Here is a 144,179-nt window from a genome sequence, read left to right as displayed (position 1 = left end):
ATAACAGAAGATGGAGGTCACTGGGGACTATCCTGGAGGCTGGCTACTACAATGTGCTCTTCAACATACCGGAAGTACTTGATAAGGTATTTCACATCTTTGGAATGGTATTGATGAAATGTTAGGTTTTTGAGTTGGACCTGGAAGGCTGGACAGTATATTAATAGTTAGAAAAGATAGAAAGTAGGAGCTAATCATTTCTCTTTGCCTCTTCACTCCTAATTGTCATCATCGTTGTTGACTGACATGGTCATTGTCATCATCCTTATGACCATGATCTACACTACCTTCATAAGTATTTACAATTTATGATTTTAAAGATACGGACAGAAGTCTACACGTGTATAAAGCTATATATATATACTGTATAATGCAAAGCAGCAGTTATTTTGATGGAGTGAGAAGGGTGAATCCTGAGCTATAGCAAAGACCTGCTTGTTTGCTCCCTGGAAAGCCTGTCTCTCTTGAAGCCTAGAAGAGGAGGGACTTGGTACCTTAGCTGAGGGCTGTGAGGGAAAAATCTTAGTAAACTAAAGTGGGCTGGCTCCAAATGCCCTTGCTGTATGTTGTTTTGGCACCCTGAGTCTGTAATTTCTCATATAACAGGATGTTAAATTTGACTTTTTGGTGTTTTGGGAAAGTCCCTAAGGTTGAGACCATCTGTGTAGTACATGCTAAGGGATTGTGAAATCAGTTTTTATTAAAAAAGATTCTTAGTACATCACCCACATGAGTTAAGACACTTGGAGGACAAACAATGAGGTGGTAGTGGGGATGAATCTGGAGAGACTGGATAATGAGTAGTCAGAGTGGGGAAAAGGAGGGTGAATGGTTCTCTCTCCTTCCTCCACACCAAATGAGGAGAATCACTTCAGAGAATCACTTGGAAAAATCCCTGGCATTGAAGGGACTTAGTGCACAACTATGCTGGGAGGTCTGACTTTCTCCTCTGACTTTCTACCTTGATGAGAAAGAGGTATAAGGACCGTACTGGTATAAACAGTTCTCCCAATGGCAGTGGGAGCCTGGGTATAGTCCTGAGAAGGAGGAGCCAGACTTGAGTCATGCTGAGAGGGTCTCTAGCCAAGAGATCCCTTGTGACTCCAATAGAGAGTCCAGGTGACTGGAAGTGAGGGATTGAGAGGTCAGCTGGGGAAGGCATGGCCCATATCAGGGAGTTAGAGGAGGCCAGGAGGAAAAACAAGTGTTTACACATATGCATTAATGAGGACATTTGACCAAGACAGATGACCCTGGCTCCTTAAGATCTTCTCATCTTCCTTACCTCTCTCACCCCTCCTTCCTGCCAAAAAAAGCAGTGGGTGGAAGAGAAGGGCATGCATGTGTCCATGCTCAGTTGCTCAGTCGTGTCTAACTCTTTGTGACCCCATGAACCGTAGCCCACTGGGCTCCTCTGTCCATGGGATTTCCCAGGCGAGAATACTGGAGTAGATTGCCATTTCCTCCCCCAGGGGATCTTTCCCACCCAGGTATCGAACCCAAGTCTCTTGCATCTCCTGCATTGGCAGGTGGATTCTTTTACCACTGTGCTACCTGGGAAGCCCAAGAACCCAGCAAAGGAGCTCAGACATTCCCTTTCCCTGCTGAATCTTCCCAGCCTGAGTTGGTCCCAAGATGAGGCTCGGGGAGAACTCTTTAACTGGATGAAAGATTGGAAATTTGCCATTAGACTAAATGGGACTTTATAAATTACCTGAAATGTGAAGTTATTCTTTAATACCTAAGAGTGGCCAGAATAAATACAGGATCAATTGACGGCACCTAAGATTTCCAAGGAATCGGAAGATGGAGTAGGTTTGGGGAGGCAGTGATGAGAAAACTGAATTGCTTTTGACTGATTTCAGTTCATTCAGGAAGCTGGTTATATTTCGAAAGATGGTTCTTTTCGGCTGCATTTTCAGCTCTAGGGGGGTAAGAGTGCATGTTAATCTTATTCACTAGGGAATTCCTAGCAGCAAGGATTGTGTGTAGCTCACTGCAAGTATTCAGCAAAATTTTGTGTAGTTGTTCTGAGTTGAGTTGAAGGGTTTGGACTAGAGATGGGTGAATGTGATGCATATCTGTTGATTCAGTGGGAGAGAAAGATCCCTCATTTAGGATGCTGTGAGGAATATATGATGTGATTGCAGGAGCGCCATATTGCAAGCCCTGGGTTCTAGGCTTGGCTCTGCTGCCAACAGGCTGATTACCTTGGGCATGATACTAGAACTCTCTGGGCTTCAGTTTTCTGGTCTGGAAAGTGAAGAGGTTAGTTGGATTGGCAAGTGGATTCCAAACAAGGCTGTATATGAGAATCAATTGGGGGTCCTCTGTAAACACAGATTCCTGGACCCACTCCTGTCCCTTTTCCAATTGAGGTTGGTGGTATCTAGAACAGGGTCCCTAGATAATTCTGATGTACCAGGCAGCTTAGGAACCCACTGGCCAAGATGACTGCTAAAGTCTGTTCATGAGTCTAAATTGCTTTCTTTATCTGAAAAATGGGAATATTCTTAGTATTTGCCCCATAAGGTTGGTGTGAGGATTAAATGAAATAACACATGGGAGGAGTTGAAAGCAGCTTCTGGCACATGTGACCTACTCAGTAAATAATATCTCATGAACTATAAAAATAGAGTTTTGCCAGCAGAGTAGAACTGTCAACTTTAAAATTGGTTTTAAACCTATAAGTACAATGCCAAATCTTTTCTTGTTTTCCTTTTATTTTCTTACACATTTCCAGCCTGGGCCATGCCCTTTCTCTCTCATATGTTTGTCATTATTTTCTCTTTAAAATGTTTTCTTATCCCATCCACCCACAACCCACGCTTGTAGTTGTGTTTCTTCTCACACTGAAATTATGGACATTGCTCACTCATTTTCCAGTTCTCAGGGCAAGCTTCCACCAGTACCTCCACTCTGGTGTCCCTGAAATGTGATGTCTTAGAAAGTCCCTGGCATGCAAGGCAAGTTTTCTGTAAGTTGCAGAGTGAGTCGAACAAGAATGGAGGACAGTGGGTAACTCCATGTTCAAATTCATGGTCAAATCCTGATGGATGGAGGGGCTGCTGTTGTCCTGGTGAATGTTGATCTTGGTCAGGCTCGCCTTCCTGGCTGGTTTTTATTGCATCCTGATTTGGCTCAAGCCAAACATTTTGTGCTGGGCCAGCAGTTGTGAAATCCACAGCATATCCAGTGGTATTGTGTGTCTATTTTTAGACGTCATGTCCTCAGGGCCACAGAGAATGGGGGTTCTGTGGTATTTTGCTGCTTCTCTTGGGCCTTGCTGTCAGGGAGCTGACCTAATTTTTCACTTACCATCAGTAATTGACTGCAGAACCATCTTTGTGTTTCTCCAGAACCATCTCAGACTTTCTTCCTGCACCCTCCCATGATGGAGCTGCCTGGTTTCCTGGATGGAAATTAATTCTGGCCTAAGGCACTGCTCCCATACAGTTTTCTATAGCTGCAGAGGATAATCCCAAACTCAGTATACCCTAAGTCCTTGCAAGTCCCTGATTTTGATGAGCTGTTAAGGAAGGGGATGATTAGAATCGGAGAGAGTGGGGTTGGGTAGACCTATTCCAAGGTTTGTCAAACCCAGTGCAAGGCAAGTGGTGGAGAAGGTGGTTCTCACCCACCCTCTCTGTTATCACCCTTTGACAGATGACAGCCAATCAAGCTGTTAGTTGCTGGGGAATTTGTCTGCATTTGCTAGTAGCTTATAGACTGCTGTGGCTCAGGCATTTAGTGGGATCTCAGACACTATCTGTTGAGGGAATTTGGAATACATTACATGAGGAGTGGGTCTCATCTATCATTTATTTCCAATTTCACACAGGATTTAGGAGACAGTAGGGACTTTATCCTATCTGTGAATGAATACCAGCATCTATGGCTTTGGAGTGGGCCAGATGTGTTTTTGAAAGCTAGCTCCATAGCTTTGTGGCCAAAATTGATCTGTTTTCTTTCTGAGCCTCACTTCCTCATCTGCATAATGGAGATAATAGTATTCATCACACAAAGCTTATATTGAGGGTTGGATGAGCTAGGGTATCAGTTGATGAAAAAATTCAGTCAAGAGAGACCCTCAGAACTGATGGTGACTCTGGGGGGAATTAAAGTAGAGACATCAGAGCTGGAGGTGAGATGGTAGGAAGAGCCAAAGATATGGTGAAGGCCAGTGAAGAGTATAGAATGTAGCCATTTCCCTCAGCTGGTAATCATTACTGTTTGCCTAGTCCACCCTCTCTTTTTGGATCAGAGACTTAGATGTCCAGGCAAGGAGACTGGAAGGTTCCTGACAGGCTTCCATATACAACCCAGGGTCCCCAGGGCCCCCTCCCTCCCCGATTCCCCTGAGGCAGTCTCTGCTGGAAGCATTTCTGTAACAGGATGCAAGTCACTGGGTCCAGTGGAATTCAGGACAATGGGAGGCTGAACACAAACCCAAATGCTCTGCCCAGATCTGGAAGATCACTCCTGGTGGCATCAAGGTAAATGGATTTTTCAGACTGTGACTTCTCTAAAATTCTCAATGTCTATAGTCAGTTTATATAGTTTGTGTTTGAAATATGTTATATGGAATATTTGGCTGTTTGAAAGTCTAAGAGAGTAGTACCACGGGATGACCCATCTTCTCTTATATTCTGTGTATCCTCAGGGCTGCTACAAAAAGGGGGTAGGAAGGACAGAACAACGTGTCACTTCAGAAATATTTTTTAAAATTCCTAATTACCTGGGAAAGCACATGTAATAAAGTTACACATATGTCAAATCTATCAGTGTCTGACACCTTCTAGATATTCAAGAGCCATTACTTTATCTTCTCCTCTAGGATTAAAAGATGGTAAAAAGAAAAATCAAGTCATAATAAGAGGAAGAAGCCCCAAACCGCCAGTTCTAAATCTAAATCTGTTTTTTCAAATGTTGCAGAATTATACTTTCTTAGACATTTGATCACCTCAAACCTGTTCTCTGTTCTCACTAAATGCCTGGAAGAAACCATCTCAGATCATGATTCTGGAGAATTTCCTTTTGTCCTGACCATTATCCAGCAACCAGTGCAGGGAAGCACACTGTGTGGGTGAGAGGACTGCGGACATCTCTCCTCACTCACCGAGGTGGAACTTCAGGGGAGTGGCTGGGGTGCAGGGAAGAGCTCTGGACTGGGAGCCAGGAGACCTGGGTTCTCACCCTTACACTGCCACTGATGACCCACATGACTGTGAGCAGGCTACTTTAATCCAGGACTCAGTTTCTCCCTCTGTCAAATGAACTGCTTGAATCAAATTGTCTCCAAAGTCTTGACAGTGAGTCCTGTTACTGTTCTAATCAGTCACTGCCTTTCTTATAAGTGAATTAGACATAGGTGCCCATTGCCACATAGATTTCGGTGTTTCCAGTGATGTCAGCTTGGCCATAAACCTGCTTTGGTAGATGGAATGTGGGCAGACATGACAGGGTCGCTCACTGAACAGAAGTTTTAAGAGCCATGGTATGGTTCGGTTGCTGCTCTCTTACTCTCGGCCATGAGACTGAGAGGAGCTGCTCCCCAGCCTGGATCCTAGAACTCAGAAGACATCTGGAGTGGAGCCACAGAGCCGCAATCCACCTGCAACCAACAAGCAATGTGAGTGAGAAGTGAATCTTGGTTGCTGTAGGCCCTCAGAAGCTTGCGGCTGTCTGTGATGGCAGCCTTATTTAGGGAAGGTGGGCTTGTATGGTCTCTGCTGCTACTGCTGCTAAGTCACTTCAGTCGTGTCCGACTCTGTGCGACCCCACAGATGGCAGCCCACCAGGCTTCCCCGTCCCTGGGATTCTCCAGGCAAGAACACTGGAGTGGGTTGCCATTTCCTTCTCCAATGCATGAAAGTGAAACGTGAAAGGGAAGTCGCTCAGTCGTGTCCGACTCTTCGCGACCCCATGGACTATACAGCCCACCCGGCTCCTCCGTCCATGGGATTTTCCAGACAGGAGTACTGGAGTAGGGTGCCATTGCCTTCTCCATGTATGGTCTCTAGCTTTGACATTCTGGGTCTTCCTGCCTCCAAAGCAGGAGCCTCTTGGGCATTCCCCTCCACACAGAAGGCATGCCCATTCTAAAACCAGATCATCTGATTGTGTCCATTAGGGCTCTTCTGGTTGCAAGTTTCAGAAAACTCAACTCAACAAGCAGAAGATAAAAAAAAAAAGAGAGAGTTTAATAGTTTATTTAACTGACAACTCCAGGATAAATTTGGCCCAACTTTACCCAGAGGTGTAGTATTATCATTAGGATGCCGTTTCTCTCCACCTCTTGGCTCTACTTTTCTGCTTTCTCATTTTTGCATTATCCTCAGGGAAGATAGCTGTTTTAACCACCTTCTCTAGGCTAATCCAGTCTAGCTTAAAAGTGACACTCTTTTACCAATAGTGCTTGCGCAAATCCTAAGAGTCACTCTGATTGGACCAACTTGGGCGAATATTCCTGAAACAATTCCTGGAAAGTCAGAAAGATAGAGTTACTGTGACAGGCTTACTTCTAAATCGATCACTGTATGACTTGGGGGATTTTGTGCTCTGATTGACCGGGTTTGGGTCACATGCTATTGACCCAAGAGCTTGAAAGGTGGTTCTCCTAAAGGCAACTGAGCTACTATTGCCAGGAGAAAGGGAATATCTGTTGGAAGAAAAATCAGTAAATGAGCATTATCCTCTCTTTGTCACTTGCATGACAGTGAGGAAAAAACTTAAACCATCCCCCTTCCCCATAATTTTCAGAACCAAATCCCAACTCTTTATTTTTTATTTTTAATTTTTTTACTGGTGGATAATTGCTTTACAATATTGTGTTGGTTTCTGCCATACATCAACATGGATCAGCCACAGACATACACATGTATATATACGTACATATATAGAGAGAGGGGAAAAATCCCAACTCTTTGATCTGGGCCTCATTCACTTTGCTGACCTCACCTTCCTCCACACTTCCAGTAAATCCCCCTCTTGGCCAGGTTAACTTTCTCAGAAATCAGCAGAGGACTATGGACATCTCTCCTCACTCACCAAGGTGGAAATTCAGCAGAGTGGCTGGGGTGCAGGGAAGAGCACTTTGAAGCAAAAGGAAGATATGTCAAAATAGAGTTAGGAAAATTGTTTAAAAAACATTTTTTTTGGTTAATTAACACTTTCAACACATGCATGAAAAGTTCAATGGGGATATAATCTCACTAGATGACTAGGAAGAGAAGCGTGAATTTTGGGCCCTCTGTGAAGAAGAGTTTCAAGGTGAATAGGCTTACAGCTACACACAGCCTCTGAACCCTGTCAGCTCTCCCCAGCCTAAGAGGCCCTGAGCAGCCTCACCAAACAGCTCTCTCTCTCTCTTTAGTCGCTAAATTGTGTCTGACTCTTGTGATCCCATGGACTGTAGCCTGCCAGGCTCCTTTGTCCATGGAATTCTCCAGGCAATGATACTGGAATGGGTTGCTGTTTCCTTCTCCAGGGGATCTTCCCAACCCAGGAGTTGAACCTGGGACTATTGCACTGCAGGCAGATTCTTTACCAACTGAGCTACACCAAACAGCTATGGTGCCTGAAAAGCAACTGATTTCCCAAATGTTCTTCCCTAGCCTCAAATGCCTTTTCCCTGCCCCTTTCCTTTGCCTGCTTTAATTCACACCCTTTGAATGTAAACAACTTGCCTTTTAAAGACCACACCTGAATCTTACAGTCCAGGGGCCATTAATCTTTTAACGCCTTGGAGCTCATTGGAAAAAAAAAATGAATTTGTGACATAGTAACCTATGTGCTTCTTCTTAATGCATTAGATAACAAGATCCAGAAGCAAGTCTAGTATTTACCATGGTTTTGGTGTCATGATGCACATACATGCTCTTTCAAAGTTTTTGTCACAAATGAAATGTGATATGAGAGTATCTGTGATTATAATTTGTGCCAAAGTCGTGAGTACCACTATGCCACTGTGGTTTGTTGCCTACACTCCTAGGAGAAGGGGCTTTCCCATTTCAGTTACAGGTTGGTAAAAATTAAGATAACACTTTTCTTTTTTTTTATGCCCAAGTTCAGGGAGCTCTAAATTCAGTCTATAGACTGTAAGTTAATAATTCTGCCCTAGTCCAATTTAGATGGCCCTGACCTAAGATCTGGAAGCATTTTGTCTATGTCTCTGTATCATATATCTTATCTTCTGCTTTCAAAGCTGAACGCTCAGCCAGCCTATAACCTGCCCTTCCCTTCATCTACTTATAGGAGCGGTGAGGGCAATGGGGGAAGATGGAAAGGAGGTTGGACCTCTGCTGGCAGCCCTCAGCCTCAGCTTCAGTCTCCAGCTCCCAGTGCCAGCTCAAACTGGAATACTTCACCCAATAAAATCCCCTCCTTTCTTAGAGAGAAAATCTAGTGTTTCTAAATTGCTGTTTGCTGAGCTGACCCTGATGCTGGGAAAGATTGAAGGCAGGAAAAGAAGGGGACGACAGAGGATGAGATGGTTGGATGGAATCACCGACTTAATGGACATGAGTTTGAGTAAACTCTGGGAGTTGGTGATGGACAGGGAGGCCTGGCGTGCTGCAGTCCATGGGGTCACAAAGAGTCAGACATGACTGAGCAAGTGAAATGAACTGAACTGAGCTTGACCCTTGGAAGTCCAGTACTGGAAGAAGTGCTAGAAGCCTCTTTCTAAAGAGTTTCTACACTTTCCTGGTATTTGTAAAGTCTTCCCTAAGGAGACCAATGACCACCTTTCCTCCCTGATCAGGGGAGTAGATGGGGAAGGGGGCAGTTAATAAGATGCTCAAGCCAGTCAGTGTGTGTGCTTAGTGGCTCAGTTGTGTCTGACTCTTTGCAATCCCATTAACTGTTGCCCTCCAGGCTCCTCTGTCCATGGAATTTTCCAGGCAAGAATACTGGAGTGGGTTGCCATTTCCTCCTCCAGGAAGCCAGTCAGAGTTTTCTTTATTCTCTTTGTTACAAATGTTTTACCATCTAGAGCAAGTGCTTAATTGGGTCTCTTGCTTAGTCTGAAGGAATGGTAATCACTGACTAGTTGACTGTAAGTTACCTGAGCATGGAAACCAGGTTCTGTGTCCCAGTTTCTAGTATGCATTAGACATTCAATATTTTTGGAAGAAAAACTTCTATGAAAAAGCAATAGTCAATGAAGGTTAAGGTGTCAAGAATGAAAACCTAAAATACCTGATTCTTGCTCAGTCCTAAGGCTTTCATTCAAACATTTTTCTTCATCAAACCAGTCTTTCTTTATTATCCTCTCTTGCTCTCCCACCTAATCCCATGTCCAATTAAGTGGTTTCGCTTTATAACCTTGTACCAGGAAATGACATGAAACATAGACCTCCCAAATGAACACTCGCTTCCTATATTTTTGGGGTGAAAGGACTGCCAGATTCTGGGGAGAGGCTGAGAATACTTCATTTAACAACTGATTAGTGACGAGAATACTGATTTTCATATATTTTCTTTCTTACCACTGAAAGGTGAACAAATAAAAGTAAAAGGGCTGTGAAGCTTGTGCATGCTTTTATCATTGGGCTCCTTTGCTCAGGTCTGAGGGCCTCCAGTGCAGTCGTGTAGCCATTTGGATCAGATTTAATTTGGTGACTCTTTTCATGTGCCACTTGTATTCTAGGCAATCTATTGGTTTTTCCTGAAACCACCTGGCTCACCAGGTGATGTGGCTTTTGTTATAGACTTTGGTTTATGGAGGTTTGGGGAGTTGTAGATCGTGAGGTAGACCAGAAGTCCTAGAAGGTGGTTGGTTTGTCACACAAAATATCAAAAAATGGGAAATAAGAGGTCTACTTTTAAAAATTAGGGTATTTAACTACTTTACTGAATTTCCATCTTTTTTTTTTTTTTTAATTGGAAGGCCTGGTAATACTGAATTCACTGTCTCATGTTCTAACACTTGGCTGGTATTGAGTCATAGCTGCTGTTACTGGTGCCTACAGTTACCCCCTGCCTTCTATGTTTAAAATTCTTCAGGCTTCCTATTACTTTCAGGTTATAGACCAACATTCTTTCCATGGCCCACCAGGCCTGCATAGACTGACTTCTGCCTGCCTCCCTGTCCTCATCTTATGCCAGAAATAATAAAAGCAGTCTTACATATAGGGCTAAATATGTTCTGGACTCTGGACAGTCTCAAGAAAATCCTGGGAAGGAGATACTTTTATTGTCTTCATATTATGGGTGAGGAAGTGAGGCACAGAGAAGTCAAGTAACTTATCCAAAAGCACACAGCTAGGAAGAATCATAGTCGGGATGCAAACCAGCCAGTCAGCCCCTTAGAGACTCCACTCCTAACCACTCCATTCTTTCTCTTTGCATTCCAGTCACATAGGTCGCTCCCACCACAGGCTTTTTCCATGGGTGTTGTTACCCTACCTACCAGGCTTTCCTGTCCTTCCCCAGCTTTCCTCACCCCTGGATTTTTCCTCATCCTTCAGCTTTAGTTCAAATGCGTCTTCCTATGGGAAGCCACTTGGTGTCTGAACCTCCAGAACTCATTGTTTTGGTTTCTTTCCTCTTGAGCAGTGCTTTCCAGTAGACGTTTCTATGATGATGGGCATGCTCTGTATTTGTGCTGAGCAGTAGAGTAGACACTAATCCCATTGGTTGCTGGGCACTTGGCTGGTGTGACTGAAGAACTGAATTATTGACTATGTTTAATTTTAATTGAAAGTTGAATAAAAATCACCACTTGGGGCAAGTGGCTATCATCTTGGACAGCACAGCTTTGGAGTTTTTGCCTCATGTAGGAATTATACTCTCACCCCTTCTGGTCTGATCTGTGCGTGTCAGTCACAGACCGTAAGCTTGATGAGGGCGGACATGACTTCTTTTGCTTCACATTGTATCCCTGACCCTGTAGTCAGAGTCTGGCCCATTCCAGACAATGCCTGAATAACACACTTTATAGCTTTTGTCTCTGTTAGAGAAGAAGGTGCTAGAGAGGGGCAGTCTGAACCTCACTCCAGGCAAAAGGTGTCTTTGCATCAGTGTGGACACTGGAAATAAAGCTGTATATGAACCCAGGATCCAAATATGAGCTCTTTGAAAATGTAAAGTCTCATTTTTCCATTAGGAAAATGGAGATAGTAATAATTGCTGTCTCAGAGGATTGTGAGGCATAAATGAATAACTGCTGATAATAATAGTTAAGATTTCTGATGAGTTTATTTCATGTCGTCTGAGAGTTTTCTATGTATCATTTCACTCGGTCCTTTCAGGGAGCTGGGGCATGGAAGAGCTGGGTGACATGGGGGCTTGTGGGTGGCACAGTGGTGCAGCCTTGTGTGAGCTCACCTGTTCCCTCCCCAGCACCATCTCCTAATCATCATGTAAAAAGCGCCAGCTCTTGTTGAAAATCCTAGCATGTTTAACTGTTGTCCGTTTCCACATTCCCATCTTTGTCCCCTCCTCCCCTCCCCCGGACCCCACCAGCTTCTCCCTGGTCCAGCTGCAACAGTGAAACCCCCCTGCTGGTTTCTGGGGCCAGCTCTGGGTAGCCACTGCCTTTGTGGGGTCCAGGTGGCTGAGCCCACCTCACAATAGCTGCAGAGGCCCTGGAGCTTGGGGACAGGCAGGGTGCCAGGTGTTAGTAAATGGGCTGGCGGCCCAGCCAGTCTCTCTGCTGACCCTGCTGCTGCCCCCGACTTTGTGCAGCTCCATTGGCCACTGTGAGCATTGTCCAGCTATGAGAGGTCAGCCTCTCTATCCTCAGGCGGGGTGCTTTCCATTTAGCCTTGTTGGAGACTCCTTTTTGAAGGATTCAGACTGGGAGGCTGAGAAGGGGGTGGAAGGTAGAGTTGGAGGGAGAGGGGAGGAAGGAGGAGAGAAGGGGAGAAGGGAATGAGCTTTGTGGGTAAGAGGTCAGCTTGGTCCTGAAACCAGGGCATTTTGGACTTTGAAGAGACCCTGATGTTGGGAAAGTTTGAAGACTAAAGGAGAAGAGGGTGGCAGAAGATGAGATGGTTGGATAGCATTGAGTCAATGGACATGAATTTGAGCAAACTCTAGGAAATAATGAAGGACAGGGAAGCTGGCACGCTGCAGTCCCTGGGATCTCAAAGTCAGACATGACTTGGTGACTGAACAATGACAACCTCTTAGGCAATGCTTTGCAACAAGGCTAATGCAAATGAAACTAACACTTATCAAGAACTTGCAATGGGCTGGGCATTGTTCTGATCACCCTTCAAAGCCTTTATTCTCTGATTTAATCCCATTTGACAGAGGAAAGAACTGAGGAACAGAGAGGTTAAGTAACTTGCTCAAGGTCATACAGTAAGTGATAGAGCCAGGATTCCTAGCTGGACTGCAGAACCTAAGTCTTTATGAAATCATAAACCCAGATTATCTCATGTGCAGGTTGGGAGACCCAAAGATTAGTCATTGGGTCCACCCTATTCCTTGTACACCTGGGACTTCAGAAATCTAGAGAGGAGGCATCTTGAGGATTTGCTCAAGGTCATACCTGTGACTGGAGATGGAGCTGGGTAAGAACTCAGTCCCTGACTCTACTTTAGACACATATTAGAAAAAGATCAGGATTTAACTATGCTAAAACAATCAGAATACCACCTCCCTGGTGACTTCAAATAGAGATTTCAACGACGTATTTCTGGAAGCAGGTATAATGAGATGCTCTGTGAAAGATGGGACTGGAGGTGGGTGAAGCCTGGGTGGTGTCTGTGGAGAGTCACTGTGCATACTTGCTTACCAAAGGCAAACTCTCTCCATCGCTTGGTTGTGGAGTTTTGTCTGATTCATTGGACCCTTGGACCAGGACTAGCTGCAGCTCAGGTTGGGAAGAAAGGGGTAGAAATCAGATAGAATTGGGAGGGTGTATGGTACAGGGGGGAAAGCCACGGACTTCAGAGTTGGGCAGACTTGGGTACAGATGCTTCCTACATGGTAGCCTGTGTAATGTCGGGAAAATCCTTAGAAACTATTGCTTCCAATGGACAACAATAGTTCTCAGGTCTGTGTGAGCCCAGACGAGTCACTGAAATGCCTAACACATAACAGTCACCTTGATCAGGGATAGCTATTTATACTCTTAAGATAGTTAACCAACAGTTCCTAAAGTGTACTGTTCCTAACAGTTCCTAAAGTGCAGGGTTTTTTTTTTTTTTTTGGAATTAAGAGGTATTACTTGACAAAAGTTTCTGTAGCCAAATAAGTTAGACAATACAAGATATGCAGATTTCTTTCTATAGAACTTCTCAATGCCTTTAGTTGAATTCTTCTCCAACTCTGTCTCTAGTCCTATTTCTTAGGATTCTCAATTCTGATTTTTGGAAAAAAAAAGAGACATGGCTTTCCTATTCATTTATTTTTTAATAGCTTTTAGGAAGAATTTATTTATTTTTGTTCACCTTTGTGGAATATTTTTCTTTAGTTTTAATTGGAGGATAATTTCCTTACAATATTGTTTTGGCTTCTGCCATACGTCATTGTGAGTTAGCCATAAGTACCCATATGTCCCCTTCCGCCTGAACCCCTTCCAACTCCTACTTCATCCCACCCCTCTAGGTTATCACAGAGCTCCAGGTACCCATACAGCAGCTATCTGTTTTACACAAAGTGGTGTATATATATTAATGCTACACTCTCAATTCGTCCCACTCTGTCCTTCCCCTGCTGTGTCCAAAGTCTGTTCTCTATGCCTGCATCTCTATTCCTGCCCCGCAAATAGGTTCATCAGTATCATTTTTCTAAATTCCATATATATGTGCTAATACATGAAATTTCTAATTCTCCTTCTGACATACTTCACTCTGTGTAACAGGCTCTAAGTTCATCCACCTCATAGAACTAAGTTAAATGCATTCCATTTATTTATTTTTGATAACTATTTCCCCTTTGGGCCTTCTACATCTTAAAGTACCTTGAATCTTTTGTGGTACTCTGAGTGTTAATTAGTAAGGTCTACTGAGCTAAGGAGGGCTTCCCTGGTGGCTCAGAGGTTAAAGTGTCTGCCTGCAATGTGGGAGACCCGGGTTGGATCCCTGGGTTGGGAAGATCCCCTGAAGAAGGCAATGGCAACCCACTCCAGTACTCTTGCCTAGAGAATCCCATGGAGGGAGGAGCCTGGTGGGTTACAGTCCACGGGGTCACAAAGAGTCGGACACGACTGAGCGGCTTCACTTCACTGAGCTAAAGGGCTGGTTGATATGTGTGTCATGCTAGGTGCCTTGGGGGACAAAACCAGCCTTTATGAGTGAGGGCTGACTATGTGTTGGTTACTTGATATACATAATCTTATGTATGTTTCACAAAAGTCCTGTGTCATTTCATTATCCCCATTTTGTAGGCTTGGAAACAAACTCAGCTCCAATACTCAAGGCAATCTGTATAGTTTATACAGCTATACTTCAGGCTGATTCCAGAGTCTGCATGCCTGGAGTGGTGGTATAAGCACAGACTTTAAGGATGTCAGGAAATTAAAAGTAACCAAATAGAGAAATGAGAAGCTTCTTGGGCAAGGAAAGGTAGAGAAGCCCCAGAGCGGGAGTGAGTTTGCTGGGCCACACGCTTTTCTCTGCTGTGTGCTGGGGCTGGGGAGATAATTGAATAAATAAAGAGCAGGGTCAAGTTTCCTGAAGGTTGACAAGCCAATAAGATGACAGTCCTCATCTAGTTTAGGGGATGGAAAATGGGGTAATTGAAAGAAATTGGCTATTTTTGTCGCCTTGGGCTGAGCCTTGGACCTTTCATGTGTTCAGTTTGGATTGACGGTGATTTTCCTGCCCTATTCTAGTCTCTTTTTTCCCTCTAATTTCTGAAAGATGGTCTTGGAGCCAGTTTCTGAGAGACGATGTTTTCATTTTACATGGGGTTGCTTCAATAACTTAATATTACTTATTGTCATTTGCAATAATCCCTTGAATATTGGAAATAAGATCTTTAGGGGGCATAAAAGCTTGCTTTCTTTTCCATTTGGGACTAATGATTCTTCTTCTTAGAAGAATGAAATGGAACTTGGGAGAATTAAGCCTAGAGAGGAAAAATGGAAAGTGGGCTAGAAGCCAAAGCATTTGGGGTACAGTTCTAGCAGAAATGGGCTCATATGGTGAAGAATCTGCCTGCAGTCCCTGGGTTGTGAAGAGTCCCTGGAGGAGGGCATGACAATCCACTCTAGTATTCTTGCCTGGAGAATTGCCATGAACAGAGAAGCCTGTCAGGCTACAGTCCATGAAGTCAGTCAGAGTTAGGACTAGAGGCACCACTTAGCTGTGTGACCCTGAGAAAGTCCTTTTACTTCTCTGGGTGTCCATTTTCTCATTTGTCAAAGAGAGGGTTGAACCAGGTCATCTACTCTAATATTTCACAACTTACTGTGTGGGCATGGGATGGATAAATACACAGTACAAGCTCAGGACTGCTGGTAAGATCAGACTTGGGGTGCTGGGTCTGGTGAGGTGGGGTGCTGGGGGTTTGGGTCTTTGGGGAGGCAAGGTTTCCTTCATGACATCAACCTCAGAGCATTAGAGGTGCTCCCCCAACTCTGGATGCTATGCCACATCTTGCAAAGACCATGTGGCATAGTGCTAACAAGGTTTGAATCTCAGCCTGGCCACTTTACTAGCTGAGTGATCTGGCCAAATCCAAATGGCATCACCATAATTTTTAAAAATATCCCAGAGTTTGGGATATCCAGATCGGCCTGGAAATAACTGGTGCCAATCAACTCTTGTCGTGCTTTTCCACCTATAAAATGGTTTTCAATCAGTTATTTTCTGAACACATGAAACTGAAATGATACAACTTACAGACTCATAGGGGCTTCCCTGATGGCTCAGTGGTAAAGAACCTGCCTGCAATGCATGAGACGTGGGTTCGATCCATGGCTTGGGAAAATCCCCTGGTGAAGGGCATGGCAACCCACTCCAGTATTCTTGCCTGGAGAATCCCACGGACAGAGGAACCTGCTGGGCTACAGTCCATCGATTGCAAAGAGTCAGACATGAATGAACGACTTAGCACATAGGCTTTTTATTGATAGTAGGTCAGTGCAGCCTTTGCCTACTCTTCCCAGCTCTCATCTCATTCCAGTTACCTCTGGGCCTGGGATCATCTCAACTAGTCTCTTGTCTCTCTTCCTTTACCTAGGAACACCTCCCTGTGAGCCCATAGGGAAGGAAGTGGGCCTTGAGGTATAATCTACAGAGAACTGAATTCTCCATACCCCCTAAACCAAATCCTCGGCTGACCTCCCTTGGTGCCCAATACCTTCATCACGATGGGGACTTCTCTGGCCCAGAAGCAAGAGACCCAGACTTACTTCTAGCAGGTGCAGTTTGTCTCCACCCTAGAAGATTCCAGAAGGGAACCTCTCTGAATCCAGGCTCCTCTGCCTGTGGGAGCCAATACGTCCTTCCTCCCTACCCCCCACAAAGTTGAGAGAAACCCAAGAGGGTGTGCAAAGCACTCTACACCACCAGTCCATATGGGGTTAGTTGAACCTGATGGTATTTGGCTGTGGAATCCCTTCACCTGCTCAGGCACTTGTCCCCCACTCAGGTCCAGCTGACTCTCACCCTGTAGAACTCTTCCCCAGCATGGTCAGATCTCCTGTTTGGGTTTTTTTTTTTTTTTTTAAAGATAAATTCAAACATCTGGATTTAAAAGCACAAAATAATCTCCCAAGTTTAAAATGTTAGCAAACTCTTGTTTTTCTTTCAAGACCCATTCCAGTGATCACTTCTTCTGGGGAGTCATTCATTCCCCCTGTCTCCTCTGAGTACCCCCCATGCCTTCTGCTTCTCTCCATCATCATCGGGTCTTATCACTTTGTGTAATCTCTCACGGGATGCGTACTTGTCCAGATTTGACCCTGAGTTATTTAAGGATGACCACCTGGCTTGACTCACTTTCCTCAGGCCCCGCACAGAGAGACACTCAGCAGACTTTTAGAACGAATCAATGAATCAATGATCGATGAAGAGCTAAAGCAGGCAGGTGTTATGTTATGATTCAGAGCTTGCCAACTCAAGGACCAGGCAAGGGAAAAAAAATCCTTGAAGCTGGCTGCCCTTAAGACCACAGGCGCTTGGCTGTTTGTAACATGAACCATCTACTTTCTGTCCTATTACATGGGTTAAGCAAGTGTTAATTGCTCAGTCACTCCTGGATCTTTGTGACCCCGTGGGCTGTAGCCCACCAGGCTCCTCTGTCCATGGGATTCTCTGGGTAAGAACACTGGAGTGGGTAGCCGTTCCCTTCTCCAGGAGATCTTCCCAACTCAGGGATCAAACCTGTGTCTCTTGCATTGCAGGCAGATTCTTTATTGTCTGAGCAACTAGGGAAGCCCTGGGCAAACTGCCCCACAAAACACCTGGGCCTGCTACTCATATCCTGGCACATCCCTATGTGCAGAGGGATTATATATCATGCTCTGTATAAAACAGCTACACTCAGGTGCAAAGAGAAAAAGAAACAGGATACAAACGATATCAATTGTGAGGGTAGCCAGGATACTAGTGAAGTTCTTGCCATTAAAAAATGTATTATGGTTTCAATGAAAAATTTGTTTAGTTGGAAATAATTTTGATAGTGAAACATGAAGAAAGGTACAAAGAATATTATTACTAGATATCCATGTAGCTACCACTTTGAATTGCTGTTGATATTTTATCTTCTTTCCCTCAAATATTTTTATATGAATGAAATTTTAGAATAAAAGTGGAAATTCTCTTTCCCCTTCTTTCTTGGTCCACATCCTCAGCCTCCTTCCTCTCCCCACCTTACCTCCTCACACACCACAGGCATTGACATCTCTTGTTTGATGGGTCTTTTTGGACTTAGCAATGTTGTTTAGAACAATAAATACAAATAAGAGAACAAAATGATTTCCCCTTTCTTTGTGTGCATGTGCGCTAAGTTGCTTCAGTCGTGTCTGGTTCTTTGTGACCATATGGGTTGTAGACTGCCAGGCTCTCTGTCCATGGGATTCTCCAGGCAAGAACAGTGGAGTGGGTTGCCTGCTCCAGTTTCTCTTTCTTTACCCAATCCCTATTGTTTTAGATACCAGGATGAGAGGCATGGGCTTCCCAGGTGGCGCTAGTGGTAAAGAACCAATGCCAATGCAGAAGACTAAGACATGTGGATTCAGTCCACTTCTGGGTCTGGAGGACCCAGACCCAGGCTGGAGGAGGGCGTGGCAACCCACTCCAGTGTATTCTTGCCTGGAGAATCCCATGGACAGGTCCACAGGGTCGCAAAGAGTCAGACACGGCTGAAGTGACTTAGCACGCATGCCCACATGAGAGGCTAACTTCAGTTTTGGAAACTAGAATATTTTAGTAGGCATCACTAGGAAGAGTGTGGTCCTAGGAGATGCTGTTTAGGGCAGTGTGATATGTTCAATGGGATTAAATGTGCCCAGTGCAGCCAGAGAAAGGACATGATGTTCAGTTTACCACATCATGGGTACTTTAAATATGTAACCACATTCAACCTTTCCAGAAGCCTATGAGGAGAGTATTTCATCCCCATTTTATAGAGGAAACTGAGGCTTATGGAAATGACAAGATAGCCCAGGGCACCCCACGAACAATCACAGTGGGATTTGAACCTAGGTCTGTCTGACTTCAGCATGCCTGCCTGTAGATGCCAACTGAGTGACACGGGCTGTGAACAGATTCAGGTTTAATGGCTAAGGTTCTTGTTCTCATTAAATAGAACTTCCACTGGGTGCTCTGTTTTCTTTCACTCACTCAGAATTTTTCTGAAACTTTCTCTCCTTAGGGCAACATTTTCCATCGCAAAAAGGTGATTTGTTTTGGAAAAACTGGGGTAAAAACAGCTCTATATTTCTTGCTTTCCAGAGAATGGAAAAACACATGCTATTTGGTTGTGTTGTTAATAGCTACTTTGAGAAACAACATGCAGACATTCACATAAATTATTTCTTCTTTGTTAATCATGCCAAATGCCATCCACAGCATTTCCAAAGAACAGCTGGGAACGTGAGTTAAGAAATTGAGTAATTTCTTAACATATTTACTTTCCTTATGAAATCTATATCCTCTACTTTAGGAAGACAAATGTGTTTGGGATTTCTCAACCTGGAGTTATTGCACATTTTCCGAGGACCAACAGACTTCCAGGTGCTCTTGGGGGACATTCAAGTCTAAGTGGCATCTTCAATTTAACAATCTCATAAAACAGGGAAAGATATAGAAAAACAGATGAATGAATAAATGGCTAGTATTTTGCAATTAGAAAAGCGTGTCACATGTAGTATTTCATCCATAATCCTGGAGGGTAGGGGAGGAGATGTTGTTATTCCCATTTTACAGAAGAATCAGATGGGATAAAAAAAAAAATTAAAAAAAAAAAAAAGAATCAGATGGGATGCTCAGAGGTTGAATGGCTGGATTAGGTCATGTGGTTGGTGAGGGATAGGACTACCCCTTCACCCAAGGTCTCTGGACTCCAGGAACTATGTTCATTCCCCAGAGAGACAGAGTGATGGGGTTTGAATTTTGACTCTGATGCTTATCAGATGTGTGCTCTAAACTTCATGTCTTCAACTGTAGGAGGAAGAACTAGGATGCCTATAACCAAAAGCACGGGAGAAGAATCAGTGAGCTAAGGAAAGACTTGAAAAAGGATGTCTTAGATCAGGCTCACCAAGTAGTCTAAGCAAAAGGTGGGATCAATGGGAGCATCCTAACCCTAACTTTATTTGTAGTCTCATTGTTGTTGTTGGTTAGTTGCTCAGACTCTTTTGTGGCCCCGGGGACTCAGCCCGACAGGCTCCTCTGTCCATGGGATTTTCTGGGCATGATTACTGGAGTGGGTTGCCATTTCCTCCTCCAGGGGATCTTCCTGACCCAGGGACTGAACCCACATTTCTGCATCCCTTGCATTGCAGGCAGATTCTTTACCACTGAGCCCCTGTGGAGGACTAGTCTCACTGTTTAGTAATTAATTTTTACCGGGCACATGGCTGCCCAGAATAAAGACTTCATTTCCCAGCATTCCTTGCAACAGATATGACCATGTGATCAGGTTATGACTAATGGGATGTGACAGGAAGTGAGGGAGGTGGTCTCCCTGCCTTCTGTTTTTGTCCTTTCTACTGGCTGGAATGCAGACATGGTGGTAAACCATTTTGGACCATGTAGATGAAGGCAACATCTCCATATTAGTTTTCTGGAGCTGCTGTAACAAAGTACGACAAACTAAGCAGCTTAAAAAACAGAAATTTATTGTTTTCTGGCCTTGTTCTGGAGGCTAGAAGTACAAAATCAAGGTGTCAGCAGAAGTTAGTTTCTCCTGAGGGGTGTGAGAGAGGGTCGGTTTTGTGCTTGTGGCTCAGCTTCTGATGGTTTGCTGGCAATCTTTGGATTTTCCTTGGCTTGGAGATGCATCACCCCAGTCTTTGCCTTTGTGGCATTTTCCCTGTGTGCATTTATGTGTCAAAATCTCTCCTTTTTATAAGGACACCAGTCATATTGAATTAGGGGCCACCCTACTCTGGGATGAGCTCATCCAAGCTTAATGAACTACATCTGCAATGACCCTAGTTTTCCAAATAAAGTCATATTCTGAGGCACTGGGGGTGAGGACTTCCATGTATAAATCTTAGAGGGGACACAATTCAACCCATAATCACTTCATAGTGGATGCTGTGCTGTGATTACCTTTTAGGACTGAAGGATTTGTACCGACAGCTGCTGGCCCCCAGCTCTCAACCCTTGCTGAGATGTGCCCTCGGCTGAACCCTGTTTTCTGTTCCAAGGTCACATGTCTTCCCTGGGGCAGACAGGATCCAGTGACCAATCTTTGTGTGTGGTATAAAGTCTTGGTCTCAGGACCTCAAATAGGACAACCCTGAAAAGCCATTGCAGTTGCAGGGCACCCCAAGGGGTTGGCTGAGGCTATGACTGCCTCAGAGCCCACGCCTCCCTCTGCTCAATCCAGTCTGTATACTTTTCCATAGATGTCCACCCTGTATGCTGGTCTCCAACCCCGAGTCTGTTTCCTGGGGAGCTCAAACAGCAACAAACCCTAAAGGATCCAAGGCAGAGAAGATCCTGTGTCTGACCTCCAGGGAGTTGCCCTAATCAGCCTCTATTGTTTACTGTAATATAAATATAAAAATATAGAATGAAAGAATATACACAGAAAAATTAAATATAGAAAAAAAGAAATTACCCCTACATTTAAGCCTGTACTATTTGCTGCATCTTACACTGCAGTGAACAGCTAACTCATTGGAAAAGACGCTGATGCTGGGAAAGATTGAAGGCAGAAGGAGAAGAGGGTGACGGAGGATGAGAAGGGTGGATGGCATCACCGATTCAATGGAAATGAACTTGGGCAAACTCCAGGAGATGGTGAGGGATGGGGGAGCCTGGTGTGCTGCAGTTCATTGGGGTCATGAAGAGTTGGACATGACTTGGTGACTGAACAACAGCAACACACTGCATTGGGGGCTTCCCAGGTGGATCAGTGGTAAAGAACCCAACTGCCCATGCAAGAGACGCAGGAGACGTGGGTTCACTCCCTGGGTCGGGAAGACCCCCCTGGAGAAGGGAAAGGCTACCCATTCCAGTATTCTGGCCTGGAGAATCCCATAAACAGAGGAACCTCGCGGGCTATAGTCCATGGGGTCACAAAGAGTAGGACACGACTGAGTGAGCACGCACGCATGATCTACAGCAGAACCTGTGTCCTAGCACTTGTTGAGGTGTAGGGGGTGGTTTGAGCAGAACAGGTGATTGTATCTAATGAGCTCTGACGATCTCTCTAGCCTAGAATTTCTAGGAATCCCAGATTCTGTGAACACAGTATAGTGGACAGTGGTCTCCAGATTTGTGCATCATGCTGGAAATTAAAAAAACTGCTTGTTTGGAGGTGACATCCGAGACCTCTAATGTCTCTGTGGTGGGGTCTGGATGGCTGTGATACTGCTAGCTGGGCAGCCATCTGAAGATGGCATTTGGGATGCACTGGTGTGGGGGAACTCACTGAGCTTTACTTAGGGGATTTGGTTCAAACTCTGAGTATCTCTCTTGCCAGCTCTGTTATTTTTCCGGGCTTCAGTTTCTCCGTCTCTGACACAGGACTGAGTTATTTGTAAGTCCTTTGCTCTGCCTACTTTAGAAAGTTGCACAAGGCCAAATTAAGCCCAGATGAAGGGCTTTGAAAGGTCAGTAGCGCTGTCTAAGTACACAAGGTGCGATGATTGTGATTGGTATTGACATTAAAAGGCTGTTTTTGGTCACAGGTTGTGCAAACCAATGCTTGACAGATGCTGTTCCCCTAGTGCTCCCAGGAGTCTTGTTACTGGAAGATTTTCCACGGAATGCAGTTCTCCTTCAAGTTTTGTTTTGAAACCAGAGAGCCAGTGAGGAGCCTTGGTTGATCCTGGATGTGGGCTGAGCAGCTCAACTAGCCGAGCTTGGGGCAGGTCCTTTATATGGGTCTGGACCTTTGTGGAACCTGGGAAGAGATGCTCTTTTGGTCCCTAATCCAGCTTGCCGTGGTTGATTAAATGTGAAAAGTGCAGTTTCCAGACATCTCTGGACTGAGTTGAGCCAGACTCTCTGCCTTTGTCTTCATTTTTTTGTTTTTTAAATTGAAGTCTAGTTGATTTACAATATTGTGTTAGTTTCAGGTGTACATGTGGTGATTCAGTTATATATGTATGTGTGTGTGTGTGTGTGTGTGTGTGTGTGTTTGTGGTGGTGGTTTAGTTGCTAAATTGTGTCCGACTCTTTGCCATCCCATGGACTGTAGCCTGCCAGGCTCTTCTGTCCACGGGATCTCCCAGGGAAGAATACTGGAGTGGGTTGCCATTTCCTTCTACAGGGGATCTTCCCCACCCAGGGATCAAACCCAGGTCTCCTGCGATGCAGGGGGATTCTTCACTGACTGAGCCACCAGGGAAGCCCATATATATATATATATATATATATATATATATATATATATAGGCTTCTTGTTTTTTTTAGATATTTTATTTCTCAGTTCTTTTTAAAAGTCTGTATATTTATTTATGGCTGTACTGGGTCTTTGTTGCTGCAAGCAAGCTTTATCAAGTTGAGGTGAGCGGGGGCGACTCTTCATTGTGGTGCACGGGCTTCTATTTGCGAAGCAACGGCTCTGGGCATGGCTCAGTAGCTGTGGCTCTTGGCCTCCAGATGTAGGGAGGCAGGAGGGGGAGGGAGGGAAAGGAGAGGAAGATCTTAGCACACTGAGGCTGCCGAGGACCTTAAGGCCATGTAGTCTACCCTCTCCCAGTCATGACTACAAGGTTCAGAGAGGTTTATTTTGTCAAGGTCACATAGCAAGTTTGGAGATAGCTGGGCACAGAACACAGGATTTTCAACTTCTTGGCCTGGGGCTGTTTGCCACCCACAGAGATTGTTGACTGCTGCTTCCTGGAAGCCTCCACAGCGCTGAGGAGTGGGGTGGAGCCTAGACTCATTTGCTTGGACCTGCTTTCCTGTCTCAATAGCTGGTTCCTCCCTTTGGTGTTGCTAGATCCTGGTTAGATTAGCTTCTCAGAAGCAGCCATGGGCAGTGACCCGACTGGTGGCCCTACTTTGAAATGCAGTAGAAAGTTGATTATGGTCTCGAACAAGGGCCCTGTGACACCTTCATTTTCTCAAGAGACCCACCCCTGCCTGAAACTGCTCCCTTAAAGGCCCTCCTTGGGGGCTGCCTTGCTAAGATTCCTCTATTTAAAATGTAAATAACCCTGGGAGCAGCAGCACTTTTCCATCTGACCTGCTTTTGTTGCCAGAGCCAGAGCTGCTCTGATCTCCAGCAGGTCCTGAAAGAGAATCGAACTGGGCGCTGTGAGGGGGTGGAGGTGGGGAGAAGATGGAAGTGACAACGAGGTGTAGGAAACTCCCTTCTCTTACTGAACAGCTCTGGTGAGGGCTGGTGGGCTCTGGGGGCCCAGCCCCTGCCTGGGTGAGGGGCATTGGCCCTTCTTGCCCAGGGGTCTTGACCTGACTCCTAGACTGCCTGGGAAGCCTGGGGTGTCCTCACAAATGAGCCCACCTTTGACTCCCCTCACAGACAGAGAGCAAGGGATTTTGGGGGTGGGCTCCACACCTCACGTGGGGACTACAGGGGGACAAAGGCCCAGCTAGAGGGCTAGCTGATACTTCTGGCCACTTTGGGGGAAAAGAAGGGCTCTTAATGGGTTGGGCTCAGAGCTCTGTGATGGTCATGAGAGGGCTTGAGGGGGGAGTCTTTGCAAAGGCAGCCGAGGTACCTCTCTTCCTAAGGTGATTTCAGGGAAAATCAGAAGAAGCCAGGTGCTCAAATATATCCATGCGCCCCCTCATCCCGCCCCCTGCCCTCACTGGCTCTGCCTACTCACCAATGGATCAGCATTTCTTTCAAAAAGAAAGACCATTAAGAAACTTGTCATGAATATCATAGAAAATCAAAAACATCTATAATCCTGTTGCCTATAGACAATAGACTATAGCCCACCAGGCTCTTTTGTCCATGGGGTTTCCCAGGCAAGAATACTGAAGTAAGTTGCCATTTCCTTCTCCAAGGGATCTTTCCATTCCAGGGATTGGACCTGCATCTCCTGCATTGACAGGTGGATTCTTTGCCATTGAGCCACCAAGAAAACCCAACCATCAGGTATATATGTCTCTAAATTCTTCTAGGAGAAAATTGTAGGTGGTATGAAGTATCAGCTAAGTTCAGGCTTTGAAACTGCATGACTTGGGTTGGAGTGCTGGCTGGACCATTTATGAGCAGTCAGAGTTTGAACTGGTTATCTCAGTGTTCTGAGGCTCAGTCTCTGCATCTCTCAATGGGACCAGGTTGGGAGGATGAGTGAATATGTGTAAAGTGCTTAGAGCACTACCTGGCACAGAGTAGTTACCAGTTAGTTTGTAGCTATGCCAATAACCCATTGTATTACGAACTAGTGAATAGCTGGGCAACACTTCCTCATGCAAGGAAATAAAAAAGAACCAGTCATCAGATCATCAGGGTGGGGTGGGGCTGGGGTTGGCTTGCCCTTTTTCCAGTAGTCTCAGCCCATGTGAGATTCAGCTTTCACAGTCAGGGCCTCTAGAGGGTCTTTCTGGGTACTTCTATTCCAGTTCAAGCCTTTGAAAATGAAAATCCTCTGGGGGAAGGAGCTATTTTCACTGAGGTGCTAAGAGTTTATGAGATCTGGGCAGGAAGAGAGGAGACATTCAGTGGCTCAGAGAGGAAAGGAGGGAAAGAGGAAGGGGAAGAAGAAAAAGAGGCAAAAAGTGCTGCAAAAGGCAGGAAGGAACACAGGAGATGGCAAGACCAGCCCTTCTGGACCAGACTGCACTGGGTCCCCCCAGCCCCTGACCTGGCTGCTGTCCCACAGGTCTCCCCTGCCTGAGATGAGGCAGGGCCTTGAAAGCCCTCTCTGCCCCTTCTTAGGTAGCAAATAATGAAAGAAGCCTCAGTTTCCTCACTTGCAAAATAGGAACAATAACCATTTGCTTGTCCTGAGGTTAAGTGCAATGTTATAATGCATCTGTGGAGCTTGCTAGAATGCCTGGCACAAAACAGGAAGGCAGCATATGCTCGTGAAAAAGAAAGCCAAAGGATCTCAATAGACACGTCTCCAAAGAAGACGTGTGTGCACTTGTTTGCTAAGTCGCTTCAGTTGTGTCTGACTCTGCGGTGCTACAGACTGTAGCCCACCAGGCTCCTCCGTCCGTGGGATTTTCCGGGCAAGAATACTGGAGTGGGTTGCCATGCCCTTCTCCAGAGGATCTTCAAACCCAGGGATTGAACCTGCACCTCTTGTGTCTCCTGCATTGGCAGGTGGGTTCTTTACCACTAGAGCCACCTGGGAAGCCCAAAGAAGACATATAGATGGGCAATCAGGGTAATCAGCACATGAGAAGGTGCTCAGCATCATTAATCATTAGGTAAATGCAAATAAAAATCACAATGAAACAGCATCTCATATCCATTAGAATGGCCATTATTACTATTTGTGACTGCACTGTGTGGCTTGTGGGATCCTAGTTCCCTGACAGGGATTGAGCCTGTGCTCCCTGGAGTGAGAGTGCAGAGTCCTAAACACTGGACCACCAGGGAATTCCCTAGGATGCATATTATTTTTTTAAAAAAAGACTCAGAAAATAATGAACATTGGTGAGGATACGGAGAAAATAGAATCCTCGTGCCCTGATGCTGGGAATGTAAGATGGTGCAGCCATTGTGGAAAACAGTATGGTGGAACCTCAAGAAGTTAACTACAGAATAGCCATTTGACTCAACAATTCCATCTCTGGGTACACACCCAGAAGAAATGAAAGCAGGGACGTGAAGAGATACTTGGATATGCATGCTCACAGTAGCCTTGTTCAAAGAAGCCGAAAGGTAGAAGCAGCCAAGTGTCCATGGATGGATGAAGGGATAAACAAAATGTGGTGTAGACATAGGATAGAACATTGTTCAGTCTCAAAAAAAACAAAAAAAATTCTGATGAAAGTTATAATACAGATGCACCTGTAAGCATTATGCTAAGTAAAATAGCCAGTCACAAAAGGACAAATATTGTTTGATTCCACTTTTATGAGGTGCCTTGAGTAGTCAAAAGCACAGAGACAAAGAGTAGAATGGTGATGGCTGGAGGGAGTGTGGAAGGGGAATCAGTATTTAATGGGTGCAGAGTTTCAGGCTGGGAAGATGAAGAAGATGCAGAGACAGATGGTGGCAACGGCTGGACAACAGTGTGAATGTACTTAATACCACTGAACTGTATGCTTAGAAGTGATGAAAATGGTAAATTTGATGCTATGCATATTTTTCCACAAAATGGAGCAAAACAAAACCAAACCAAGGAAGTTATACTAGCAATGTTATTATTAATAATAATTACCGTTATATTTATGAAAGTGGATCCTGTTTATTTTCTTAACTCTGTCTTTCCTAGCCCAGCACAGTTCCAGGCTCTACAATAAAGAAAGCTTCAAGCAAAACAAACCTTGGAATTTTAACTAAAGGAACAAAACCCATTGGTAGTTATAAGATCATCTTCTACTTTTGGTCTTCCTTCCCCATTTCCTTCTTTGGGAAGTCAGGTCCTGGGTCTTTACCCCATTTTATTTCCAGAACCTAGCTCAGTGCCTACTTACTAGAATTTTTTTCAGTGAAAAAATGATAAAGACTATTCCTAGGAAACTTGCCTCCGCTCTCCCACTTATACTCCTAGAAATGCAACTTGATGCTCCTGACGTGGGTTGTATAAACTCAGCAGAGCAATTAAGAAGCTAATAAAGGGACTTCCCTGGTGGGCCAGTGCTTCCAATGCAGGGGGTGCAGGTTCGATCTCCAGTTGGGGAACTAAGGTACCATATGCCGTGCAGTGGGGAGGCACCTCCACTCCACAAAAAGCTAATAGAGGGATCAGAGCTGTCTCAGTTTATTGTGATAGAACCAGAGAGGAGAAAAGTGAAAGCTTTGGGGACAGAGGAGCCAAGACTTGGTGAGAGAACAACAAGATTTCATCCCTTTCCAGAAATGCTGAGTCCTTAATCACTAACCAGAAAAACAGACATGTTTTGAATCCTTTCCAGGATTCAAGTTCACTTCCAAAGGAACTGGCTTCATTCCCTCAAGAGGAATAAGAGGCTTTCCTGGCACTTTGTTTTATTCATTGAACATTCCTTTGAAATGTTCTAATTTGGGGGATACACAGTAGCCATTCCTTGGTAGAGCAAGATTTATCTCAGGGTTTGAGAACCAGTAGATGAAAACCCTTGGAACTGGAATGAAAGCTCTGTTTGGTTGTCTGGCTTATTTTCACAGAGTATTTGGAACCACTGTGGTCCTTTCTCATCTCACAGGCCATGTGATTGGAGTGAGAAGAAAAAAGGAAGAGGCAGAACTAGGGTCTCTGACCCAGTTGACAAGGGAAGAAGATGAGTGCTTATTGCCTCTTTGTCCTTAAGAGAGTCTGGACATGGTTACTGCAACTTTCACTACCATTCTGTGCACACCAGAGTTATCAGTTACATTAGTTAGCTTGTGCTGTGTAACAAAAGACTCTAAACCTTAGTAGCTTAAAACAACAGCCATTTATTTAGCTCATGAGACTAGGTGTGACTCCCTGCTTCTCTTATCTGGGCCAAATGTGACTTACAACACTAGGTTCACGCATCTGTGGTCAGCTGCAGGATGGCTTGGCAGCTGGCTGGTCTTGGGTGGCCTCGGCTGTGCTGGTTCATCTCTGCTTCATGTGACCTCCCATCCTCCAACAGGGTGACCCAGTCCGGGCTTGTTCCAGTGGCAGTTGTCCAAGACCTCAAGAGAGAGAGTAGAAGTGGACAAGGTCCCTTGAGGTTCAGGCTTGGAACTGACCGAATGTCACTTCCACTGCATTTTATTGGTCAGAGTGAGTCACAAAGTCAGCCCAGATTCAAGGAATGGGCAAATTGATTCAAGGAGGGGAATGATGGCAGGCTGGTTTTGGAAACAATCTATCATTCTAACTTTACAAGTTTGCTATCATCTGGGACATCATGTGAATGGGAGAAATAATGAAACAGCACTTAACACAGCGCTTGCCATTAGTCATGCTCATGAAATGTTGGATAAATAAATAGAAGCAATTTATTAGGCAGAGAAGATAAAAGTAAGAAAAGATGCTGTCCTTGTCCTCAAGAATCTCAGAGCCAAAAGGGAAGACAGATGCCTAAACAGATCATTCTGATACAGCGTGGTCAGGGTGGCCTTTAGCAGTGTGGATGGAGTATTGCAGACACCAATAAGAGATGGGCTCTCCTCATCCAGCCTGGGAGTGGGGATGGGGGTGTAGAGAAGTCAGAGGCAGTAAAGTATAGTGGTTAAGGCCATGGTTTCCAGCCATCTTGCCCAAAGTGAAACCCAGCTCTGAATTGGGGTGTGATCTTGGGCAAGTCACTTGACCTCTCTGTACCTCTGTTCCCTCATCTTTAACATGCAGATGTCATAATGTTTGCATGAGTATTAAACGGGTATTTGAAAAGTACTTATAACAGTGACTATATAATAAGCATTATGTAAGTGTTAGCTATTGTTATCAATTTTTTTTTTATAATGAGTAGGTGTTAGCCATAGGAGAGCTTGGGAGAGGTCAGAGCATTCTAGATGTTAGGGGTTTGGTATAACTCTATTGCATTCTCCTCCCCTCTAGATGTGAACCAGCTGAGAAAAGAACACAGGAATCAGGCAGAGGAATCAGTTGTATACTGCTGAAGGTGGACTAGCAATCTCAGCTTGGCTTTGAGGATGATGTGGTCTTCCTTCTCCTTACTACAAAGCTGGCATACAGTTAGTGTTCAGCAGGTTATTATATGTGATTCCAAACCTTAAAGTTAACTACTGGATTCTTTTGGCTCTAACTGAATCTTGAATCTAATGGAGATCAAATTTCTGAGAAATTTTCTTACTTGCCCCCCAACTTCCTTTCTCCTTCCCTGCCTCCTTTCTCAGAACCTAAATATGCCTGGCTATTACTTTCAGCCTTCTTTGTAGATAAACATAACTATGTGACCAAGTTCTGGTGGAACTGGAAAAGTATTTTCCAGTAGGCTGGAAAGTATTTTCATCTTTCATAAAAGGAGAGAAAAACACATGAAGGGCTCACCCCACCCCAGCCTTTCTTACTTTGAAAGCAATAGTATGAGAATGTGATGTCTGGAACTATAGCAGCCATCTGTGACCATGAGGCAACAACCCAAAGTTACAGAAAAGCCAATAAACTAAGAACGGTTCAGAAGAATAGAAAGAGCCTGTGTCCTTGATGTCTTTCTGAACTGCTGAGCCATCTCTGGAAGAATGTACCTCCAGGCTTTTTGTCATGTAAGATAATAATATGTCTTCACTGTTTGTCACTTTTACTTCGTTGTTTTGTTCCTTGCTGTTAAAAGCATTTTTATATAAATCTTCTCACGACAGGAGAAAGGTACATTCTCACTAAGGCTGTTCAAAAGAATGTGCTACACCCTAAAAAGCTCTTCCCAAAAAGTGTCCAGCAAGGGTTCTTCCCCCACCCCATGGTGAGTACTCTGAAATGGACACCATTCACTTTGGATTTATGTGTCTTAATGTATTTTTAAATCCAGTCTCATTTCTTTATAGTTACACACGTGGGCTTTAGCTTAGCTTAGTTCAATATTTACTTAGGACCAATTGTACCAAGCACAGTAATAGCACTGGTGATATACAAAGAAAAAGAGACCCAGACTCTGCCCAGTCTAGAGGGGAGAACAAACGGATAAACAGTTTCAAAAAAAGGAAATTTCAATGATGATATGAAAGTTCAAAGGAGGGGAACCAACCACATGGTTGGGGAAGATGATGGAGGTAGTGAATCAAATCAGAAAAGAGAGTATTTATTGAACACTTACTATGGGGTGTATGAAAAATTTAAAAAGTGAAAGTGTTAGTTCCTCATTCATGTTAGACTCCTTGCAACCCCATGGACTGGAGCCTGCCAGGCTCCTCTGTCCATGGAATTCTCCAGGCAAGAATACTGGAGTGGGTAGCCATTCCCTTCCCCAGGGGATCTTCCTGACCTGGGAATTGAACCTGGATCTCCTGCATTGCAGGCAGATTCTTTACCATCTGATTCACTAGGGAGTATACAGGGTATATGAATGTATGACTTGTATCTCGAATTCCTAGTTCTGGAAACCTACATCAGCTCATGAGAACTCCCTTCCTTCCTCACTTTTGTGGCATCATCGTAGTAAGACAGATTAATTTACACCTCCATAAATGACAGAGAGATGAGGGTGTAGTATAGCCAGCCTGGGCACTAAGAACATACCTAGGATCACTGTATTAGGGGTTGCTTATTGCATATAGCCAATCAGAGCAACAGTGTGAACAGCAACACTCCAGTGAAACCAATCACAGAAAAGGAGCCGGGAACTATGCGCTTTCAGGGCTGGATGGCATCTGTTGACACTGTAGGGCCCACACTGTATACCTCTACATGTCCCTTTCTCACTGGCCTAAGTAACACTTGAAAGTCTTTAGCCAGAGGCTCTCTTGATGAAAGTGAAAGAGGAGAGTGAAAAAGTTGGCTTAAAGCTCAACATTCAGAAAACGAAGATCATGGCATCTGGTCCCATCACTTCATGGCAAATAGATGGGGAAACAGTGGAAACAGTGTCAGACTAATTTTTTGGGCTCCAAAATCACTGCAGATGGTGATTGCAGCAATGAAATTAAAAGACACTTACTCCTTGGAAGGAAAGTTATGACCAACCTAGATAATATATTGAAAAGCAGAAATATTACTTTGCCAACAAAGGTCCGTCTAGTCAAGGCTATGGTTTTTCCAGTGGTCATGTATGCATGTGAGAGTTGGACTGTGAAGAAAGCTGAGCACTGAAGAATTGATGCTTTTGAACTGTGGTATTGGAGAAGACTCTTGAGAGTCCCTTGGACTGCAAGGAGATCCAACCGGTCCATCCTAAAGGAGATCAGTCCTGGGTGTTCTTTGGAAGGACTGATGCTGAAGCTGAAACTCCAATACTTTGGCCCTTCATGTGAAGAGTTGACTCATTGGAAAAGACCCTGATGCTTGGAGGGATTGGAGGCAGAAGGAGAAGGGGACGACAGAGGATGAGATGGCTGGATGGCATCACCGACTCAATGGACATGAGTTTGAGTAAACTCTGGGCGTTGGTGATGGACAGGGAGGCCTGGCATGCTGCGATTCATGGGGTCGCAAAGAGTCAGACACGACTGAGCGACTGAACTGAACTGAACTGGATCATGCTCTGATGAGAACTTTGGGACTGGATATAACCACAGTGATGGCTGAGACGATTGCTGAGGCAAGAGAGAGAATACTCATTCCTACAGGTGAGTGATTCCTACAGGTACCTTCCTGAACATTAGGGTACTGATAAAGCCTTTTATCTCAAAGGAGTAGATGTGTTTGCATTAACGCAAAGGTTTAGTCTAGACAGTTTAGGTAATTTTCTATTGGGAGACTTTTTAGTGTTAAATAATCCTCTTTGTGTGTATAATCTGAAAGATGTCCTCAGATGGGCTTTTACATATGGCAGAGTCAGTGCAATGAACAAAGCCCAGCTCGCTGTAGCCTGAAACCCCTGTAGCTCTGACAGGGTGCTTGTAAACAGGGACTATGTCAGGTACTCCTAGAATAACATGGATGCAGTTTGCAGGATCAACTATCTTTGCAACTCTGTTGTCTATATGTTTCACTCAAGAGGCCAGGATCATAATCGAGGTTGTACTCTTTACAAATCCAGGAAAATACCCTTAAAGGACAAGCTCACCTCTGGCCAACACTGTCACATGGCACTTATTTGCAAAAGTGATGGCAAGTTCTCTTTCACTCGCACTGACACTTCTTAAGCTCATCTGGCTATGCTTGAAATTCAGTAATCAGAGTTTCATCCTTTTGGCTAAAGTCGAACAGGCAATCTGTGCTTTGTTAAGTACATTTCTTGGAGAGTGAATTGTTACATTTATGAGTCGCAAAAGTGATGTTCTCATATTCCTGCCTCTCACTGGATGCTCCTGAGCAGCCCAGTATGATGTTTGATGACTATACTTGTTTAATTGATGAGGAAACAGAGGCCCAACAGAAGCCAAAATCTAAACCCTTAGCTTGAATTTCATATTTCTATGGGGGATGGGGATTCTTGGGTCTTAACATTGCTCATGTGAAGATCGGACACCATAATACAATAGCTGAGACTTCCCTGGCAGTCCAGTTGTTAAGACAGTGCTTCCATTGCAGGGGGCCTGGGTTCAATCCCTGATCAGGGGATGAAGATCACATGCCATGCCAAAAGTAAATTAAAGAAAATAAAGGAAGTGTTATCATTAGTTAAAAAAAACTATGCAATAGCACAGCTCTCGTGGATGTCATCAGGAGGACCAAATGAAGCATGCTGCTCTTTTGCTTGTTAGTTCTTTTCTTAAAAATATTTTTATTTATTCATTTTTGGCTGGGCTGGGTCTTTGTTATCGCGCAGGCTTTTCTCTAGTTGCAGTATGTGGACTTATCACGGTGGCTTCTCTCATCGCAGCACACGGGCTCTAGGGTGCTCAGGCTTCAGTAGTTGTGGCACGTGGGCTAAAAATAGTTGCAGTTCCCAGTTCTAGAGCACAGGCTCAATAGTTGGGATGCATGGGCTTAGTTGCCCCTCAGCATGTGTGATCTTCGAGGATCAGGGATCAAACCAATGCCTCCTGCAGTGGCAGGCAGGTTCTTTATCACTGAGCCGCCAGGGAAGCCCCTGCTTGTTGGTGCTTCATTCACATTTAGCAGGTGGTTCTCAGTAGTTCTGATCTGAGGGGCAGAGGGTTACCAAGATGCATGAGGAGAAACAGCTGCTGCAACAGTCAAAAATAACATCTCCCTTTAATCGAGCCCTCATTATGCACCAGATGGAAAACACAGTTCAATATGGTTGTGCTGCTGACAAGAAAGCCCGTTGGTAACACGTGAAAGCCAGGGGTGAGAGCCAGAGTGCGAGTCTACTAGGTGGAAATACTCCAAGGACGTACGAACTTCCCTAAAAGCCCTTCCAGCTTAATGAAGGTGTGGAGGGTCTGGTCAGCGCCCTTTTCAGAGAACATCGAGGTAGCTTGATGTTTGAAAGAGCAGGAGGTCAAGTTGGAGCCAGGCTGGGTTCTTCGTCCTATCCTGTTTGTGGCTCACTATACTCTAATCTGGAGACCGAGAGCTACATACAGTCCATTTCTTTAGCAAAAGCACATCAAGACCCTGTAATGAACAACATAGAAAGTGTTTCACAAGTGACTTTCACAAACATGCCCCCTCTTTTTTCATTTTGACAATGTCTCTGTGATGGAATATTATTTCCCATTTTATGGGTCACATGTGGCAGACCTGGTCCTCTAACTCCATCTTCTACTCTCCATCACATCACTTCTCCCTGGATTCCTCAAGTTCTTTGAGTCCCTGTCCTAGGAGCTGGTCAATGTATTTTTGTCTGCCAGGCAATGTGTATTTTAGGCTTTGATGATTATCTGGTCTCTGTTGAAACGACTCAGTTCTGTTCTTATAGCTCAAAAGCAGCCACAGATGTACATAAATAAATGGGCATGGCTGTGCTCCAAGAAATCTTTATGTATAGCATTGAAATTTGAATTTCATGTAATTTGCAGATATCATAAAGTGTTGTTCTTATTTGATTTTTCCAACCACGTAATCATGTGAAAATCAGTCTCAGCTTGTGTGGGGCACAAAAAAAGGTGGTGAAGGCCCCTGCTCTATCTTACTTGTAAAACTGGGGAGTGTGCATACCTCTCTCTTAGATTTTTATGGATTAAATTTGATCAGACAGGGGATACACGTTCACAAAGGACATCATTGCTCTTTTGTCCCACTGTCAGAGCATGGGCTTCCCTGGGCTTCCTTTCCTTGGTGGCTCAGACCACCTGCAATGCAGGAGACCTGGGTTCGATCCCTGGGTTGGGAAGATCCCCGGAGGGGGGGATGGCAACCCACTCCAGTATTTTTGCCTAGAGAATCCCCATAGATAGAGGAGCCTGGTGGGGTACAGTCCATGGGGTCGCAAAGAATCGGACACGACTGAGTGACTGAGCACAAAGAGTGAAGAGCTGGCCACTTGCAGCCCTGGCAGTCTGTAAATTCCTGCCAAATTCTTGAGAAAAAGCTTTGACTTCCTGCCTTTTCCTGGGCCTGAGGACATCCACGCCTCCTGGATTGCCCCTGAAACTCTCCACTGTGCTTCCATTTTAGCCAAGTTTTTTTTTTTTTTTTCCTTTTCCCTCTCGGTCCTGGTCATTAGTTAATCTGTGCCTTGGTTTGCCCTGAAGTGAACTAAATTTCTTCTGCCTGTTTCATAGAGATTTTTGTGGGCAGAGACTCAGCCACTTGGTGGTGCTATGGTAAAATGTTTCTACTCATAATGCCACCTGGAAGTTCCTTCCAGAGAACTTCAGGTTTCAGGGTAGGGACATCAGAATTGGCATTTCTTGGGGGGAGGCAGGGAAAGAGGTGTGGTTCATACCTGGGCATGTGTTTTCTGCTTTTGTCCACATTCTGTTAATTTGGGTATTCAGGGCTCTGGATTCTGAGGTTTCAGGAATCCCAAGTCAGATATATGCTTTGGAGGGACCAGGGGAAGACATCTGGGGAGACTCCCAATTCATCTGGTTCTTGGTTGGTTCCCAGATCCCTGCCCCACCCCCACTTCTGTCTTGTTTAGGGAGGGAATCAGTCTCTCTCCTCCCCAAACAAAACATCAATTCTCTTTGGAGCCATTCAAATGGACCTTATCTTTCAGCGAGCTGACTTTTTGTGACTTTTATAGAACTGCTATTTGTGAGATGTGATGTTGCTTGGATACTAGCTGCGGTGGGGCCAAATATACCTGAGTTTGAGCCCCTGGTTCCCCATTTATGAGCTGTGAGAACTTAGATAAGGCACTCAGTCTCTTAACACATCCAGTGAAATGTGGGAAAAATCAAAATCTCTAATCCCAAGTAAAAGATCATTATGAGAATGAAAAGAAGCCAGTCGTGTCAAGGCGTTTGGTAGACTGTCAAGCAAGCCCATGGGAGATATTAGAAACTTCCTGAGGGCAGAGGACTCTGTTAGATGACTCTTGATCCCCAGTCCTGCCACAAGGACTGCCTCTTATAGACGCTCAAGGAACATTTGTTGTGTGAATGAATGAAAAAACACAGAGATGCAGAGATTGAGAAGAGAGGGGGAGACTGGCAAGATGCCTGGTAAATTAAGGGTTTCAAAAGATGAGGCTGCAGAGGGAGCTGAAGCGGCAGATCCTCAAGAGGAAGTTGGGGCACGTGCTGCAGGTGCTGGGAAGGCAGCTAACACGTCCCTCAGCAGCTGGCTGCCTGGGCAGCTTGGCTCCAGTTGGGCCCAGTTGCCAGGCCACAGGCCATCTAAGGCCCAGGGGACCGCACTAGAGCAGGTGGGCCAGGAACTTCTGCTGTCACAGGCCGGCTGGTGCCACGCCCGGAATGCCCTTCTCCAGCCTGCGTTCAGTGCCTAAGTCCCTGGTGACCATAAACATAATGGACACAGGGCCTGGCACTGAGCTGCCCTGGGTCTTGGCAGGGCAGGGCTGAGGGACCCGTATCCCAGGGTTAGAAATACAAATAAAAACAAGACAGGTAAATACAGGCAATTATGTAGGCTATCTAGATCCCAAGGCTGTTTTTCCCTGACCTAGGTTTTCTTTTGTTTGTTTGTTTGGGACAAAATTACTTGGGAAATTGTAATTGCTTTACAAGGTTGTTATAGCTGATGAAATAAACTGAATAAAATTATTAATTTAACAGTCAGATAGAAGCTCCCTTTTTGTCAATGCTTATCACGAATAGGTACCATGCTGAACATTTCATAGACATGATCTTATTTAGTCCTATAACATAAGTATTAACCCCATGGGATCACATTGTACAATAAATATAAAGTATATTTATTTAAATATATTTATTTATATATATATTTAATAAATATAAAGTATATTTATCACTATAAAGTGTTACTATGATATCCATTTTACAGATGAGGGAACTGAGGTTTAATCTTTACTTACTTACTGGGTTCATAGAGCTAGCAGATGAAAGAGCTGGAACTCAAATTTTTTATCCATCCATTCATTCATTTCACAAAGAATTATTGAGCATTTATTATATACCAGGTCCTGGGGATTCATGAGCAAGTAATATAGATAAAAATCTCTGCTTTGTCCAGACAAACACAACAAATAAATGAATTGTATAATATTATATGCTTCCCAGGTGGCACTAGTGGTTTTTTTTTTTAATTTAATTTTATTTTATTTTTAAACTTTACATAATTGTATTAGTTTTGCCAAATATCAAAATGAATCCACTACAGGTATACATGTGTTCCCCATCCTGAACCCTCCTCCCTCCTCCCTCCCCATACCATCCCTCTGGGTCGTCCCAGTGCACTAGCCCCAGGCATCCAGTATTGTGCATTGAACCTGGACTGGCATCTCGTTTCATACATGATATTTTACATGTTTCAATGCCTTTCTCCCAAATCTTCCCACCCTCTCCCTCTCCCACAGAGTCCATAAGACTGTTCCATACATCAGTGTCTCTTTTGCTGTCTCGTACACAGAGTTATTGTTATCATCTTTCTAAATTCCATATATATGCGTTAGTATACTGTAATGGTGTTTTTCCTTCTGGCTTACTTCACTCTGTATAATAGGCTCCAGTTTCATTCACCTCATTAGAACTGATTCAAATGAATTCTTTTTAATGGCTGAGTAATACTCCATTGTGTATATGTACCACAGCTTTCTTATCCATTCATCTGCTGATGGACATCTAGGTTGCTTCCATGTCCTGGCTATTATAAACAGTGCTGCAGTGAACATTGGGGTACACGTGTCTCTTTCCCTTCTGGTTTCCTCAGTGTGTATGCCCAGCAGTGGGATTGCTGGGTCATAAGGCAGTTCTATTTCCAGTTTTTTAAGGAATCTCCACGCTGTTCTCCATAGTGGCTGTACTAGTTTGCATTCCCACCAACAGTGTAAGAGGGTTCCCTTTTCTCCACATCCTCTCCAGCATTTATTATTTGTAGACTTTTGGATCGCAGCCATTCTGACTGGTGTGAAATGGTACCTCATAGTGGTTTTGATTTGCATTTCTCTGATAATGAGTGATGTTGAGCATCTTTTCATGTGTTTGTTAGCCATCTGCATGTCTTCTTTGGAGAAATGTCTATTTAGTTTCTTGGCCCATTTTTTGATTGGGTCATTTATTTTTCTGGAGTTGAGCTGTAGGAGTTGCTTGTATATTTTTGAGATTAGTTGTTTGTCAGTTGCTTCATTTGCTATTATTTTCTCCCATTCTGAAGGCTGTCTTTTCACCTTGCTGATAGTTTCCTTTGATGTGCAGAAGCTTTTAAGGTTAATTAGGTCCCATTTGTTTATTTTTGCTTTTATTTCCGATATTCTGGGAGGTGGGTCATAGAGGATCCTGCTGTCAGGTGGCACTAGTGTTAAAGGACTCACCTGCCAGCGCAGGAGAGGTAAGAGATGTGGGTTCGATCCCTGGGTGGGGAAGATCCCCTGGAGAGGGCACAGCAATCCACTCCAGTATTCTTGCCTGGAGAATCCCCATGGACAGAGGAGCCTGGTGGCTTCAGTTTATAGGGTTGCAAAGAGTCAGACATGACTGAAGGGACTTAGCAGGCATGCATAATATTATACACTGGTAAATGCAATAGTGAAGAATAAAGGGGGTAAGGAGCACCACTGATGGAGTGGGGGAGGAGAGGGTGGGCTGTAGTTTTAAGCAAGATGATCAGGAAAGACCCCATCGGTAAGGTGACATCTGAGCAGAGTTGAGCTGGGTTGTTGAGTTGTGTGGAAGTGGGTCAGAGAGTAGAAGTTTAATGCCTTTTAACTTTGCCCATTGGGCAACTTGAAAAATTGGAGTTCAAGGAAGATTTCTATGGATTCACCTTTTTCTTAAGTTCATTCTTTCTTTCTGGGGCTATGTATTTTCAGAGTAAGAAATAAGAAGATAAACCAGAAAGAAAGTAAAGATAGTCAAATTCATCCATCCATCCGTCATCTTTCCAATGTTTGTATGGCACTCATTATAAGTTCAGAGAAGGCAATGGCACCCCACTCCAGTACTCTTGCCTGGAAAATCCCATGGGCAGAGGAGCCTGGTAGGCTGCAGTCCATGGGGTCGCTAAGAGTTGGACACAACTGAGCGACTTCACTTTCACTTTTCACTTTCATGCATTGGAGAAGGAAATGGCAACCCACTCCAGTGTTCTTGCCTGGAGAATCCCAGAGACGGGGGAGCCTGGTGGGCTGCTGTCTATGGGGTCGCACAGAGTCGGACACGACTGAAGCGACTTAGCAGCAGCAGCAGCAGCATTATAAGTCAGATCTATACTTCTATTAGAATGAAGTTAAGATCTAGCTCTGTACTGTTGGATACAATAGACATTAGCTACATGTAGCTATTGAGTGCTTGAAATGTGGCTATGTGACTGGGAAACTAAATTTTTAATTTCATGCAATTAATTAAAATTCAAAGCAGAAAACCTTGGGACAATGGAAAATATTTTTCTGTTAAATACAGCTTAATTGTTTTGCTAGGATTTCATTTCAGTTTAACCATTGGAAACAAAGCTCTGAATTGATATTTACAGTAAGAGTAAATTATGCAAGGGATTTTTGATATCTTAGCACAAAAAGAAGCATGTCAAATATCTCATCAATGAGTTTTTTAATATTACAGTCAAGATTACATCTTGACTGCACATTAAAATCACATTTTGAACAGAATAGGTTAAATAAAATATAGGATTAAGATTAATTTCTCAGTTTTTAAACTAATTTTTAATGTGGCTGTTAGAAAAGTTTAAATGCTATACAGGGACTTCCCTGGTGGTCCAGTGTCTAAGACTCTGTGGTCCCAGTGGAGGGGGCCTGGGTTTGATCCCTGGTCAGGGAACTAGATCCCACATGCTGCAACTAAGACCTGGAGCAGCCAAATAAGTAAAGAAAAAGAAATACTAAAAAAAGAAAAAAAAGAAAAAAAAGAAAAAATGATGAATTAGAAAAAATAAACGCTATATGTGGCTCACATTATATTTCTATTGGATGGTGCTGTTCTAGACCTGAATGCCCTGGAGCTTTCAGGAAACCGAGCAGAGCTGGGCACACAATTGAGTAACTACACTGCCATGATGTAAGTGCTGTAATAGACCCAGGGACTGAGTGCTCTGGGGACAGAGCCTTCTGTTCTGTCTAGCGCAGGATCAGAGGCAGATTGACATCTTTGGCTCAGTGTCCAAGGTGAGTTGGAGTTTGTCACCTGGAGGGCAGGAAAGGGGATGTTCTAGGCACTGGGTACGGCATGTATAAAGGTGGAGAGATATAAAACAGAGTGAGGTACCCCAGAAATAATGGATGCTAAGTGGGAGGAGGTGGTGTGGATACAAATCAGGAGACGGCTTTTAGGGTCAGACCATCAGGGCAAGGGAAGCAGGCATTACTCAGCCAAAGAAAAATGCATGGCTGGGTACCTGTGAGCCAGCAACCATAACATGCTTTCTTCTAGAGTAGCTCATTGGCTGAGTCCACACGAATGTGTTGAGGACCTACTATGTGCTAGGCATTGTTCTACATGCTGAATATACAGAGGGAACAAGACCAAGTCCCTGCTCTCAAGGACATGCAGATAGTAATATCCAGGACAAGGAGAAAAGAGAAGAAACCAAGGTCAGAGAAGCTGAGTGACTTCGGTAAAATCACACAGCTGTTGATAGGCAGGGCCAGGATTCTGACGCGGGTCTTTCTGATGCTAACGCTGATACTCTTATTACCCTGTCCAGCTGCCCTGTATGTGAGGTTAAGGAGTTTGAACTTTGTCCTGAAGGCCACAGGAGATAGCAGAGGAGGGAGATTCAGGGTCAGATAGACTGTGCTTTAGGAATGACATATGGTGACCACGTGGAGGAAGGATGGCAGAGAGGAGATCAACTGTGGTGTTGGAGAAGACTCTTGAGAGTCCCTTGGACAGCAAGAAGATCAAACCAGTCAATCCTACAGGAAATCAACCCTGAATATTCATTGGAAGGACTGATGCTGAAGCTCCAATCCTTTGGCCACCTGATGTGAAGAGCAGACTTGTGGGAAAAGACCCCGATGCTGGGAAAAACTGAAGGCAAGAGGAGAAGGGGACAACAGAGGATGAGATGGTTGGATGATATCATTGACTCAATGGACATGAGTTTGAGGAAACTCAGGGAGATAATGATGGACAGAGAAGCCTGGCATGCTGAAGTGCATGGGGTTGCAAACAGTGGAAGGTGACTTAGTGACTGAACAGCAACAACAAAACTGAATGAAGGCAGGGAGTTAGTTTTTGTTCACTTCTGTATCTGCAGTACCTAGAATCACGATGAGCCTGTGGTAAGCATGTAGCTAATGTGACTGAGTGCATTTACCCATACAGGGAGTGTATAAGGAATACACTTATAAAATGTAATAAAGGAAAACTCTTTATTTTTATTTATTAATTATTTTTGCAGGGCTGCCTCTAATATCTTTTTCCAAAAAAGATATATTTATTTATTTATGGCAGCACTGGGTCTTCATTGCTGCACGTGGGCTTTCTCTAGTTGCAGCAAACAGGGGCTTTTGATGGTGGTGGCTCCTCTTGTTTCGGAACGTGGGCTGTAAGGCGCAAGGTCGTCAGTAGCTGCCGCAGGTGGCTCAGTAATTGTGGTGCATTGGCTCAGTTGCTCTTCATTGTGTGGGGTCATCCTGGCCAGGGATCAAACCCACATCCCCTGTGTTGACAGGTGCATTCTTAATCACTAGACCACCAGGGAAACCCTATCTCTAATATCTTGACTTTTATTTTTAACTTTTTATTTTATAATGGAGTATTGCAGAGTAACAATGTTGTGATAGTTTCATGTGGACAGCAAAGAGGCTCAGCCATACATATATATGTATCCATCACCCCCTGGTGGCTCAGCTGGTAAAGAATCAGCGGAAGACCTGGGTTCGATCCCTGGGCTGGGAAGATCCCCTGGAGAAGGGAAAGGCTATCCGCTGCAGTATTCTGGCCTGGAAAATTCCATGGAATCTATAGTCCATGATGTGACAAAGAGTTGGACACGACTGAGCAACTTTCACTTCACTTCACCCTCCCCGCCAAAATCCCAGACCATCCATATAACATCGTAAAGAATTCTTTGTAGATCTACTATACAGTAGATTCTTATTTGTTATCCTTTTAAATCTAGCAGTGTGTACATGTCAATCCCTAACTCCCTAACTATCCCCTCCTCCCCATCAAGAACTCATTATATCTCCTGAACCTGCCCAGAAATCTCCATTCAACTTCCTTGAAACCCAAAGGCTCTTCTATTGTAGCCAATTAGAGTTATTCCCACATGACCCCAGTGCATCTCTGCATATGACACGTGTACGCTCTCGACTTTCTGGCAGCCATTCTTTCCAGGGTGGTACAGTATTGTTTGCTCCTGCTGGAGTCCTGCCAGCGCTTTCTCTGTTGATGGGGAATTTATCACATTTCAGTTTCTTTTCTCAGTAACAGAACCTTCCAACGAATCCCTGCTGTTGTGTTCCCACAGGAAGCTGCTATCTTATTTTTCAGTATAAAGTTTAGGACAGAGAAAACAAAGCAAATGGAGCTGCTGCCAATCGTCCACTTGCTCCATTCACTTCACACGTGCATGAAGCAGGGAGGAAAAGAAGGAACATGCTGGGGATGTAAAACTGAAATCTCCAAAAGGGGTCGGAAATTGTCAGCCCTTAGGAGCATCTTGCCTGATGACAGGATTCCACAGAGAGGTGAAGGTACCTGGCCAAAGTACCGGGGTATAGGCATGACAGGGGTCAGGAGCCCTGTTTCTTGTCCCATGGGTTGTCCCATTCTCCAGGGATTACCCAAAGGGATGCTGATCCCAACAGGACTCTTCTGGCCCCTCAATCAGCAAGTAGATAAGAAGAATGGAAAGTAGGATCTCAACCCGGGTTATTTCAGTTGAATACTTGTAATATCCACTGATTCTCTTGATAATTCCTTTTCCTGGTGTCACGTCAGCCCCCTGAAATGGTTGTCCACTATATCCTTGTATACACAAAATGTCATTCCAGTGGGAAGGTGGCCAAAGATAGTAACAGCCAACATTATTGGGTGCTGTCTCGTGTTATCTCATGTTGTTCTTAGTGCTTTTTATTTTTTGCATTAATGCAGTCAATCCTCAACAAACACCCCTTGTGCTAGGTATTGCATCCCCATTTTAAAGATGGGGAAACTGAGAAACAAAGAAGTTGCCCAAGACCACACAGTTTGAAAATGGTAGAGCCAGGACTTGATCTCAGCCAGTTCTGACTCTGAAGCCTATGCTCTTATCCACCATTCTTACTGTTTTTCTAGCCACTTAGCAGGGGAAGAAACATAGCATTCTGTTTTGATGTACAAGGAAATTTTAGTTTTTAAGCATATCTTGCACTTCTAAATAGCTTGGGATCTCCCAAGAAGTTTGGTGGCTGGAGGTCAGTTGAAAGCTGTAAATTGTATTTATTACCCACAGACTGGGTGAGTAAGATGTTCAGCTTCCTTAAGATGAGACCAGGCCTGTCCTGTCACAGTGCATTCTCAGCCCCAGATGTCTGGTATGTAGTGGGAAAAACAAGAATATTGTTGAATGACTAAATTTCTTATTAAATCATTTTATGACTACTGAATACTATTCTTGTTTGGATCTTGGATACATGTAATACAGGGAAAATTAGAGGAAAAACTTCCAGTTCCAAATAATAAGCTTTCTCTTTAAATAAGCAAGTGGCCAGAGAACATAAAAGTGGCATTTTGGGTTCCAAATATTGAGATTGTTATAATCTCCCATTGTGCTTTTTATATGTAAATACAGTGGTGTAGTGGTAAGCAATCCACTGGCAGTGAAGGAGATGAAGGAGAAGAGGGTTCCATCCCAGGGTTGGAAGATCCCCTGGAGGAAGAAAATGACAATCCACTCCAGTATTCTTGCTGGGAAAATCCCATGGACAGAGGAACCTTGTGAGCTATGGTCCATAGGGTCACAAAGAGTTGGACACAACTGAGTGACTGAACACACGTACGGTATAAACTGTATATATTTGTTAGGATAGTACTAGCTGCTGTAACAAAGAAACTCTGTAATCTCAGGGGCTTAACACAGTAGCAGCTTACTTCTCACTCATGTACCAGTCCAATGTCCTGGCCAGAGGTTGGCTTTATTCCTAAGGTGATGCAGGAACACAGGCTTCTTTTATTTGGTGACCTCACCATCTTCTGGGGCTTTGGAGCCCTCTACTTACAGCTAGGCCAAGAGGGGAATACACATCCATTTTTCAACACTCTGCTCTAGAAGTAATGCACATCACTTCTGTTCATATTCCATTAGAGATAACCAGTCATATGGCCACACTGGGATGCAAGAGAAGTGGGGACATACATTCCCAGCAGAGCAGCTGTCTGTGAACTCACCTGCTTGAGAAGCATGAATATTTGGTGGGCAACTAGAAATCTGGGCTTCCCAGGCGACTCAGTGGCAAAAAATCCACCTGCCAATGCAGGAGATACAGGTTCAATCCCTGGTCCGGGAAGATCCCCTGGAGAAGGGAATGCTGGCAACCCACTGCAGTATTCTTGCCTGGGAAATCCCAAGGACAGAGGAGCCTGGCGAGGTCACAAAGAGTCGGACATAACTTTGCAACTGAACAACAACTAGAAATCTGCCACTGTGAAGAACAAACACTTTCCTGGGTTGCTTTTTATCATAAGGTGTCTACCAAACAACATACTTAAGTTAGAAATATTACAACCTTTGGTAACTTTTCAAAACCTCGTCTAGAAAAACGTAAGACTTTAGTTAACCAAAGCATACACATTCATGGATATGAGCTGGGATGTTAGGCAGCTTGGAACAGGGATCACAGGAAAGCTTGATCATAGACAACTTAACCTTTTTGAGACTCAGTGTGAACAGCTAGGTGGGGATCATTAATACTCATCTTGCAGTTTCATCATGATTAGAGGTAATACATATAAGTGAAAGTGAAAGTTGCTCAGTCGTATCCAACTCTTTGCAACTCCATGGACTATACAGCCCATGGAATTCTCCAGGCCAGAATACTGGAGTGGGTAGCTTTTCCCTTCTCCAGGGAATCTGCCCAACCCAGGGATCAAACCCAGGTCTCCCACATTGCGGGCCGATTCTTTACCAGCTGAGCCACAAGGGAAGCCCCCAATATATATAAAGGTCCTGGCAGACGGTAGATAGCAGATAAACCATAACTGGCATTACGAGGTCTTCTAAACAGCTATTTCTTAAGAGAGCAAATATTACTTTCTATTTTTTAAATTGCCTTGACAATGGAAAGTGTAATAAAAAACAAATAGTGGGCCTTATGAAAATATAAGTTGTAGGACAGTGTGGATGTTACGCTTCCAACTGCTAATGTGACAACATTGGTCCCATATCCATAATGAAGCCAGAAATCAGAGTCTAAGCAGGCAGTATGATTAACCTGCTTATAATTGCCTGAATTCTAGTAAGAGTCATAAGAAGGTGAAAAATGAGTATAATCTTCATAGCCATGATTTACTGATTTTCTCAATCCTCACACCAACCCCGAGACCTACTGTTACCACTGCCAATACCACCTATGTTATTACCATCACCATTTTGCAGATGAGAGAACAGAAGGATTGAGAGGGAAAACAATTGTCCAAAATGCTCAATTATGAGTGGTGGAACAGGGATTTGAACCCAGGCACTCTGACTCTAAAACTCAAGCTCTTAACCAAGGAGCCTGGGAGCTTGTTGGAGGAAATGCTTTATCTATGTGAAAACACTCGAGCACAATGCACGATAACATTGTGCTAAAGTGCGGTTCAAATTATAAATGCTATAGGAATTCAGTCTGGAGAGGAACTCCCTGTTCTTGGGCATGACTTTGTGCCAGGCATTGTACTGTTTCCATCCTTCCCAATTAAGGAGAGGTAGAACTGCATATGTGGAAGAACACACGCTTGGGAACTGGACAGGTAGGGTTTAATTCCTGGTGTGGCTATTTACAACTTGTGTAATCTCAGGCCAATTACTTAACCTTTCTGATATGGTTTCCTCAACTGAAAACAGGGTTTACTGTCATAAAGTAGGATCAGCACACTGTAGGTGCTATTTATTCAATACTGATTAAGTCCTAGGCACTGGGGAGGATCACCATCAGCCAGAATAAGTTAGGTTATGCTGCTGTAACAAACAACTGCTAAATCTCCCTGGTTTAACACATGTTTAATATTTGCTCACACTACTTTTACAATGCAGGTTACTTGGGCCAGTTCTGCCATCGTTACAGAGGCCCAGGCTGGATGATGGAGGCTCTATATCTGTTCTTCATGGTTGTTGTGATTGCCAACATTGCATTTTCAGGATTGTCAAGACATGGGCATGTACCCGTTGGTCCTTCAAAGTTTCCACCTAAAAGCAATGCACATCACTGCTCTCATTCCATTGGTCTAAGTAATGTGGCCACATTTAATTTCAAGAGATGGGGTAGTGGATTCCTACCATGTTCAGGGGCTTCCCTGGTGGCTCAGATGGTAAAGAATCTGCCTGCAATGTTGGAGACCTCGGTTCGATCCCTGGATTGGGAAGATCCCCTGGAGGAGGGCATGGCAAGCCACTCTTGCTTGGAGAATCCCATGCCCAGAGGGTCACAAAGAGCTGGATACGACTGAGTGACTAAGCACAGCACACCACATCCCTGGGAAGGGAAAGACCCAGGGTTAACAGTTTTAATTACCACTACAGACATGATCCGTTTACCTGTAAAACAGATCCAGTAATCTATACTTCAAGAAGAAACTGAAGCTCTGAGAGGTTAAGTCATTTGACAAATGTCACACAGCCTAGCCACTAGGAAGCCAGGCTCAACCTGCATGTTATTTATACTGACTTTCTAATCTACATATGCAAAGTCTACAGATTTTGTATAAAAGCAGAATAGTTGCAGGAGGCAGGCAGGGAGACCCTGCAAGGGTGGAGGACACATTATGGTGACTAGTGTTACAGGCTATTACTCTGGCAGCGCAGAGGGGGCTTGCAGGGAGGACGTGCTGTTGCGGGATCCAGGGTAAGGTGATAAGGTACAGACAGGCCTGAAGACAGCAGGAATGCAGAGGGATGAACCTGAGAGCTGCGGAGGAAGGGCGAGTCCGGCTCACTGGTGAAAAAATGAACCACCACGCCATCTGCAGAACGCACCAGACATTCCTCACCCCTCACTCTTCCCATCCCAGTCTGGTATACCACACTATTGAAACAACTCCCGAAGCCTTCTTTTTCTCTTGCCTTCTTCCTTATTTTCCCTTGCTACTTCTTAGAAGGTGGCAGTCTTGCCACAGTCGTAGCCGTTCCTGCCTGACCCTCGCTTGTGGGGGTGGGGTGCTGGGTACCATCTCCAGGATCTGGCCATTTCAGTTAAAGGAGAAATACAAACGCCCAAGGGGCCAAGAGGCCTGCCTATCGCCTCTGGCTTAGCCAGTCTCAGGCCCTGCTCCATCCGAGGTCCCTGGTTTGCCCACCTCCAAACACAGCCTTGGCGGGCAGGGTAGGCGCCCAGCTGCATCCAGGCACCTCTAGCGACCCAACTCTCCTCCTCTCCCAGGCGGGAGTCCTGGATAGTGTCGGAAGGCTGCAGTGCGGTGACCGGCCGCAGATTCAGCCTCGGAGCCTCCCTTCCTCCCCGCCTTAGCCTTTCTCCGGCGAGGGCGCGGGGCCGAGGTCAACGCGCCCCTCTTGGGGTTTTCAGGGGCGCGCAGCTGCCCCGACCCCGGCCCGGGAGAGCAGCCCTTCGCCAGCCGGGATAGGGGTCTGCGAGGCGCGGGTGGCAGCCTGGGCTGAGCGCGAGGGGGTGCGCACCGCGGCGGGGGAGGGGGAGCCGTGACTCACCGCCTGTAACCCAACACCCGCGCGCCTCCCCTCCCCCACCTCTCCCCGTCTCCGGCCTGGCGGCCGCGGCGACACCCAAAAGAAAATGAAGGGGCGCCCGAGCCCGCAGCGCCCCTGGCCGGATCGCCAGCGGGCCCCGGGGGCCCCCGGCTCCGAGCGCTCTCGTCTACCCGGCCCCGGGGCTCGGCGAGCCGCCGCCGTCGCCGCAGCCAGGGCGCGAGCAGGAAGGGAGGCCGAGCGGCCGGAGCCGGAGTCCGAGGAGGGGGCGGCGGCGGAGAGCCCGCGGTAGCGGCGGCGGCTGCGGAGGGCGAGCCGGGGGAGGGGGCGCCCGGGCTGGGAACCCCCCCGTCTCTTTCCCAGCCGAGCGAGGACAAAGCCCCCTGGCCGCCGGCACGGCCTAGCCGGCGCTGCACAAAGGGCGAGTCGCGACACGCTTCCATCCCCCTCCCAGTTCGGGGTGGCCCCGGGCCCGGGAGGCGGGCGGGAGGTGGGGGGAAGCCCCGGCCGCGCCGCCCCTAGCCCCCCTCCCCGGGGGCCGGCCCGCGCGCCGCCCCCGCCCCCGCGCCCGCCCAGTCTGCGCGTCCTCCCGGGGAGGGGTCTGGGGGCGCGGCGCCCCACATAACACTCCCCCTCCTGCGCTCGGAGCCACCCCTCTCCCCTCCCTTCTGCGAACACCACCGCCTCCCCTGCCACCGCCGCCACCTCGCCCGACGCGCCGCAGCTCGCCGCGGCCGGTGGGCGGTGCGCGGATCGTGCGCGCCGGGGGCGCCAGATGTGCAGTCCCCGCCGCCGCCAGTGACCCAGCCGCAGCCCCGGCGGGAGCCGGCCGCCTTCCCGATGCTGCGGGGGCGACCTTGAGCGCGCCCCGCTTTCTCTCGGCGGGGACCCCGACACCGCGAGCGCTGTGCTCGGTCCTGCCCTCTCCGGCCCGGCTTGCCCTGCATTCGGACATGGAGGGGGCCGCTGCGCCCGCGGCCGGCCCGGACTTGGGGCCGGGGGCGCCAGGCTCTCCGCCGGAGGCGGGGGCGAGTGCAGCCCCCTCGGCGGCGACCCCGGAACCCAGGAAGCCGCACGGTGTGAAGCGGCATCACCACAAACACAACTTGAAGCACCGCTACGAGCTGCAGGAGACCCTGGGCAAAGGCACCTACGGCAAAGTCAAGCGGGCCACCGAGAGGTTTTCGGGCCGAGTGGTGAGTTGGGGGGGACACCCGGCGGGCTCGGTCTAGACGCGGCTGGGGACGCAGCGCTCACGCGACGGGGTTTGGGGGCGCAGAGGGGGGGTCTCTGGTCCGAGAGGGGGCTTCCCCGGAACCCCCAGACAGATTCCTCACTCTCACCCCGCCCCCGCCGCTCCAGCCCCCCGTGGCTCAGGCGTGTCTTTCTCCCGAAACACTTGTTACATCCTGTCTGCGCATATTTTGGGGGTTTTGATCCCAGCAGCAAAGTAGTGTTTATGATTTGCAAACACTTTGCACCATCGGGACCGTTGGGGTCTCCCTCGCGGGCACGCATTCATGCCCTGGAATGCCTTATTGCTGTAACTCCACACACAGCCACATCCGCAGCTCGGAGCTGGTTCGCCTGGTCCCGTATCCTATAGATGAATGAGACCCCCCCCCCCCCATCCCCCGCTCCCCTTCATCCTCCCAGTCCCCGTCGCCGCGGTGCTGAGGTCGCTGCAAGGGAGGACGGACTCCTGCCTGTTTTTAAGAGAGAAGGTTAGGGAATAGAAGTGAAGGTTCAACACTCATGCCTGAGGGTTGTGACAGTTTGCTGCTGGCTTCTGGAAGGACTGAAATGCCTAGGGCATGGATAGCCACACTGAGTTGCAGATTCAATGGCCTTTCAGGCCCCGGCTGCAAGACTGCTGTATTGTGTAAGGGGTCTGACCCAGCCTCCCCACTCTTTGTGACAGCTGTAACCCTGCCAGGGTCCTAAGGCCATTTACTCAGCCCCAAGTAACATCTTGAGTGCTTTGGAGTCTTTGCATTGTCCCAACTTTGGCTTGTTGTCATTTTCCTTTCTGCAGAACAGGCCCTTGCAATCCACGCTGCTTGTGGCTAGAGGGTTGGGTTTAAAGTGACTGACTATTGCAGAAAGATTTTGTGTGGTGTGTGGCAGAAAATTAACATGGTTCTTTCATTTTCAGCGTTATCAGATGGATTTTAATCAATTGAGGGCCAAAGTCAGAAAGTAATTATGAAACTCCTTGTGCACACTTTTGGGGGGTGTTTGGGAGCCCAGGGTTGCTTATAAACTTAACAAATGATCACAGGGGAAAAGCAAAATGGGCTGCTGAATAAAGTAAGTGGTGGGTTGATGTCAGTATTTTTCTTTTGCATCTGTGCAGTGACAGTTCTGTGGACAAAACCTGACACCAATCAGAAAGTTCAGCCAGCCCAATTCTCAAATATTGGTTTATCTGGATAATTCCTTCATTCTAGGCTTCACTCTTTGGGTTGATACAGCTTTATCCCAGATCCTAAAAATTAAAGTCCATTATAGATTAACTGGAAATTTGAGAGATTGTACATAGTATTTTAAAGCTGTCTCCTATCAACAAAATCTATAGCAAGTAGTCGAGAGGGCAGGTGCCATTTTTGTAGATTGAAAATTTTCAAGAGGAGATGCAGGAATGTCCTTTGAGGAGCACACTCGAAGGTCTGTGGAAGAGGAGGCTGAGAAACGTGCGCTTCATTCATGCTTTTTGTCTGAGGTGATATTCCCCAGGCTGGATGTTGAATAAGCAAAACCTAAGCCTAGCTCCTTGCTCATGTTGTCTTAATAGCTGTTGAAGAATCATGCTGGGAAGTTCGAAAGCGGAGTAATGAAAACCAGACGCGGTTGGAGCTGCAGGTTGAGGATGTGAGCTTGTGAGGGGTTGAGTGGTAAGGGTGTGTCTGGGATCTGTGAGGGGGCACAGACTCCGGAAGGCTGAGTAGCTTGCCGCCAACTGCAAGAGTGAAAGCTTGTCTTATGGCAGACATCTTTCTGAGCTTCACTGGGGCCTCAGGTATTCCCTCTGATAGCTGTCTGATCCACGGACTAGGATAGAACGAAAGGGACTGATTGCATCAGTAGGCGCGAGCCTGCCTTTCTCTTGTGGTGGGTGTCTCTTTCCCTTTATTTGCAGAAACTCTGAACATTCCTTCGGAATTTAATCGAATGGCCACTAGGGGGCGCCCTGAGAACGGAAGAGGCTCATTTCACAACAGCAAGCTGTTGAGTCCTCCTCTGTTGTCCAGCTCTCCGTTCAGTTTCCCATTGTGCTACTCATTACAGCTCAATCTCTTGTTTTACTCAAAGATTATGTAAAGATTCTCAATCTGGTAGCAGATCCACATCCAGAAACTGGCAATCCCCAGACTGCTTTCTACCTGATAAGCTTAGGATGTTAGCAAAATCATCTAAGTAGATGCATTAAGCAGATGAGAAAACAGATTGAGTGAAGGGAAGGCTTCCTTGACTTCAACTCCGTCCCCTCAGCCCCCCTCGTGGAGCACACTGCTCACAGATGGTGTCAGACCTTAAGTGAGAAACAGAAATTGTCAGGTGGAAAATTCCCTATGCCTGACTGGACAGAAAATAAAACATACGTTAGAAAAAATTGGTCAGCAAGTTGTTCTTGCCTGTACAGTGCTTGGTGACTCAGAATCTGTCAAGAGCAGCAAGAAATTTTCATCTGAAGTGTGACTTTGGAGTTTTCTTGTGGTTCCAAGGATACACTGAATATCCACTTGCTTTTGAGGTGCGATTCCAAATTCAGAGCACATTGTCTCAATTCTGCCTTTTAGGTCTTTGGGTAGAATTGCAAAGTGATGCTTTATTTTCGTTTGTACTCAAGCCTTTCCGAGCACTTTCCAAGAGGCGCCGCGCCTTTCAGCTGCTTTGCCAACGCAAGTGGCCCAAGTACAGTGCTGGGTGTTAGGCTGCCTGAGATGCTATGAAATCAGCACCCTTGAGACAGAGAATTGTTTAAGAATCTTGTGGCTTTTAATTGCACGTCTGGAATGGCCTTCTGAGTCAAACAGCACACCACGGAGCATCAGCATTCTGTGAAAGGCAGTTCGGAAGAGAGAGTTTGCAGAATCAGGAACTTGGAGTCAGCTGGTCCAGTCCTCTATGTGGTCCAGGCATTCTCCAGGCATCCTTTTCATCCCAAATGTAGTCTTGCTGCTACTGTCTGGGCATGTCTATGAGAAAGGACTCAAAGTGGCTTCTTCCAGAGTTTATAAGCTGCACAAGTGAGGCACTCTGGCAGAAGGACTAAGAGCCCTGGCTTATATTCAAATCCTGACTGATTGCTGACTAGCTTTGTGACTTTGGGCAAGCTATGTTAACCTTCAGAAGCCTCCATTTCCTCATCTGTAAAATGGGCTAATATAGTACCACCTCATGAACTAGTTGTAAGAATTGAATAAAATAACCTATATGAAAGTGAAAGTTGCTCGGTTGTGTCTGACTCTTTGTGACCCCATGGACTATACAGTCCATGAAATTCTCCAGGCCAGAATACTGGAGTGGGTAGCTGTTCCCTTCTCCAGTGGATCTTCCCATCCCAGGGATTGAACCCAGGTCTCCCACATTGCAGGTGGATTCTTTGCCAGCTGAGCCACCAGGGAAGCCCTTAGAAAGCCTTAAAAGGGGAAATTAGCAAATTCAGTTTCTTTTTTTAGCAGATTTTTTTCCCCTTCATTTCACTTGGACTTTCATTTAGGTTTTAAGACCATCAGAGAGGCATGATGCATTGGACAATTAACTCACTCAGAGAGAGGTAGGAGAAATAAGCAACTTTTCAGGTTAATTAGGGAAGTGCACCCATAGGAAGCCAAGACCATCAGCCAGATTCTGATAGGATCTGAACACATTTCTAAGGCCTTGAATTTGGGCTTTGTTTATTGCACAACTTTCGTTTTGATACAGTTTCGGGCAGGGCTGCAGAGCGGGCCCTGTGTTATAACATGGCATTTTCTTTGAGCCAAGCTCCCTGGACCCTCAGGCTGCACTGAGAATTGCCAAAAAATCCAAGAGCAAAAATAAACAACGTTTTGGGGAGAGGTGTTATGCGATCAGCTCACCGTCAACTAAGTTCAGCTCTCTCTCTGCTCCAAGTTATCTCTTGTGAGTAGTTTGAGGTGTGGTGTGAGCAGGAAACAGGTCTCCGGGAGGGTCTGGCATGGGAATGGCAGAGCTGGTGGGTCAGTTGTGCCCCCACATTACTATGATGCCTTGGGATGGGTGATGGAGCATCCTTACCCGGCAAAGCAACTGATTTGACTAAAAGTGGGCATTTTAAGCACTGGCCCAAAGTTATTCATAGCTTGATGCTGGAAAACTGTGGCTCAGGGGTGCAAATTAGTAAGCTGGCCTGCCGAACCAGGGGTGGATGACTGTCATATGCAGGGTGGCTGGGGTACCATATTGCAGCTAAGGCCCAAATCCAGTTTTAAGGTATAAGGGACCTCGACAGATGTGTAGTCCAAACTTTTCATCCATCCTTAAGGTGAGAAAAATAAGGCACAGAATTGTCAAGTGAGTTCTCTGAGGTTGCACAGCTGGTAACTGAGTAGGCTGAGTCCAAAAAACCCGATTCTTCATTTGGTATTTCTCCATCACTCATTTAATACATCTTTACTAGAACAAGACATGATCTTTACTCTTAAAGAGTTTATAATCTAAAAAAAAAAAAAAGAGTTTATAATCTAGTAGCAATGATGAAATGTACTTACAAATATTGAACTAATTCTGCTCAGTTCAGCAAAGATTTATTACCATCTGCCATATGCTTCTCACCATGTTAAATTCTGGGGCATACACATGGATAAGACCTAAGGAACTTATAGTCTGGTGGAAGAGACAAGAGTGAGCAGTTGCTAGGCTGTGGGTACCTCTTCTGTACAGGAATTGATTACTTCTGGAGATTTTCAAGTTGAAACATAGCTCATTGAAGATCAGTTCATTAACTTGAGTGCCATGCTAGATAGGAACACCCCCTCCCTCAAATGCCACAACTGCTCTTATTACTACCAGCCAATATTTTTGAGAGTTTGGGGTATGTCAGGCTGTGCTAAGTGCTTTACAGATATTTTCTCATGTCTGATTGTCACCGTGACCCTAAGAGGCACACACTCACCTCAGACCCATTCAACAGATGGGGAAAACAATACTTGGGGAGTTTAAGTAACTTGCCCAGGGTTAAGTAGCAAGGAAGCATCAGACAAGTCTATTTTGAGACCCACTGCTGCTGGAGACATGGAGAACCTTTTATCTTTGTTGTGACCTCCGGATTTGGATGTGTATTTTGCTCCTATTCAAGAGAACTAGCCATGAGGAGATGCTTTTCCTGAGAGGTTTCTCATTGTTCAGGAAGGGGATTGAGAGAGGGCCAGGGAATACTGTAGGATTAGGGAGGGCAAGGGCTGTTGAAGATGACCCTTGATTTGTATTTCCAAAGACCGAAATATGGAAGCTTTCAGGCAGAGGGCAGATTCTGGGGTGAGCAGGCCAGATGTCTTGGAATATGGGCTTTATGCAGTAGGAGGCAAGGCAGGTAAGATAGGAATAGGGGGATAATAATAACATTTAATAACAATAAATAATAGCAGCTAATTCTTCTTGAGTGCTTATAACGTGCCAGGTCCATTTAACTAATTTAATTCTCATAACAATCCTGTAATCGTCTCATCTTCCAGATGAAGAGGCTGAGTCACAGAGAGGTTCGCTAGCCTGCTGAGGTCACACGCTGCAGCAGAGTCGGGGCCTGGACTCAGGCAGTGTGAACGTGAAGACTGTGGCCAGCTCCCTTCCCCTAGGTGGGCTGATCACAGCAGGGCTCCGAGCCCAGGGATCTGCAGTGCTGGCTTGGAGCAGGGAGCCAACCTGGAGGTTTTCTCAAGAGCTGAGCTATGAGAAGATAAAGATCGGAATGGTGTCAGGGGTGAGGGCGGGGAGAGAGGTCTGCTTGTTGGGCCACGAGTCTGTTAATGAAGCAGGTCCAGGAGCGCTTCTCCTGGGCACACACTGAGTTCTTTGTGCCTTCAGCAGCCTCAGGTTCTGGAATCCCTTGGGGCCCTCTGGAGGTCAGCTGGTTCACTTTGCAGCGACAGAAGTGCTCCCTCACCACTCCAGGATGTCTGATCTCACTTCCTCCCAGGAAGCTGCAGGAGATAAGGATTGAGTCAAGGTGTCTTGTCTGCTGACAAGTCCCATCCAGCCATCTTGGATCTGCTGTCCATTCCTAGCAGAGTGCCAGGCACATAGGAGGTCCCGGGCAAAAGGCTTGTGGGATGGCACAGAAGGGAATACAATAGTGAGTAACTATTTCAGGAGGTATGGGAGCTGTAGGTCATCACCCCTGACCTCAAAGAGCTTTCTGATTTGTGGGCTTGAAAAGACAATGGCTGGAAATGAATGGCGGGTAACATAGCAGTGTCTGCAAAGTCAGGCAGACCCTTCCCTGCTCGAATTCCCATTCGGTCTTGTGCTCGTGGAGAGGAGAGAGCCGTCCTGGCTGTGGCTTCCTGTCCTCAGTGGCCCCGGAGTCAGACAGCTTAAGTCTCATTTGTCTTTCCCACATGAAAGTCCTGGAGCATCTGTAAGTTATGATTTGCGAAGTATCTGCTTTAAAGCAGAATGCATTTATCATCCCGCCAGCCCAGACGACACTGTGCAGTGCAGGAATGAGAAGATCCCAGGCCCAGGGCCCAGGAGGGGCCGGGCCAGATGACCCACCCGTGAGTAGAGTCTGGCTGTATTGATAAAATTCTCTGGAAATGGTCCAGAGGCAGCCAGATGTTGACTTCACAGTGAGGCTCTTCAGTAAACTTTTAACTGCATGTTCAACCCGGGGCTGGGCTAAAGATTCCCTATCATGAAGACACAGCCTCCACTGGGGTCGTCCCATCTTTTCCTTTCCTTCTGGCAAGGTATATTTCCCGAGGGCTTCCTAAAGTGCCCAGGACAGTGGGAAGTTTCAGAACAGAATATGACAAGTCCTGCCATGGAGGTACTGAGGACTTAGTTGGGGCGTGTCATGAACACATCTGGAATAACTGAGCACAGCACAAGGGTATGAATGAGGAGGAAGAAATGGCTGTAGAATCAGACAGACTTGGGTTCCTATTCTCCCCTGCGGCTCAGTACCTGGATGATCCTGGGCAAAATCACATATTTCCTCTGAGCTTCTGTTTTCTCTTCTAGAAAATGCGGCTGCCAACATGCAACAAAGTGGGATTGCCATGAGAAGTAGGACTGGGAGCCTTCCGATGCAGAGCTTGTGCATATTAGGCTCTTGGAAATCAGAGCTAGTGAGAAGTGCAAGCAACGAGCACCTTGGTGGCCTTCTTATTCCTGGTCGTGGCTGTCCCTGCTTTAAACTTTCGCATGGGTGGCTGAGGACTTAAACTCTGAATTTGCATATCCTTCAAGTCCTGCCTGGCTGCCCAACTCTTGCTTCCATATCCTCTTGTCTTGGGCCTGTATCAGTTTCCTCCAGAGCTTGTGGGTTTGATGATTTGTCTGTACACACACCCTCCCCTTCCTCCCCCATTAGGAGGGAGGCAGGGTCACTGTCTTACCACTGCATCCTGGCCTGTAGCCAGGCAATATAGTAGATGCTCAGTGTGAATGAATGAATGAATGAATAAACAGCTGCATGAAGAGTGCACCAGCAGTCCTGAGAAGGGAGGGGGTCTGTGGAGGTGGGAGGCAGCAGGGAAGGCCCCTTGGGCCGCCATCCTCCCCCTTTTCCGGGTCACCCCCCTCCTTATCACCCTTTGGACAGCTGTGGAGGGTCGGCCCAGCATGGCCAGGTGCCTCTCCATCATAGCTCTGCGCTGAGGCTGCAGGGAGGAAGAAGGGAGCTGATTCTCACCCTTGGCGGCTGCTTCCCGCAGTTCTTTGCAACTCTCTGGTCTCCCTGGTCACTCCCACACTTCCGGGAGCCACCAGCAACCGCCCCCCTTCACTGCATCCCCCACCCTGTCTGAGAATCCCCGGTGATCAGCTCTGGGAGTAGGCAAGCTTGAGATGCAAAATGCATTTGCAAGATTTTCAAAACATTTTCTCCCTGGGTTGTAAATCAAGTACTTAAAGAATTGTAAACCAGCTGGAGTGCAGAGTTAATGTATGTCTGGAAAAAAACACCGTCGTGATTTGCCTTTAAAACTTGAGAAAAGAATTCCACTTGGTTTACTTTCCTTAGAGGTATTGAGGGGCAGCTGGAGGTGTTTAATGGGAGGGTGCTAAGAGGCCGCCATGGTTGGTTCCCTCTTTCCCTGGAAGGGAGGGGAAGGGCGGTGTCCAGATGGCTCAGAGCGCAGCTTGCATCTCTGTGGCCAAAGGGGCAATTCCCCAGCGTAAGAAAAGGGAGCTGCTGCTTTGTCAGTGTTTCCTTACGATCCCATCCCCTCCCGCTGGTGTCACACTTTGTGTATTGCTAGTTCTTCTGACTCTAAAGCCACGGAGGCAACTGATGGGTGCAGGTTGGAGGGAATCCTTGCTGGCTGTTGTCATTTCATTGTGATTGGGCTCAGTTCATGTATGATTCACCCCAGCTGCCAAGGACACTCATAACCCCAAGCTCCTACAGGAAGGTGGAAGGAAAGTGTACAAAAGGAGTGGTTCTGAGTCTGCCTCTGGAGCCAGGCACTGGGGTTTGAGACCCTGCTCTAACATCCTGTGTAAATTTGAGACTCAGTTTCTTCATCTGTGAAATGGGGAGTGGTTGTGAGGATCAACGAATTGTCTGTCGAATTCTTAGAAAAGTGTTTGGCCCATAGAGAAATGTTATTCTTGAAGGAGCCCTCTTCTTGGGAAAGGCGGGACAGGGGCTCAGCTGTCTTTGTATCTCCAGTAGCCTGGGCACGGGACAGCACACAGTAGGTGCCCCAGTGTTGAATCCCTTTTCTTCACCTATAAATCGAGAGACCAAGACAAAATGCTCAGCAAGGTCCCTGCCAGCTCATAGGAAGAGAATCCTGGGATTTGCTGAATGGAACTGATGAAACAGACTTCATTTCCTCTTGCCTGGTTTTTGGCAGGAGGTCTCTTTGTTGCGGGAAAGGGAAGTATCTTTGGCTCCCCAAACCCTTTTAAGATTGTTTGGTGCAGGCTTTGTCAAGTGTAGGGAGAGCCTGCATTTCCTTTCAGCTCAAGGCAGACATTGCTTTTTAAGCTTGTTTATGAAGTGGGTTCTGGACAACCCATGTGAGTTAGAAAATACTTTCAAAGAAGCTATCAGTTTTCTCATCTATAAAATGGCATGATGGTAGAACCTACTTCCCAGGTTGTCAGGGACTGTGCCAAGAACAGTGCCTGACATGTAGCTGGTTGTCAATAATTATAGACTGTTATTATTCAGGATTCAGAGGAAGGCAGTCTCATGTTCTGCTGGGTTGCTTGATGGGATCTTCACTCATTCCTTGGGTACTTTTAGTTTAGGGGACTTTGCCTTGGAGGCTGGAGGCCTGTGGCCACCTCTGCTCTCTGTTGTGCATTTGTGTGTCCCCGTGCTTTTAGCAGTGATGGGGGGCATTTGGCATCCAGGGAGTTCCTTCATCCGGGGGACAGGTGGGTGGAGGCAAGGCTTCAAGGAGGAGGCCCTCTCCCCACGGAAAGGCATGTTTTTGGCAGCCTCATTTAAAAGGCAGAATAGATGCTCATGTTTACTACTCTGCCATCCTTAAAGATGAAGTCACGCCATCAGACTCACTTCTGTGGAGCACTTTATATCCGCCAGGCCTTGGGGTAAGTGTGTTGCCTGCATCGTCTCACTGAATTCCTGGTCATTCTTAGACCCTCCCTCCTCCAAGAGAGATGCTATCACAGCCCCCGTTTTACTGCAGAGGGAACTGAAGCCCCCAGGGATGCACTGTCTGTGACGACCTGGGGATGATGGCTGGAATGAAACTCACGTCTGTCTGAGCTCTCGGCTGTGACTCTAGATGGCTTCCAAGAAGTAGAAACAGGTGTCAGTTTTCCTTCTGCCTCTCCCAGGTCGCACGTTTAAACATATTTGTGCACATTTTGGCTGAGCTCTTGTTCTGTGCCAGGCACTGTGTGGGCACTGGGGAGGCCGGGGCAAGGGGACAGAGTACAGCCTCTGCCCCAGAGGAACTCAACCAGCTCTGGGTTCTAGAACATGCAGCTGCCCTTTGTCATTTCTACATCCCCAGCCTCCCAGCCTTTGTGGTGCGCACTTACCCCTCCCGCCCGTCTATTGAAGGAGACCCATTCCCTGTTGTGTGTTTTTTCCCTTTCTCTCATCTCTTAGAATTTCATCTCTTTGTATCAGATACTTTGGTTATACAGCCTTGACTTTCTTGTTATCAACTAGAAGAGCTGCCAGCAAACTTTGAGAAGCTCTCAGCGGTCCTTGATGTAACATTCCAGCTTGTCTAGCTCTGGGTAGACTAGAAAGTGAATCTTTCTCACTTAGCAGAAGCCGTGGGAGGGAAGAGACTGAGACTTGGGTTGACCTGGTGAGCTCAGCCCAGCACATGGATGTGTTTGAATGGAAAGGCAGGACTGTGATGCACCCGCTCAGGAGAACCTCACTTTGCGTCTTCCTCACAGTTAATTGATCTCTGTTTCCCAGGCAGAATCAAATGGAATGCTCTGGGAGGGAATCAGTGTGTGAGTGGGAATGCTGGCAGCTGGTGGTATCAATCCTGGAGATGGGAGGGATGAAGTGGAAATCTCCACTGATTCGTAGCCACCTTCTTGAATGTGTAGGAAGGTCCAGAGTGGAAGGACGATCCTTTCCCTAATGATCATAATAGCAGGAAACACGCATTGAATGGTGCATGTATGCCAGGCACTGTTCTAACCACTTTAGGGGCCTTCTCTCCTTTGAACCTGCATTATTAGTATGTTCATTTTGCAGACTGGGAAGGAAAGTCTTAGAGAAGTCACATGACTTTCGCAGAGTCATGGAGCTGGGCTCTAGGCCTGGGCCATCTGCCTTCAGGTTCGAGGTAGTAATTGCTGGGCCTCTCACGGGTGTGGATCCTTGGAATCTTCTGCAGCTTCCTGCTTTGGTTCTTCACACACACTTGGGGGCCAGGGGTGGAGTCCCACTGAAGCCAGCCAGACTCACTGTTGTCTCCGGGCTTGTGAAAATAGCAACTGGAGGAACTTGTTTCTGTGAAGCCAGTTGTTCCATGTCTTACTCCTGGTGCCTTGTTCCGTGTCTGGTGCACAGGAAGAAGGCGGTCCATGTTGGTTGAATGGCTGTGGAGTGTTAGGAGTCTGGGGATGTGGTCAGGAAGCTTGGGGGCTGGTTCCTCCATTGCACCATGTGGGCCGCTTGACCTTGGGAGAATTATATCCCCTTTTCTGTACTTCTTCAGCTACTTTCTCTGTGAGATGAGCGTTCTAGGATTGATTTGGACTTCCACTCCAGCCCCATCCAGATTCTGCAATTGGTGAGCCTTTAGGTCTGGTCTCCAAATTGCTTCAAAGTGGGAGTCACTGAATCCTCCGTTGTTGGTCTCCCTTCCCTGGAAGGCGGGCTCTCCCAGGGCTTGGATTTCCACCAGTTTTGTCTCCTGGTGTAGCCCAAGTGCCTCGCACAGTACCTGGCAAATCAGTATTGTTGACCTGCCTGCATGCATGCCTGAATGAGTGATTGCAGGTATCTCTCTTGCTGGTGAAATCTCAGGATATCAAAAATTCTGTCACTAAAGCCCAAGAAGAAAGTTAAGCAGCAAAAGTACAATTTTCCAGGAAAAACACCCTCTTTATAAAGCCAAGATGCAGCCGAGATGGGGACAGTTATTATCCCTGCTAGCCGAGGGATTAGGGAGGCCGGCAGGATTCCTCGATTTTTCATCATCTGGTGAAGATTTTTGCAAACCACAAAGAAAACAAAACAAAAACAAAAACAAAAACTCTCCCATCCCTCCCCTCCCCACCCCACCGCCTTCTTTAATGTCAAGCTGAAAGAGCCCTTGCTGGTTGAAACAGCTCATGAAGGAAGAAATTATAACAAATATTTTGCATTTCTCTGGTGGCGGCACAGTCTGAATTCCTTTCAGCCCCACAATGAGTTCTAATTTTATGAAATGTTTGGATTAGCCACCAATTTTCCGGTGGAATTTAGGAGGCTTGTATTCGTACTTATGCTTGAAGCAAAGAAATCTCGTAAAATCCATGCAAGGCCCAGTGGGATGTTGTAGCCAAGGACAAAATGACCGTCAGCGGAATGACGGGACGAGAGAGATCTCTTTGGCAGCTGTGGGCAGGCTTGGTGGATGATGGGATGTTCTTGAACCACGGTCTCTGGGGCTTGGCCGGGCTGCATACCACTTCCAACTGATCGTGGCCTATAAAAATTCCAGCCCAAGTACAATGCCTTGTACCTGACCTTGTTCTTTCGATTCCCAGAGCCAGAGAATGTTAGAGCATCTGGTAATTGGGTGAGAGGCATTTGATAACACATGGTGCTTGACCCCCCTCACCCCCCGGCATAGCACTGAGTACCTTGTGTTATAATTTCTCGTTTACTAATCTCTTTCCTCCTCCAGACCTGCACTGTCTCTTGTGGACACATGTGCCTATTAAAATTAACATTCATTACAATGAAATAAAATTAAAACCTTAAGTTCCTTAAGCCACATGGTAAGTGCTAGATAACCCTACGGGGCCAGTGGCAACCATCGGACAGTGTGGGGAAGATAATTTCCATCATCACAGAAAGTTCTAAAGGATGGTGTTGCTCTAGAGGCTGAGCTTAATGACAGCATGCTCCATCCGCTTCCTTGTTTATTAGCTCCATTCATAGCTCTTGTCACCATCTGTAATTACCTCTAAGCAACCTCATTCATCATCTTTTCTGCATTTCCAGGGTCTAGTACAGTTACCTAGTATATAGTAAGCATGGTGAAGATTTTGAGTAAATGAATGAAGTTGTCTGTCTGATTTAGCATCACTTTGCATGTAGCTGCCATATAGCAGACCTTGACTGAATACTTACAGAGTTGTAACGCTTGAATGGATTCACCTGATACCTGTCCAGCATGTAGTATATGTCAGGCATACTCTGTGCAAGGCTTAAAGGCTGTGATGGTGAGCAAATGGACATGACTCTAGTTAAGGAGCTTAGCCAGTCTAAGGGCTCTTAGATTTGCAGGGACATGGGAGTCTCTGGGTGTGCCTGTTAAAATGTACCATCCTTCACACCCACCCCAGAGAGCTTGGTCTAGCGGGGTAGGGGGACTTATGGAGACCTGGGAGTCTTCAGCAATTTAACCAAATACCACAAGGAAATGTGATGGGGTTGGTCCATGGTGTGTCCTTGGGAAACACAACAGTGGGAAGCTCTCTGCATTCATCTGAGGATATATCACCCCACTTTCTTCACTCCACACCTTTTGTGATAACTGGAGCCCTCCTAAGACCGCAGACCTTTATATTGGAGCCATAGTTTGAGATCTCTTTGTCTGTTATTATCCCATGGAGGAATAATAATAATAGCAAACAATTACTTAGCAGGAATTGGGTCAGGCAGTAGTCTAAGCTTGTTGAATCACTGACTTAATTCATGGTCCCCCTAAGAGATGCCCAGCATTATCATCCCCAATTGACAGTGGATAAACTGAGGCACAGAAAATTAAGTCACTGGCCCATGTTTACACTACTTGTAGGTGGAATTCCAACCCTGAAGTGCTGTGAAGCTGCTGCTCTCAGTCACTGGGCCTTGAGCTGCTGCTCCCCAAAAGTCAAATGTGCCTTTATATCCTTTTCTGCCAGTTACTCAGAATCAAAGTTCCAGGTATATTTATGAAATTCCTGTTTAGGGACTTAACACGTGTAGGCCTTAGGAACTCTGTGGATCTACAAATGCCCATCCCTGGCTTCAGGGAGCATAATTCGTTCAGACATTCCCTTGGGCTTAAGATGACCTTGCCCTGTGTGGTGCTGGAAGGTGAAAGAGGCTTGCAGCTCATAGAGGAGACAGAGGCAGGGGCAGGGACCTCCCAAAAAAGTGTTGCCCCCAGGTTAGGTTGTCCTCTGGACAGGAAGAGCAAAGCAAATCTTACCAACTAGCTGTTCCCTCATTTTGCTGCTTGGGACTCCGTTCTTTACATAGTTTTGCTATAGAATATGCCTATTTCGGGGCTTCCCCGGTGGCTCAGCAGTAAAGAATCCGCCTGCAATGCAGGAGCCCACAGGAGACGTGGGTTTGATTCCTGGGTGGGGAAGATTCCCTAGAGGAGGGCATGGCAACCCACTCTAGTATTTTTTTGCCCAGAGAATCCCTTGGACAGAGGAGCCTAGCAGGCTATAGTTCATAGGGTCGCAAAGAGTCAGACATGACTGGAGCGACTTAGCACACAAGCCCATATCACCCAGTAGGGGTTCTGAGTGTGGATATTTTGTGTGTATGATGGGGGGGATTCAACATAAGGAACGATGTGCCCTTTCCCCCCACCTAGCAAGGCAGGCAACCCCTTAGAGTTGAGAGATGCCAGAACTCCTGACCCTCTTGGGAGAACCTTGAAAGAAGGAGAATAAAGTGAGCTTGGTAGGATAATCACCCTCCGTAAGTGTTTCCATGCCTCATTCCATTTCACAGTGACTCTGTCGTGAAGTGACCATTATCCTTACTTTGCGCTTAGAGAAGTTGATCCTCAGAAAGGGTAACTCATCTGCTCAAGGAAGCAGGGTAGCACCTGAGTTAAAGACTCAGGCACATTTGACCCCACTGTGGGCTCTTCCCCCTACACTGTGGGTTCTCCATCCCGCTGAGCATTAGAATAGCCTAGGGCCCTTTTAGAAGCTCTCGAGGATGGGGCCCATTTTTGAACAGATGCCTCAGTGCATAGCTGAGTCCATGGTGGAGCCTGTTGACAACAGGGGCCCTAGGGTCTGCAACTCCTGAAGGTGTCCCCTCTATGCCTGGTCACCCTAGGACCTTGCCCGCAGCAAGGCAAGGCCCCTCCCCTGTGTGGCCTCCTTCCTCCAGGGAGGGCTGGTGGGGCCTAAGCCATCCCACTGGACCTGAGCCGGGGACCTTTTGCTCCGTTGCATCAGAGGCTGCCCGTAAATCGGCAGCTGGCTTGTTTTCTTTTTAGGCTTCAATTGTAGCGACCTTTGTGCGTCTGTTTATTTCAGGGAAATAATTCCATCCTGCAAAATCGATTCCCTGAGTGCTACAGAAGTACATTTGGAGGGACTTCTTTACTGGGGTGACCCGAATTGTCCCCTTTCAAAAGAGGCTACAGCTGTTCCTTGTCTCCCAACCCCCGTCTCCCTTTGCCCTCTGACACCGTCCTCTCAACCTCGTATTTGGAAGGTTTTGCTGCAGGATTTTTACTTACACACATTTCTGCATATGGCCTATTTGTTAATAACAATAATTTAAAAAGCAGTTTCGTAGCACGTACTGTATGTTGGACAGTATTGGGCATTTTTTATACATTGTCTCATTGCATTTCGCCTTTTCTTGGCAATAATGAGTGTAAACACTTCTGAAATCTGGGGATCTTTATCCTTGAGTGGGGGAAGTTACAGTTGTAGCCTGGTTTGCTGGTGTTTTTTGGAGGATGAGGAGAGGGGGCTTCCCGGGTAGCTCAGTTGGTAAAGAATCCACCTGCAATGTAGGAGACTCCAGTTCAATTCCTAGGTTGGGAAGATCCGCTAGAGAAGGATTAAGCTTCCCACTCAAGTATTCTTGGGCATCCCTGGTGGTTCAGATGGTAAAGAATCCACCTGCAATGCGGGAGACCTGAGTTTTGTCCCTAAGTTGGGAAGACCCTCTGGAAAAGGGAATGGCTACCCACTCCAGTATTCTTGCCTGGAGAATCCCTTGGACAGAGGAGCCTGGCAGGCTGCAGTCCATGGGGTCACAAAGAGTTGGACATGACTGAGTGACTTTCATTCTTCACTTTCACACACTGGGAGGATGAGATGTCCCATGGATTATAGAAGCTGCCATATTGGGGCAGTTGGCTTGGCTGGGATGGTGGTCGGTCATTGGCTGATTGAACAGAAGAGGGCAGGAAAAGCAGAAAGCAGCCCAGCAGTCTCTAGGATTCAACCTGCCATGAGTCCCAATCAAGAAAGTGGAGAATTATCATTAGTCTGATGCATTGGTCAAGTGGAAATACTAAAAAGTTATAAGAGAGCTCCGTATATATTTTTTCAGGTAATTGAAACTCGTCCATGTACAAGCCAGTCTTTTTAAAAAAATTGTAGCCGTTTCTTAAGGAAATGTTTCTCAAGATTTCTCAAGATGTACACTTCCTTCCTTCTTAAAGCAAAGTACCTCGAAGGTAGTTAAACATTTTCTTGATGTCTTTGGGGGAACTTCTAGACTGTTCTCAGTGCTGTATTGTGGCGATCCCATGCCTGCTGTTCATAGTTTCTCAATCTGCTCCTTCATCAGCTTCCATGACTTTTTGTGACCCTTTTACACGATAATGTTTTTCTTTCACCTCTAGCAAACATAATGCATGCTCGGTAACTGAAAACTCACAAGGTACAGAAAAGTTAAAGATGAAAGGTAAAGCTAGTTATCCTGCCTTGATCCATCAGTGAGGCTGTCTGTAGTGGCTTCCTAGTTTCATGTTCCCACTTCCCTACAGATTTGCCATGACAAGCTTATTAGAACCATGGTAGCAGGAAGACGCTGGGCGACCATATTCAGGGGCTCAGTGGATAGATTCTAGGCCATTTCTTGGAGTGGCTTTTCTAAGAGTTTATTTCCCTTCCTCATACAATCTTCAGAGATGAATGGGCCACAAATCTAGAAATGAATCTAGAAATGAACCTAGAGTCTAGAATCGTGACAGTGAATCTAGAAAAGTACTGTTTTCTCATGTAATGGAATGAGCCATTTTGGGGGGAGTTGGGCCAGCCAGACTCACTCAGTTTAGTATGTGGGTGAGCTGGTTCTGTTGATTCAGGGTCCACTGCATTTTCCATTTTGTTCACATTTTGCCTGTGTTCCAGATTGTGGGTTAAGGGATAAATGACTTCGGAGTATTTGGAAAACTAAAACCAGGAGAAAACCTACCTTCACCTCATTCACCTAGGTTGCTCAAGTGACAGATTTTTTAACTTCTGAAGGAGTAGGAAGCAGGATGCAGGGCTTTCCTGGTGGCTCAGTGATAAAGAATCCGCTTGCCAATGCAGGAGACAGATTCGATTCCTGGCCTGGGAGGATCCCACATGCTGTGGAGCAACTAAGCATGCTCGCCACAGCTATTGAGCCTGTGCTGTAGAGCCAGGGAACCACAATTGCTGAAGCTTGCATGCCCTAGAACCCGTGCTCCGGCAAAAGGGAAGCCACTGCAATGAGAAGCCCGCATACTGCAACTGGAGAGTAGCCTGGGCTTGCTGCAACTAAAGCCTGCACGGCCACAAAGACCCAGCACAGCCAAAAATAAATACATAAATAAATAAAATTAATTAAAAAAAGAGAAGCAGGATGCAGCCTCCTCTTCAGCATGCCAGACCTACTGTCTTTTTGAACATCAGTCTTAGATTAATACCGAGATGGACGCAGAAACACACTTGAAAGCAACTTGCATCAGTCTCCATACATAGCTTACATTTTATGACCTGCTTAGAGATGCAGGGCGCATAAATCTCGGGGAGGACGGTCTTATTTACTTGTTCGTGTTTTCTGCAGATGGGGCGCTTGCATCAGAGCCTGGCTGGCCTCAGATGTTGGCTCCAGGATATTTTAGCTGAACTGTATGAGTCCATTAAACAAATGTAAGAGTTTTGGGGCAAGGAGGGCTGTGTCTCAAACCAAATGTTTTACATGGAGAACATCTGGGGAATATTGGTATTTGTGTGTACAGTACATCAGAAAGCAGCTTGGCGGGCTTCAGCTGGGATGTTTCTGGCCTGTGGTTGCTGGATTTGACAGTTTTGTTGTAAGGGAATGGTTCTTATGAAGTGTTGCCATAAAGGCAAGGCTTGGTCCAGGAAGGGGTGTCCTCGTTTAGCCGTGCACTCAAATTGCTCTGATTAGCTCTCCGGCCAGATCGCCCACGGGGAATAGTTCTATATCTGAACTAGTTTTTCCCCAAGGTTTAAATGACAGAAAAAGGAAGCATCGCAGTGCTAGGACTTGGGGTGTTTCTTCTTTTCCCTGTGGTTCCATTTGATGACACTTGGAAACAGGTATGTCCCAGGTAGTATTGGGTGCACAATTCAGGTACCTCGGTTGAACTTGGGATGTTGCATTGATGACCTGCAGGGACTCGGGGCACTCCTTTCCCCAGTATTAGTTTCCTTCTTCTGCAAAATAAGTAGCCTGCCTTATGGGTTGTAGAAAGTGCAAAATAAAGTGGATGACATTGTATACATGGCAGTTGTTGTTTAGTCGCTAAGTCACGTCCGACTTTTTGTGACCCCATGGATTGTGTAGCCCGCCAGCCTCCTCTGTCCATTGGGTTATCCTGGCAAGAATGCTGGGGGGAGGGGAGCACAATTCAGTTTATAACAACTGGTAAATATTTTATAGGGGCTTCCCAGGTGGCGCAGTAGTAAGGAATCCCCTACCAATGCAGGAGACTCGGGTTTGATCCCTAGATTGGGAAGATCCCCTAGAGTAGGAAATGGCAACCCGCTCCAGTATTCTTGCTTGGAAAATTCCATGGACAGAGGAGCCTGGTGGGCTACAGTCCATGGGGTGGCAAAGGGTTGGACATGACTGAGCACACACACACACATATTTTATAGGGGTGAACATCATTTGGCAGAGAATATAGTTGGACTTCCTGTACCTCTTTTGCAAGATAGATCAAAATGACCTGACTGGACCCCCTGTCAACCAGAAAAGAAAAGGGCAAAACTCCATAATAATTTACTCTGGCTTTATTGGGGCGTGAGAGGAAATTGTAAAAATTAACCTTCCTGGGTCCTGATGATGGTATTTTGACTAGTACTAGTGAAGTGAAGTAGTCAGAGGTCCATCTTATACTGGAGGTGATGGAGAGTAAGGCTCACAACAAGAGGCGTATAAGGGGACAGGGCAGGGTCTCTTTGTTGGGGATGGGACAATTCATACTCTGAGCATAGTGGGACTTGTTTCCGTGTTTAGGAGCAAGAGTGAGACTCAGGGGTGGAGATGGGGAGTGAGGCAGGGAAGGACTTCTCACGAGGCCCTGCCTCTGCACACAGACATCAGTTTCTGCCTGTTACCTCACAAAAGAACCCTTTGCCAGGGACTCAGAGTCCTAGAAAGAGCATCTCCTTGGCCAAACCCTGGGTCACGTGTCTACTCATTGGCACAGGGAACGTGAAGCATCTCGTCTGGTAGTCTCTATAAAACTGTATCCAGTGGGGTAGGGGTGATCCCCAGTGCAAAGTCAGGGTGCTCCTACTAGTAGAAGGATGAACAGGTGCAGGGCAGGACAGAGCCCACCTGTTCTTTGCCCTCTCCAGGGAATTACAAGCAACCGGAAGGGTAGGCCCATGATCTGCTAAACCTTGATCAGTGCCTTATCCAGAGCAGATTTCCCAGAATTGCTTGCTGGAGAATTGACTCGTTGTTGCATCATTTTAGGGGTGCACTTCCCAGACCCTCCTGTCTGATTCTGGCCTTTGTTCAGCTGTGTTGACTGATCCCACAGAGAGCAGCAAGGAACAGCAGCAGTTGTGTTTTTGAAGATGAAATGATTTAAATTAAAAAAAGAAAGGACTTAGGGTGGGGACAAAGCAGTGCAGTGTGGCTTTGGTGGGACCTGCATCTCCAGAGACTCTGATTCAGCTCTTTCTTTTTTTTTTTCCTCTAAACATGCACTAAATGCCAGGCCCTGTGCTCCTTGCTTTGTCAGTGTTGGTACCAAATTTCGGAATGTGGTCTTTGGGTTTAGTGAGACCCAGCTCTCCTATTCATTAGTCGTGTGCCCTAAGGCAAGTTATTCACCTCCCTCAGACTCAGTTTAAATTAATCAAGCAAGCAGAAATAATGTTTTAGCAAGACTTTAATGAGTGAGCGAGCAGTGGAGAGGTTTAACAGAGTGGTGCCCAGTGCCTGGCACACAATAAGGGCTTGATAACTGGTGATTATTATGATTACCATTAGCTGTTGTTGTGAATTCTCTTCCAGCCCTTCTGGAGTGGGCACTATTACCACTCCATTTTAAAGACGAGGAATTTCAGGCTCAATAATTTGTGGATAAGTAGGGATTTGACAGTTGAGAGTTCAGCAAGAGAGGAGTCAGTGACAGGAAGCTGGGGGCTAGGTTGGGTGGAATAAGATGCCCTGTTATTGTTTTAGGGTTTTATAAAGGTCTTTTTGATATGCGGGAGGGTCATTTCAGACACAGCTTTTTGGCATTTACAAAACACCAGTCACCTGCTAGGCACTGGAGACATTGCAGTGAATAAAAGATTAACGGTCTCTGTGTAAGTGAAAGCTACAAGTAATGGTGAGTGAGGTTATGAAACGGGATCTGTGTATGTGTCATGGGGGCTCATTGCAGGGGGTGGATGTGGAGGAGGTGGTCAGCTGGAGAAGTTAGTTGCAGACAGTAGGGCATGGAGGGATCTGGGCAGAGGAAATGACAAGCACAAATGTCCAGGGGCATAGACACACCCAGGCTGCTCCCTGAGTCCTTGTGGAGACCAACAGACCCTGCCCCAGTGTCCCCAGGGGTGGGAGTTGAGTGATGGGTGCTGGGTGAGGGTCCCGGAGGCAGCCGGCCTGATGTGGTGGCGGACGCAAGGGGGCTGAGCTTGCTCCTTGAGAGTCGGGCTGTCAGTGCTGGGTGGGGTCTGTGTGTTTGTAGCCGGAGGTCCCGCAGTGACAGCATCCCTGGAAGGATGGTAGGGCGGTAATTAGGGAGCTGACAAGCATCCAGATGGATTGTGGGGGGGTGTGGGGGGGCTGTGGAGTAGGGACCAGCCTGTGAACTCTCTGGCTAATGGACACTGAGAGCCACTGCGAGCTTCCTCAGAAAGAAGCTGCTGCTTCTGAGGAGATGATGAATGAGGCCTCTGGGGGGACCGACTGCAGCCCATCCTCTTGTTCCTTCCTGTCTGCTCTGTCTGTGCACCCTAATTGCTATGCATCCCTTTTCAGACTAAGGGGGATTGAGTCAGGATAAAAATAACTTCTGAAGACTCCCTTCTTTCACTTGTCTGTGAAATCACCCATGGAAAAAAAGGAAAACTTAAAGCCTTGTCCTTTCATTTGTGTGTGTGTGTTATGTGTATCCTACCATCTTAAGACATGAAGAATTTCTTTTCTTTCTTCTGTTCACCTGGATCAGCCAACTCAATTAGCTAATTTCCTCTCCCTTTGGAAAACTAATGTTGTTTCTTAGGTCTTTTCTGTCTCTTTTTCATTGGTTCCTGGGGTCACTGATCCAATGGGAGTCTGAAGTTAAAATTTAAAAGAAGTGTTTTCAGTGAATTAAGAAAAAATGGGATAAGAACCTCCCAGGTATGCCTACCCATGTGTGATATCAAATCAGGCTTCAGGAATTGGAGCAAGGTTTGGACTGAGTTGGATTACAAACTTCGTCCCTAGCATGTCTGTGTGAGGACAGCTCCCTGGCATCAAATGGAATGAAATCACGCGTCGTGCTGTGAAATGGATCCTGATTTGCCAGCACACTTACGAGTGGCTGTCACTGCCCCCCACCTCAATTTATTAATAATAGGAACTTTGTTGTGCTGGGGCCTGCTTTACATGTAAATGTTAATTTAAACCCCTTTAAAAATTTTTATTTTTAATTGGAGGATAATTGATTTACAATGTTGGGTTGGTTTCTGCCATACAACATGAATCAGCCATATTTATACGTAGGTCCCCTCCTTCTTAAATCTCCTTCCCACCCCCCACCCCATCCCGCTCCTCTAGGTTGTCACAGAGCACTGTAGGGAGCTCCCTAGGTTATATAGCAACTTCCCACTAGCTATCTGTCTTACATATGGTAATATATATGTTTCACTGCTACTCTCTCAATAGTCCCACCCTCTCGTTTCCCCTCTGGGCCCACAAGTCTGTTCTCTATGCGTCTGTATTCCTGCCCTGCAAATAGGTTCATCAGTATAATTTTTTCTAGATTCCATGTATATGCCTTAATATATGATATTTTTGGGGTGGCAGTTTCATTTCTGAAGCTAGCGGTGGTTTGGAATTTGTTAGGAATCCTCACCCTAGGTGTGTTATATCCCAGACTAGAGAGGAACTGAGGACCTTTGTTGCCGTTCCAGTGCTGCTGTTAACTTCGTGAACTTGGGTCTGTACTTTAACCTCCCTGGGACTCAGTTTCCTCATCTGTAAAACAAGGGGGTTGGCATAGAACATTCGGGGGTCCTTGCAGCTCAGACGTCTGCTGGCAGTAACGGTACTGGCTACGCCTTCTCACCCTTCACCACGTGCAAGATCTGATCTGATGTGATCCCTACAGCCACCTTGTGGGGTTGGTGCTCTGTCACCTCCCCTACAGATGAGGTAACTGAGGCTGTGACATGGTGGCCCGAGGACCTCCCTGTGAACGGGGGGATCCTGGGCCACGTTCCTGTGACTGATGACAGGGCCGAGGGGCTGAGGCTGGCTTTCTTAGCAGCGTTGCTGGCTGGGGCTCTGCTGGGCTTGGAGCTGGATGAATCAGAGTTGCACAACCCTAAGCTTATTCAAGCCGTGGTGTAAACAGTGTCAGAGTGATCAGATGCTACTGCTTGAGGCTGTCCTACTTAGAAGTAACCTCAGCCCTCTGGTCTGGTCTGTCCTCTCCCCAGAATGATTAAAACCTGGAGCAAGAGCTGCTGCCCTTTAGATTTCCAAGTTGCTGTTGTATTTTATTTCTGAGTTGCTGTGGCATCTCACTTTCAGTGTGAGTCCCCAGATAAACCCTGCGGTCCCAGCCTTGCGTTTTCAGTCGTTTTGGGACTCTGGTGTTGCCTTTGTGGCATCTCTTCTGCTACCAGATGGCCTTTCCTGCAAGGAGCCCTGGGGTTGTTTCATAGAGATTTCCAGCAGATCCCAGTAAGAGGGGGTTCCTCTTAGCCCCAGGCAGACCCTCTCTTACAGAGCAGGCAGGACTGGGGGCAGGGCTCCAGAGCTCATTTGCTCTTTCTTCCTTGGGACACATTCACTTTGACCCTGCGTGGGAGCTCCAGGTGGCCTGCGAAGCCATAAGTAACCCATGAGCAGCAAGCGTCTGTGGTCTCTGGGCATCCACAGGCCTGCCTTGGGTTAAGACGGGCCCCAGATGTCCAGATGACCCAGATGTCCTCTGGGAACAAACCTTCCTTTTCCCAGGGGCAAATTCATTCAGGTCACTGAGTCTCATCAAGGAAGTAACTTGCTTTAAATTCCTTTCTTTATAGATAGGCAGTTCATGAATTTCCCTGAATTATCTAGCTTTTTTAATTATCTAGCTTTTTGGCTACAGGGTATTTTTTTTCTTTCTTTTTTGACTCAAGCTCTATCTAATTCATCTTTATGTATTTATTTTTTATTTTTGGGTGTACTGTTTTTATTTTAGTTCTCCGTGTGTACGTGGTTGGTTGTGTCCAACTCTTTGTGACCCTGTAGACCATAGCTCGCCAGACTCCTCTGTCCATGGGATTATCCAGGCAAGAATACTGGAGCGGGTTGCCATTTCCTACTCCAGGGGATCTTCCTGACCCAGGGATCAAACCTATGTCTCTTGCATCTCCTGATTGCAGCTAGATTCTTTACCACTGCGCCACCTGGGAAGCCCTATAGTTCCCTGACCAGGGATCAAACCTGTGCTCCCCGCTTTGGGAGGGTGAAGTCTTAACCACTGGACTACCAGGGAAGTCCCCTCATAGTTTAAGTTATGGAATGAGTGCCCTTTTAGCCTCATTGATTGGGGTTTAAGGTGATGGGTCTCAGACATCACTATTGTAGGATCACCTGGGTGCCTACAGCTTGCCCTCATGCTCGAATTCAGTAGGTCTGGGGTGGACCCTGGGGTTTGCATTTGAACAATCAAATGCAAATGCTCGTGGCTAGCTTTGGCATTGCTGCTGGCACTAACTTTCCATCAGTGGCTCTTTTGGTTTCTACTTGGTCAGCCCTGGCCACTATCTCCTGTTTACAAACCTCAGTGCCATACAGGGAGTGTAAATCTGCCCTCAGTTTCTTAGTCATTAATTCTACTCCCCTTGCAGCATCGCCACGTATAATGATGACATGCTCCACTCAACCCTTGAAGGGGCGGGCATGGAACCAGAGATGGCTATACAAGTAGATAGAAATGTCCCTGGGTCCTAGGTGGGCCCTGGCCTGGTCAAATCAAAGTCTGGTTTGCCATTTTAGTTCTGGAGATAGAACACATTTTTCATGGCAGTAGAAAAAAAAAATCAGTGTCATCTGAGGAAACAGCATCTTTTATGGGGAATTTTGATAAATTGAAGATTGAGAGCTGATTTACTTAGGATTATATTTTCATAACCTCTTGCATGATTAAAGGGCTGGTGGCAGCAAATGGTAGGATGCTTTTCTTTGAAGAAAAAGCTCTTTCTTACACATGCCGTGCTCCCTGGCATCAGGATGCCTCTCCTCGGAGCCTGTTGATACAACTCTTGGCTTCCAACCCGCTTCTGTCTGAAAAAACATCCATGTATCGTGTATCGACATGAATCAACAGGCCAGAAGGGAAGAGGCCCAGAGGCCCTGCGGCGGAGCTGGCTTGCGTCCCTGCGGGGCTGGTTGCATCACGGCAACTTGCAGAAGTGAGTGTTGGCCTGAGTTGGCCGGACTCCTCACAAAATGCTGGGGGTCATTTGATGAATCAGGGGCTTTGGCTAGAAGGTGGCCTTCTGGCTGGCATCACCATGGTCACAGCTGGGCATAGCCTTTCTTAATGGGAGTTCTTTGGTGATCCTAGGGAACTTTGGACCCATGGGTCCCACAAGGAGCTGTGCCTGGCCTTGAACTCTGACCATCAGCCAGACCAGGGCAGGAACCCCCACCTCTCCAACTTGACTTGGGTAACCATTCCCACTGCTAGTGGCCTCTGGGCCCCTTGGTAAGAAAAGATCCCCCAAGCTACCTCTGATGCAGTGCCCTGCAGCTCCTGTGGAATGTGGCCGGCTATGAGATCATACCTATGAATGGCAGGGAAGTGGCCAGCTCCCGTTGCTGGAGCAGAACTCAAACTTGTTCTCACTAAGTGAGACTGATGCCATATTTATGGCCCCATTTCTTCCCTGCTGCTTGGTCCCCTAGTCCTGCCTCCCCGGGACCTCACATGGGACCCTGTAAAAAACTTCATCTGCTTGGAGGATGCTCATCACACTGGGTTTTGGAGATTCTTTGGGATCTTCGGAGAAATTCTCTCACCTGCCGTGTTTGCTGTCCACCCCAACTTTATCCATAACTTCAAGAATCAGCGGCTTCTGGGCTCAGCCAGCCAGGGTTCAAATCTTCGCTCCGTCTTTTACAGGCTGTGGAATTTTAGGCAATATTTATCTTCTTGGTGACTTGGTGGCTTTGTTCAGTGGGGATTAGGATTGTAGTTAGGATTAAATGAGATACGGTCCATTGGCATCTGGTTCAGTTCAGTTCAGTCGCTCAGTCATGTCTGACTCTTTGCGACCCCATGGATTGCAGCACACCAGGCCTCGCTGTCCATCACTAACTCCCGGAGTTCACTCAAACTCATGTCCATCGAGTCGGTGATGCCATCCAGCCATCTCATTCTCTGTTGTCCCCTTCTCCTCCTGCCCCCAATCCCTCCCAGCATCATAGTCTTTTCCAATGAGTCAACTCTTCACATGAGGTGGCCAAAGTACTGGAGTTTCAGTTTTAGCATCAGTCCTTCCAAAGATATCCCAGGGCTTATCTCCTTCAGAATGGACTGGTTGGATCTCCTTGCAGTCCAAGGGACTCTCAAGAGTCTTCTCCAACACCACAGTTCAAAAGCATCAATTCTTTGGTGCTCAGCCTTCTTCACAGTCCAACTCTCACATCCATACATGACCACTGGAAAAACCATAGCCTTGACTAGACGAACCTTTGTTGGCAAAGTAATGCCTCTGCTTTTGAATATGCTATCTAGGTTGGTCATAACTTTCCTTCCAAGGAGGAAGCGTCTTTTAATTTCATGGCTGCAGTCACCATCTGCAGTGATTTTGGAGCCCAAAAAAATAAAGTCTGACACTGTTTCCACTCTTTCCCCATCTATTTCCCATGAAAGGATGGGACCGGATGCCATGGTCTTCGTTTTCTGAATGTTGAGCTTTAAGCCAACTTTTTCACTCTCTTCTTTCACTTTCATCAGGAGGCTTTTTAGTTCCTCTTCACTTTCTGCCATAAGGGTGGTGTCATCTGCATATCTGAGGTTATTGGTATTTCTCCTGGCAATCTTGATTCCAGCTTGTGTTTCTTCCAGCCCAGTGTTTCTCATGATGTACTCTGCATATAAGTTAACTAAGCAGGGTGACAATATACAGCCTTGACATACTCCTTTTCCTATTTGGAACCAGTCTATTGTTCCATGTCCAGTTCTAACTGTTGCTTCCTGACCTGCATATAGATTTCTCAAGAGGCAGGTCAGGTGGTCTGGGATTCCCATCTCTTTCAGAATTTTCCACAGTTTATTGTGATCCACACAGTCAAAGGCTTTGGCGTAGTCAATAAAGCAGAATAGATGTTTTTCTGGAACTCTCTTGCTTTTTCCATGATCCAGCAGATGTTGGCAATTTGATCTCTGGTTCCTCTTCCTTTTCTAAAACCAGTTTGAACATCAGGAAGTTCACAGTTCACATATTGCTGAAGCCTGGCTTGGAGAATCTGGAGCATTACTTTACTACCATGTGAGATGAGTGCAATTGTGTGGTAGTTTGAGCATTCTTTGGCATTGCCTTTCTTTGGGATTGGAATGAAAACTGACCTTTTCCAGTCCTGTGGCCACCACTGAGTTGTCCAAATTTGCTGGCATATTGAGTGCAGCACTTTCACAGCATCATCTTTTAGGATTGGAAATAGCTCCACTGGAATCCCATCACTTCCACTAGCTTTGTTTGTAGTGATGCTTTCTAAGGCCCACTTGACTTCACATTCCAGGATGTCTGGCTCTAGGTCAGTGATCACACCATCGTGATTATCTGAGTCGTGAAGATCTTTTTTGTACAGTTCTTCTGTGTATTCTTGCCATCTCTTCTTAATATCATCTGCTTCTGTTAGGTCCATACCATTTCTGTCCTTTATCGAGCCCATCTTTGCATGAAATGTTCCCTTGGTATCTCTGATTTTCTTGAAGAGATCTCTAGTCTTTCCCATTCTGTTTTTTTTCCTCTTTCTTTGCATTGATCGCTGAAGAAGGCTTTCTTATCTCTTCTTGCTAATCTTTGGAACTCTGCATTCAGATGCTTATATCTTTCCTTTTCTCCTTTGCTTTTCGCTTCTCTTCTTTTCACAGCTATTTTTAAGGCCTCCCAGACAGCCATTTTGCTTTTTTGCATTTCTTTTCCATGGGGATGGTCTTGATCCCTATATCCTGTACAATGTCAGGAACCTCATTCCATAGTTCATCAGGCACTCTATCTATCAGATCTAGACCCTTAAATCTATTTCTCACTTCCACTGCATAATCATAAGGGATTTGATTTAGGTCATACCTGAATGGTCTAGTGGTTTTCCCTACTTTCTTCAATTTCAGTCTGAATTTGGCAATAAGGAGTTCATGATCTGAGCCACAGTCAGCTCCTGGTCTTGTTTTTGCTGACTGTATAGAGCTTCTCCATCTTTGGCTGCAAAGAATATAATCAATCTGATTTCGGTGTTGACCATCTGGTGATGTCCATGTGTAGAGTCATCTCTTGTGTTGTTGGAAGAGGGTGTTTGCTATGACCAGTGCATTTTCTTGGCAAAACTCTATTAGTGTTTGCCCTGCTTCATTCCATATTCCAAGGCCAAATTTGCCTGTTACTTCAGGTGTTTCTTGACTTCCTACTTTTGCATTCCAGTCCCATATAATGAAAAGGACATCTTTCTTGGGTGTTAATTCTAAAAGGTCTTGTAGGTCTTCATAGAGCCGTTCAACTTCAGCTTCTTCAGTGTTACTGGTTGGGGCATAGACTTGGATTACTGTGATATTGAATGGTTTGCCTTGGAAACGAACAGAGATCATTCAGTCGTTTTTGAGATTGCATCCAAGTACTGCATTTTGGACTTTTTTAACTGGTTAACACATTATAAATATTAGGTGTTGTTGTTATTAAGAATATTGCTACTGTTTTAAGAATGTTGGTAATGTTAAGGCTCATGACAAAGCATTAAGATCTTGCTCCTCAAAGTGTGGTCCCTGGGCTGACATCACAGGCTCATTACCTGGGAGCTTGTTAGAAATCCAGAATCCCAGGCTCCATCTTAGACCTTTGGATTCAAAATCTTCACTTTTGATGTGAAACCCAGGACCCCTTTTACAGATACTCTTCTAGAACCCTCTCTTCAGACTGACATGTGTCAATCAATGAGCATCATGGGAGGAGGCTGTGGAGGGAGCAGGGTAGTGATTCTCTTGGTTAGAGGCTCAAATATGCAGTCTGCCTAGGATTTCCCCCACTCTTCAAAGCAAGCCAGGAAGATGGCTGGCTGCCCTGCTCTTTGTAGGCAGGCAGGGTGGATATAAAATTTCACCTATTGCCTCAGTACAAATATGGGGAAGGGGAGGATATGTGTGGGAGAAATCAGCAGGGGGGAAGTCAATATGATGATATACTGTGGGCTTGTCACGCCTTTACATGTGGCCCAGGACCCTGTATCACTATATTGTCCTGACAGACCTTGTTATAGTCACTGCCATTCAGTGAATACCTGAGTACCAGTCACTTTACTTACATTATTTCCCCTCCTTGTAACAGCCCCAAGAGTTAGGACTTGCCGACTCCATTTTACAGATGAGGAAACTGAGACCTGTGAGGTTTGGGTTCACCTGAGGTCACCCAGTCAGCAAAAGCCTGAATTTTGATCATACTGCTTTGCTCTGCATAGCTCTGCCTACATCCCTGAGCTCTGAACATTCACAATAGCCACTGTGGAAAAGTGGCTGCAGAGCAGGTGGTTTTGGGTGATTATTCAAAAAAGGAAAAATGAACACTGCAGAAGAGAAGGCTGTTACATTAAACAAGGGATCAGCGTTGGCTGGGCTGTTTGCCTCTTAAACAGGCAGGCACCGCGGGGCAGAATTTGCAGGTCCACAGCCAGAAGGTTTAATCATTAAACGATAAGGTGGCCTTATTTAAAAGCAGACCATTTTATAAGGCACACGATGCTGTCTAGACTTGGGAACACTTAGGAAAGGGGCCGGGCTGTGTGTTGGGCTCACACACCTGGGTTCCCAGCTTCAGTGAAATCTCTCCAACTCCTGCAGGGACAAATTGAACCTATTTTTTTAGAGGGTTTATGATTTCAGACGTTTGGTAGTCTTTTCCTGCTGGGCCCTTTCCTTCTTTGTAGACGTGGGTGTGTGTGTTAGTTGCTCAGTTGTGTCGGACTGTTTGCGACCCCATGGATTGTACTCCATCAGGCTCCCCTCTCTGTCCGTGGGATTCTCCAGGCAAGAATACTGGAGTGAGATGCCATTTCCTACTCTCGGGGATCTTCCCGACCCGGGGATCAAACCCTCATCTCCCGCATTGCGGGCAGATTCTTTACTGTTTGAGCCACCTGGGAGATATGGGTGAGGGTTGAGGAAAACTGGAGAGGAGGTTTGCTCCATAACATCATGTATCTGTGGGTCTCTTTGGTAGCCTTTGGCCATGAGGGTAATCATGTAATTACTTGTGTGTTTTTTGCTTATTGCCCTTGTCCTCTCATCCCCTGCTCCCCAAGGGCTGGGGCAGAATCACTTTGCATCACGACATCTCAGCACTGCTCAGTCCCAGGTGGGCACTCAAATGGATTAAGTCCACGAACAGTCAAAATCCAGAAAGGCTCAAGTGGATGCCACGAGTCAGACTTCTGTCTCTAAGTGGGAACATTTGATTCCCATGTTCACCTGGCAGCCACTGTTAGAAGAAAGGGGAAAACGGCCCCGAGGCTGTGTTTTGGATTCCAGTTGTTACTCCTCCTGTCTGGTCTCAGACTCAGGAGCCACGATGCTCCCGTGAGCCCAGCTGCTCTGAGTTTCTGGACGTTTCCGCTGAGGGTACAATTTAAAGACCCAGGAGAGAAATTCTCGTTCACTTAATGCCTTGTGAGAACAAAGCAGGGTCCCCATTCCCTAGACCTTCTCCTGCTGCCCCATGAGGAAGCAGGAGGAATTAAGTTTGTTCCCAGCGTGGAGGGTAAGAAAGGAAGGCTCTATCTTTGGGGCGTTTTCTCTGCCTTAAACATTTGTTGAGCACTTATCCTGGGCCAGGCGTATTCTGAGCCATTTATTTAATCTTTATAAGGACCTGTGAGACAGGTGCTGTATTTTCCTGCCTGACAGATGAAGAAACAAGAGCACAGAGAGGTTTTGCCACCTGCTCCAGGTCACACAGCTGGCACGTGGTTTCAGTCCGGACTCAAAGCCAAGTTCATAACCCATCCTGCCATACTGCTTCACTGTGTGCTGCCCTCCGTTTATATCCTTCCACTCCACAAAGGAGGCACTACCTTACGTTACAGGAGCGGCATTTATGAGCTCATCCTCCTCTTTTAAACAACTCTTCAAAAAAGTGACAACCATTCTGAGCTCTCTGGGTTTCCTCTGGAAACATCTTGGTAGCTGGATTTGGCTTCCGGCTGAATATGCAGCAGGCTAATTTCAGATTGTGCAGGAAGAGAGTGAGAGGGTAGGGGAGGAGCTCTAAGCAGCTGGAGGGTCAGGAAAGGTCTCCCTAAGGGACCATGGAGCTGAAGCCTGAACGTTAAGGACGTAAAGAACCACAGTATGATGTCTGTACCATATATTAAGTGCCTCTTGAATGCCTGCTATTATTCTTATCCTTATTGCTCTCATGGTTGGCCAGTAATTGGATCTGTGACCTTGGGTGAATCATCACACCGCTCTTGGGAGTTGAACTGAATGTCTTCCCTCTGTCCTCGACAGTTGCACGGTTCTAAGTGATTTCTAGCATTTGTCTCCCACTATGCCTTTGACATAGGGGCAGAATGAGTCCTCTTTTACACTTTTAATAGAAGATTCATTGTCGGATGAGGGAAGCTTTTGTAGGAGGACAGCCACCACGGCTATTAACATATATGGAGCCCTTTTAGTCTTCTCAGTGCTGGGGTGGGGTTTGCTTAGAATGTGGGCACTTTCCTTCACTGGACTGTTGGGGAGATTGACAGGTGGGATTATTTTCTTACCCCTGAGAATGTCACTACCCTCGCCTGACCCTGAATGGTGAAAGAATTTATTTCTATTGTCATTTGACAATAGGGCCTCCTCAAGGCCAAGTTCAGCCTGCTCCATAATCACCGGGGTGGTTTCTCTCCTCAGCCCATCTTTAGTTCATAGAGGAATGCAGTAGTTGGTCCAGCAGCCACCCACATCCTCCCTGGCCTGCGTGTGTTCACTGTCGGCTTCCTCCAGAGCAGGCTCCCAGGATTGCAGGCCCCGCTTAGATAAAATAAAGCCTCCCAGTCATGTCTTTACATTTGACGTAAGCAAAGGCAGGCTTTTCTTGTTGTGTCCTGAATGGGGCTGAGGTGAGGGCCTGGGTGAGCTGGGGGGCCTGACACCCTGGTGAAAGGGGGCCTTGAAGCTGGAAGCTCATTCATCTCTGTGCAATCTCTTTGTCTCCAGCTGTGTGGTCCACCCACAGTGTAGGGCAGATGCTCCCTGCCCCTGGGCATCATGTATTCCTCCTCTGCTTTCCCCATTCCTCGATGGCCCACATAGGTAGGATGCAAAGAAATCCTAAGCCATCAACCTAACGTTCCTGTCTTGGTGGTGACGTTCGACTGGAATGGTCCCTCCTTTTGTGCTTCAGTGCGACTATCACTTCCCTGGTCTGGCTTCCCAGCCATCCAGTAGCATCAGCCCCTCCCCGTTGTCCACTCTCCTTCTCTCCTTCTCCCTTTCCTTCCCTCTCCCTGCTTGCCCATGCTCAGTGTTTTCGCAGGCCTGCCATGTGCCTGGCCTGTTGTTAAGCTCTGGAGCTAAAGCAATGAATAAGATCACCACTATTATATTAATGACACCAATATGGATTTAACGACAACTGGGGAAAGTTCTGCAAAAGAGAAATCCGGGGACCTGCTGGTTGATTTAACCAACACATAGCAAAATCAAGAATAATGAGAGTTTCCTAGTTCTCTTGGACTGGTTGTATTTTATGGAAACATTTCCAAGTCTAGGGCTGCATGGGTATCTGCTGCAAGTCAGAAGTTGCAAATGTTCACAGAGATGAGTGCATTCCTGCGGAGACCACCCCTGCTTGACTCTTAGACAGTCAAGGTGTGACCCTGGGCAGCTGCTAACAAGGACTTTTTCTCCAGAGTGCTTTGTGATTTTGCAATCCGAGGGGTGGTTTTACTGCCTTTCCTCCAAGAAAGAGTGCTAAGTTGAGGGCTGAGGTCACAAGAGGACCAGTTTGGAGGGAACCAAGCAGGCTTTCAGAGCTGGCAGCAAAACCTGCCCCCCCCCCCCCAACAAAGTAGTTTTTGCCCCCCTTAGAAACAGGGCAGATGAAATTATCAACCAACTTGTTTATGAGCAGAGATGAATCCATTGGCAAACATAGTTTTTCCCTATGAGATTCCCATTGTCATTTAATTAAAAAAAATTGTTTTTTAATTTTTTTATTTCTGTGTTTCTTTTGAGTAAGTGCTCTGTGTCATGGCCCTGGGAATTCTCTACAGTTTGGATTTGCAGACCACATTGGCATGGAGCTTTGGGATCAACCGGGGCCAGGCAGGGAGTCTAGCTTTGTTTTCTTGGATTTACTCTGATTTTTTTCTTTAGCAGAGCTTTTTGGTCATATCATGTGCTATCAAAGGTACCTTAGTGAGAGGAAGGATATAGGGAGGATTTGGCTTCTGAGCAATTGCATTAGCACAGCATAGGCTAAAGTCTTAAAATCCAAGCTTTAATCAGAATTGGCCTCCAGACAGGCCATGCAATAAGGCCTTTTCTGTCCATCACTGTGGCAGCTGCACGGTGGGGCCGATTGATGCTGATTTCATCTTTTGGTGTTAGTCACTGACCTCCTGTACACCAAGCTCTTTTTTCTTTTTCTTCTTCTTTCAAAAAGGATCAGGATTCCTAGAGTAAATGAATCTGGCCCTGTTGAAGGAGCCCTTTGCTTTGTGGGGGGGAAACACCATCCCGAATTGAGGCTGTTAAAACCTGATATTTTCTGTTGTCTGGAGAAGGGTGTTTTTGCTATAAATGAAAGACATGATAGGGGGTATTTCGAAGTTTTGTTTTGGTTATTGTCAGTTCTGCCAACAAGTAACATCTGTATTTATTTTCTAAACTCTCCCAATGGCTGATTTGCATCTGTTTAGGTCTCTGAGTAACATTTCATTTCCTGACTTTATAGGTGGCTATAAAATCCATTCGTAAGGACAAAATTAAGGATGAACAAGACATGGTTCACATCAGACGAGAGATTGAGATCATGTCATCCCTCAACCATCCTCATATCATCAGTATTTATGAAGGTCAGTGATTTTTTTTTCACCCCCGTATCAGTGACCATTTCTCATACCATGGGGCCTGCCAAGATTTTTAGGTAATTGCCTTTCTGGGCAGAAGCCAAGTATTTTTCCTCATGATGCAAAAATAGCCGGGTGTTATCTCTTATTTGGTTACCTTGAATGCAACCAGACACATGTAGCACAGTGTACTTTGGTCATAAAATAGCTCTGGCTGGTGCCTTCTTCCATCTTCCCAGTTTCTTGGCAGTTGCTAAGCAACCCACCTTATTGAAAGCCAGTATGTGAGACACCCATGCTTTCTGGAAAAATGGCATTTTGCTGGGTGGCCAAGTAACGGTGGATCTGTTGTAAATGTCATTCCCCAAAGCTGACGCTTCAGGGGTGGTGTCATTACTTATTGAAAGTTAGCCTTTTTGAGTTAAGAATTTCCAACCGGTCCAAGAAATACCAAGAAAGAAGAGGGATCAGTTGGTGTGACAGATATTTTACAAATAGAACGCACGTTGTTGGTGTTTGGTGAAACATAGGGAGGGAAAAAGCTTATATATATGCTCATGCTTCACTTCTGTGGTCCTTCACAGGAAGAAATCAACTCACATTAAAAAAATATCCTTTAAAAAATTAGAAAAGCAACATGTGTTTATTGCAAAAATGATCAAAATATAACTGTTAAAATTAACATAATTATTAGTATGATAAATAGCTCTCTATCCATATTTAGATTTTTATCTACTTCTCTGTATATGTATGTGTTTTTTAATCCAAAATTAGATCATACTGTTTATACTGGGTTTTAGCTTTATTGTTTTTCATTTTTTATATCATACATCTCTTCCTATGTGAATAAATATTCCCCTATAAGAGCATTTTTGAAAGGCTTTATAGTATTCCATTTATGGGCATACCATAATTTATTGGCTGTATCTCCTTTTGTCAAATATGTAAATTGTTTCACATTTCTGGTTATAATAAACAGGGCTTTTAATGACTTCCCTTGCAGATCATTTTTACATTCATTTCTGATTATTTTCTTATGAAATAGTCCTAGTCTTGGACTTACTGAGTCAAAGCAGTTCTACAGAATATTTTTAATATATGATTCAGAAAAATAAATCTATTTTTAATTTCTGGTCTGTTCTTCATAATTTATACAGTAAGGGCTAAGAGGAAACCAGATGGTAACCCTAAAGTTTTTCTGATATTTCAAATTTTCCTTCTTCTGGTTCCCTGTTGATTTTTGCTATTGTTTTTCCCCCCCCACCACCTGCTATTTCTGTTTTTGCTCCTCATCTAGAAGTAAGTGCTGGTAATATCTTTTATCTTGATTTTTCTAAAGCTCATTTTTTGGGGCCCTTGGGGATAGGGTTTTATGGGAAATTTATATTTATTCAGTCATTTATTCATTCCACAAACATCTCTTGCAGTGAGTCTCTGATTTCAGCCCCTGAACCAGTAGTAACAGCATCAATTGGGTTTGTTAGAAATGTAAGAGTCCTAGGGCCTGCTGTAGATATGTAAATAACATATTCTGGGACCATGGAGACCTAAGCTTAGACGTTTTCATGGAAATATATGGCATCCAGGCTGGACCTTGAAGGGAATTTTTTCTTGAGGAAGAATTGCATGCCTGTGTGTGCTCAGTCGTGTCCCACTCTTTGTGACCCCATGGACTGTAGCCCACCAGGCTCCTTTGTCCATGGCATTCTCCAGGCAAGAACTGGAGTGGGTTCCCATTTCCTACTCCAGGGGATCTTCCTGACCCAGGGATCAAATCCACATCTCTTGCATCTCCTGCATTGGCAGGCAGATTCTTTATCACTGTGCCACCAGGGAAGCCCGAGGAAGAGTTGACAAAAGGAGAATTCCAGGCTGATAGAAACAAATCTGAATACGCCTGCTAATTGAGGGGAATTTCCAGAAGTGAGAAGTGAGTCGAGATACAAAATGCAGGATGAAAGTGAATTTTATTAAATGTGGAGTGTTTTTGCCCAACGTGGAAACCTGAAGGCCACCGTGCATGGCTTGGACCAGTGTGGGTCACGTGCTCTGTGCGCACTTCCGTGTTTGAGATTTCTTGGCCTAGAGCTGAAAGCTTCTTTGCCGGGAAGGCAGAGAGAGTTTTAATCCAGTGTGAAGTTTCCAGTTCTTTATTTGGGAGGCAGTTTGTGGTCACAGAAATCTGGCATCAAGAAGCCTGCTTCTTCATTAGCATCATGCCCTCCTTGGCCTTGGGAATTCTTCAGGCTGAATGGGAAACAGGAGTCTGTCTACTTCCCAAAGGAAGGCCAGAGATGAACCTCAATGGAATCACATACTATTATCAAGGTCAAAATGGCCTTACTTCAGGCCTTGCTGGTGGCTTCCAGAAGAGAAGCCTTTGCTTGTAACTTTAAAGATGTGCATGCATTAAATTTCTTTGGGTGACTAGAAATAATTTCTACTAAGGCCTCAGGCGAGAGCTTGGGCTTCAATTTCTAAAACCCTTTGAACTGGTCTAGGGAGTCAAGAAAGAGTTTGAGTTACACTAGACATGAGACTTTGGGCAGGATGGTTGGCTTTGCAGTGCCTCAGTGACTGTACCTATAAAATGGGGATAGCCATTCTACTCCTCTCCTAGGGTTTGGCAGCAGGATTAAACGAGATGATACATATACAGGTAGGTTCCAAAAGGTCACTGATGTGAAGTTTATGTCAGCTTCATCCCAAGTGGTTCTTAATGTGGGGTCTATTGACAAAGTGTTTTATGGGTGAGCAGCAGGGGTCTGTAAAGCCTCTGGAATAGTATATAACTATATTGTCTAAAACAGAAGTCATTAGTCATAGATGGATATTTGAATTAAAATTAATTGGAATAAATAAAAAATACTGTTGCTCTGTTACATTAGCCACATTTCAAGTTGCTCAACAGCCACTAGTGGTTCATGGCTGCCGTATTGGACAGCATAGATATAGAGCATTTTCATTATTGTAGGATGGGACCATGTTGGTATATATTTTATGTGTTAAGTTCATGAGTTATTTTTCTCTAGGTAGCGGGTGAATGCATAGCTTTCATCAGACTCTCAGAAGGATAAACTGTACAGTCCGTGGAATTCTCCAGGCCAGAATACTGGAGTGGGTCACCATTCCCTTCTCCAGATCTTCCCAATCCAGGCATTGAAACCCGGTCTCCTACATTGCAGGCGGATTCTATACTGTCTGAGCCACCAGGGAAGCCTTTCCTGACCTCAAATAGGTTAAAAAGAACTATATTGCCTTTAAATGTTTTGTGACCAGCAGTGTACCTTACAAATAAAAGGTATTGTTTTAATCCACAGAACTCCCAGGAACTTAAATATGCCTTTTTTTTTCTTTTAATTTCTTGGAGATCTCCAGTTTCTGTTCCATTCTCTTTCCCTTTTCCCACGCAAGTTCTTTTTCTCCCACATCTACTAAATAACTGTGGAGGAGGGCAGCTCCCCTCCCTTCCCAAGGGGTTAGAAACAGGTGATCCCCAAAATGTGTTTCCAGCTGTGACCCTCCGCCTGTGACCCCAGAGTCTCCAGGTCTTGTGACGTTATCTGTCTCCTGTTCAGGACCCGAGAACGCAGCACCCAGAGTGAGGTTAGACATCCTGATGTTATCTGTAGAACTCTGCCTTGTGCACAGAGCTCTCCCATACCTACTTTTGTTTGATCCCTGCAGCCTACCCAGGAGGTAATCAGCCTAGGTGTTCCCATTTTGTGGTTGTAGAACCTGAGGCAGGTTCATGACTTGCTGGGTGTGTTGGCTTGCCAGGGCTGCTACCGCAGACTGGGTGGCTTAAACAATAGAAATTTATTTTGGATTTGGAGGCTGAAAGTCCAAGACCAGGGTGTGGGTAGAGTTGGTTTCTTCTAAGGCCTGTCTCCTTGGCTTGTAGATGGCTGTCTTCTCTGTGTATCTTCACATCTGTATGTGTCTGTATCCAAATTTCTCCTTCTTAGAAGGTCACTAGTCATTTTGGCAACCCCACCGATTGTAGTCCGCCAGGCTTCTCTGTCCTTGGGATTTCCCAGGCAAGAATATTGGAGTGGGGTACCATTTACTCCTCCAGGGGACCTTCCCCCAGGGATTGAACTCATATCTCCTGCATTGGCAGACTGATTCTTTACCACTGAGTCACCAAGGAAGCCCATTTTTGGATTAGGGTCCACTGTAATGACCTCATTTTAACTTAATCATTTCTTTAAAGACTCCAAATAGGGTTGTATTCTGAAGAATTAGGTGTTTAGGACTTTGACATATGAACTTTTTCAGGGGGGGATATTCAGCTTATACCTGGCAGAGGGCATTGCAACCCACTCCAGTATTCTTTCCTGGAGACTCCCCATGAACAGAAGATCTTGGCAGGCTATAGTCCATGGGATTGCAAAGAGTTGGACACAACTGAGCAGCTAAGCACAGCACATTCAGCTTGTAATATTGAGTATGCTGACTAGTTGATGGCCCTAGCACAAAGTTCTTACTGCATTTGTTTTTTTCCTCTGCCAGTCCTCAGCCCTGGACCTCTGACCTCATGTCATATTTTGCTGGTTCTTCAGCCCACCACTGTGCTCCAGGCATCCCCCTCAGCCTGGCCTTTGTCCCCTCCTTTTGAACCCTGGAGCATGGCATGGACAATGTGGTGACAGCATTGGTGATGAAACCCGACTTTATCAGTTAATACACTGGTCTCTGCAGCTCACAGAGTGAAAGGGGAACCTTCTTCTTGACAGCTGATTATTTGATGAGCCAATCAGAAGCCTTAGCTTAGTGCTGAGATGCATTAATTTTTGGAGTGAAAAATCAGTGCCCAGGCATCTAAGTGGCTGTTGGGACATTAGCCAAGTGAACTTTACAATTTCTTCTTGAACAAGGACCTTTGTGATTTAAAACACACACACACAAACATATACACCAAACATACCCTAGCAACAACAGCAGTAGCAGAAACAATAATAGCAGTCATGACAAAATTCCTGGCCTTCATAGTGGTTACTGTCTTAAATATGTGAGAGCGTTCAATCTCAGCATGGTGTGTACCTTAGAAAATAATTCTGCATATATCTCAAGAAGAAGCTTGGGTCCCCAGTCTGGTGAACTCACTGGTCAAGTGTTTTCTGAGCTTTAGTTCATGGAAATGTAAATTCTTTGTATATTATTCACAGTACTTGCAGCCTGGCAGGCTATAGTCCAGGGGGTTGCAAAGAGTCAGACATGACTTAGTGACTAAACCACCACCACACAATATCTGCAGGCTCATAAAATCTGCAGCTTCACTAAATCAGTGCTGCTGGTCACCAGATCTCCAAAATAATTCCTTTCAAATGTTTCTTTCTTAAACCAGACCCCAGGGTTACTCTCGTGTTGACCTGTAGTGAACGTGATTGGCCCTCAAATTTGTCAACTCTGTGTAAACACAAACCATCACTGGCTCCTAATGCTAAGTAAATAAGAGGGGATAGACCTCTACCTTCTGGTGTGTGATACTAAGGGTAACCTAATCAAGAGAGAAAAGGAAGAAAGAAATAACTGGTCTCAAGATGGACCCCTGTTTTCAGTCAAAGGGATTCCATTCTCTCAGCAGGGAGGTAATTGACAATAAGGAAAGAACAGCTGAAAAGGAAGTGTCCGCCTGAGCATTCAACTTGGTTGCCTAGGATGGAAGAGATAAAAATGGTTTTTGCCCGGGGTTCTGATTTCAGGACCCAAGTTCAAACATCAAAGGCACATTGTCTCACCCCCATTTCCCCTTTGAAAGCCCCGGAGATTCAAATCTGCAAAACCATGAAGCAGTGTCTTGCTGCATAACACTTCAGGGAAACAGCACCCATCTGGTAACAGTCACGCACGTAAAAGCAGAAAGGTGGGGAGTGGGGGAGATTGGGCTGCTGCTTTCACTTTGATGCCCTCGGTGTTTTTGTTCCTGGAAATCTCTCTTCTTGGCCCTGAAAGATTACATCTCTCTCTTGGCCCTTTGCATTGTGATATTCTGGAACTGGCTAGCCCTTTCATCACATCCCTTGTCTTAGGTAAGAGGGAGCCTGGCTTTCTGGGACAAAGTAGGATGGCTGTTTGGCATCTGTCAGCTGTGATCGCTTGCCTTTGGGAGAGTCTCTCAAACTTCAGAAACAAAATCGCAAGCAAATGTGTCTCTTTTGATAATCATGTGAGTTTCATGGCCTGGCTCCATCTGCCTTAAACCTGCTGCCCATGAGAAGATGTGAAAGAGACTGTATTCTACTCAATTCTCAGAACTCCTACCATGGAGATGTCTTGCATGAGTTTACATCAGTTAAAAGCTCCTTCCAGCTTCTTAGAAACATAATATGCTTTCTCAAGCAAACTGTGCCTTCTGAGATTCCATTAGATCTTTCTGGAAGGGGATATGGGCTTCTCCCATGGCTCAGCAGGTAAAGAGTTTGCTTGTCTCTTAGTGAAGAATCACTGCTTTAAAAATCCAGGCTCCAATGAAGGGTGTTCCTGCCTTCTCCTCCCTCACAGCTTGTGGCCAGAGACAGTTGGGCCAGTAAAACATGTTTCCACAAACCCAGCAGAGGTCCTGGAGTCAGAAACTGTTGCTTCCCTGGAAAAGAACCCCTTGAGGGTGGCAGGATCCCAAGAAACTGCTGAATAATACATCTGAGCATGGTTCTCTGACAGAGACTCAGAACCAGTAGCATCAGTGTCTCCTGGGCCCTGCCCTAGACATACAGAATCAGAACCCTGCAGGTGGGCCTGGATGTGCTGTGTAATAGCCAGTCCTCTAGGTGACTCTGGCACCCCACTCCAGTACTCTTGCCTGGCAAATCCCATGGACGGAGGAGCCTGGTAGGCTGCAGTACATGGGGTTGCAAAGAGTCGGACACGACTGAGCGACTTCCCTTTCCCTTTCTAGGTGACTCTAATGCACTCTCAAGTTTGAGAAGCATCATAGAATAACCATTACTCAGTAGGTTAGATTAGAAACCAAAGCAGGGCTGCTCTGTGAGCATCAGTGGTTTGGAAACACCTGTAGTAGAGCAATTAACACTTTTCTCCTCTGGCGGAAGAAACCTTAATCTAGGATTTTCAGGCGGAGAAGGCAATGGCACCCCACTCTAGTACTCTTGCCTGGAAAATCCCAAGGATGGAGGAGCCTGGTGGGCTGCAGTCTGTGGGGTCGCTTAGAGTCAGACACGACTGAGCAACTTCACTTTCACTTTTCACTTTAATGCATTGGAGAAGGAAATGGCAACCCACTCCAGTGTTCTTGACTGGAGAATCCCAGGGACAGGGGAGCCTTGGTGGACTGCTGTCTATGGGGTCACACAGAGTTGGACACGACTGAAGCGACTTAGCAGCAGCAGCAGGGTTTTTAGGCAGTAATCCAAGTCTATGCCCCAACCAGTAACACTGAAGAAGCTGAAGTTGAACGGCTCTATGAAGACCTACAAGACCTTATAGAACTAACACCCAAAAAAGATGTCCTTTTCATTATAGGGGACTGGAATGCAAAAGTAGGAAGTCAAGAAACACCTGGAGTAACAGGCAGATTTGACCTGGGAATATGGAATGAAGCAGGGCAAAGACTAACAGAGTTTTGTCAAGAAAATGCACTGGTCATAGCAAACACCCTCTTTCAACAACACAAGAGATGACTCTACACATGGACATCACCAGATGGTCAACACCGAAATCAGATTGATTATATTCTTTGCAGCCAAAGATGGAGAAGCTCTATACAGTCAGCAAAAACAAGACTAGGAGCTGACTGTGGCTCAGACCATGAACTCCTTATTGCCAAATTCAGACTGAAATTGAAGAAACTAGGGAAAACCACTAGACCCTTCAGGTATGACCTAAATCAAATCCCTTATGATTATACAGTGGAAGTGAGAAATAGATTTAAGGGCCTAGATCTGATAGATAGAATGCCCGATGAACTATGGAATGGGGTTTGTGACATTGTACAGGAGACAGGGATCAAGACCATCCCCCTGGAAAAGAAATGCAAAAAAGCAAAATGGCTGTCTGGGAGGCCTTACAAATAGCTGTGAAAAGAAGAGAAGTGAAAAGCAAAGGAGAAAAGGAAAGATATAAGCATCTGAATGCAGAGTTCCAAAGAATAGCGAGGAGAGGTAAGAAAGCCTTCCTCAGTGATCAATGCAAAGAAAGAGGAAAACAACAGAATGGGAAAGACTAGGGATCTCTTCAACTAAATTAGAGATACCAAGGGAACATTTCATGCAAAGATGGGCTCGATACAGGACAGAAATGGTATAGACCTAACAGAAGCAGAAGATATTAAGAAGAGGTGGCAAGAATACACAGAAGAACTGTACAAAAAAGATCTTCATGACCCAGATAATCACGATGGTGTGATCACTGACCTAGAGCCAGACATCCTGGAATGTGAAGTCAAGTGGGCCTTGGAAAGCATCACTATGAACAAAGCTAGTGGAGGTGATGGAATTCCAGTGGAGCTATTTAAAATCCTGAAAGATGATGCTGTGAAAGTGCTGCACTCAATATGCCAGCAAATTTGGAAAACTCAGCAGTGGCCACAGGACTGGAAAAGGTCAGTTTTCATTCCAATCCCAAAGAAAGGCAATGCCAAAGAATGCTCAAACTACCGCACAATTGCGCTCATCTCACATGCTAGTAAAGTAATGCTCAAGATTCTCCAAGCCCGGCTTCAGCAATATGTGAACCGTGAACTTCCTGATGTTCAAGCTGGTTTTAGAAAAGGCAGAGGAACCAGAGATCAAATTGCCAACATCTGCTGGATCATGGAAAAAGCAAGAGAGTTCCAGAAAAACATCTATTTCTGCTTTATTGACTATGCCAAAGCCTTTGACTGTGTGGATCACAATAAACTGTGGAAAATTCTGAAAGAGATGGGAATCCCAGACCACCTGACCTGCCTCTTGAGAAATCTGTATGCAGGTCAGGAAGCAACAGTTAGAACTGGACATGGAACAACAGACTGGTTCCAAATAGGAAAAGGAGTATGTCAAGGCTGTATATTGTCATCCTGCTTAGTTAACTTATATGCAGAGTACATCATGAGAAACGCTGGGCTGGAAGAAACACAAGCTGGAATCAAGCTTGCTGGGAGAAATATCAATAACCTTAGATATGCAGATGATACCACCCTTATGGCAGAAAGTGAAGAGGAACTAAAAATAGCCTTTTGATGAAAGTGAAAGAAGAGAGTGAAAAAGTTGGCTTAAAGCTCAACATTCAGAAAACGAAGACCATGGCATCCGGTCCCATCACTTCATCGGAAATAGGTGGGGAAACAGTGGAAACAGTGTCAGACTTTATTTTTTTGGGCTCCAAAATCACTGCAGATGGTGACTGCAGCCATGAAATTAAAAGACGCTTCCTCCTTGGAAGGAAAGTTATGACCAACCTAGATAGCATATTCAAAAGCAGAGACATTACTTTGCCAACAAAGGTCTGTCTAGTCAAGGCTATGGTTTTTCCTGTGATCATGTATGGATGTGAGAGTTGGACTGTGAAGAAAGCTGAGCACCGAAGAATTGATGCTTTTCAACTGTGGTATTGGAGAAGACTCTTGAGAGTCCCTTGGACTGCAAGAAGTTCCAACCAGTCCATTCTGAAGGAGATCAGCCCTGGGATTTCTTTGGAGGGAATGATGCTAAAGCAAATGATGCTAAAGTCCAGTACTTTGGCCACCTCATGCGAAGAGTTGACTCATTGGAAAAGACTCTGATGCTGGGAGGGATTGGGGGCAGGAGGAGAAGGGGACGACAGAGGATGAGATGGCTGGATGGCATCACTGACTCGATGGACATGAGTTTGAGTGAACTCTGGGAGTTGGTGATGGACAGGGAGGCCTGGCGTGCTGTGATTCATGGGGTCGCAAAGAGTCAGACACGACTGAGCGACTGAAGTGAACTGAACTGAAGCAGATCTGGACTTTGGCCCTTTTGAAGGCAGGGGACAGCTGAATTGATCTAACAAGATCTGTTGGTCACTAATAGTACCCCATGTTCTTCTTCATTTCTGTGGTCATTCATTCATTCATTTTACAAAAATGTATTAAGCACCTATGTTCCAGGTACTGGTCTAATAGGTCTAGTAGGGTGAATATGTATTTCTTGTCCAAATGGGCTTAGATTTGAATGAATCAATTGCTTTGCAATTACTACTGTGTGATTTTGGGGTAGTGACTTAAGCCCTCTGAGGCTTGGTTTCTTAGCTATAAAATGAGGTCAATAGCTAGCTACTTTATAAGACTGTGAGGATTAAGCTAATGAGTAGGGACTTCCCTGGCAGTCTTGGTAAGACCTCACCTTCCAATGCAGGGAATGCAGCTTCAGTCCCTGCTCGGGGTACTAAGATCTCACATACCTTATGACCAAAAAATCAAAACATAAAAAAAAAAAAACAGAAGCAGTAAGATAAAAAAATTCAATAAAGATTTTTAAAATGGTCCACATTAAAAAACATCTTAAAAAAAGATAATGAATAAAATTGCTAAGCATGGTCCAAGCTCTATGCTCAATAAAGTCATATTAGTTGTTCTTGATGTGATGTTAGAGATCTGAGAGGTCATTGCTGGCTGGAGTAGAAACTTCTGTTGGGTGGTGGCGGGGTTGAGGCGAGATTGCCCCAGTCAGTGATTCTGAGCTCTGGATGCACATTAGAATCTCATGGGGTGTTTGTAAGAAGGAATGCTGATGCCACCCCTAGAGATTTCAGTTTAACTGGCCAGGCTGAGAAAGATTGGGTTGATCCTCCAACTAGGAGGAAACGGTTGTCTTGGTCCGATCATTTGTCATCAGTGGATTCCAGAGCAGAACATGCATCTGGCAGTCGTCACCAATGAGCCGTGGGCGATACCTCTGGGCCTGGGTTTCCTTCCTCAGCCATTTGGTTGCTGCCCTCATCAGGGACTCAGAGCCCCATGAAACAGTTTGTTGAACTTGGCAAAGTGGTGTGTTATGCTTGTGTTTACTCTTCTGAACCCATGGCGAATTGCTGAGTAGTTTAACACACTCCCTCTGCTGCCAGATTCACAAGTTCCACATGAAGTCTCTCTCATCAGACTGGATCCAAATGGAGGACCCACCCCCGATCAATTGCACAGCCCTCAGAGAGTTTTCTTCACTTAGAATCAGATGAACAAGCTCTTGGGCTATGAATCTGTCCAGTCACGTTTTTAATGAGTTTCCTATGAAGTTAGCTATTTGACCTTCAAGTGTATTATTTTCATTGTTTTCATTTGATTACACCCAAGTCATTTTTCTAGAGGCAGGAGATTAGACATAAAACAACCAAACGCGAATGCTACTCCCTGGCTGTCCAGCCTCGCCCTCTTGGGTTTCCTGGAATTCAATATTTTCTAGTGCCTCAAATAATACCACTTGTACTTGAAGCTAATTTTTAAAGAAAAAAAAATGAACTGTATTGCCATGTAACATAGGGTCTTTTGAAATGAACTGGGATATCTCTGTAAATTTGCCAAGGCTGCAACTATTAGAAAGGCTCATGGACTTGTCTTTACAATGACCATACCCTCCAGGGGCATTTGGATCATGAAAGGGGGACTGGACTTAATGAACTGTAACTTATAACTTTCAGAGTCCAAGATTCTTTGATTTGGGAATTTGTGCTCTGCCTGCTCTAGCAATTCTGTAGAGTGGGTTCATCTGGTAGGTGTGAATCCAAGATCGACATCGGTGCTTTGGGACTCCACTGGGAACTGAAGAATGGACCCTAGTTAAGAGAGCCAGGCTTGCTGAGTCCTTTGATGCCTTTGAGTGTTAGTTCACGATCTCCTCTATTCTCGAACCCCTCTCGTCCAAGGGCACAAATACAATCTCAGGAGTGGATTCTGCCAACACAGATTCATAATAATCCTGGATTTGATCCAGGCATGTCTTCATTTGTTCTTCATTGTTAAACTAAAACCCGCTGCCTAATAATAACAGCTGATACTTATGTGTCTGCTTACTGTTATGTGCTGGGGTAATCCTTACGATGAGGTTAGAAGCTTCCATTTAACAGATGAAGAAACTGAGGGAACAGAAAGGTTAAGTAACTTGCCAAGGTCACTCAGCTGGGTAAATGGCAGACCTGGATTTGAACTGGGAGTCAAGCTCTTAAACTCTGCACTCTATTGTCTAATGAAGCAGACTAGGATTTAGGGTTGAAAAGAAAGTCATGAGCCACTCCTGGAGGGTCAAGCAGTGACCAGAACCAAAAGTGTGATAACCGCAAATCTGACTTATCCACCCTAAGTGATAAGGGGGGATGAACCTGAAAACTATCACAACACTGTTAATTGGCTGTCAGTTCAGTTCAGTTGCTCAGTCATGTCCAACTCTTTGTGACCCCATGACTGCAGCATGCCAGGCCTCCCTGTCCATCACCAACTCCTGGAGTTTACTCAAACTCATGTCCATTGAGTTGGTGATGCCATCTAACCATCCCATCCTCTGTCGTCCCCTTCTCCTCCTGCCCTCAATCTTTCCGAGCATCAGGGTCTTTTCAAATGAGTCAGTTCTTCAAATCAGGTGGCCAAAGTATTGGAATTTTAGCTTCAACATCAGTCCTTCCAATGAATATTTGGGACTGGTTTCCTTTAGGATGGACTGGTTGGATCTCCCTTGCAGTCCAAGGGCTATACTCCAATACAAAATTGTTGTTAGTCACTCAGTCGTGTCCAACTCTTTGCGGCCCCATGGACTGCAGCATGCCAGGCTTCCCTGTCCTTCACCATCTCCCGGAGCTTGCTCAAACTCATGTCCATTGAGTTGGTGATGCCATCCAACCATCTTATCCTCTGTCGTCCCCTTCTCCTCCTGCCTTCTATCTTTCCCAGCATCTTTTCCAGTGAGTTGGCTCTTCGCATCAGGTGGTCAAAGTATTGAAGCTTCAGCTTCAGCATCAGTCCTGACAATGAATATTCAGGGTTGATTTCCTCTAGGATTGACTGGTTGTCTTAACTGGAATCCATTCTTCAGTTTCCAGTGGAGTTCCAAAGCAATCTCGGAGCTGCACATACCAGATGAACCCACCATCAGGAATTACAGGAAGGGACAGAACACATATTCCAAAATCAAAGAAATCTCAGACTCTGCAAGTTAGATCCTGAAGGAATCCAATACAAAATAGAAAGTAAAAAAAAAAAAAGGTGGAATGAAACCATATAGAGAAATCCCCTACAGTGATTTTCAGGGGAGGGAGATGAAGGTTGTTTTCACAGAGGATGGGATTTCTACCCCTTCACTGCCCAAACTGAAGAAGCATGCTTTTTCCTAGAAGTTCATTGGAGGAGGGTGGAGTCCAATAGTTGGTCCAACATGGCTCCCTGATTGGCATCTTTCTCCCATACAACCCCTCTGCTGGCTATTTTCCTGCCATCTCGGTATTTGCCGTTGGTCCCTTCAGATTACACTGATGAATAGTTCTTGGCCAGGCTTTTGCATCCACTCTTCCTTAGGTAGTTTATATACTTTCTTTCATTTCGTCTGCCTTCTGTGGAGTCCACTGCTGGCTGTGGGTGGCCTGATTGGCTCTGGTTCTCCTTGGGCATGCCAACCAACATCCAGAGTTTTGGTTTAAGAAAAGACAATGAGTGAATTAAAGAATCTTTCATTGTCCACACCAGGAAACACATTGAGTCAACACTGACCAACTCATGGACAATGGGAGAGCTGCCAGTTTAGGTTATTTTTCTCACTCTCACTGCCCTAGGCTTTCTGATGTAAGGGTTTAGAGGACCGTTTTATGAAGCCGTGAACCCATGAGGTGTTTGAAATTTAGTTCTGGGGAGGGAACTCTTGAAGAATGAATCTTGTATTGACTAAATGACCTAATTAGGCTGCAGACAATTCTTGCAAAGGAAAGATCACTCTATTTCTGAAATGAAAAAGAAAGAGGCTTTCTGCGAGGGTCCTTCTGAACTTTAATAAAAGAGCATCCCTGAGGAGTGGAATGGTCTGAGGTTTTAGGAAAGTAATAAAAATGCTGGCAATGTGAGGAGGCCCCACCACGGAGGGAAGGGCAGCATCCTGGAACTGATTTAGAAAATGGAGCTAATGGAACGCAAAGGCGTGAAAAGAATTCTGACTGATCCATTTTAGGCCCTTGGCTTTTTGCTTAAAACTAACAAATGAGCCTTCCTCTTTTTTTTTTTTTTTTTTAATTTATTTGGCTGCATTGAGTCTTAGTTGTGGCATGAGGGCTTATGCCCTGAGGCAGGTGGGATCTTAGTTCCCTGACCAGGAATTGAACACACATCCCCTGCATTGCAAGGCAGATTTTTAACCACTGGACCACCATGGAAATCCTGCCTGCCTCTCTTGAGGTTACATGTAAAGCAGAATGATAGCTTCCAATTTTTATAACCTGCTTCTCTTGGAACATTAAATGATTCCCACCCTCTCCCTTCCCAAGCCCATTTTCTTCCTAAATGGCCTCTTTTTGGCTCTAAAGCAGCCAGTGGATGGTTGAAATCCCACGATCTCCTCACTCATCAGCATTTCTCCCAGGCCAGGGCATTGTTTTTATCATATGCATTTTCTCAAGATCTACAAGTTGTGTTATTAACCCTGAGGGCAGCAGGAGGGAATGGTTAGGAGTCGGGTAATTAGGGAGATTGTGAAAGCCAGGCAATCAGAAGGCAGAACTGGACTGTCAAACTCAACATCTGATGAAATTCAGAATTAATTGGGAGAAGTAGCTGTTACCATAGTAACCAATTCCCACTCTCCCTTAAAATGGAAAATAAACAGAAAACAGGACAAATACTTCAAGTGAGTGTCTGGAAAGAAGGCCCTTCTGTGGAACAGTAGGAGAAAAAGGAGAGAGTCTGGATATTTTAGGATTTGCTGAGACAATGGTAAAACCAGTTCGTGCAAACAGAATGCAAGGCGTTTTTGATGGTTCAGTTCCACCCTTGTTTTCTCTAAGAAATCTCTGCACCCCCTTTCAGACTGCCTTTCCCATCTTCCTCTCTGATCATCCAGGTACTTAAAGTCTGTATCTCACAGGTTAGCCCTTGACTTGTAAGTGCTGGAAGGGAAAGGCAATCCACTCCAATATTCTTGCCTGGAGAGTCCTATGGATGGAGGAGCTTGTTGGGCTACAGTCCATAGGGTTGCAAAGAGTCGGACATGACTGAAGCAACTTAGCATGCATGCATGCATGCATGCAGTTTTATTCAACTAGATAGCAACTCCTCCATAAAACAGTGTCTTATGCTATGTTTGTATTCCCTTTATCATGTAGCGAGATGCTCAGATAAATGCTTCAGATAGGCTGATAAACAAGCATTTTCAGAAAAGGGAGTGATGTTGGTTAATGAAAGAGAGTCTTTATTGAGTATTAGGCAAGAAGGGTAAACCTATGATGCAGGAAGGTGGTGCGGAGTCATGACGAGAACACACGCTTTTGAGTCACACACATTTGGGATCAAATCCTAACTGGTTATCTTCCTGACAGAAATGCATACGGAGCAGTGTCAAAAGACATACACAAGAATGTTCATAGCGACTTGGTTCGTAGTGACCCTCACCTGGAAACAACCCAAATGTCTCTCACCAGCAGAATGGATGCATTCACAAATTGGAGTACTCTACCGCAGTGAAGATGGATAGTCTTTGACTCCATAGAACAGCATGGATTAATCTTACAAATATAATGTTGAACGAATGAAGCCATACACAAAAGAATATACTACATGATGCGATTCCACTTTTAGAAAACTCAAAATCCAAAACTAATCTGTGATAGTGGCCTATATACATACCCCTGGGGAGATGGTTAGTGACTGAAGAAGACATGGTGGGTACTTGCAGGGTGCTGGCCACATTGTTTCATGATCTGAGTGCTGGTCCCCTATTTATGAAGTAGGGGTAATGTTAATCTCATAGGATTGTTAGGGTTGGATGTGACAATCCATGGTGTGTAGTAATTGCTCAATAAATGTTCACTACAGTGATTATGATGAACTTCCCTGGTGGCTCAGACCATAAAGAGTCCGCTTGTGATACTGGAGACCCGAGTTCAATTCCTGGGTCTGGAAGATGCCCTGGAGAAGGGAATGGCAACCCACTCCAGTATTCTTGCCTGGAGAATTTCATGGACAGAGGAGCCTGGTGGGCTGCCATCCATGGGGTTGCAAAGAGTCAGACATGACTGAGCAACTAACAATGCACAGTGATTATGGATCAGCCTTCTTGGAGGGATCACTGTCTGGAGAAGTTCTCGGGGTGATGTGATGAAATCCTGCACTGTTTCATGGGTCCAGGATCCTAGATGCTACCCTGTCCCTTGTTCCATCTGTTTATTTTTCTTGGCAATGTCTTGGTCTCATGTCTGCTGAGCTCCTTATGGGCTCTTGGTCACAGGTTTTCTTGGTCACATGTCTGCTGAGCTCCTTGTGGGCATTCAAGGACTCTGTGTTCTATTCATAGTCTGTTCCTTCTTTCTCTCATCTTAGTCCCCAGCACTGTCCACTCTGGTGAGCCTGCTTAACACGCTCCTGGTTCCCCCACGCTCATGCTGCTCTTTCTGACGGCTGGTGTCTCCTCCCCTTCTTACCCTGGTAGAGATTTCTTCCACTGACCCCCGTGGGTGCTCTGTAAAGCTCTGTTGCTCTGTTAAAAACCTGGGTCTGCACCACATGGACTCGGGCCCCACACTGTAGGCTGACTCAAGCTGAGCTCAGTTTCTATTCAGGGGTTTAATTTTCCTGGTAGGCCTGGCTTGTCAAGGGCCATAGTTTTCCTTACCATTCTGGAGCCACCAGGCTTCTGGGTAAAACTGTCTGGCCAAGAGACACAGGCTTTCATTTTTCAGAAAGGAAACCCTTCCCAACTGGTGGAAAATAAGCTTTTGCTTAGTGACTAATAACATAAACACAGACGAGATTTCTGGGCTTATAAATAACCAGTTGTAAAAGTGCCCAAGGGAAGCGGCCCTTTTTTGCCCAAAGAATGGCTGAGAATGTTCCTATCACCTGGCTGATAGAGACCTTACAGTAGGCAAGCCCGAGCCGTGAGCTGGGGGTGCGGAAACCGGTCATTCTTCAGGACGAATTCCCAAGGCCTTGCTCTTATATGTGATAAATCTTGGGCTACTCTGGAAAAATAATAGCTGATCTCTAAGGTTCTTCCTGCTCAAAAATCCTGTGATTCTGGAGCAGCCACCACATGTTTTAAAGAGTGATGCCAGTGGGGAGAGGAAAGTCTTAGGGTTTTGTTTTGCCAGAGCTGCCTAAGAAGCAGACAGAGTAATTACAAGAATAGCTCACGGTGACTGAGCAGTGGCTTGGGCACCGTGCTTAGGGGGCTAGGGCCCGTGAGCTCACTGAATCTCCCCTTACTGCGTGAGGAGGTTCCTGGCCTTATTTACTGATGAAGAGACTGAGATTCAGAGAGGTTGATGTATGTGGATAGTAGGATAGGGGCTAAGAGCGTGGAGTGTGCAGTCATTCGAGGGCTCAGGCCTTGTATTTGCTTTGTGGCCATGGCAGTCACTAACCTCACTGTACCTGGGCTTTCTCATCTGTAGAACAGGGATAGTCATAGGACCAAAGCCATGTGATATAATTCATGCAATATCGGCACAGTGCCTGCACATAGTAGGCCTTCCAAAAATGCTGCTATTATTAGGAAGGGCTCAGAAAGCTTCATATATAACACTTCATGGCCTCCTTGATGAATCACTGATGCTCCAAGTCTAGAAATGTTTGCAGTTACCTTATACAGGGTTGCAGTTATGGCATTGACCCCGAGACTCCAGCTGCTTCCTACTGGAGGACTTAAGAGTGGGGTTCCAGAGCCAGGCCTGGTCACGTGGACAGTTCTCTTAACCCAGCTGCCCACCAGCCTTGCCGGCAACAGTGGGGCTCTTGCCTCATTCATCCAGCATTTCCCAAACTGGCTCCTAGTTAGTTCAGTAAGAATATTGAAATGGCCAAATCACCCTGCAAAACTCAGGGTTAAAGAAGCCAGGTTCTCCAGGGGTGATCAAGTATCAGCATTTTCCAAGTATTTTACCGATGTTTGACCGTGGAACCCTTTATTCCTCTGGATGTCTTGCGGGACTAGTGCTCCATGAAACATGTATTTGGCTGTTCCCCAGCCCCTCCAAACACAGTCAGCAAAGGAACAAGAGTGAAAGGATTGGGGGAGATTATTAGGAAAGGCATGCCTAGGAACGTGAGACAGGTGGACAGAACCAGGGTCTATTTTAAAGGTAGGAGCAGCAGGACTGACTGTTGGAAGCTGTGTAGTAAAATGTTTGGCACATTGAACTATGTCAAACAGAATTGTGTTTATACCTCCTTGATACCAAGTTAGCCAGTTGGAAAGGGACACGTCTGGTCACTGTCACAGGCCTCTTGTATGCAGGCAGCCAGTGACCACACCTTCTGCTGGTCACTGAAGGGACCAGTGGCTTTGGCCTTCTTTAAGCACGTATCAGGCTTGTTGGAAGTGTGAGGCTCCGTGTTTATTTCCCTATCAAAGTACTTTCCCTCTCTCCCCCTCAATTACCTCCCCCCAAACCCGCTCTGCCACCCCAACTTTTAAAATTAGAAAACCTGCTGCCCTCTCCAGGGCCTGTTACTCTGTCATTTTTTGAGGCTGAGCCATGCATCTTGAGGCAGGTTTTCCAGTTTCCAGAGTTTATTGTCAATGAAAAGTGCACAACAGGCTGAAATCCCCAGCAGGAGCCAAGACTGCAGGGTGCAGCGAGGCCAGGAGACTTGGGAGCAGCCAGTTTTATCTGGCTGTTCTCTCTCCTCCTCCTCCCTGCCCTCCTGCTTCTCCCTTCTTTTTTATCAGAGAGGTTTGGCTGGACTTGAAGGAGCCAAAAAGGAACTGGAGGGGCCTGAGCTTCTAGCAGCCAGTGACAAGATGTGGGAGGACAGGGGACCCAGGCCCGGGCACGTTCCGGTTCACTGAGTGTGTCTGTGTGTCTGGCTCAGTGCTAGGTCCTGGGCTCCAATAGTATTGATACCAACAAGAATAACTAACATTATTGAGTGAAAAGGCAGGCTTTGTTATAAGCATTTAAAATAGCGGATATCAATAAATCCTCCCCAAAATTCTAGAAGTACGTACTGATATATTTACATTTTACCGTTCAAGTGAGGCACAGAGAGGGCAAGCAACTCTCCCAGAGTCAGACAGCAAGTAAGAAGCAGATCCAGAAATCTACTTAGGAGTGTCTGGTTCCAAAACTAGTTATTACCTCTCTAAGTCTAGGCTCACAGTCCAGACAGAGGAAATAAATATGTAAGTCAGCAAATATATCCACACAGTTTGAAAGTATGGTAAGAGGTAGAAAGGAGGCAACATGGATGCCATATTTGAGTTTATTGTTGCCTGATGAGTTGGAGGGGCCCTGGTAGGTCAGACAGGTGGGAGTAAAAAAAGAGGGAAGAGCATGGAGGTGGGAGACAGCAGTGTGTGTGTGTGTGTGTGTGTGTGTGTGATAGTGAGAAACAGTGAACAGTCTGGCATCAGTGGGCATAGGGGGCCTGACAGGGAGTGGCAGAAGCTGATGAGATGGAGAGAGGTAGGCAGGTGTCTACCTGGGAAGGAGGGCCTTGGGTATCCTACAAACATTTTTATATTATATCCTTTGGGACTGATGGATTTCAACACAATGATTATTTTGTCCTTGCTCAAAAGACATCATATGTGAAAGCCCCAAGCTTTCTGCTCATAAAACAGCAGTGGAATAGCTTTGGCTGAGGTGGAGCTGAGGACCTGGAGCCCGTCTTTCATGTCCTCCTCTGACCTGGCCCCATGGGCATCTGACTGCCTAGAACTCCTAGGTCAGTCTAACAGAGTTTGAGTGTCATTGCTAGAGAATATCAGGGTTGAGCAGAAAGAAGCATTTAGTGCCATGCAGTGGTTTACTGTAACAGTCTAGAATGCATTTATGAAGTTTTGAGTACCCCTCATTTAATAAATATTGATTGAACCCCTTTGCCAAAAGGCCGTGAATGCTTGGGATACCTCAGTGAATAAAACAGACCCGCCTACTTTACATTCTAATGGGACAGAGAGAATAAATGTACAGATGTGTAACAGGGATAAGAAGGGCCCATAGGACTTGTAGGACCTGGGGGCCACATTTGGAAGTTTGGGTTTTGTTTTGAGTAAGATGAGAATCTGGAAGGTTTTGAGTAAAGAGGTGACAAGTTCAGCCACCCATTTGGGGATCCAGGTAGCTGGTACATATCCAGTGATTAATAAATGGTCGTCGTGTTTGTTATTCCCCATCATCCCATCAAGAAGGGAGATGTAGAAGTGGGAGGGGCTTGTGAGAAATGAACCTGGTGAAGTGGGTGGGGTCCTCAGAAGAGAGGCACTTACCCTGCAGCGTTAGCAAGGCGAGTCCAGTAAGAGCAGCGATGATGTCATTGTCCACCTGGCTGGGCAACTTGCCCCTCTCCTCGTCACGCTGATGGCCTGACTGGTCTGCTCCCTGTGCAGCGACATCTCCACCATCGCCTCTCTCTACTGTGCTGTCTGTAGTCCTAAGTGAGCTTGTCTGTTAAACTGGCTGTTTGTGTGTCGCTGTTCCCCCCGCAGTGTTTGAGAACAAAGATAAGATTGTGATCATCATGGAGTACGCCAGTAAAGGGGAGCTGTACGACTACATCAGCGAGCGGCGGCGCCTCAGCGAGCGGGAGACCAGACACTTCTTCCGGCAGATCGTCTCCGCCGTGCACTATTGTCACAAGGTACGGCCCGCCCACCAGTGCTTCCGCCGCAGGTGGTTTCCATGGGACCACGCGATTCTGTTCATGTTATGAAGGTGACATCTGTTCTTTGTAGTATCAGTTCAGTTCAGTTGCTCAGTCGTGTCCAACTCTGCAACCCCATGGACTGCAGCACGCCAGGCTTCCCTATCCATGACCAACTCCTGGAGTTTGCTCAAACTCGTGTCCCTCTAGTCGGTGATGCCATTGTAGTCATTGTAGTATATACATAGAATTTATAAACTAGAAAGAAGAAAATCACCATGACCTTGAATCTCAGAATCCAGGAATCACCCACTATCGACATTCTTGTTTGTTTCTTTCCAATCTTCTTCCCTCTACTCCTCACATTTATTAAAAGCTTATTTAATAATTTTAGGTTTATAGGAGTTTCCATGATAGTACAGAGTCCCCATGCACCACACTCAGTTTACCGTGATGCTGACATCTTACAAGATTGTTGTACACTCATTAAAACGGAGACACCCACATTTGTATACTGTGATTAACAAAACTCACAGTTTTGTTTTACTTGGGTTTCACCAGTTTCCCTACTTGGGTTTCACCAGTTTTCCTTGGGCTTCACCAGTTTTCCTTGGGCTTCACCAGTTTTCCAACTTGGGTTTCACCAGTTTTCCTACCAGTGACCTTTTTCCATTCCAGGATCCAATCCAGACACCACTTTGTAAGCATTTTTATATTTCTGTCTTGCTACTTTTTTCACTTAGGGTTTTAAACAGTTTTCTATGTTACTAAAAATTCTCTATCATTATTGTGATTGTTGGATGTTTAGACGTTCTGCTGCTGCTGCTGCTAAGTCGCTTCAGTCGTGTCCGACTCTGTGCGACCCCATAGACGGCAGCCCACCAGGCTCCGCCGTCCTGGCTATTATAAATAATGACTGACATCTTTCTACAGTAACCTTTTTTCTATCATTTGAATAATTGACTTAAGAGAAATTCCAGAACTGGAATTAGTAGACCATAGGTTCTGAACCTTTCTATGCCCTGGTTTCTTTTCCTTGCATAGGTTACATCCACATAGGTTATGTACGAGTGTGCGAGTGTAGGAAGTAACTTCAGTTGTGTCTGATCCTTTGTGACCCTATGGACCCTATGGACCGCCAGCCTCCTCTGTCCATGGGATTCTCCAGGCAAGAATACTGGAGTGGGTTGCCATTCCCTCCTCCAGGGGATCTTCCTGACCCAGGGATTGAACCCGAGTCCCTTAAGTCTCCTGCACTGGCAGGTGGGTTCTTTACCACTAGCGCCACCTGGGAAGCCAGGTTTTGTACACACATGTACAGTTTATTGCCACACAACTAATGGGATGTACTCTTAATACCCCTAGTTTAGCTACCCTTGGCCTCTGCAGAAGGGAGTGAAGTACACAGATAACTCCAAGCCATACTTCACCCAATTATTATTTATCACTTTAGTCCTGATTTTCATCCCATTCATACTTTTCCACAGAACTGTCACACCTGGAACAGTCCCTCACTTTGAGGACTGTAGTGACTTGAATCCAGCATAGCCTCCAAACTAGAGTCATTTTCTTCATTGAAGTGATTGCAACACAGGGCCTTCTGGTTTGTTCAATATTCCGGTTAATTGAGAGTCACTCTGGGATGACCATCTTCTAATTATTTACAATTTAAAATCCTTAACCCATGAACATTATTTGACTTCTTAGCTGACTCAAAAGGCACTTATGATTCAGATTGTACAGTGTTTTGTATCTTATCATCATGCATTATCATAAAGCATCATAGATCCTATTTTCATTATTTAAGAGTGTGAAACTTGGATTGTGTATGAATGGGGTTTCCATCTTATGAAAACTAGGAATGCAGCCGTGTAAACCAAACTACTTCCAATGCTTAAACAAAATCAGCCACCTTGTGATCTGTATCTTTTGTTCAGGAGCCCTGCTTTGTGCATTTCTGATTTCAGAACACATCCCTGAAGGTTTGAATTACAAAGAGTGGTAGAAATACATGTTTTCAACCTCTTCGGTCAGTGTTTTTGGAGAAATTAAGAATTGTCAAATGGAAAGGAAACTAAGCAATAAAGTACCAGCTGTGAACATGCAGATTCTGAACTAAAGAAATCCTGAATGAAAGAGAATTCCTAGCCAGTTGGTTTGCTTAAAAGGGCAGCTTCAATTGCAAAGGTCTTTTATGCTGAATGATGTTAAAAACATCTCCCGGTCTGAGTAGCTGGTTCTTTCAGTTCCTCTTCTCTTTCCCTGCCCACCCACCCCCTTAAAAGATCATTGGGTTTTAAAAAGAATTAAACTGGACAGTTGTAACTGCTGTATAGACCAGCGGCCTATTGGTTAAGGATTTCTTTTCACTGTTCAACTGGCTGTGTGCTTGTCACTGGGCTCAGCAGCCAGCCTTGCCAGTGTTTGCTTGAACGGAAAGGTCCTGCAGTATGGCAGTGGTCTGCTTTGGTCTCCTTGGCCTCTCCGCCTTTCACCCTTCACCCCACATTGAGTTCTGCCCAGAAGAGAGGGATTTCTAGAACCTTCCCTCCCAGCTGCTTAGGAAATAACCCTTGAAAGGGCGTCTGTTATCCTCAGGACAGTTGTGCATGGTTTTCTGGGTCTAAAAAGGTTGAACCCAGTGTTGGGGAGACAGGTAGACCAGAGAGACAAGCCGGGTCTGTGAGCCCTGCATTCTGAGCCGCCAGCAGGGAGATCTGCCTCTTCCCTGGGAATCGCCATCACAGACAGACGATGTCTGCCCCTGCCTGGGACGATACTGCTTTCACACGGTGGAATGACATTCCCACAGAGAATCCCCCCGCTGTTTTACAGGCTCTGGGGGAGAATGGATTCCAGTCATTTTTCCCTTAACCACGCAGCAAGTGACTAATGCTCTCCTGTCGCTGGTGCTGGTTGCTGGCGGGACGCTTCATGACAGTGAGAGAGGCCCCCGAAGGATGGGGGCGAAGACCACCGGCACTGGTGCACTTTAATCTGTCAAAGATTTTTCCCTTTGCTCACCCTCCTTCCCCTTCCTCCCCCTCCCCACATTTCTCCTTCATCCCAACTACTCCCATTCAATTCCCTGCATGTCTTCTCATTTCAGAATGGTGTGGTCCACCGGGACTTGAAGCTGGAAAATATACTGCTCGATGACAACTGTAATATTAAGGTAAAGCTCTTGCCACGCTGATGGATGTGCCAGACCTGGGGATTGTAGCTGGTGGGGGGCGGGGAGATGGTGGTTAAATGCTGCTTCAAGCTGCAGCCTACGAATAAGACAGCCACTTCCTTCCCTGGCTGGCCGGGTGGGGAGCATCACGAGGCTTGAGCCCTCAGTTCGGTTGAATTCATGCAATGAGCTTTTATCGATCTCCAACTCCATGCCAGACATTGTCCTAAGAACTGACTTAAAATACTGTCCCTGCCCTTGGGAAACTCATAGTCTGTAATGATCACCATCAAAATACTTAGAGTAGCCCAGTGCATTTGTACGTCACATCATATTTGCCCGATATCACTTAAATAGAATCTTCACAACAGCCGTGTGAGATAGAGACTGTTATTTATATCATTTAACAGATAGGGAAACTCAGGCACAGAGATGTTAAATAACTGTCCTGAAATGACACAGTGGTAAGCAGCGGAGCTGGGGGTTTGAACCCACGTCTCTCTGATCCACTGAGCCCAAGTTTGAACCATTGTGCTGGGTTTGCCCGCAGGCCCCCAATTTTATTATCTATCCTGGTCACTCCTCTGTCACTCCCATCCCCTGTCTCCTACTTCTCCTTCATCCGCACCCCCACCCCAGCTGTGGAACCGGGAAACTGAAATGCTGTTGGGAAAAGAACATACCAGCAAAGTGATGGGGTTGACTTTTATGGGGAATATTATTGCTGGCTGCTGCCGGAGCTGGAGAAAGCTCTCCTGGCCAACAGGGTTCCAGTGCCTCCCGCAGAGCACTCCAAATGGCCTTTTGATCATGGCTACAAAATAAGCAAATGCAGTTTCAAAATAAACGGGAGCTCACCGCATGGGTTTCATTATGAAATGGCCTTGGTACTCCCGGCACCAGGGGTCCCTCCCATTGGCTGCTGGTGACGTTAGTGTCTCAGCCCTGGTCCCCAAACCAGGCATGGGAATGACCTTGCATCATCCCCTCCTTTGGTTGTTGCTCTCAGTTGGGGGAGTGCGTCACAGGGAGACTATTTCCTTGCCAGGGAGAGTGGAGTTGCCTTGCTGTTTGGATTCTGTTCGTGGATCATGGTGGCAACCATTAGTCACCATCGTCCTATGAGAGGCCCCTGGAAGACACGTCAGGGTGATCTCTTTTTTTTTTTTTTTTTTTTGTGAGTGGTTGGCGGTGATCACGTATTTCTCTGTAGTCCATCGTGTAAGAAGGAAACAGTTGGTCAAATTAGTCTTTCTAGGAACAGGAAGTGAAATCTCAGGGTTTCTCCATTTCTGGCAAAGTGGTTGGATGATTCTCGAAGGAGCAGTGGCTGCAGGGTTAAAAAGAGTTCCATCTTGTGTGGTTTACTAGCTGCTTGACCTTGGGGGAGCCACTTAACCCTGTTTCCTCAGCCATAAAACAGGGAGGTGGTAATGCCCACAGGCTTGTCTTGAGGACTGAACAAGATACTCTGTTTAGCTTTATCTGAGCACTGTTCAGTGAGTCACAGTTAAGAAAAGCAGTGACTTTGGGGTTGGAGGGCCTGGTTTGGTAATGCAGCCTTGCCCCTTACTGACGGCAGTGTTTAGAGGAATTATTCACTTATCTAAACCTCAGTTTCCTCATCTGTCCAGTAGAGATGCCAGCCCATTTCTTTGGGGATTGTTGGTTATCTGTTCATTACCATGTGTCAGGCCCTGTGCCTAGTCCTGGATAATCCACGACAAATGTGAGGAATTTAGACAGTCAAAGCTCTTAGCACTTGACTGTTCATATCCAAGATACCTGCTGATAAGGCTGGCCGTCCAGGAGGAAGTTGAACAGGAAGTCAGCTGCACTGAAGGTGCCTGGGGCTTGGTGGTCAGACCACAGCGAGAGAACTGGGTTCTGCTCCAAGGGACACATTCTAAGGGCTTGTGTCTTCCACCCTGGCAACTTTCTCTGCAGGTTCTTCCTGCCACCTGCTCCCAGAGCTCTCAAAACAAGACGTAGTCTTTACAAGGCCTGGAATGCAAGCCTGTCATTCAGGGATTGGGTTCTGTGGTACAGCTTGACCTCCTGGTCCCACGATGTAGTAGCAGAAGTGATAAGGCACATAGCTTCCTATGGAGTCATAGAATTCCCCAATGGAGGAGAAGAATGGTTAGCATTCAGAAAGCAATTGTGCTGGGAACAATGGGCAGGAGGCCTGAGAGAATGGCTCATTTACATAAAGCAAAAGGGCAGTGATATAGGGCCTCTCAGCTCCCAGGACCAAGTCTTCCTTCCAGGGTCCCTGACCATTATGTAGGGAAAAAGCAGATACATTAAATATTATGAAAATTGAGGTTTTGATCCTTTTGCCTTAGGAGTCTTTAAGAATTTCTACTCCTGGCATTTACCAACCTAAAATGCCTAATTGAGAGTGAGAAGAGTGTGTGTGTGCTCTGTGTCCAATTCTTTGCGACCCCATGGACTGTAGCCCACCAAGCTCCTCTGTCCATAGAATTTCCCAGGCAAGAATACTGGAGTGGATTGCCATTTCCTCCTCTAGGGGATGTTCCTGATTCAGGGATTGAACCCACTTCTCTTGAGCCTCCTGCATTGGCAGGCAGATTCTTTACCAGTGCATCACCTGGGAAGCTATAACCTTCCCTTTCTCTGATGCTATCCCTTCCTTCTGCTTGTTCAAGGACTCCTAAAAGGATCTGAGAAACCTAGAGCTTGAAGGAGTCTTTAGGTCATTTTCTGACTGCTGTTTTAACCCTTATGGCCTACAAAGTCTGACTGCCTCAGTACATCACTGTGTCTTTGTTTCCCTGGAAAGTGGCACAGAGCTTGTCACACAGTAGGTACTCTGAACTGTTGGATTTTGCAGCGAAGGGATGACAGCCAGGATTAGAATTCGCATGTTTGACTTCCAGGAAGATTCTCTTTTCATCATCTCACACCCACTTCCAAGGTTTTTGAAAATGTGTTTCAGCTGCTGTTGATCTCTCTTCTGGCTGCATGTGCTCAGCTCTTCCTGACTCAGCATTTTGCTGGAAATATATTTAGAAAGGGCACTTGTAGCAAAGACAGACAGACACATGGCTGCAAGCTGGCCTCCGAGTTCAAGAGATCCCATGTCATCAGTGTCTGGACGGGGTAGGGGGCAGGGGGTGAAAGGGGTGGAGGTGGGCATTGACCTTGAAGGTCTGTTACCAACCAGCAGAGTATGAGCAGCAGGTGCCTCTCAAAAGGTGGGTCCATCTTCTGTGTTTCAAGGGTAAAGGGCCTTTGCCCAGGAAGCCTATAAAGATGTTACTGGTGGAAACTTGTCACATGTCCTTGCAATTTTGGTGTGAGCCATGGCTCTTGTTTCGTTCCTCTTCCCTTCCCTTCCTGATGTTGACTTGCAAAGAGCACATCTGGCGTTGGGAATTATTTATCTGGCCACTGCGCAAGGGTGCGGCTTCTAAAAATATTCACACAGTCAGTCGGCAGAAAGAATGAGAGCAATGTGCTTCTCTGGGTTGCATTCCGTCCTCTGTGGAGAAGCATGTCCACCAAAATAGACACCCAGCATAGCATTAATTTGCAATTAATAAAAACGGGCCAGATTCACATCCCACTCTCTGGGAGAATGGAATGCTGACAATTCCCATAGATGGCTCCTGTTAAAGTGCCTGACAATGAGAAGAGGGCCCGGCACCAGGGTCAACCGACCCCAAGAAAAGAGGGCTGGGAATTTGGTGAGCTCCCAGGGCTCAGAGTAGAAGGACGCAGGGGAAATGGCCCGTTGCCCCTGATGACAATGGAAACACCCACTGCTGCAGATAAGAGCGGCTCTGAATGGCCAGGGCTGAGTTGAAATGGAAGGCCCGAGGCTTAACAAGACCAGGATAGGCAGCTCAGGGTACGGACCTCTGGGCTTTGATTATGTGAATGTGAGGATGCTGCGTTCATGCATTCACACATCCATTCATTTGCTTGTTAATTTGTCCACTTATGTGTGTGTGTGGGTACATATATATCCATGAATGCCTGTATTCACTCCTCCATCCTTGCACTTATCCGTTCAGCAGAGTGAACATCTCCCATAAGCACTACTTATTCGACCACAAGTATTTACTAAGTTGCTACCGTGTACCTGATGTGGTGCTAGATGATGCTGGGCATTTAATAGTGAACCAGATGTCCAGGTTCTTCTCTTCTCGGAGCTCAGGCTCTAGCAGTTGTTAAACTAGCTGTAGTAATAATGAGGCCTGAGAAGGTTACGGAGGTGAATGAGGAAGGTAAGGTACCTGCCCTAATGGATTTAGAATTCCATTTGGGGTCACAAACAATAAATACATCATGTAGTTCCCTGGTGGTGATGAAAATCCATGCAGGGTGAGGCTGGAGGATGGGGGTGTTATTTTGGCCAGGGGCCAGTGGGGGTGGGGGCAGTCAGAGATGGCCCCTTGCATAGGACTCAACTCAAATTCACTAGGCTTTTTGGCCTTTGTACACACAATTCCCTCCACCTGGAATGCTCTTCCTATTGATCTTTACCTACCCATCCTTAGAGTCTCACCTTCAAGTCCTCTTCTTCCAGAAAGCTTTCTTTGGTCCTTATCTCTTAGCAGGCCCAGATGCTCTGCTGTGTGCATTATAGCCCCATTGTAACCTTCCTGTTAAAAGGAAGCAGTGGGTCTGAACTATGGGAGGATCAGAAAGTCATTGCTGAGGTTGTGGTGACTGAACTGGGTTTTGATGGATGAGTAGGAGTTCAATAGAAAGGAATGTGATGACAGCCTTCCAAGGGGTGAAACAAAAAGTGGAAGTCTCTCAGTTGTGTCTGACTCTTTGTGACTCTTTACAGTCCATGCAATTCTCCAGGATAGAATACTGGAGTGGGTAGCTGTTCTTTTCTCCAGGGGATCCTCCCAACCCAGAGACCGAATCCAGGTCTTCTGCATTGCAGGTGGATTCTTTACCAGCTGAGCCACCAGGGAAGCCCAATGTGATGATGACCTTCCAAGGGGAAGAAGCAGTAAACACAGGAATAGGGCAAGTCATGGAGGCTAGACTAGGAAGTCTAGTCTAAGCCCCTGCTAGAAGCCAGAACCCTGTGGCAGAGCTTCCACATGCCTTATTTCATTTGGTTCTGAGAATGCCTCCACTAAGGTGGGTCTGATTACCACCATTTTACAGATGAGGCTCCCATAGCTGATAAGCAGTGGGGCTGGCTACCATCCTAAGGGCTGTTTGACAGTGAAGATCAGGCACCTGATAAATTCTGTAACTCTCCCACCCAAATTTGCCCTAAATCCAACAGTGCATCCTCACACTCACAAGCGTTCTTGCTTCAGTTGCCTGACGTTGTGTGTAGGCGGCCTGGAGACAGCAGGCCCAAGGGGAAACCCTCCAAGTGCCGATGGTGGCTGTGGCCAGGCGGCCCGAGTCACTGTGGTCAGAACAGCTGTTTCGGGAAACCATGGTTGAACGCGCCTCCCTTCCCCAGGTGGCTTGGGGTGCGTCATTTCCTGTCTCTCTTGGGAGGAGGTGTGATCTTAGATCTTAAGATAGAAGCCAACTCCACTTACTCCTGCTCACTGGTTCACTCCCTACCTTCACTTTGGAACAACTCGAGCGAGGCTGTCATGGGGAGAGCCACGGTGGTGAACTCCAGGTTCCAAGAGAGCTATGGAGTGTGTCTTCCTAAAGAGTGACACAGAGAGCCCATGTCCTCCTTACCCACCGAGAGCCATAACTCCCCTTTATGTGGAGCTTTACAGCCAGCGCAGCTCTTCACCCACATCTCAGACTAGCTGCATTCCTTCCCTTGGCCTCAGCTTCCTCATCTGCAAAATGGGGATAACACCTAGGGTTGGTGTGAGAATTTAATATACGTACCACTCACAGAATGGCGACTGTTGTGTAGCAATGCTGCTGTTATGATTTTCTCATTTAGTTTGATTTTGCTTTTCACAACAGCGTGTGGTTGGGCCAGTTGCAATTCCCTTTTCCAGAAAAGGAAACAGACTCAGCTGGAAGTAGTGATCACTAACATTGACTGAAGGCCTGCTATGTATAAGGCATGGTTTAAGGCACTTCAGTCAGTTCAGTTCAGTTCAGTCGCTCAGTTGTGTCTGACTCTTTGCGACCCCATGAATTGCAGCATGCCAGGCCTCCCTGTCCATCACCAACTCCTGGAGTTCACTCAAACTCACGTCCATTGAGTCGGTGATGGCATCCAGCCATCTCATCCTCTGTCGTCCCCTTCTCCTCCTGCCCCCAATCCCTCCCAGCATCAGAGTCTTTTCCAATGAGTCAACTCTTCGTATGAGGTGGCCAAAGTACTGGAGTTTCAGCTTTAGCATCAGTCCTTCCAAAGAACGCCCAGGGCTGATCTCCTTTAGAATGGACTGGTTGGTTCTCCTTGCAGTCCAAGGGACTCTCAAGAGTCTTCTTCAATACCAGTTCAAAAGCATCAATTCTTTGGTGCTCAGCTTTCTTCACAGTCCAACTCTCACATCCATACATGACCACTGGAAAAACCATAGCCTCGACTAGACAGACCTTTGTTTGCAAAGTAATGTCTCTGCTTTTGAATATGCTATCTAGGTTGGTCATAACTTTCCTTCCAAGGAGTAAGCGTCTTTTAATTTCATGGCTGCAGTCACCATCAGTAGTGATTTTGGAGCCCCCCAAAATAAAGTCTGACACTGTTTCCACTGTTTCCCCATCTATTTGCCATGAAGTGATGGGACCAGATGCCATGATCTTCGTTTTCTGAATGTTGAGCTTTAAGCCAACTCTTTTACTCTCCTCTTTCACTCTCATCAAGAGGCTTTTTAGTTCCTCTTCACTTTCTGCCATAAGGGTGGTGTCATCTGCATGTCTGAGGTTATTGATATTTCTCCCGGCAATCTTGATTCCAGCTTGTGTTCCTTCCAGCCCAGCGTTTCTCATGATGTACTCTGCATATAAGTTAAATAAGCAGGGTGACAATATACAGCCTTGATGTACTCCTTTTCCTATTTGGAACCAGTCTGTTGTTCCATGTCCAGTTCTAACTGTTGCTTCCTGACCTGCATATAAGTTTCTCAAGAGGCAGGTCAGGTGGTCTGGTATTCCTATCTCTTTCAGAATTTTCCACAGTTTATTGTGATCCACACAGTCAAAGGCTAACATCTACCAATTCATTTGATTTCATGTTAGCCCTGTGAGGTAGGTTACATCATAACCATCATCCTCTAAGTTACAGTTGAAGGACCCCAGGGTCAGAGTGGCTGACATGCAGCAAATCCCCTGGGGATCTTCTGACAGTGCAGACCCTGACACTGTAGGCTCTGGGCGGGGCCTGGGAGCCTCAGTTTCCAATGGGTTCCCAGCTGGTAGGTGGTGAGGCCAGGATTTGAGCTCAAACATTCAAACCCAGCATCCCTTGCTTTTCTCATCATATGATGCAGCCTCTGTAAGGCTGGACATGCTTATTTTGGAAATGGATGTTAATCATTTCTCTTGGCTCTTTGGTGGACTCTGAGCAAACAGTTGTTAAGTAAACCAAACCCTTGGCATTATCCTAATGGCTGTAGTTTATAGAGTTGGCCAGTACTAGGGCTATTGCAGGGCTTTACATACATGTCTTTAATCCTCACAGCAGCTTTAGAGGTGGGTTCTACTATTATTCCTGTTTTGCTGATGAGGAAATTGGTGGCAGTTCCCACATCACCTGGCAGTGCCGAGTCTAAGGCTAGCTCCAGGTTCTTCTAGCTGTCTCTGATCTGTCCGATGCACGTCCTCTTAGTCACTGCAGTTACTGTCTGACCACAGCTTATGTTATCAACATCGACTTTCTTTCCCAGAGGTTAACCATCAGCAAGCCAGTACTTCCTTTTTCATTGGGTGAACTCCCAGGGATTACTCACAATAATTTTTAAAACAGTGGTGGTAAAATATACGTAACATAAAGTTTAGCATTTTTAGGTTTTCAGTTCAGTAACATTAAGTACATTCACGTTGTTTTGCAACCACCGCATCCATCCACCTCCAGAACTTTTACATCTTCCCAAACTGAAACTCATTCCCATTCAACAGAAACTCCCCATTCCCGAACCCCTGCCCCTGCATCCCCCGTCCCCCATCCCGGTCCTGGCATCCCCGCTTCTTGATGAACCTGACTCCTCTAAGTACCTCACATAAGTGGAATCATGTAACATTTATCCATTTGTGTCTGGTTTGTTTCACTTAGGCGAATAGTATTTTCAAGGGTCATCCATATTGTAGCGAGGCTAATTCTTTTGAAATATGAATAATCATTTTCCAGTTTGTGTCTCTGATTTTCATCCAGCAGGGCACGCCTCTAGAAAACAACAAAACTCCAGAAATTAAGGACATGAGCATTGACGTCTTTTTCAGAGTTCAGGCTGAATTGAACAGCCCAGTGTGAGGACAGAGGTGGTTCCGAACAAGGTAGAGCAGCAGTCCATTAGCAGTACAAATGCAAAGTGGTTACTTTCCTCCAAAGCTTACCAGTGTGTCAGCAAAGTACAACTTTGAAAGCAAAACCAGATGCCTCCTTGGTGGAGAGTCAGTCTCAATACACAACTGATGTTCTGCTACAGAGAGTCTTAGAGAACCCAGTGTTCACATGGGTCTTCTGTCTCTGACCTTCAGCAGAGATTCTTTTTCTTTTTTAAACTGATTTTTACCCGAGTATAGTTGGTTTAGAAGGTTGTGTTAGTTTCTAGTGTCCAGCAAAATGAATCAGCCATACATGTACATATACCCCTCCCTTTTGGACTTCCCGTTCAGGTCACCATAGTGCACTGAGTGGAGTTGTGTGCTGCACAGTGGTTCTCACTGTTGTATACATAGTATCTTCTTACGTCCTCTAACCTTCATATGCTTCACTTCCAGAGCAGGGGCAGGACTAGCTCCATTATGACTTTTTCAGGTTGGAACTATTTCTGGGATTCTTTTTTGTTTTATTATGTATAAAATTGGAGAAGGCGATGGCACCCCACTCCAGTACTCTTGCCTGGAAAATCCTATGGACAGAGGAGCCTGGTGGGCTGCAGTCCATGGGGTCGTGAAGAGTCGGACGCGACTGAGCGACTTCCCTTTCACTTTTCACTTTCATGCATTGGAGAAGGAAATGGCAACCCACTCCAGTGTTCTTGCCTGGAGAATCCCAGGGACAGGGGAGCCTGGTGGGCTGCCGTCTCTGGGGTCGCACAGAGTCGGACACGACTGAAGTGACTTAGCAGCATGTATAAAATAATCATTTCCCCAAATCCCCAAATATCTTTTATTTCATTCTCTTTGCCTTTTTCTAGTATCTTCTGTGTTATTTCACTTTCATATTTTTATTGAGTTCAATTCACTTAAAAAATCCTATGTATTTGAAAAAGAAACCTTACATAATTACTTCCAAGGGAAAACCAGTATTGCTTTGAGTATAATGAAGCTAATCAAGTTACCCATGTGGATTTAAAGGGGGGACATGTATTTGAGCTCCAACTTTGTAAAAATGCTTAAAATGGTAATTGGCACATACATTATGTCATTTAATTTTCACCATGACATCGTGGGGTTGGATACTATTCCTACCTCCATTTTACAGGTGATAAATGGAGACTTTGAGAAGTTTTAGAACCAGTGGACATTCCCTGTCTTACCGTTGTTATACGCTCCATGTGGTGTGGAATTTTAGAGCTGCAGCCCAAGTTCAAGTGGCTCAAAGATGGAAAAGTGTATGTGTTGATTAATATTGCTTTTCTGTTGAAGTGCCAGGAACATGGACTAATCTAGATTTCTATTAATTTTATGTCAGCAGCAATGACAGTTTTACTGGGAGAGGCTGATAGACATCAGTCTGTAAGGATGGGAGTGGGACATAACATAAACACGCTTCTCAGAAGGGCTACAAAGAAAGCGAGGATGCCTAGACTTGGAGCACTCGGGTGTGCATGTGGGGATTTGCACGTAGTGGTGGCGGGTGTCTTGTGTGTGTGTGTGTGTGTGTGTGTGTGTGTGTATTTGGAAGCTCACACAGTGCCCCAGATGCCACCAGCGTTCACAGTGCTGTGTCGGCTCCTGCCTTAGCCAACTTCTTGGAATGTTCCAGGGCTGCAGCTGGTCCCTTCGTGTCCTGATTGACAGGGCATGCTTCATAAAGCTTCTAACCAACTTCCTGCAAGCCAGGCAGGGAGGGGCCTTGATAAGAAAGTGAAATTCAGGGCAATTAAGTGCAATCTGAGTCCCGAGAATGCATTTTCTGAGTGCGGTTATGTGCCAACTGCTTTCTGTGCCATTCCATTCATTTGGGGTGACTTTACAAAACTGGCTTCTTGGCGCTGCATTCAGAGCCTGGATGGATGAAATCACTCACCCTATTTATAAGGCTCGAGTGGAAATGGGTGTAGGGTAGGGCAGAAGTCCTCAGAGGCTCAGCATGGAAGGCTGTCTTAGACTGGCTGAAATTTGCAGATTGCCCACGGGTAGCACAAGGCAGCGGCTTGAACCTTTAGAGACACCTGGTTTACATTGTCGCTTGCTAGTTAGCTCTCCTGAGATGAAAGACCTAATTTCCCTAAACCTCAGTTTCCTCATCTGTTCAGTGGGTTTTTTAAAAACTGTGATAAAACATCCATAATGTCAAATTTGCCATTTTCGATATTTTTAGATGTACCATTCAGTGGCATGAAATACATTCACATTGTTGTGTAAATGGGATTTTAGATAGGATTAGATTGGAGAGTGTAAGGAGCTAAGGTGCTTAGGACAGAGCCTAATAACTGGAGGTTATTCAATAAGTGGTAACTAAGTTTATTATTATTATTTTATATTATCTACTAATTATCTTGTGCTTTTCAAAATATAAGGCCTATTCTGGTGACAAGTGTTTCTTGGGTGAGGACAGGGGCTAAGCAGTGGATGATACAAAGATGAGGGGTGGATGTGGAACCTGCCACCTGACTCAGGGGACTCAACCTAGTATGCAAGGTGAATTTACATATATATGTATGTGTATATTTGTATATACATATGTCCTGATGTATACATACACACATAAGTAGTATATAGTATATAGATACTATATATATGTAGTATATATATACTTATATATACTACATACTTATGTATATGTCAGGATATATGTATATACAGATTTATACGTACATATGTAGTATATATGAATATATGTGATAATTCATAATGTATAATATACATATGCATGTGACAATATGTGTATACATGTAACATATATGCCTTATATGAATATATGAATAGGTGCACACACAAACACATGGAAGAGCACTGCCATGAAGGATAATAAAACACTTCAAGAAACCAAAGGAGAAGAGAGTGATTCCAAGGGGTGTGTGATACAAGAGAAGGAAGGTTAAGAAAAACATTTGGCTGGACCCTAAAGACTTGAAAGTTACAAAGTACCTTGGCCTTCACAATCTCACCTTGATTAATTTTTTCTTATCATTCTCACAATAGTCCTGCAATCTAGAACACGGTAGGGATCATGGGTTTCCATTTTCTTGTAGGTAAACTGAGGCTCAGAGTGGCTAAGTGACCCTGCTCCATGGCACACAGATGGCTGGTGGTGGAGTGTGGGCTGCAATGTGGTGACACAGAGCCCGGTGCTCTGGGTCCATTTCATCTAGGGTTCCAAGGTGTGCACAACACAGTTCTGATCAGTGTGTAGGCGATGTCTGGTGCACAGGTAGGTGCATGTACCACATGGATGGATGCCATGAGATTTTCGGTAGGCTGCAGACAGTTCTCAGAGTAGCAACTATAAACATTAGTGTTCATCAGAAACACCAAGCATGTGATTCTGTGGGTATTTCTCAGGGTACATCTTTACTGATGTGAGAAGAGAGTCCTTGCACAGAGTGATTTTTAAGTAATAGACCACGCAGTGGGTGCCAAGCACTGCAGTCGGGAGTCACAGGCCCAGTTGTGCAAACTGGTCCTTCTGTGAAAGCTCAGGGCTGGAGAGCAAAGGATGACTCAACCCAGCTGGCAGAGCCAGCCAGGGGCGCCTCAGATGCTCTAGTCTGGGAGGTGTGAGCGGAGCTCGTGCAGACACTGACTGCAGTGCTAACAGGCTCCCTGGGTCTCACTTCTCTTTGTAGATTGCGGACTTTGGGCTTTCCAACCTGTACCAGAAGGACAAGTTCTTGCAAACGTTCTGTGGGAGCCCACTCTACGCCTCTCCTGAAATTGTCAATGGGAGGCCTTACCGAGGGCCAGAGGTAAGCAGCTTGCCTGGTGTGTAAGGTGGGGGGCTTAAGGGAAGGAAAGAACTTAACCTAGGAATACTTTAAAAAAACCCCATAAAAGCAAGCAAGCAAAACCTTATATGATTATAAAAGCCATAACATATATGTGTATATATATATATCTGGAAGAAAAATCCAGAAAAGCCTAAAAGAGAAAATAAAGTTGCCTCCAAATTTCCCCATGAGAGATAAGCACTTAATATTTATGTGATTTTTTAAAAGGGGTTTTTTCCCCCCCCAGTGTAGATCTCATATTTCAAATAATTGAGACCACTATATATGTGTATATCTCACCTTTTATTAACTTAAAATTGTCACATTTTCTCAATGTTATTAAAAACATGGTTTTTAGTGATGACACACTTATTTTATGCATATACCATAATTTATTTAATCACTTACCTAGATTTAGATTGTTTTTAGTTTTTCCCTGTTATAACAAAACAGACAAAACAGAAAGCAAACTGTCTCAGTCTGCAGTGAATCTTTTTGCATGCATTTTGGACAGCATGTATTTTTGATCCAGGAAATACATTAATGGAAATACATTTCCATTAATACATTAATTGCATCTTCTGACTCATGAGAAATGCATCTCTCTATATGCCTAAACCTATCAGGGCCAATGAAAGACGTGTATGTGAGAAAGTCCTTTTGAAAATGGGTGAGTTGTGACTGATTACTCATTTTTAGAAAGATAGTTCTATTTGCAGACAGAGTCATCTACTTAGGATCCTTTAAATAGCAGCCGTTCAGTGGATTGAAATGTTTTCTTCCAAATATTTATCTGTTTGAGAGTGTTTAGGGGCAGGGCAAGAGGGTAGAGAGATGGATGCCAAGAGCCTCCATCAACTGCAGTAAAGTCTTTCTAAAATAAGAATGTAAGGGAGGAGCCTAGGATCCAATTTACAAAACTGCAGAAACTCGACACTAAATTTATCATAGATAACGAATGCTCCTGTGATCGCTGATGGTCTGTTTCCGAGGTTACAAGCTGGCAGCCTGTGATCTGGCCAGCAAGCATACTTTATTTGGCCACGTTAGTCTTTCTAAAAAAGTGGACAAACATTTAATCAGTGGGCGATTTCACATAAAAGTCTGTTTTCTGACTTCTCTTGAAAAACCAAAGGCTCTAATAGTGCTGGGCCTGCTTGACTAAGTGGCACCCACTAGCCAGAGGAGGCTGCCTGCTTAAGATGGGTGACTGCCCGCCACAGTTTGCCTTCAAACCAACACTCCACGTTGTACCCCACCCTGTGTCTTGCCTTGTTCATGTTTGTTGCCTGCTTGGCTCTTGTAGCCATTTGGGTTTGTAGCCTCTGAGCCATTTGAAGACGGTGCAGGATTCCTGAATTAGGAGTCCAGAGATCCGTGTTCCTGTCTGACCTCCATCACTGGGATGGGGCGTCTCCGGAGAAACCATTTAACTCCCTTGGGCCTCTCTGTCAAATGGGGCTGAAAATAACGCAGGGCCCTACCTGTTTCCCCAAATTATAGTGAGGATCAAAGAAGATATGAATTAGGACTGTTTGAAACAGAAAGGTCAGGCTCTGAAGCAGGCCCCAGGTGCACTACATATCAGGTGTCAGGCCATGGTGGGAACCTGGCTGCCAGGTGCTAAATTCCCTTCCTGGGGTCGTTGCGGGTGGCTGCTCACGGTCTGTGATGCTGATGTTTGGGAAGGGAATCTACTTGTCCTGTCTCTCTCTGCTTCAGGTGGACAGCTGGGCCTTGGGCGTACTGCTTTACACTCTTGTTTACGGAACGATGCCCTTCGATGGTTTCGATCACAAGAACCTCATCCGGCAGATCAGCAGTGGTGAATATCGGGAGCCCACGCAGCCCTCAGGTATGCACCCGTGGACAGCCAGTGGCTGGGCTGGGCTGGGCGAGGCCAGCTCACATGTCCCGCTTTTGTGTCGATGTCTGTAAGGAAGACAGCTGCTATTCCTCTTCTCCCCAGATCTTTGCTGAGCTGACTTGTTAGTCCGCTTTCCCCAAACCTTTCCAATGTGGTACCTGCAGATCAGTTGTTCTACAGAGCAGGCTAAGAGTCCTGTTTGCTTGCTGTGCAAACTTGGGCAAGGCTCTTACCCTGTTTAGATTCTGTTTTCCGCTATTGGTGCACATTTTGGAAAAAGTATTACATGAAATCCCTTCGAGTCTGTGTAGACATAAAATCCCTTGGTAGACTCTAAGTGCACGAGGGTGGCAACTACTCTTTTTCACACCTTGCCCCACTGCAGGTATGGTGCATGGGTGTTGTTTCATTACCATGGCCGAGAACAACTCTGTCCCATTGCCCCCACCTCCTAGCAAACTCAGCAGTTTAAATGACTTCGATGAGCCATGTCTCTTGGTTCCCAGATTGGTGAGAGCTCCTCTGGCCTGGCTGGGGTTTCTCCTGCAGTTGCAGTCAGATGGTAGCTGAGGTTGGGGCCAATTGTGGGGATACCTTGGGGTCCCTCTGTGTGGGCTGTCTCTATGAGCAGCCTCCTCAGGCCTGTCCCTCCAGGGAGTAGCCTGGACTTCTTACATAGCAGTTCAGGGCTTGAAGATGGAGGAAGAAGTGGCTGCCAGGTCTTCTTAATGTCTCCTTGGAAGCCAGATAAGGTCATATCTGCCATGTTTTATCAGTCAAAGTGACCAAGGCCATAAGCTCCATCTCTTGACAGGAGAGCATCATGTGGGTATAGAAGGGGTGTGTATAGGTAGTCGACTTTAGAATGTAATTAACAGACCTTTCATGTATGTGCATCCTACATGTGTACACACACACACACACACACACACACAAGTTGATTCTCATTATTTGTGGCAATTCAGTAAAGTTGCAGTGAATGCTGAATTCCTGAATACTGAGCCACTGCTCCTAGGGAGATACAGGGCTCGACTCCTGTGAGCCTCTGGTCACAACGTTTTTGTCAACGGATCACTCCATGTCCTTGTCTTTTGTACATTTCTGTTTAAAGATGCCTCTTTTAAACTATACTGTTGATTCATGAACATCAAACTCACAGCCATCAGCACTTTAATTCATGCCTGAGAGCAGCTTGTCTGACACTTGTCTGATACCTGTCTGACATTTTCTCTGCATGGCACCTCACTGTCTTCTTGCCCTTACAATCACCAGACAGCACTTCAGCACCACACTTGGGGGCCATTTCAACAGTGAAATCACCAACAAAAAGGGCAACAATGTGAAAAGCATGAACTAAATGGATTATGAAAAGGACACTTACAGCACAAGAGCAGAAGCAAGAAGACAGTGCCATGTTGCCTGGCTCTGGCTCAGCTGGGAACACACAATGCACAGTGGGGGCAACACATTTTTTGCCCATCTGTGGAAAGCACCCCGAGTGTTGATTTGGGGGTTACAAATACAGCTTAGTGAGTGGGCAAGTTTACAAATATAGAATCTGAATAATGAACATTGACTTATTTTATATAAATAGATATAGATATACACATATCTATATCTGTATATATTTTTCAATGAGCCAACCTGTGGGGTTTGTTGGAGAAAATTCAGGGTGACCTCTATGGTAGCCTTTTTGGCTCAGTAGCCAAATGGTCCCAACACAGTTTCTGGCACATTACAGGGGTTCAGAGACTATTTCTTGACCGAATGAATGAACATCCTGTTGCTGTACAGAGGTGTGCCTCACCCCCGGCGCCATTGCCAGGCCCCTGCCAGCTACTCATTAGCTGCATAAGTAGCAGAGGGGAGGTGGCACCTTCCCAGGATATAATTCAACCCCCACTGGGGAAGCACAGTTTGATCTTAAAAGGTGATTTATAAGCTGCGAGAGTCAGTTGGTTCCTGTGGCCTCCTCAACATCCCTTTGGGGCTTTCCCTTAATTCTTTGGCAGCAGAAATTTGCAAATGGAATTTTTCAGACGGGCCATAAACGGATAGCAGATAGAGATCAGCTCTCTGATCCGACAGCTGGGTAGGCTGTGGATTATGTCTGAGAGGGATAGGAGGTGAGCGCTGGGTGTGGGTCTCAGCCTGGCTGAGGCCTTGGGGTTCAGGCCAGCCTTGAGTACAGTGCCTTTCAGTGCCCAGGTATGCCAGCTATGAGCACCGCTCCATCCTTCTCTGTCTCTCCCTCTCTGATAAGCCTCTTTTTTTTTTTTTTTTTTGCCATTTTAGCCCTAAAATTCCCTCTCTGTGCTGACATACTTTCCCAATGACTCGAGCAGTGTGTATTTATATAAGTCTACCTTTGGAGGACTAAAGAAAGTCATGGTAATCTACACCTGTTTCCCTTTTGGTAAGATGATACCCACCAAAAGAATGGTGGGGCCCTGCTTGGGCTTGGACCTGGATTCTTTCCTGGTTACCTGGTCTTCCCCATTTTATAAAGATCTGAGTTGATGGAAAGCTCAACAATTCGACATTGCATCACCTGTGTGAAGAAGCATGCCAGGCTGTGACGGCACCCCGGCCTGTGGCTCTGAGTCTGGCTGGTGCTTTCTGATGTCCAGTTTGGAAGGCTGCAGCTTCCCGCTCCACAGTGTGGCTGAACTAGGGCTTCCTTTGGATTTTCCTCAAATGAGTGTCTCCTGGAGTGTCAGCCCTGTGGCAAAGCCCAAAGCTCCCATAAAATGTATTGTTCCTAGAATTCTCCGGTGATCCAGTGGTTAGGGCTCTGCACTTCCATGGCAGGGGGCATGGGTTCGATCACTGGTCCATGCAGGGCATGGCCAAAAATAAACAAAAAAATTTATTGTTCCTTTTGCTTCTTGTCCCGTAGATGCTCGAGGCCTCATTCGGTGGATGCTGATGGTGAATCCCGACCGCCGGGCCACCATCGAGGACATCGCCAACCATTGGTGGGTGAATTGGGGCTACAAGAGCAGTGTCTGCGACTGTGACGCCCTTCACAGCTCCGAGTCCCCACTCTTGGCCCGCATTATCGACTGGCACCACCGTTCCACAGGGTTGCAGGCTGAAGCCGAAGCCAAAGTTAAAGGCTTGGCCAAACCTGGGGCCCCTGAGGTCGTGCTGGAGCGTCAGCGGTCGCTGAAGAAGTCCAAGAAAGAGAACGACTTCCCTCAGTCTGGCCAGGACTCGGTGCCCGAGAGCCCATCCAAGCTGAGCTCCAAGCGGCCCAAAGGGATCCTGAAGAAGCGGAGCAACAGCGAGCATCGCTCCCACAGCACTGGCTTCATTGAGGGTGTCGTCAGCCCGGCCTTACCACCCACTTTCAAGCTGGAACAGGACTTGTGCCGGACTGCTGTGCCCCTGCCAAGCCCCCCAGAGGCCGAAGTGCCAGGTAAACTCAGCCCCAAACAGTCGGCCACGATGCCCAAGAAAGGCATCCTGAAAAAGACCCAGCAGAGAGAATCGGGTTACTATTCATCCCCGGAGCGCAGCGAGTCTTCGGAGCTGCTTGACAGTAACGATGGGCTTGGCAGCAGCATCCCCTCCCCCAGTCCCCCGGACCCGGCCAGGGTGCCATCCCACAGCCTCTCCTGTCGCAGGAAGGGCATCTTGAAGCACAACAGCAAGTACTCAGCGGGCACCATGGACCCGGCCCTGGCCAGCCCCGAAATGCCCACACTGGAATCCTTGCTAGAGCCGGGCGTCCCCTCTGAGGGCCTCTCCCGGAGCTACAGCCGGCCTTCCAGCGTCATCAGCGATGACAGCGTCCTGTCCAGCGACTCCTTCGACTTGCTCGACTTGCAGGAGAACCGCCCCACCCGCCAGCGCATCCGCAGCTGCGTCTCTGCCGAGAACTTCCTCCAGATCCAGGACTTTGAGGGGCTCCAGAACCGGCCCCGGCCCCAGTACCTGAAGCGGTACCGGAACCGGCTGGCAGACAGCAGCTTCTCCCTCCTCACAGACATGGATGACGTGACTCAGGTCTACAAGAAGGCGCTAGAGATCTGCAACAAGCTCAACTAGCTCCCGGGGTGCAGGGGTGGGGTGGGGTGGGTATGAGGGAGAGGAGTGGGAATGATGACTGGGCTCTGGAGCTGGTTACCTCTTTGATGGCCGTGACAACAGACTGACAAAGGGATTGGTGATGTTTGGCTTTGGCCAAATTTGAAAGCTGAGTCAGTGCCTATGTGGGAGAGGTGGGCAGTTGGCCAGTCCTGCTGACTGCCAGTTAGAATTGGGATCCTAATTGGCATTTTGCTTTATGGCATCTCCTAGGGGACCAGCTGTCCAGGGGAGGTGGTGTTGGCCAGCACTTCCAGGATAGGGAGAGAGCATATGGGAGAGGAAGCATTTCTCTAGAAGTCATCCACATGCTTCTGGAGGAGGGCAGGACAGACTATAGCCATCTGTTTCGAAATCACTCAGAGCTTGCTCCTTCTCATGTTATTAGCAGGCTTGGTCTGACTGCATAGGGTGGGCATGTCGATTTTAGTTATCTGAGCTCGAATCAGTGATCAATTGATAAGGACTGCTGGGTGCATTGGTTTGAGTAGCCCAGTGGGAAGGAGTGCTGTGATTGATTAGTAATGGCTGTCATGGGGAGGGGAAGGGGTGTGGGGGCACTCATGCCTTGTAGTTGTCATCCTTGACCTGGCTAAGCCCTGGGAGTGTTAGTGTAGATCCCATGGGATCTATGTTGTCTCTTTTATGCCACCGTGGGGCATTTGTTAATTTGCTACTCTACCTTGAATGGAAGACAGGGCCTTGGTCAGAGAAAGAATGCTCTGGACACTGCTAAGGACTTAGAGTCAGCCCATGGTGATTGTTTGGCTTCTTGTTGTCTGCCTCTTCTTTCCTAGTGTCTGCCTGGCTCTTTAGCACAACCTCCCAAGGGTGGACAGGGGGAAAGTTGGTGGTGTCAGAGGTCAAAACTATGGTGTAGAACAGTGCTCGAGACCCTCTGTGATCTTTCTAAATGAACAGAAATTGATCCATACCAGCGAGGGGGCAACTTGTCAATTTCTTTAATGTCTCAATATTAACTGGAATGCTGCCTTGTGGGTTCTCACCTGCATGAATGTTTTGAATTGGATGTGATACTGGCTATAGTCTCCAAAGGAATAACTGACTCAACTATTTACCCTGTTTACTCACAGTAAACAGTTTCCTCATCCACTCAGTGTAGAATCCTCAGAGGTAGGCGAGTTTGCTTCTGGGTGTTAGAGCGTAGGTGGGATATTTGAAGGAGGAAAGTCAAGTCAGGCAGAAGGTGTTTTCCCCCTCAAATCTAGGTATTCTCTGTCATGGGTTTGAACCCCTAGACTTTGAGGGAAAGGTTCCAGCCACTCAAATGAATAAGCTGCTGAAAGAGCAGAGTGGGTTGGGAGGAAGAAAGTGGGAGAGGGAACATTTCCCTGGACGTCTTCCTGATGGTTCTGGAGAAGGCAGACGAGAGGTGTGACAGGACTCTTATCTTGAAAAGTCACATAACTCACTTGTGTAACTCCTGGACACCCACATTGCAGGTGAGAAGACATCACTCCCACGGTGCGACATCTTCAGATACTGAGTTTGGGATTGATGGTCATATTTGGGAGTTTGGGACGACCTCAGATTCTACTGGCCCCAGCTAATTGAAACTCTTGTTTCAAGATGGTCAACTTCTGAAAGCCACCTGGATATTTAAGAAGAACTAGTCTTGGGGGGTGTTTGGGGGGAAAACCAACATGGGGAGCTGAGATTGGAATTTACCTTCAGACACTAAGAACATTAATTAGAATGAAACTGCCCTTTGCCAAAGGAGATGGCTCCAGTTCTCCCCTTGTCACCAGCTCTGGGGTTTTGGCTTGTGCATCCCTTCAGGTTGAGCCGAGTAGTGTAATATGGGAAGCTTTGCGGGTTTCCTTTCATTCAATTCCACCTCCTTCCTGAATTCCAATATAGGTTCAAAGGGAAAAAAACCTATAGCTAGCAAATTGTATGTGGGGTATGTGGGTGCGTGGAGGCCATTCTCCAACCTCTAAATCTCCCTCTTCCTTGTATCACTTTATGCAACCTTTTCTGGACAGCCTATACTGCCACATTGCTGGTCCCTCATGCATGGCAGCCTGTCTAGTTGGTAGCTGTCAGTGTGACTTAGGTATAACATCTACCTACTGGTTGATGTAGTTTCCTTTTGCCCAAGTGATTGTGTCTGTTTGGTATTTTCCATCCTTATAATCTTTAAGTAAAAGTGACACTATTAAGGAAAGTCATTCTATCCCTAGCCTCCAAAAGAGAAAACATGTATTTTCTCTTTCTCAGCAGACCCAGACAGTGGATTGTGGCAAAGACGGTTCTCCACTCAGAGGCAGAGACTGCATTGAGTCCTAGTCTGCTGGTGGTCTTAGGCACCTGCAGTATTTCAGGGGCTGAGTTTTCTCTTCAATGAGGGCTGGATTAGCTGGTCTGTCAAGTCCCTGCCTAGTTCTGACATTCTGCTAACGTCCTCTGATTCTGGATATGATGTTGACTCTGTCCTTTTAAAGAAAGAAAAAACTTGGAATAGAGGGAAAAGACCGCAAAGCAGCTCCCTTCCTTCTTGAGTAAGTCCTCTCATCCCTTCCAGCCAAGGAAATCATGCTTGATTTATTTCCATGGAATTACAAGTGAGAGACACTTTGATGACCTGGTGGACCAAGCAGGAGATTCGAGGTCAACTCTCCTGGTCCTTTCCTTGCCTCCGTGGGCCTTTCAGTGTCTTAGTTTACACATCTGCCAAAGGAGTAGAGTTAATACTTCTTTTTACAGGTAAATTTCAAGGCATGATCAGTTTTCAGGAAGTGCTTCAAGACCTCAGGTGAAATGAAAATGCCAAGTGCTCTCTGAATTTCCATCCCTGTTATAAGGTGCTGCTTCTGCAGATGGCAAAGAGTACCTCTTGGGGTGAAACTCAGGTGAGTGTAGGCCAAGCCTGTTGTCTTGAGTACAAATGTGAATGACTGACTGACTGCTTATTGCCAAACTGGAAATGTTCTGTAGGGATTTACTGGCATGGTATCATTCCTAGAAGAAAAAAAAAAAAAAAGAGAGAAACTTGACTGCACATTTTTTTTTTTTTAATCCATGTTGTGACTTTTATTTAATTTCTATTTTTTTTTTTGGTAATAAAAAGTTGACTTTTTTATTTGAATTTGTCTTTTTTTATTTATTGGTCTGAAAGGCATTTCAAAGGTATTATAATAATATATTGGTGTAATTTAATTGGTGCAACATGCTTTATGGCTCCAGTCAAAATTGGTTTTCATTCATTTGATTGGTTTGAGCCCAGGACAGCCTATAGGGGATTAAAAAAAAAAAAAGCTGGATAACCACCCAAAATGTTTGTATTTTCATTGGAAACTGATTTTGTTTTTGTTTGTTTTTATTTTTAAATTAAATAAATTGCCATGAACTGAACTGGAAACTTGTGTCTTTATTTGGTTGTTTTTCTCTTAGTTAAGAGATAGCCTGGGTATTAAGTAACAGAAACCCACCCATTAGCTTAAGTACAAAAGGGAAATTTCTTCAAAGTTCTCAGAAGAGGAAATGTAGCTGGCAGTGCAGTTGGAACCAGGAATTGAAAAAGTAGGATCCAGGCCCTCTTTTCTGCTCCTTCTCACAGTCCGATTTTATTATTCTGTTTCCATAGCCTTACTTTCTTCTCCCAGGTTTTAATGACCCACCTTGGCTTACCCGATAGCTTACAAATTCACATGTTCTCAGTTCTAGTTTCCAAAAAGTTGACCAGGTTCCTGCAACCTGTACTGGAGATAGCATCAAAGGTTAACTCAGCCACACTTGCTTGCCATGTCAGCCTCCTCTGCCTGCACCCTGCCAGGGTTCTCTCCATCTGGGCAGGTGTTGTCTAGTTGCAAAGAAGTGTCAGACTCTTTTGTGACCCTATGTACTGTAGACCACCAGGCTCCTTCTGTCCATGGAACTTCCCAGGCAAGAGTACTGGACTGTGTTACCATTTCCTTCTTCAGGGGATCTTCCTGATCCAGGGGTTGAATTCATGTCTTCTGCATTGGCAGGTGGATTCTTTACCACTGTGCCACCTGGGAAACCCTGTTGTAGAGGCTGAATCAAATGTGACATGTAAAGGGTAGCCAGAAAATAGAGCTGTCTGGATTGCCACAGCTAACATATTGTAAACTATGTCACTGAGGTTATGTGAGGTTAATGTAAAGTGGTAACGTTCAGGAAAATCAAGAAAATTAGTATTAATTGAGCTTCTACATGGGTGCTCGCTTCATCCTATTCAGTGGCAAGTGGTATAAACCCAATTTAGACCATGTTAGGGCTTCCTAGGTAGCTCAGCAGTAAAGAATCTGCCTGCAATACAGGAGTCATAAGAGACTTTGGTTCGATTCCAGAGTCAGGAAGATCCCCTAAAGGAGGAAATGGCAACCCACTCCAGTATTCTTGCCTGGAGACTCCCATGGATAGAAGGAGCCTGGTGGGCTACAGTCCATAGGGTCGGGAAGAGTCAGACACGACTGAAGCGACCCTGTTACCTAACAAGACAAATTTACTGCTTCGTGCAACTGAGAAGTCCAAGATGTATGTCTCAGGCACAGCTGATCCAGGAGTTCAAGTGATTCCTCTGTCTCTTTTTCACTGACGTTTGCCGGATGTAAGCTTTATTTGGGGGCAAGTTCTCTCTGCATGGCAGCAAGAGAGCTCCAGCTAGTAACAGAGTTATGTAGTCCTCTTAGAGTTTGATCCTAGAGTCAAGAGAGATGTTTAATATATTAGCTTTTATGTGCCAAAAAAGGACCGTGATTGGCTTTTTGGGGTCACATGTCTCACTCTGACCCAATCACAGAGTCCATGTAGAGAGATGCTCTGATTGGCTATCCTGGATCATGTGCCCACCCTTGTGGTATACTTGAGTGACAGCTCCTTCAGAATCACAGAGTGGGGGAGGGCTGCTGTCTGAAAAGAAGGGATGTGTAAACCTGACAAAAAGTGACCCATATTTGTTGCAACTTTTGGACATTAATTTCCTCATCTATAAAATAGCATTAAACGATCCTAACTTTCAGAGTTATTGTAAAGATTAAATGAAATAAATCACTTAATACAGGATCTGACACAGATCTCTTGTTTAATTTATAAACAAGAGATCAGGAAAGGCAATATAGAGAGGAAACACATTTTTTAGGAAGATTTTTAGCTGTACAATCAGGTATAACATCAGAAAATTCAGCTGAGACTGGTTTAAACACTACAGGGACTTTAGTAGTTCATATATTTGGGATTTTAGATAGGACGGATATCATGGTTACTTAGGTCTAGTGGGAAAAATGGATAGTAAATAACAAACACCAAAAATGGATAGTAAACAAACACCCCCCCACACACACACACAAACACCACCCCAAATTAGATTGCAGTGACAGCTATAAATTAAATGGATAGGGCCCAGAATCAGAGAATTAAGGGAAGGCTACCTCTTGTAGAAAGAGTAGTCAGGGAGGGCATCCCTGAAGAGATGACCCTTGGGGAGAGGTCTGAAGATGAAGAACTAACTATACGAAGAGTGATCATTCCAGGCAGAGGGAACAATGTATGCAAAGGCTTTAGTGTCTTTAAAACAGAGCTTTATAGGGTTAAATTCAGGTCCATTTGTATAGCACAATCATGATCCAGGAAGTCTGGTGTTTTGCTAAACATATGTGGCCACGTTCTAATGTGAACTGGCTGTGATCATTTATGATTCTGTGTATCCTTAATTACAAATGGCTGCTTCCTCTGACAGGTGGTCCCCAGACGAGACATATGCCAGGACATGCAATTTTCAAGGAGAATATGTTTCCACTGCAGAAAATCGCTGCCAATGTATTGACATTTATGGAGAGGGTTCTTTTTTTTTAAATTCACAGAACCATGTGAAGTTTGGGGCATGGACGTGGAGCAGTGATGTTCTATAAAGATCAGAAAAATGCAGACTAAAGTTTTCATATCATAAAACCTGCCCCATTCTATCACAACTGTGTGGTTCCAGTAAGGAATTGTGTAGAAAATTAGCAATCCATTTTATTTTAAAACTGACAGTTATTTTCTTACTGATAAAAAATTTACACTTCCTGTCCCTACCTGACTGGGAATAGCAACTCTATCTTGACCAACTGGCTCCTCTGTCCACTCCCTGTGCTAGTTTTCATTTTTCAATTAGTCTGGATGGGCTATGTTATATTAAAGTAGCCAACCCTGAAATGTGGGTTACTCAGGGGCCCTTAGTCTCACCAAGTGCAATATAACTTGGGCAGCTCTTCTGAGCATGCCATCTCCACGTGGGTACTCCAGGATCTGAGCTTCTTTCATCCTGTGGTTCTGTCATCTTGGGGTCCTTCTTTTCTATCTATTCCAGTGAAGGCAAGAGAGAGCACAAGTCAGGACTTCTTAATGATCAGGACTGGATGTGGTGTTCATCATTAGAAATCAGTCACCTGACCCCAACCTAACTTCCTTCATAGTCTTCAAGTATATAGTACTTAAAAAAGTGAAAAGTAAAATAAAATCAGATGGACCCATAACAATGGCTCTGTCATAACTTCCACCTGTTTACCATGGGTGAGCGGGCAGCATAAACAAAAATCAGTATTGTTAATAGCAACCAGGTACCCACTGAGCTGCAGCATTGAGTCTTCCCTTTAATGCTTTACCTCTTTTAATGTTCCTTGTGTTTCCTTATCTCTGGTTTTTAAAGATGAAGGGCTTCCCTGGTGGCTGAGAGAGTAAAGAATCTGCTTGTAATGCAGGAGACCCAGGTTTGATCCTTGGACCAGAAAGATCCCCTGGAGAAGTGAATGTCTTACCCACTCCAGTATTCTTGCCTGGAGAATTCCATTGACAGAGGAGCCTGGTGGGCTACAGTTCATGGGATCGCAGAGAGTTGGACGCAACTGAACAACTAACACTTCAAAGATGGGGAAGCAGTCCTGGAAACATACAGTAGCTTGTCCAGATCATCCAATGGTTAAATGTGGACCTGGGTTCCAATACAAACCAGACTGACCAGCTTCTGAGTCCAAGACTTTAATTGTTCTATTGTGCACCTGGGATGATCCTTCAAGTCAGGCTCCTTGATCACATGACCCATCCTGTCACCATTCCTGTTCATGGAAATGGCATTTCCATGCAGAAGCTAAGTAGATACCATCAGAAATGAAGATGCTGGCCCAAGTCTGTGCATTCTCCCAACAAACATGGATAGGAGAGCAATAGTCCCCCAACACCCCATTGGCATCAGGTTCTAGAAGACCTAATATCAGTAGATGGAGTTAACATAGTTGACTCAGATTTGTTTATGCTAGACTGGCATGGGATGAACAGTGAGTCTTTCCCATCCTGAGAACCTGCTGGGTCTTAGAACTCAGTAAAGAGGACATAGGCCTTCAGTGGCCAGGTCCCTTCTGTCCAAAGCTATGTAATCAGGTGTGTCCCCAAAGAGGGCTCCACACATTCTTTCCTGTGCTAGTGTGCCTAACACAACCCTGCTCCTAGAGACCTGAGAGCACAAAGCAACTTCTTGGAAACATATGGAAACACAGGATATCAGTCTGGGTTGCATGGATGTGCTTAGGGTCAGGCACAGCAACAGCATCTTCAATCACACAAGACGCAGAGCATCACCGTGTCTTCAAAGCCTAGAGCAGGGGGCCATTGTACAGGCATGGTTCCAGTTGGACTTCCAGAGGAACTCCTTGCGGTTAGGTGAAATTCAGGGTGGGAAAAATTCATTTACGAGGCAATGGAGAAAAGGAGCTCCCCAAAATGGCCATCCTGAGAAAGTCCTGCAAATTGGAATTCGTGAATCACTGAAGCTAAATAACATCTGATTCAGCAGTGCCTAGGGCATTCCAGAAGCATCAGCCATCAGACTTTGGAGCCCAGACGAAAGATGCATGCAAAGCAGAAAGCCAGATGTGGACCTCTGAACCAAGCCTGCTGGTTAGCTCCAAGGAGGCCATGGCTGTGGCTTTAATCCCTATGAAGTACAGATGGTCCCAGGTAGTGGGTGCTGCTTTAGGCTGACTTCTCATAAACACCATTTGGGGCATCATGATGATGAATTAAGACACTTGGGGGAAAATGCTTCCCCTTTGAGAGAAACAACTCATAATCACATGCTCAGGTCTTTTTGGGATCCAGAATCATGGTGGGTCAGAGAGACAGGCAACAAACAAACAAACACACAATGTGACAGATGATGATGAGTCAATGGAAGAAATAAAGCAGGACAAGGAAATGGGGATGGGATGAGGAGCAGTATTTTTGGTACAGTTGTCAGAGAAAGCTTTATTGATTAGGTGACAGTTACGCAGTAAGCCCTGCAGCTGTGTACTGAGAAAGTATTCAGCCAGAGGAAGCATCAAGTGCAAAGGCTTTGAGTAAGGAGTACATTTGAGGAACTCAAGAGAAAACAAGGACCAGGGTGACTGGAGCAGAGGAATATTAGGAAAATGACTGGAGATGATGCCAAGGAGGTAGATGGCTGTGTCATCCCAAGCCACAGAAGCCCACATGGAGTATATGGAGAGATTATTTTCCTGAAACTTGCAAAAATATGGCCCAAGGATGGCTAGAAATCCCCCAGATCTTCACAACTACATATCAGAGTGAGGACAGACCTTTTTTTTTTTGGTAAACTGATGGCTCTGCAGTTTACTGCATCCAACTTTAATCACAATCTACCTTCAAATAATATTATACCACTTGATATAATGTAAAAACTTTCACTTCCTCTACTGTTTTTACCCATTTTACTTTTACATGTTTTAAACCTCACAGTACATTACTGTTTGTTTTAATTATCTTAATATTATCTTTAAAATAGAGTTAGCTTCATTAAAGAATCAGACCATATAATTCACGTGTACTCCTGATTTCACTTTTGCTGTATTTTTACTACTTTGTGTGCCAAGTTTCTCTTTCTGGTATCATTTTCCTTCTTTATGTAAAAACTTTCATTAATATTTCTTTTAGTAATGATTAGCTGGTAACAACTTCTCTGAGCTTTTGTCTGACAAAAATCTTCAACTTTAGTTTGGAAAGATATTCTCCAGTTATAACATTTTAGGTGACAGTTTTTATTTTTTGTTCTTTAAAGATATGCCACTGTCTTCTGGTTTCCATAGTTTCTGATGAGAAGTCTATGAAAATTTTCCTCTTTCTTCTCTGTGTATAGCGTGTCTAGCATGTCTTTTTTTTCTGAACAACATTTCATGTTTTCTAGTTATCACTTTTTCTAAAGTAATTTGGCTCTGATTTCTCTTGGTATGCTTTTTTTGTGTGTTTATCCTTTGGGTTCATTGACCTACTTACATTTATAAGTCTATTGTTTTTGCTAAAATTTTGATTTTAAAATTGCCATTATGTATTCAGATACTCTTCATATTTATTCTCTTTCCAGAACTCAAGTTATATATGTTATACTGCTTGATATTGTTCACACATTTTATTCTTTAAAACAATGAGCCTTTGTTGGCATATTTTTTAGTCTTTCTGTGCTTTGTTTTGGATTTTTTTTTTTTTTGCGGGCGGGGGAGTATGTCTTCAAGTTCACTTTTCTTTGATAGTATTTAATCTGCTGTTAATTTCATCTAGTGAAATTTTTAGATGTGTGATTTTCAGATATTGTTACTTTCATCTCTAAAAGTACTTTTGGGTACTTACATGAATTCATCAATGTCCCTGTACTCTGGCTGGTGGGAATTTGAATTATTTCCAGCCTGGGTAAGCTCAGAAGTTGTTTGGTTTGCTGCTCCCGAGAAAGTTCTCTTTCATGTTATTTTTCTTTGCTTACTTTCCCCCTACACATTAGCAAATTAGTGTCCCTGTGCAGACTTCTGGAGATCTTTCTTTGCACAGTGCCCTCCTCTCCAGCACTCTGTGATCCAAATCGAGCTGCCTTAGTCTTCATGGTCTTCCTGAGTACCGTCATTTTCTCTGGTTCCCCTTCCTGGTGATTCTCACCAGAAACTGCCCTCTGGTTACCTCATTTTTTCCTTTCTATTGGCGATTATAGTCCTAGGTTGCTTATTGTCTAATGTCTGCAAACAACTGTTTAATATATTTGCCCTGTCTTGCAGGGTTTTTTTGTAAAAGAAAAAAATATAAACAAAACAAAAAACCAGTGGGGCAAGGCGTATCCCACAGGAGTTTCTCCTTCACAGATAGAAGTTGAAGTTTAGTTATTTGTCCAAACACAGAAATAATTCATGGCAGAACTGGATCTTAGACTCAGATATGACAGAATTTAGAGCCTGTGGCTTTCAATGTTACTAAGATCATGTTCCTCTTCACCATCCCCACCCTCTGTTTAAAAACACACTCTGGAAAGCAGGTAGGTAAAAATCCTGTCAGTGAAAGGCAAGTTGATTATTCTGCTTACTGGTAATTCCAGCAAAGAGGATTAGTCCAGGAGCTTGCCATTGTAGTTGGCTACATAGGTGCCAACTTCTCATAGGTGCCCTACCAAAGTGAGCTTTCATTTATTCTTTTTACTTGTGACTGAAGAATATGCAGGGTGGCTCTTCACTTAATTTGCTCATTCATTCTCTCTATCATTATTTATCCATTCAAGATTATGGAATAACTACCACATCCCAGACACTAGGCTTTTCTTCATGCTGGGGGACAAGAAGTAACTCCTCTTAGGTTCTCTTTTGCTTTCTTCTTCTTCTCCTTATTCATTCTCCCAAAACTTTAATGTGATCGTGTGGGAAATGCCCAGATGGTGACGTTTTCAGAATGTCTCCCTGGACTCTGGTGAGGTCTCTAGTGGTTAGGAGAGAAGTTAGGGTCTCCTTCCTGATTAAGCACCATAACCCCCAGGAGGAATCACATATCAAGCCACTGAACATAAGCCAGCCATCAGTGCTTCAGGAGAAATGTATTAAAGGCTAACTGAGAATAAGAATGCAGACCAACATGGCTCCTTGGGAAATGGGACTGGATGAGAAAACAAAGAAATTCTCACAGGAAAGGTGGCAAGGATACATTCTGAAATTTGCCTCAAGCTGAGCCACTTGAGGCAAGCATATGTTTCTTGCCTTTTTCGGTCTGGGTGTCATAATAACAAAGCGAGTAATGTTTTGTAGGTTACAGCAATGGTTCCCAACATTTTGGTACTAGGGACTGGTTTCATGGAAGATAATTTCCTTCCATTGGAAGGAGTGGGGGATGGTTTCAGGATGATTCAAACACACTACATTTATTGTGCACTTTATTTCTGTCATTATTACAGCAGCTCCACCTTAGAGGATCAGGCATTAGATCTTAGAGGTTGGGGACCCCTGGGTTACAAGTTCCCTCCATACTATCTTTTTCCTTGAAGCTGCCTCTCAACAGACCCTGGAGGCAAACATTAATTCCACTGAGAAAATGGATGCTTGGAGAAGGGGAGTCATGGACTCAAGTCATTCAGCTGGTAAGTGCATGGCCTGAATCTGAACTCAGGCCATGTAACTCCAGAGACTCCAATCCTAAAATCTGCTCTGTCATCTAAGCATGCAAAGTTGCTTGCTATGACCGAATCATCTATCTTCATTACTCGTGCAATCAATTGAGCATCTTGCTTATGCAGCCCCTCCACAGAGCACCAAGTTCTGTGCCAAAGGTCATCAGGGCTCTTGCATGTCATCCAGATGTTTGTTGCCAGACTTAGGAATGAGTTCTTCCCCTATGTGGCTGGTTGATTGGAATGGAAGCGAAAAGCAAGTCTGGCCAACAACTGCCCAGGAGACCAAGAAATGACAAACAAAAACATACAAAGATGTTCTCATCTTAAAGCTCTGCACTCCATCTGGGCAACTGCATTGGAAAGAAAGGACTTTTGAGGAGAGGCAGGACTTAAATGATGGTCTATCACTAGGTCTGCTGCAGCTGGAAAGCAAAATGTAATGTATTTGCAGGGTGAGGTTGCAGAGCTGTTCCTAAGAGAGGCTTAAGCAGGCCTTAAATGAAGGCTACATGGGTTAATGAAATAAATGCATTTCCTGCTTCTCCATGATTTATATTTCTAAGGCTGCACCACATTGTAATTCAATAAGGCTGAAATGGCAAGAATGTCTGGCAGATATTTTGGGAATATGATACTTGGCTCGTTGTGGTGGTTCAATGTCAGTATCTGGAAATGAGTGAGATGCAAAGGGACATCAGAAACACAGGGTTTTTTTTTTCTTTTCTCTTTTCAGTCTCTACTACCTCAAACATAGCCCACACCTTATCAACTTTATTCATGTCAACATAAAAGGATATTTACTGAAAGCTTCCTGAAGCTTATGATCTACTTGAGAATGATGAGGTATTCACTGTCTGCCAGTTAGGGGCCTCACAATAGGAAGTTTATGCCTCAGTTCACGGTTTGTCTTTTCCTCCTGATGTAACAAGAGACTTGAGCTTTGTTGCCTAAGTAATAGTGGGGTGATCGTCTTCCACTTTCCAAGGATCCCAGGACTGTTTGAATCCACTTCCTTGTATGTGAATGTATGGGCCAGTGAGATAGGAGAGAGAGAGAAAAATATACTGGTTTTAGGAGAAGACTTTTTGTTTCCTTTCTACTGGCTTTTATTGACTACCAACTCTGTGCCGCTTATGGTTCCCAGGTGGAAATCTGCCCTTTTTGTCATTTCTGCATGTTCTGTGTCACTTTCCTTTGGGGAATAGTCCCTCCTAAAGCAATGTGACTCCTGTGAGGCACCACCAGCTGTAATTACCTTCTGCGCTGCACAAGTGAGTGCTTTACCCACTCTAATGAGTTGGAATTCTCCTTCTCCTGAATCCAATGATGGGTCCCAGATTTACTCCAAAACCCAAACGAGGTCAGTCAGTGTCATTTGGGTGATCAGGTGTGAATATTTCGAGAGAGGGGTTTGTGTTTTTTCCTTTTCTTTCTGGAATCACGGTAAGAATGAGGTAAACCTAGAGATATGAAGGGTGGCAGTTTTATAACCAAGTGATAAGAAAGATGACCTGAGAATGAAGCCAAGTGAGAAAAAAAAAAAAGAACCAAGAAAAGTAATGGAATGTGTGCTGCAGCATCGTTTGAACTTCTGGGATCAGCTGTCCCTAAAGCAAACAGTGGGCTTCGCAGATAGTGCTAGTAGTAAAGAATCCACCTGCCGATGCAGGAGACACAGGAGACTTGGGTTGAATCCCTGGGTCAGGAAGATCCCCGGAGGAGGAAACGATAACCCACTCCAGTATCTTGCCTGAAAAATTCCATGGAAAGAGGAACCTGGCTGGCTACAGTCCATGGGGTCACAAAGAGTTGGACACAACTGAGCAGAAAGACAACAGTAGCCCAAGGCTTCAGTTATAAGAGTTAGTCTCTTTGGGGGCAGGCTTAATTAATTCGATTTGGATTTCTGTCACTTGCGACCAGAGAATTCTTGTCTGATACAGTTTCTGAGCATAACCTGGAAGAAAAAGCCAAAGAGAACGCTTAGTGGTGCAGTGGTGATCAAGACAGACTTGGCCTCTGCCCTCATGTTGTTCATGGTCCAAGAGGCTGTCATTTCAATGGCTGTATCATTCAGAGTTCTTAGCTTCAAACATTAGAATCAAATTCTGGGTCTTTTATGTAGAAATGGAAATTATTAAAGGCTACTTTGTAAACATAGAAACTTTGGGAGGGCCAGACCTTGAGACTGCAGGTACAGAAATAGTTTTGCTGTAGATTTTATTAGGTAGAGATTCCCCAGCCAGTTCCAGACATTCCCCCTTGCCCTGCCAACATCTGACAAGGTGATGCTGGGGACAGGCCACTAATGATACAATATTTGTCACAGATGCCGCTGAAAATTGGAGATAGAAGCCACCTCCATTTCTAGAATATAGACTCCATGTGGGGTCTGCCTGTGGGTCAAAGCTGGGCATGGGTTTGTCTAACTCATGGGAACTGGGTCACATGCCTGTACCCTAGCATCAAGGGACATGACTATCTGGTTTCTATAACAACCTCTACCTTGCACTAAGCCTCGTAAGATGAGGACTTCTTTGGACAAAGGGTGAGAGTCCAGAGGTGTTAGGCAGCTAGGTGGATGACAAATATCCACAGTGTTTACCATATTAAGGAATAAGTTTGAATATATAGCATCTTTGGCCCCAAGAACTTTGTTTATACTTTAGAGGAAGACTAAGATTTGACAAGTTCTGCAAAAATAGGTTCATATGGCATATTTTCTCAAAAAGCCAAGCAACGAATGCTACTTCTCTTTTGTTTGCAAGTTATTTTTTAGTAGAATAACAACAATAATAATGATGATGGTGATGATGATACCAAATCAACTTCTAGTTTAAGATAGGGTAACAATTTCATTTTTTCTGAAAACTGCCCCAGGTGTTAGCTTTATCATTAGCTATATTGATGATCAAGCAAAATTAGAGACTACAGCTTAGCCCTTAGACCATACGGAGCCTTTTTGCGTCTTCTCTTCAGGTGAACGTGAAACAGTGAGAGGCAGAGCAACTGATGAACATAGCCTCCTCCACCCAAGATGCCTCACCTGGCACAAGGGAGGAACCCGAGGCTCCTGTGGGTGGATGCTGAGCAAGGGAGTGACCCAAAGTGTCCTTGGATGACCTTGCTCTGTGCACTTCTTCTGGTCTCACCAGCTGATCGTTCTGTCCCATAGGAGAGAGGGGTGAAGAGAAGGATAAAATAGTCCTGCTATTCCCTCTGTTACGTAGGAAAGGAGTTCCCTCCCCTTTGTCAAAGCAGGAAGAATAAACACTCTCCTAGTACTGCCATTAGCTGGGGTCTTCCTTTGTGTCAGACACGTTTACCAAGCACTTTACAAAAATAATCTCATTAAATTTTCACAGAATCCCTATGAAGTAACATAAGAGCTGACATTTAGTGTTTATACCAGAAATTTTTTAAAGCCCTTGGCATCTTTTAATCAATTCATCCCTTATCAGCTTTAGGCAGGGTCCTGGCATGAAACAGGATAACTTGATATTTTAATTAAAGGACAATTTCCGAAGTCCCCAGGGGTAGTGAGGTCCGTGTGATGAAGGGGGCAGGTGCTGGACTCTGGAAGGACAGGAGCTGTCATCAAGGGAAGTGACAGCTGGGGGGACCGTTGGGAAAGCTGGTCTCCGGCCGGCCGTCTTTGAGCCTCCACTCAGCTGCCTACTGATGGCTTCCTTCGTGAGAAAGGGCCCACCCCACCTGCGCTGGGCCTCCCACTCTGTGGGATTATCTTTCCATGCTTCAGGCACAATGGGTGCTCTTTTTCTAAGGCGTGTGTGTCACATGGCACCTGGCCAGCAGCGCTGTTGGACCTGTCCTCGGGGAGGGAACAGGCTCCTTCCACGGTGGCACAGAGGAGTCCACAGAGGCCAATTGCCCTGTACCCAGCACCGAGAGAGACCCGACAGCCAGGGGGGACCCACACCCACTGTTGGAAGCTGACCTTGTCCCATCTCTTCTCTGTGAAAGTAAAGCTTTGCTCCACCCAGTATTTGACTGCACTGTGTTCCTGATGGCTCTGGTAACAAGATGCAGTGGGGGTAGAAGTGTCTAGAGCCTTCCCCCAGGACTGGCGACCTGGGCACCATACTGCTCCACAGTGACCCTGAAGGGAGGGAGCTTGGCACTGACCGAGCCAACACTCTTCTCCCTTCCTCTGATCTGCCAGTAGTTGCCCCCCCTGCCACCCAGCCCTCAGCCGAACTTCAATGGGACCCACAGGGCAGGGACATCTTCTGATGTGATCGACACCTTCTAAGGGCTCAGAGCACATGGCAAAAGGTGGCGAGTACTTCTGGAGGGGCACATGGTAGATCCTCAGCACAGGCATGAGCTATTACTGCCTCTATTTCCTGGATGAGGAAGACAAGGCTCAGAGAGGTTAGATAGATGATGAGCCCACAATTACATCAATGAGAAGTGACAAAGACAGATGGTAACTCCTTCCTTCTCACTGTAAAGCTTGTGCTCATCACTGTCATTCTGGCCCTGGGGCTTGTGGTTGTAGCTTTACTGCTTCTGAAAAGAGAGCCACAGGCTGTGTGTCAGGCAGGATATGGGGACTGACCCTGATTGGGTTTCTACTTTGCACTGTATTAGGCAATTTACTCGCAACAGGCCTATTGACACTGGTATTGCTGATTTCTTTCTCTGTGTGAAGAAGCCGAGCCTCAGAGAGGTTAAGAAACTTGCTTGAGGCTACATAGCTGGTGAAGGTACTAATCTAAGTCTGTTGGGTTCCTGAGTCCATGATCTTTCCATGGCTTCACAGGGCAGATGCAGGAGGAAGGAGACAGATAAAGGGCTGCTGTGTAGGCCGTTTGGGGATGGGAAGCAGGAAAAGAGGAGAATTCAGGGGCCTGGGAAGCATAACTGACTTCCCAGAACTGACTCATTGGAAAAGACCCTGATGTTGGGGAAGATTGAAGGCAGGAGGAGAAGGGGACGACATAGGATGAGATGGTTGGATGGCATCACTGTCTTGATGGACACGAGTTTGAGCAAGCTTTGGAAGTTGGTGACAAACAGGGAGGAATGGTGTGCTGCAGTCTGTGGGGTCGCAAAGACTTGGACACAACTGAGTGACTGAACTGAACTGGGAAGCATAAGGCGTGCGGGCAGGCATCCCAGAGTGCCATCTGGAGTTCCATGAAGTCCCCGCAAGCAGCCTTTATCTCTGCGAAATCAGGCCAGCCGGCTGGTGCCGAGCTGCAGCTTTGCCGGGAAGCCTAAGAGCCTTGTGCTCTGGAAGCAATGGCTGGCGTGGATGATTAGGCAGCAGATGGGAACTTGAAGTCACATGTCGGACGGAGCCGGCAGGATCTGAGTCCTCCGCAGCGCTCTCACGTGTTTGAGACGCTCTGAATTCTCCCTCCTTGACTGTGCTTCCCACTCCCTCCCAACCCCTCCTCCCTCCCTTTCCTTTGACTGTTTTTGGCTTTAACTTTTGTTTTCTTAAGTCCCTCTGCCTCCTCCTGGGACCTGGGGATGCATGTTAACTGTGATATTTTTCAGGCCTCTCCCATGCAACGCACTAGAATAAAAGCCACTTTTTCCCCACCCAGCAAACCTGCTTTTCTTCCTCCCTAGTTTCCCGCTTTGCTTGAAGGCATCAGATGAGGACGGAAACTAGGAAGAGCCAGCTCTCCACCTCCATCTCCAGTCGGTTTCTCCATCACCCTCCATGCCATGTCTGCTCCCACTGCCAGCGTCCTGGTTTTCACCCTTATCCTCTCCCACCCCAGCTAATCTTTCTTTCTTTCTTCCCCACTCCCTCCTGCATACTGCCTTCTTCTTTCCTCATTCCCTCCTGCACACTGCCACCACAGGCATCTCTCTAAAACACAGATCGGATCACGCTTGTAAAACATTTTCTAGGACAGATCAACAGTCTTAGTGTTACTGAGCAGGAGCTCACTATGTGACGCACAAAGAAGCCAATATTATGGCACTGGCTTTTGAGAGAAGAAAGAGCTGTATTGACAGGTCGATTGGCAAGGAGACAGGAGGCCAAGCTCACAAGTCTGTTTCCCTGATCCAGAATCTAGGGTGAAATTTAAAGGGTTCAGGGAATTTAAAACATGGAAGCTGATTGGCTAGTCTCCAATCAGTCCATATTAGCTACTTGGGCTGCTGGAGGCCAGATTTTCCTTACTGCAGCACTCCTTGCTTCGTAAAGGGTTCTGGTGGCAGCATTTCTATTCTTTGAGCTCTGTAGACTGAAGGTTCTGGGTTCTGGGTCATCCTGGAGACTTGGACACCCAACTTGAACAGGTGCAGTGCTGTCTGTGAAATAACTCAAGGTTTGACTAATCAGTCAATCTATTTAAGGGAGGCAAACCACTTCCCTGGTGGCTTACATGGTAAGAAGTCTCCCTGCAATGTGGGAGACCTGAGTTCGATTCCAGGGTCAGGAAGATCCCCTGGAGAAGGAGGTGGCAACCCACTCCAGTATTCTTGCCTGGAAAATTCCATGGACAGAGGAGCCTGGCAGGTTACAGTTCATGGGGTCGCAGAGTCAGTGACTTGAGCGACTTCACTTGCTTCCACTTTCTTCTTTCTTTCCAAACCTGGTTTAAGCTGGTCAATGAGCAAGGAGAGAAATTTAAGGCTTGGCAGAGTAGGTTAGGAGAGGAAGATGTGGTGGGCTGAATTACAGTCCCTATAAGACTCAAGTCTTAATGGCAAAGGGACTTCATAGATGTGATTATGTTAGACTCAGACAAGGGATGTCTGAGCCCTCCTAGTGAGACTCCCCCTGCATGAGGAAGCCTCACCCTTCTGTCTCTCCTACCTACTCACACCAGATACCAGCTCTCTTGTCCCTTTGGCTGTCTTTCTCCACCTGGCATTGCCAGGAAATGGGATGGAGTCCTCAGAATCCCACTCATCCAGGAAGAGCCAGCAGTCACAACATTCCTTGGGTCTTGGGACCTACCTGGTGCTTTCAGCACTCCAGGTACTACCTAGCATCCTTTCTTCTTCTGCCACATGTCCTCTTAGCTCTGAGCCAGGCCAGCACTAGAGAGAACAGCAAAACCCCCTCTCATTTGGAGCCTGTTTTCTACTCAAGATTTTTGGAGCAGAAGAGGCACTGGCCGGTGATTATGAGGTTTGAGTTACTATGTTGGTGTGAAGGCCAAGCTAGATGGAAACAACTAAGCTCAGACCCCCAGAGAGGGAAACCCCAATTCAAAACTGCCTCAGGTGATTCCCCAATAAGTTATCTTTGAGGATGACTAGTGGCACTGACAAGAATTGGTTCATGGAGGCATTTATTTATGATAAATATTCAATATATACCTATATATTCAAACCAGTCTATCCTAAAGGAAAGCAATCCTGAATATTCACTGAAAGGACTGATGTTGAAGCTGAATATTTTGGCCACCTGATGGGAAGAGCCAATGCTTTGGGAAAGACCCTGATTCTGGGAAAGATTGAAGGCAAAAGAAGAAGGTGCCGGGAGAGGATGAGATGGTTAGATAGCATCACTGACTCAATGGACATGAATTTGAGCAAACTCTGGGAGATTGTGAAGGACAGAGGAACCTGGAGTCCTGCAGTCTGTGGGGTCTCAAAGAGTTGGACACAACTTAGTGACTGAACAACAGCAACCTATATATTCAATAAAGATATAAATACACATTCAATATTCAAGTATATATGAGACAAATATTCAATACATAAACACTTGCTATTTGGTGCACACCTAGGGCTACACAGTGGAGAAGGCGATGGCACCCCACTCCAGTACTCTTGCCTGGAAAATCCCATGGATGGAGGAGCCTGGTAGGCTGCAGTCCATGGGGTTGCGAAGAGTCGGACACAACTGAGTGACTTCACTTTCACTTTTCACTTTCATGCATTAGAGAAGGAAATGACAACCCACTCCAGTGTTCTTGCCTGGAGAATCCCAGGGATGGGGGAGCCTGGTGGGCTGCCATCTATGGGGTCGCACAGAGTCAGACATGACTGAAGCGACTTAGCAGCAGCAGCAGGGCTACACAGTAGAGCACAGGAATGAAGCACATGATTGTTGAACACCTACTATGTGCCAAGCATGCAACACACACGACCTCACTCACTAGTTACTGCAGCCCCAGAGGTGGTATCATCACTGCTATTTTATGAGGAAATGGAGGGTGAGAGCATGAGTTAGTATGAGGGAGATTGTTTTCATACCTCGTAAAGCACAGTGGATAGATGATTAGAATTCCTGCTATTATGATCAATCATTATAATTAGCAATAGTACTGACTATGAAATATAGAAAGTCAATGGTTGTACGTGCTCTCTGGACCACAGCCTGCTAGAGCAACAGGAGGACAAGACAGCAGGAAGCACAAGATGGTGGACTGGGCCCTTTATCCAAAACTGACTTCCTCTATGTATTTAGACACACCCTGTCCAAGTGCTTTGTTCACATAGCTCATCCAATCCTAACGACTATCCCCTAAGAAACAGAGCCTATTATTATCTTCATTTATAATCAAAGAACTTGAAGCATAGGAAGAGACTAAAAAC

At 45.7% G+C, this 144,179-nt stretch overlaps 1 protein-coding gene across 1 annotated transcript; it reads left to right on the top strand.

Annotated features, from left to right (window-relative positions):
* Positions 1-48,266: 48,266 nt before the first annotated feature.
* Positions 48,267-124,201, top strand: NUAK1 (NUAK family kinase 1). Its single transcript, NM_001205496.1, has 7 exons — positions 48,267-48,747; positions 81,983-82,103; positions 102,674-102,825; positions 105,938-106,003; positions 118,108-118,227; positions 119,971-120,103; positions 123,015-124,201. Exons 1-7 carry the CDS (start codon positions 48,505-48,507, stop codon positions 124,166-124,168), a joined length of 1,989 nt encoding a protein of 662 aa, NP_001192425.1. The 5' UTR covers positions 48,267-48,504; the 3' UTR covers positions 124,169-124,201.
* The last annotated feature ends 19,978 nt before the right edge of the window (positions 124,202-144,179 follow it).

The sequence above is a fragment of the Bos taurus genome, chromosome 5, assembly GCF_002263795.3.
Source record: "Bos taurus isolate L1 Dominette 01449 registration number 42190680 breed Hereford chromosome 5, ARS-UCD2.0, whole genome shotgun sequence".
Classification (NCBI taxonomy): domain Eukaryota; kingdom Metazoa; phylum Chordata; class Mammalia; order Artiodactyla; family Bovidae; genus Bos; species Bos taurus.
Note: the sequence above shows the minus strand (reverse complement) of the source record. Positions and strands in the feature narration are given on the sequence as shown.

What these genes read in the sequence shown, in the direction of transcription:
- NUAK1 (NM_001205496.1), top strand. Translation starts at nt 48,505, where the DNA reads ATGGAGGGGGCCGCTGCGCCCGCGGCCGGCCCGGACTTGGGGCCGGGG. An exon ending in ATGACAACTGTAATATTAAG is followed by an intron (nt 106,004 to 118,107) that starts GTAAAGCTCTTG and finishes TTCTCTTTGTAG; the next exon opens with ATTGCGGACTTTGGGCTTTC. An exon ending in GGAGCCCACGCAGCCCTCAG is followed by an intron (nt 120,104 to 123,014) that starts GTATGCACCCGT and finishes CTTGTCCCGTAG; the next exon opens with ATGCTCGAGGCCTCATTCGG.